The sequence below is a fragment of the Felis catus genome, chromosome C2, assembly GCF_018350175.1.
Source record: "Felis catus isolate Fca126 chromosome C2, F.catus_Fca126_mat1.0, whole genome shotgun sequence".
Lineage (NCBI taxonomy): Eukaryota > Metazoa > Chordata > Mammalia > Carnivora > Felidae > Felis > Felis catus.
In genome coordinates this window covers 80,232,100-80,333,180 of record NC_058376.1, presented here as the reverse complement: position 1 = coordinate 80,333,180, position 101,081 = coordinate 80,232,100, and the positions used below count along the sequence as shown (strand labels likewise).

The following is a 101,081-nucleotide window of genomic DNA, read 5'->3' as shown; positions in this document are numbered from 1 at the left end:
GGTGGTGGTTGTGCTACAGAACACTCATTGGCCTGGGATTTGGGCAACATGGGTCCCAGCTCTGGGTTAGATGTCACCGAGAGATGTAGGCTGCTGACCTTGGGTGCCTTAGTCTTTCCCCTCTCCTGGGTCTCAGTTTCCTCACTTGAGAAGCAAAGAAGTAAGGTGATCTGAAGGGCCCCTACTAGCCTTGACCTTGCTCATACACTGCAGCTTGGCCTTATTTGTCCTCACTCATTTGGGGTGGCGCCTGACCCTGACCCATCTGGTGGGTCCTGTAGTTCAGCACTTCAGTCTGATCAGGTGGGTTTGGAGTTTGATCCTTTTCCCCTTTCCTTTCTGGAGGCAAACTTTGAGACATCATACCCTAACTAGACCTCTCTGCAGTGATATTTGCATTTGAAAAGGCAGTTACCTTGAGAGGTGCTGCCTTATACAGGGACTTGCGTGGTAGCCATGGAATTTTAGTCTGTGTTGTTGTCCCCTCACTTCTAAAATAAGCTCAATCATTCTTCACTTCATCATAGTGGGGTTACAGTAACATTTTGAAGACATAATAAGATTTCCCCTGTTTCCAGGATTATTCATTCATTCAACAAATGTTTATTGGGTACATATCATACGTTGCGCATTGTTCTAGGCACTGTGGATAGAGCGGAAAGCAAAGCCACCAAGTAGTTTACCGTATGCTTAGTTGAGGAACTAGGCAATAAACAGTCTGAGTAAGATGTGTGATATATTAGGGGGTGTTAAGTACTAAGGAGAGGAATAAAGTAGGCAAGGGGGATAGAAAAGCAAGGACTGGAGTTACCATTTTAGATCGGGTAACTAGGGAGAGTCTCGCTAAAAAGGTGAACTGAGGAGGGGGGGTGGCATGTGCAAAGGCCCTGAGGTAGGAGCAGCCTGGAATGTTCAGCTGTGAGGAGACCAAAGTGGCTGGGGTGCAGTTCAGGCTTAGTAGTCATTTACTAATAGGGTAACAAAGATTAGAGTAGTAATGGGGGTCAGACCATATGTGTCACAGGGTATTGTCAAAACGTTGGTTTTTAATCTGAATGAGACAAGAAGTCAGTAGAGGGTTTGAGCAGTGGAGTAATGTCATCTAATTTATCATCACCATGTTGAGAAGACCATAGAGGAGTAAGCATACAAGAGGGATGATTACCTGGGAGGCTCCTGCAGTAATCTAGGAAAAGAGGTGATTATGGCCTGTTCCAGTGAGGTGGAAAGTTGGAATTGAGTCTGGGTATATTTTAAAAGTAGAGCTGAGAGGATTTGCTGATGACTCAGACATGAGAGAAAGAGGAGCCAAAGAGGCCCCAAGGTTTTTGGCCTGGCCAACCCACTTCGGCGACGAGGAAAGCTGTGTGAGGAATAGATTTGGGGGCGATGTCAGGAGCTTGGTTATGGACATGTAAAGCTTGATATGTGTTGTAGGCATTCTGTTAGACATTAAATGTAAGAAATGCAAGGTGGCAGTGGAATGTTCATAACAGCAGTTCAGAGGAAAGACCCAAGCTGGAGAGAAAATTGGAGCAGTCAGCATCTACGTGATATGAAATGTCATGAGATTCGCTGAGATTTTTCGGGGAGTGAGGCTAGATAGAAAAGAAGCCAAGGACTGAGTCTGGGGCTCTCTAAGTAGAGAGGTTGAAAAGAAGGAGCAATCCACCAGGGGCTGTGGAAACTGAGGCACAGAGAACGTGATTTGCTTGAGCTTTCAGAGCTATCAAGCTGCAGGGCTTGGACTGGAGCCCAGGTCTTCAGCGTCAAGGTGCAGAGCTCTTACCCCTGGCCCAAAGCACCTTCTCTGTCATGGCTCCAGCTTGCTCTCTGGATGGGAGTCCTGCCCCTCTCCCTTGCGCGGGAAGTGTTTCGTCAAGTCTGAGCAGGACAGGGATTTTTGTTTCTGTTCTTCTCAGTGTGTTTGAAGTGTTTCATAATTTTAAAATGCACTCAAATTAAAAAGGCTTTGTGGGAGGCCTAGACAGCCAGGATGAGTTTGGGCATTGGACACACATACTCAGACCAAAGGAAGATGTTGCTGGAGTTGTTTAAAGGAAGGATTCTGTTGTCTTGGATCCCGTTGGCAGGCCTGGGCCATGTGTGAGCACTTAAACTTGGGCAGGGATGAAATCAACCAGATCATGTCAGGAGATGGGCTAGATGGAATAATATCAGAGGATAAACAGCTCAGGGGGAAGTGTAGGTCTTCTCTTTCAAAATAGGTCAGTATCTTCTGAAACTTGGGTCTGGACCACATCTACACGGTGTCCTCCAGATTCCCAGGGCTTGCTCTGTTTGATTCTGGCCTGTGGTATGGCTTGGGGTCATAACCTGTTCGTTTGCAGAAGCTTCCACTGGGGCTGGCAGATGTTGGTGGGGGAGATGCGTTCCCACACACGCTGATCTGTTCATTCAGCACGCTTGCCCTGCGGCACCATCCGGGCTTGACACACCTTCCTCTTGTCATAATACTGTCTTGTCCTAATACCCCATTCTTCAGAGGGGACCCCCTTGGAGCCTTTGTGATCTGCCTAGGTGTTGAAAGGGTCTTGGCTCTTTTTCCTGCATCGGAAGCTCATTGCTGGGAATTGAGCCCGTGTTTTTACATGCAAACAATTTTTCTTAACGTCTCCAAAGAGAGGCCAACACACATCAGATGCAGGAGACGGTTGCACAAACCGTGTTTGTGTCCTTCCCTCAAATTTAGAGACGCCCATGGCTTTCTTTCTGGAGATAAACACTCATGCCTGCAGCTCACAGAAAGACCAGGGGCCTGGAAAACCATTACTGCCCTTGGGTTTTGGTCTATGCCCTGTTTTCTCTCTGCTTCTCTGCTAATTCATCCTGAAGTATTATCAGAAGCTGGGAATCTCTTAACAGTGTCTCTTTTGGACTTAGCCCTAGGTTCTCAGACCTCTGAAAAGCAGATTCCTGTCCTCCCTCCATACAGGCCTGCACTCATTCAGGACCAGAAGGTCCCTTGCCTGATGTCAGAAGCCATCTTGAATCCCCTACCTTTGGTGTCTTCTCCTTTAGTTACTTCTCTGCATTAAGGCCTCATTGGAAAAGTCAAGTGATCACATCTCCCTTTGATTCAAAAAACTCAAATGTCTCCCCATTCCCAAAACCAAGCTGAGCATACAAGGCCTGCACTTCATATCTGCCTGATGGTGTTCTCTTTTCTCCTAGTTCTTCTGGTTTTCCAGGGACACCAAGTCATTCAGATTCCCCCAAGCGTCCACTGCCCTTTCATATCCTTTGTTTTGCATATGCTGTTCCCCCATGCCTGGAATACTTTCCCCTTCTTCAGTTTACCATTGCAAAGTAAAAAAGACTGTTCTTTCCCGGAAAATACTCATGCAGAGATATCATAGTGATGGTTTTGTGGCTGAGAGAACATTCTGGATTGTGGGCTAGAGCAGCAGGGTGCCTACCTCACCCCTGCTTCCCAAAAGCTGCATGGCCTAAGTCAAAGACCCAAGGTGGGGTAAAAGAGGCTCCCAACATTCTTCAGGAGGCACACACTGGCAGGATAGCTTAGAAACGTGGTTCTCAAACTGTATGCACATTAGAGTTACCTGGCGAACTTTTAATCCCACCCACCAATGCTCAAGACTTACTCCTGGTTATATTCGAGTCTCTGGGGGCTGAGACTCAGACATTGGTGTTTCTGGTGCCTCCTGTGTGCAGCCTACCTTGAGAACCATTGGGGTAGAGCCAGTGGGACCCAGAGTCCATCAGAACTGGTTTCAAATCCCAGTTTCCCCATCTCCTGACCGAGGGACCTTGGGTCACATTTTAAAATAGAAACTTTTAATTTTAAAATAGTTCTTTTTTTAAGTTTACTTATCTTCAGAGAAAGCAAGGGAGTAGCAGGGGCAGAAAGAGAGGGAGAGAGAATCCCAAGCAGGCTCCAAACTGTCAGCACAGAGCCTGACTCGGGGTTTGATCTCATGACCCTGCGATCATGAGTTAACCCAAAATTAAGAGTCAGACACTTAGCAAACTGAGCCACCTAGGTCCCTAAAATAGTTTTATAATTACAGAAAAATTGTACAGATGGTACAGAAAGCGCCCATAAACCCTTCCCCAGTGTCTCCTATTATTAACACCTTATGTTAGTATATGGTTCAATTGTCACAATTAATAAACCAGTATTGATGTGTTATTCTTAACAGAAGTCCATCCTTGATTCAGATTTCCTTCATTTTTACCTAATTTCCTTTCTCTATTCCAGGGGGCCATCTAGGGTCCTATGTCACACATTTAGTTTCAAGTATCCTTAGGCTCTGTGTTAGTTTCCTCAGACTACCATGACAAAGCACCCCAAACTGCATGGCTTAAAACAACAGACATCTATTGTCTCATAGTTCTGGAGCCTAGAGGTCTGAAACCAGAACTGGTGGGGCCACGCTCCCTCTGAAACCTCGGGAATGGGGTTGGGGGGTGAGAATCCTTCCTTGCCTATTCCCAGCGTGTGGTTGCTAGTGACCCTTGGCCTTCCTTGGCTTCTATCCACGTCCATCATACATGGCGTTCTCCTTCATAAGTCTCTGTCTCTGTGTCTCATCTTCTCTTCCTATAAGGTCACCAGTCATATTGGGTGAAAGGCCCACCCTACTCCAGTATGACTTTGTCTTAACTAGATGGATCTGCAAGGACCCGGTTTTCAAATAAGATCACATTTGAAGGTCCTGAGGATGAGAACTTCAATGTATCTTTTTTAAGGATACAGTTCAGTGTATTATAGACTCCTCTTGGCTGGGACAGTTTCTCAGACTTCCAGTAGTTTTGATCACCTTAACAATTCCAAGGAGTATTGGTCAAGTGTTCTATAGACTATCCCTCAATTGGGATTTTTCTGATCTGTTTCTCATGATTTTAGGCTGGGGTTATGAGATGAATGGACGAAGAGTGCAGAGATACAGTGCTATTTTCATTAGGACATATCAAGGTCATATAGTATCAACACGACTTATCATTGTTAATATTAACTGTGATCACCCGGCTGGGGTAGTGTTTTTGTTAGGTTTCTCCACTCTAAAGTTATTTTGCCACCCCCCCCCCAGCTCCCCCATTTCCATACTGTACACTTTGGAAGGAAATCCCTATTTGCACCCCACACTTAAGGGAGGGAGAATTATGCTCCATCTCCTTTAGAGCAAATTATTTATATGAACCATTTGGCATTCTTCATGGGAGATTTATCTATTCTCCCCCTTTTACTTATTCATTCAATAACTTACACATGTAAGTATACACTTATGGATATGTATTTTATACTTTGGGTTGCAATCCAATTCTGTTTTGCTTTGTTGCTCAAAGTGTTCTTACTTTGGTCATTAGAGCGCTTCTAGTTAGCTCCTGTGTCCCTTTGATATACCCCCCATCACTGTGTGTGACTACCTTACTCTCTGGAACAACATACTCCAGGCTCATCTTGTATATTTTCTGTGCTAGTCCTGGAATCAGCCATTTCTTTAAGGAGCCCTCATTCCTTTTATTGAAGAATAGTGTTAGAAACCAAAATCTGGACATTAGGTGTGCTTGTTGCTACTGGGGTGTTGGTGTTTGTAGGTTGGTCCACATTTTTTTTTTTTTAATTTTTTTTTTCAACGTTTATTTATTTTTGGGACAGAGAGAGACAGCATGAACGGGGGAGGGGCAGAGAGAGAGGGAGACACAGAATCGGAAACAGGCTCCAGGCTCTGAGCCATCAGCCCAGAGCCCGACGCGGGGCTCGAACTCACGGACCGCGAGATCGTGACCTGGCTGAAGTCGGACGCTTAACCGACTGCGCCACCCAGGCGCCCCGGTTGGTCCACATTTTTAACCAAACTGTTTTAGTTTTCTTGCCTGTAAAAAGGGGAGAAGAGAGTAATAGTACTTTGTGAGGATAGATGAGAGAATTATGTAAGAGCTTGGTGTGGTCTCAATCAGATAGTGAATGTTCAGAAATGTTAGTGATTATCTCCCACAGAACTTTTTATATTTGAGCTACATTTAGTTTCCAGCGTTCTTTCCTGTATGGTAATTCATCTTATTCTACAACCCTCAGACAGGTAGAGCAAAGATTTTTCTGCCAGTTAATGGATGGAGGAATTAAGTGGATAAGAGAGTCAACCTATGCTGCACTAGAACCTAAGTCTCTTGGTTTCAAGACCTATTCTAGACCCAAATTGGCCACCATCTCTGCCACATGATCAGTATAGATTTCTCTAATTTTACCTAATCCTACCTATCATTGCTAGAAGGGCTTCTTGTTGGTGCTAATTCTCTGATTCTTGCCATCGGAACAAGATTAACTCATAGCAAAAGGAAAGTACACACTACAATTCAAAAGAGTGCACTCGTAGACATGGTGCCATATTTTCTGAACCAAACAATTGAACACATGATGAAAAAAATTTTTTTTCTATTCTGGGAGTGGATGACAATCAAGAAATGTAATTTGGATGATCAAAGATAAGCATCCTGGAATATTTTGATAATTTATAGGAATAATAGGACAAGGTGTTTAATCAGAACTGACCTGAAAAACCTAAGACCTGCTATTGTATTGACAATATGATCTCCCCCACTATCTCTCTTCATAGTACAGTGATACTAATCAGATTCAGAGAAGTGTTGATAAATGAAAATACAACTTACCAGAATCATTAGTGCATGAAAAACATACAAGCCAAACAGGATTCTTTGACTCAACGCAGATGTTTATTGGAACAAATGTGTAGCTACTCACAAAAACAATAGCATTTGTTGCTAATGAAGTTGGCATGATCATTATTGCAAAGAACATTCATGGTATGGAATCACAGCTACAAACTCTATTCTAGGGAGGTGGAGTTTTATTGCATAGAAAAGGGAACCTAAGAGGCAGCACATTTTGAATTTGGAATGGGTTGCATTTGGAGGTAATGAGTTTCTCACCTCTAGATAAGATGGTCCTAATAGACACTCCCACCCTCTGCTTCTTTTTTGTTTTTAATTTTTTTTAATGTTTATTTATTTTTTGAGAGAGAGAGAGAGAGAGAGTGAGCACAAGCAGGGGAGGGGCAAGAGTGAGAGGGAGACACAGAATCCGAAGCAGGCTCCGGGCTCCGAGCCGTCAGCACAGAGCCTGACGTGGGGCTTGAATCCACAAACCATGAGATCATGACCTGAACTGAAGTCTGGCGCTCAACTGACTGAGCCACCCAGGCACTCCCCAACCCTCTGCTTCTATAAGTCTGTGAGAAGTTTGGGTTTCTTGAAACTCGGCAGCAGTGCAGGGGCTGATAAATGCTTGTTGATCAAGGGTAAGCTGGAGTTCCAGAGCACATTTAGACATTTCCTCAGAATAAGGATAAAGGGGAAATAACAGGATGAACTGGGTCCAGCAAGAAGCCAGTATTTATGCACAAATCCTGAGGCTATTTCAAACGCTATAGTTGCCTGACTTTTAGAAGAAAGGCTATTTCAGATGGTGATTCTGATCCCAGAATCAGAACAATGTCCTTTCTCTGTTCCAGGCCTAGTAAACCCACCATTTTTGTGGGAGAAGCTAGTGTAATATGAGGAAAACCTGAGTGGACATTTACTCTTGTGATCCTTCCACCTGGAATGCCTCCCTCTGTTTTACCCGTGGGAATGCCCACCCTCCTCAAGGGTCAGTGCCAACATCAACTCCTCTAGGATTCCTTCCTGATGTCCCCTCTTCTTTCGCATGCCTCCATATCAGAGTGGCTATTCTTTTGCTTCCATGCTGCTCCCAAACATAGCACTTGGCTGGGTTCCTTCTGTTCATGGTAGTCACTTGTGGATGTGTCAGTTCCACCTGTAGGAGCTCCTGGAAGGCATGAATCATGCTTCCCTCAACTTGGTATTCTCCATAGCTCCGTCGGCACAGCCTAGCACATGGGGACACCTGGGCAGTGCTGTGAGGTAGGAAGGTATGGGGTTTTGGAACGTCTTACAGCAACTCCAAAACTTTGCATTGCAATTCTTTGGTGTCTGAGATAGAGCTCCAGCTTGTCTGACATATATCTGATGAAGTTGGGTACCCATTGCCATCTTCCCTTTACAGCATGGACCGCAAGGCCCAGAGAGGTAGAATGACTCGCTCATGGAACCAGCGGCAGGCTGTGAATTGCTGTCCCTGAGCACTCAGCCTAGTGCTTAGTTTCTGTGAGTTCTCACCCCTCAGTATCTTCATCTTCCAACAAGAGGTTCTGACTGAGTCCACCAACCGCAGTGCAGGTTAAGAACTAGAATCTCCCACGAAGACCAATTTTGATAAAACAGAAGACAGGAACCTGGGGCTTCTGACCCTTGAAGAGCTTAAATCTCAGAGCTCTGGAGGGGATGAGGTCTCCCCAGAGAGGAGGTGGTTCTTGGAGGGGAGAGGCATTCTGCCTGGGAAACACTTGTGATCTTGCAGTGCCAGGGCATTCGGGGTGAGGGACGGGGTGTGAAATCAGTGGCACTGCTGCTTGGGGTTAGCTGGGGACATAAGAAGGAAGAGTTCAGGGGTCTGAGTCTAGCCTACCAGGGCTGACCTTGTGCAGCTCAGGTTCCCAGGAAGGGTAGGAGCAGATGCTCTGCTTTGGAATGTGGAAAGTTCCCTTGGCTAGCACTTTGCTAGGTGACATTCTTGGAAACCAGGGCATGGTAGACGGGGTGGGGATGGGGAGAGCAGTGGATGCAGTATTGGGTCTGCATCAAAGCTCTGTTGAACCTTAAAGTAATTTTCGCCTTTTGGTTACTTCAGCTTCAACTCATCTCATTAGAGAAACATGTCTCCGTTGGATCTTAGACTGTCAGAGCTGGGAGCGTCCTTTCAGATGAGGGGAAGGGACTGGCATAGAGCCACACAGGAGCTGGGGGAAGAGCTATTTGTAAAACCTGGCATCTGACTTCCCAGTCCACTGCTCCTGTCTGTCCCCCTCCTCCTGTCCTGCTTCTCTTGGGTATTCTCTCAGTTTCGTGTCCAGCTCACATTCACAAGTGCACTGCTATGGGACAGGCTATTGGACTAAGAAACTTGTCACTTTTTCTTTTTTTAATGGGGAACATGGATTGGGACTGAGAAAAGTGCATGTTAGCAAAGAATCATGGAACATTTGCAGGCAGGTGAAGGAGATGGTCAAGGTTGAGGGGAAGGGTACACACTGAGCAGCCCTAAGACCCGACGGGATTTGTGGGAGAACTTCATTTGCCTGGTAAACACAATGACTTTTGCTAAGTCATGTTTATTGAGGACTTATGTCTGCACTGTGCTAAGTGCTATGTATATATTAATTAATTTTATCTTCATCAGACTCTTCTGAGGTAGGTAAGGTATGCCATTTTTATAATATGGACAAAGAAACTGCCATTCAGAGGTAAAGCCACCTGCCCAATGATGCGATGTCAGTAAGTGATAGGGCCTGGGTTCAGCCTTGTGTTCTGATCACTCAGCTACTCTACTCCTTTACAGAGTGTGGAGAGGGGGCTGAGATACCTCTTTATTGGCCAGTAATGGGTGGGCTGAACGAAATGGGTGAAAGGTGAGGGGTGGCCATCTTGCATCAGATAATTCTCCTGTGCTGCTGAGTGACCCGGGGCAGGCGGTTGGGGGTGAGGAACAGAATTCAATTCCTTATCCTGGTGACCCTCTGGATCCAGTCTGTGTTGTAGTAGATGTAGGAATACACTCCATAGCGGTCCTTCTTTCCACAGTCGTCGCCCCAGGACACCGTGCCCACCAGGTACCACTGGCCTGTCGCTTTATCCAGGGTCACCATGGGGCCTCCGGAATCACCTGAGCAAGCGTCCTTTCCCCCTAAATGAAAAGGAGATGCATGTTAAAGCTTTCCCCTTCCTAGCCCCAAATAAATCCAAAGGAGCCTCCTTTTCCCTACATCTGACTTGCAGTTCAGAGAATTGAGCACGAGGGGGCGCAACAGACCATGTGACCCAAACCTGGACTCCGCAGTTCTGTCCGGCCTCTCGAGAGCTCAGTGATTCCAGTTATTGCAGGCAGGTTTGGGACTCTCCTTTCATAGGGGAATCCTTGGGCTTGGGGATGGGAATGATGGGAATTTCTTAGCACTCGTTTCTCTGACGCAGTGTAATTCTCCAGTGGAATCCTTCCTCTCGTAACCTCCCCCATTCCTCTCTGAGTCCTCCTCGGTTCAGCCTTAAAGACTGGACGATCTCCAGTCCTTCCTTTGCTGGTGGTGCCCTGTTGTATGCCATCCTCTTGACTTACCTTCCTTCTCCCCAGCACAGATCATGTCCCTGGTCACTTTCTTCTTCAGAGGGGCATAGGCCTCTTGGCATGTGCGGTGGTCAACAATTGGGATTTCAATCTGCAACATAAGGCCATTGTTGGCTCTACCCCTTGGCTGAGGAGTTCTTGCTGTTCTGATACCCCTAGAGCTGGCTCCTCCCCATCTCCTTCCTGGATGAGCTTAGGTCGAACCTTAGACCTGGTCTCAGAGACTATCCTATTGTGCAGGTGAAGGAACACTGAAGAATCGGGAGATCATGCTCTGCTACAGTCTTAGTCATGAACTTGCTGTGCGACCTTGAGCAAGTCTTTTGCCCTCCCTGGGCCTCATTTTTCTCATCTGTAATAATACTTGCCTAGCACATTCATTATTTCAAATATGGGAATGTATACAAAACATGGCCAATCTTCTCCCCCCACCCCCATCCCTACAATTGCTGGCTGTGGGACCTGCGGCATATAGTTTGCTTACTGCTTTTCAGACCTCTGAGATCGCTTCCTCATCTAAGAAGTGGAAGTCACACTACTTGCCGTACGAATCACATGGAATGGTCCAAAGAGGAGATGAATAAGCAGATACTTTGTAAATTACAAACACCGGATAAATGTTAAGTCCATAGGGGTTACCACTGCTTGCCTTACAGCAGGCATCACAGTAGTATGAGCTTCTGGACACTGGGTTTGTATTTTGTCCACTTCTACTTACATAGCTTGGGACAGAGTCAATACTCAGGGAATAGTCTTTTTAACTGAAGCAATAAATTGATACGTAAAAGTGAGGTATTGTGATTATTATTGCCCTGGATTCAGCTTGGGGGGAAATGTTGGAGCAGATGTCTGGAATAAAATGAAGAAACATATGAGTCTCATTTACCCACACCAAGAACTGAATGGGTCATGGGACCCCAAAGTATAGTTCTTGTTGACCTTTGTCATTTTGGTCCCTCTTGGGCCATGGTCTTCCCAGATCACTGGGGAGAGAAACTTAGGGCAGAGTGGTCACAAGCACAGAGTGGTCACAAGAACATATCTTCAGCAGACCATCAAGTGCCTGACTGACCTCTATTCATTGTTCAGGTATTAAAGTGTTATTTTCTCTGGAGAACCCTTCTGTACCCTTAAGACGAGGTTGGATTTCCTGTTATACATTCTGGAGCCTCCTGCACTTCTTCCTCATCACATTTATCATGTTGGTAACTACTTTCTGTCCCCCTCACTTGACTAAAAGGGCAGATCCAGTCCCTATAAGATCCAGGGACAGGATCTGTCCTTTTACCCCCCTGCATACCTAGTAACTAGTACAATGTCCGGAACATGGGAGGCACCAAATAAGTGCCTGGAAGTTAATGAAGGAAAGGATGAATGGCTGTTGCAAATCTGAAATTTCGAAGTGTGTTAAAATAACATATGTTGAAAGGTCAAAAATTAGCTGTGGCAGTCACTAACCCCAGTCATGTCAGAGTCAGGCAGATCTTGGGGGGGGGGGGCATCTAGCATTGCCCCTAACTTTGCAGCTCGAGATACTATACAATGGTCTAGAGAGGCAAATGACTTGTTTAAGATCACCCAGCAAGTTAGTAGGAACCAGTACTTGGAGCTATGGATCCTTACTTCTGGTTCAGTGTTCTTTTATGAAATGATATAAATGTGAACTCCTAAATGCAACTGTCAAGTTTATTACTACAAGAACTGCAGCTCTCAAGAGCCCATTCTTTAGCCCATTATCTGGTATGTGAATCTTTATGGTATACTGATGGGTCACCTTTTGGGGTGTCCAAGCCTGCTGTTTTCTGGAAGAATTTCCATAAGCTGAGTCTTTAATATGTTACAGAAATACTGAACAATGTTTAGAGACTAGTGCCCCATGTAGAACAAACAGACCAAACTTGTTGGGGTTCAAAGTCCCAGTGAACTTTGGAGGTGGGTCTGGGCCCCTTTTGTCTCTCTCACCCAAAACTCTAAATCCCTGAGGGGAACATGGAGCAGAAAGGGTCAATGCAGGGCAGAGGCATCATTCTCTATGGGACATAAATTGAACCTCACCTCCATCAGTGTCTCTGGGAACCTTTGCAAGAACTGTTTCCCCCAGCCACTGACGATGACCATGGCGCCTGGAGGAAGGGAGACACAGTGAGAGAAGAGAGGCTGTCTGTGGGGTTCTCAGAGGGTTGAGTCTTGCTGTCCCATCATTCCCTGCATGGGAAGGAAGGGCTGAATTTGTGCCCTTGGAGAATGGCAGCATGGTGGAGAGGAGAACTGCTGGGTTGGAGCTTACCTGCAATAGAGGTTTGGACATTTGTTTCTAGGACTCATTAGCTGGCTAATTTGTTGTCCAGTTTCTCCCGCTCCCAACTAGCACGGAACTTAGGCTCCGTTAAGTTAGTAGACTCAGCTTTCTCTCTCTTCCCTGCTATATCCCCATGCCTCCAGCAGTGCTGGTGCATAGTAGGTGTTTAATCAATAATGGTGAGAAATTAAAAAGTTCAGCCTAGTCCACAATGTGCTCTGCTGCCTTCGGGGAGCCCCCACACCTCCCTCCCTTGCTGAGGCTTGGCTTCCCTGTCCATAAAACAAAATGAATTGGCTGGACTTGGTATTCTTTAACACCTCTCCCAGCCCTGATATTCTAGAAGTCTATGAAGTTGGCAAATATTGGGACAGTGTGGAAATGGGTTGAGCTCTGATAGAGCAATTATTTCTTCATTTGAAAAAGAGTCTGGACACTGGAAACAGCATTGGGTGTTAAGAGGGAAAACCTGGCTTCTGGTCCCAGCTACGCCTCTTACAAACCGTATCTTGGGTAAAGTCACTTCACCTTGCGAGGACTCATTTTCTCATCTGGAAAATGGGACTACAATACCACTTCGCCAGGCTTTTAGAAGTAATAAATAAATTAACGAAAGCAAAGCAACTGGTACGTGGTAGGCACATGACATCTGATAAAGCAGAGTCATCGCTGTGCCTTTCCTGTTGGCTCAGCTCTATTCAGCCATGTTTTATAACTTGATCAAACCGAAGAAGGTTAGCTACGATGCGGCACTACTGGGTTTAGACCAAGATGAAAAGAAAGCCAGTGTGTTTGAGTGTATTATTGAACTTAAGTATCACAGCCACCCTATGGGGTATTATCCTCTGTGTAGAGGTAAGGGCCTTGAGGGTCTAACACTGTCTCAAGGTCACCCAATTGGGAAACAGCAGGGTGGGGTTTTGAATCTGTGTGGTGATGAAACCATCGTCTCTCTCTCGGGCCCAAGCTTCCTCTTTACTCTGCTTTGTGATGCTGCAGATGAGGCTCTAAAATGGGAGTTGTGCTTTGTTGAGGAGGAGGGGTCCCAGAAATAGGGGGCGTTTCCAGGAAGCCTTGCTGTTACTGTTGGCATTGCCCTAGCCCTGGGGGCTGGCCCTGGCTATTTCCCCAGCACCTCAGCACAGGGCTTTCTCCTCGGGCTTCTGAATCCCCTTTCCAAGTTTCTAGGTCCTGTGACTGCCCCCTCCCCCCTTTGTTCCCCCAGCCCCAGGAGGGGTGGGTTCTTCCTGTGGGTACTACCTGTGTTACATTAGCATTAGTATCCCCCTTTACTGTCCTAGTCCTCCAATGCCCTGTATTAAATTCTCTCTCTTGTGATAACTATTCTGGTTTTCGTGTTCTCATCTGGATCCTGACTGACATAGTATTTACAGTACTGGTCAAGCCTGCCTATTTACTCTGTCCTGCCATGGAGCTGGTTCTGACTTAGCTGTTTTAGGGGAGGCAGCGGAGGGATCACGCAGACATGGTCAGCAGGCTCGGCTGGCACCAGAACCTCCCCAGGGCTGGAGAAGAAGTCCCTGTGAAGGCACCTGCTGCTCTGCAGAGGCGGGAGCAGGGGTGCGGCGGAGTACCTTCCTGTGGGGGCCCCTCGGGCAGACAGATGGGCATCACATAGTCGTTCAGCACCGGGCTCTCCAACAGCTCCACCAGAGCCACGTCATTCTCAAATGTGTTGGGGTCATACAGGGGATGGAGGAAGAAGCGTTTGACTCTGAGATGCTGTTCATTCTCATCTGACCGGCGCCTCCAATGCTTACCTGGGCAAGAGAAGGCCCATGAGGCATGGGGGTAATGGAGACATGGAGGGTAAGATCACACCTTGTCCCCTGTCACCCCCTGTCCCATCCAGCCTGCTTTCAGCCTTAACCCTTTTCTGCCTCTCACTGCTCTTTTCCCAGCCATCCCCTACTTGACTTCTGCAAAGTCATGGGCTCCTACCTCTGGCTTTCTTCTTGAACTGATCCCATTGCCTTATAATCCTCATTCTGATGATCATTGCCACATGTCCAAACTACATAATCACACCTCAGTGCCTCGGTCAGGTGTTCCCTCCTCCATGAAGCTTCCCTGATTCTTGCGTTAGATTTTTCAGTTAGAAGTCTCTTTCTTGTGAATTCCAATGGTACCTCATCTGTTCCCCTCCTATAGGACTCTCTGCTTCCTATCTTATACTAGAGGTCTCTGTGTACATATTCATAGTAGGCTGTAAGTTCCTTGGGGTGCAGGAACTGGCTCTTAATTACACTGTGTTCTTAGATCCCGGCATAATGTCAGTAGGTAAGTATGTGCTGTGCTGAACTGAACTGAATCAGCTGATGGTCTAGATTTTATAAAAGAGAGGGTCAGCTTGGATCATCTGTGTGTGACTTACCTGAAACCATGGATTCATAGAAGCCTGAAGTGTCTTTAGAAAATATCTAGACTGGGATCCTTATTTTACTTATACAAACTGAGGGCTGGACTTCAACGACTTGCTCATGGTCTCACTACCTGCAAATCATAGCCTTGGGCTAGGACTGAGGCCTCTGGACTCCAGTTCTAGCTCATTCTTCGTCCCAGGTGTCCTGCCCTGATGAGTGAGTGAGTGGACACAGTCTATGCCTGGAACCACTGTTGGCTTCAGGAGTCAGCCTGCCCCTCACTCACCCAGGATGATTTTGAAGTCAGAAGGTCTGATCAGGTCTGAGTCCTGTAGGGCTGGGTATTCTGGATTGAGTAACTGGTGGAGGCAGTGAGCCGCGGTCACAATCCAGCTGGAGCCTGAGAACAGAATTGTACATATGTACTGCCCTAGGCTGCCCCCTCCTGCCTTCTATTGCCTTGAGCTGAGAGCTTCAGACTACTTCAGGCTTTCCCCTTTCCATTGTGTTTCACAGCCCGAATTCAGACACTCATTTGACCCTAATCTGAAGATGAGGATTTAAATCTGTGATTTCATCTATCTATTCTAACCAAGAGGCCAAGACTGAGCATCTTCAATGGGATTTTAGGGCTCCCTTAAACCTATGGGCTTGGTGAACTCCACACAGCCCAAGATGGGTCCGCAAAAAGCCTTGTGCTTACTGGCTACCCTTTAGGCATCAGCCTCAACTGGGAACTTCTTAGAAATGCAGACTCTCAGGCTCTGCCTCAGATTTACTGAAATACAATCTTTATTAATTCTATAATAAAATCTGGGGATTTTAACAAGACCCTCAAGTAATTCCTATTCATATTACAGTTTGAAAAGCACTGATCTAGCACGGACATGTCCTTACCTGACTGTACTGTCAGGAAGGTGAGTCAGTGAGAGACGAGGCTGGCAGCCTGGGAGCTGCCCAGGCAGATGTGGACCCATTCAGGCCTTCTGATCTCTCAGAGATCAGACCAGGAACTGGCCAGGGATTCTAGGTTGCTATTCATTTTTCCTATGATGTCAGAGCTGGAATGGATCTTTGATCATCTGGACCAAACTGCAGTGGGAAGAGCCGCCAGCCATTTCTTTCCCACCCTTACTCCCTTTCCCACCCACGTTCACTCCTTGCAAAATCCTGACAGTCCTATTTCCTAATCCTTTCGAATCTGCCTTATTTCTTTCCCTTGTCCCATGTCCTCATGCTGAGGCTAATGACTTCCCTCCCTACAATTGGAATGGCTACCTCACTGAATTCCTGGCTTCTGGATTCACTCTTCCTTCAATCCGTGTTACCCCGGCAAGAACTTTCCAGAATATGTTTATAAATCTGCAGCAGCCTTCAGGATAGATCTAAATTCCTAAATATGGCACTCAGGGCCTTTGTAAATCTCCCTTCCCTGACTTCTCCAGGGTGAGTTTCCTGGTTCTCCCCAGTCCCACAGCCCTAGTCACCATGCCTTTGAGCTGCATATAAGTGCCTTGTAATTCATGTTTGAGGGTCTGACTCCTTGACTTATTCCTTCCCAGTGCCAGAGACTGACCAGGACTTCATAGGTGTTTGTTGACTGAAGGAGCAACCTAGAGCAGGAACACATGTCTCCTAGCTCCAGTTAAGGACTCTTCCTACCACACTGTCCTTCTGGGTCCTGCTACTAGTGTGGACAGTGATTCTCAATGAAGAAATCTTGATCAGTCTCTAGAATGAAGGTTGGTTCCCTTCACTTTCACCCAGTCCCCGAATCCTGGGTCCCCCACCCTTTCCGCATCTCCTTACCTAGAAGGGAGCCCCCACAGAAGGGCTGCTCACTCCAGTGTGACAGCATGGCAATCCAGGGGGTGGTGCCCTTCTGGGCTGGGCGTCCATTGAAGATCCTGGCCATCAGCTTCCGGGAGAACTTGGGGAGCCCACACACTGCAGCCAAAGGAGGGAGGGACAGATCACACTCTGGGCTTCATCTTGCTCTTTGCTAGAGGTATGAGCTCATCATCGTCTTTTAGGAACATCTATTATTTTTTTATTTCCCAGCATTCACTGCACTTTAAGTAACAGCACCCCAGTTTTCCTCTGGGGTCTACTCTTCCCTCATTCTTAGTCCATTATGTCCTGAGTTGGAATGATCTTACATCTGTTTCCAGACATAGGAATGTGACCCAGACCTAATGAATTAAATCCTCTCATCCTCTGGGGACAACAATTGCTCAGAAATGGGAATGTAACCCTGGCTAGCCCAATGAAAGCTGGCCTTGGGAATTTTCCTAAACGTATTAGAAAAAGAGAAAGCCTTTCTCTATTGGGGTTGCTAAGCTGCTGGTTATAATCCAAGATCTATCAATGATCACTTCATTGAGAGTCTTCAGAGAATGATGCTACTAATGGAAAAAAGTGGGTCTAGATGATGAAGGATGAAGCAAGAGAAAGATTGTATCCTGATTTTTGGGTTCCTTGATCTAACCATACCTGAAGTCTTGTGATTTGGACTTTTTAGCTATGTGAGCCTATAACACAAACTCTCTCTCCCTCCCTCCCCTGCCCTCTCTCTCTTCCCTAAGCTATTTGTATTGGGTTTCTTTTACATGAATGAAAGAGTCCTGACTAATAAAGAATTTTCATGCTCTATCCAGGGGGATCTCTTCTCAGAGAAGCCCTTCCTCAGGCCCTTGGGGGGTTGAAGACCCCTCCAAGGGTCTCCCTGATCCATATTGTTTCCACTGACTTGGATTCACAGACACAGACACACAGCATCTTACAGCTGAACAGCCTTGGAGACCATCTAGTCTATCCCTCTCATCATACACCTAAGGAAACTGAGGCTTTAAGAAGGGAATTAACTTGCAAAGAGCTACTCTATGAGTTAGTGGCAAAATTCTAATCTACGTCTCCTGACTTCAGGGCTTTTCCCACCATATCCAGCACTACTAACTCTTACTATGTGACTTCCTAGAGCACTCATACCCTAAGCCCCTGGATCCAGGTAGCCATTTGCCTTCTTGGTAGCTGTCACCAGGCTGCTGAGTAGGGCTGGGGAAATCCCAGATGGATGTGCTTTAACCTTGACTGCATCTTCAGTATCTTCCAGTAGCTTCATTCTACATGCCCTTGGCTAATGTCCCAGGCTAATGTCCTGTCCCCACTCCCAGCAGAATATCAGAGCCCACTGGGTGGGAACTCTCCCAAGCATTCTCTCTCCATCTTCCCCTGTCTATAAACCTTTTTCTCTTCAGAACTAATTCTGGACTCTGGATCTTCTCACTTCCACACTCTTGGGTACCTGGCTTGGGAGATTCTCATCCCCCTCTGATACCTTGAATCTTTCCTTTGCCCACATCTCCAAAACATGGCCAAGTTCTCATCCTAAAATCGCACTTCCACTTTCCTGGCTTCTCATTCATTCTACAGTCTCTCCTTCTCCTCCCTTCCATAGCCAAACTTACGGAAAGAGGAATTGACAGTTAGTCTCCACATCCTCTCCTCTCCTTTGGAGGTGGATTTGGAAGACGAAAGTACTAGGCTGTGCATACACTTGGAAATAAAGTGGCTATTTGGACATTTAGTAGATCCACAACAATATATGGAGGTAGAATGACTCTGGGCCCATACATGGGACTTCAAAAGACATGTTTTCATGTGTAGGAAAACAGGATTTGAAATTTTCTGTCATATATTCTCTATCTCCAGGAATTCCCCTTGCCCTCTGGCTCCTTATTATTAAAGCTGAGCATCCATTGTTTTAGGTGAGGCTGGATACAATTCTGACTTTTGAAAGAGCAAAGTAGAAAGCAAAGTGGGAAATTTAAACTTTCATTTGAAGAGTCAAGGATTGTGGTAAAAGATTTGTGGGTTTCAAGGAACCCAAACCCAGAGAACTAAGCATATAATCATATAATTTTTACTATCAGTCATAGAGAAAAGTGGATGTAAGGATAGTTGTCTGCCTCAAGAGAGAGAGATAAAACCTAGGAAAAGTCTGGAGACAGAGGGGGGAAATGAGGGAGGGAGAGAGGAAGGAAGGAAAGAGAGAGAGAGAGAGAGAGAGAGAGAGAGAGAGAGAGAGAGAGAAGAGAGGAGGAGGAGGAGGAGGAGAAGGAGGAGGAGGAGGAAGGAGAGTTGGAGATTTAAACACAGCAGGGGCCCTGCTTCCTAGAGCCTCTGAGTGGACAGTAGAGGCTGGGTCCTTGTCCCTGGGGAGTGTCCTGCCTGGAGGTTAGCTTCAGACTGTCCTGTGGCATTGGCACTGTTGACTACTGTACCCTTCCTGATCCTGCCTCCTTGGCTTCTGAAGCACTTCTCTTCCTGTGTTTCTGACCCCTCTTTTTGGTCTCTTTCTTGGAGTTTCTCTTCTCTCCATGCCTTCCATGCTGCGGCACCCTTGATCAGTCCTTGGCCCATTCTTCTGGACACTTCCAGTAGATAATAGCAGTCTCCTGTGCCATCCTACTGTCTATACTGTACCCTGATGGATTCCAAATCAGTATCTCTGACCTGGCTTCACTTCTCAGTGATTCCCTTCTTGCTTATTCATTCCTTACATCTCCAGCTGGATTGCTTGTGACCTTCTCCCCTCTGATATTCCAGATGTCTGTTAAGGTCTGCATAGATTGCATCCTAAAGCTGGTAAAAAAAAAAAATCACCAGGGGAAGTAGAGAGTAATGTGACTCCTCCCTGCCATGTCACAAGGTGGTTTCCATGTAACCTCATGATACCTTAGTGTCTCGATATGTCACAACATAAAGTCCTAATATTTAGAGGATAGAAAAATCTGACACACATTAGAACGCAAGACAGGATAGTGCTCGAGACCAGCTACATATACAATGTCAGGCATAATTTAGGATTCTTTTAGTTCTCAATAGTGTAAAAAAACATGATATTTTCATTATGATACGAACCCCAAACAAAGGCAAACCATGAGCACATCCACGGAGAGCCCTCATGAGCAGGTTAGCTGTGCCCCCCCTCCCCACCAGCTCCGTGCCTGCACTATTTCACACCAGGCCTATACACTGAGCCCTGCTGAATACATCATTTGGAGGTTTTAAACTCCCCCAGCTCCCACATCTGCACTGGCTTAGCCATAGGTCTGGTGGGTTTGCACCTTTTTCTCCAGCACCTTCCCCCTCCCCCCACTTCCCACACTGTGCTGCCCACCCTCAGAATCCTCTGCCGGTGAGACCCAGGAATCTGCATTTCTAAGGAGCACTCCAGGTGATTCTAATATACTCCCAATTAGAGAGTCACTAGTTACAGGACATAGTGCAAACATTGTATGGCCTTTAATACTCCTTCCACCTTCCCTGATTCCCTGATGCACCTCTTCCCTCAGGCATGCTTCCCTGCTTGATCTTCATCCACACTGGCCCTTCTCTCCTGTCTCCTGGTGTGTTCTCTGCAGCCTGTTTATAAAGCTCCCCAAATCCTCTTCAGCCCTGTGACTCTCCCACCTTCAAGTGCCCACAGTGCTGTGATCTCTACTCTTCTTACAACACTTCGCTGCTTTCACCTGTGTGAGACAAGGATGCACGTGACCCTGTCTTGCATGCTAGTTTGGCCTCTTTGAAGTCAAGGACTTAAATGACAGGTGCTTCAGTGAAGGCACACACAGCCTGGGGGGACACATGTCCATAACTGACTCCATTCCTCATTTTACCCTTTCTTGGATGATGTCCAAATGACAAAAGTTGTACCTTTTCTGTAATGGGAGAGAGAGTAGCTTAATGAGGGGCCAGTCTCCTTCAAAAGGTCAAAATACACAAACATCAACAATAACCAAACCTCAGAATGAAGGCTGTTTGTTATCCACAGAGGGTTTATTTCCACTTTAGACCCCTGACAGGAGAAACAGAGCACAGAGGCACCTTGCAGAGTAGTGAAGCTTGTGGTATGAAATATACAAAATACAGCATTCTCTATGTGCACTGTTCATAGACATAGGAGTGTGTTTCATGAACTGATTGGACAAGCGGACACTTCCCAATGTTCTCTTGGAATTCTTCTCAAGAGACTTCTCTGGCTGCCTTTCTCTGATGGAGAATCCCCAGAAAAGCAAGCTCTGGGGAGGAGGGACACAGTCAGCCCTGTGAGAGCCAGGGAAAGGCTCGGCAGTCAGAAGACTGAATGCTAGCACTAGAAGAACACTGAGAGGGATCTGATGTCTTCCTTTTCTAGATGAGGAAACTGAGGCCCAGAAAGGGAAAGTGATTTGTGAGAAGTTATACAGCCAGTTAGGGGACTGGAACCCAACACTCTTGGCTGTCTCTCTCTTCCCTGCAAGAGAAGTCTTCATGGGCAAGTCTCTGCTTCCCATGACTCGGGCTCCTGGAAACCGGAGGGGTGGATCTCTCTGAACATCCATGCCAGGTGGGTTCTCTGAAGAGCTCAGACTGTGGGCACGCTGGGCAGTCTGGTGAGATCGGGTTACTCCTAATGTCCTGAGCCCACCCTTCTTCCATTTTCTTGCCCAGAAGCCCAACAGGACACAGTGTGGGCCTTCTCTTTTTCTAAACAATCCAGTTGGGTCTCCACGGTAGGGCTGGGGCTCAGGTCGCCCTTTCAGATGATACACTTCAAAGCTGGAAGTTTGCTTCATGCTTGTCTGGAGCGGCAGGTGTGGACGCCCATGTTGTCAGCTGATATTGGAGAGTAACATATGGGTCTAAATGATGTGTTCAGAATTGACAATAGGAATTTATTAGGGATGGGGGGCCTCCCACTGATATTCTCCTCCTCCTGGTCACCACAACACCTTCCCAGCTTTCTCGTTGTCCTTTGAAATTCCTTTAATAGAGAACATAGGCATATGGCTTGGACTACAAGAAGCTTTTGGGAGAGAAACCTAAGGAACAAAAGTATGCCAAGGCATCAACCTAGGAGACAGGGCCTCGGGGGTCTGATCCCTGTCTTCTAAAACCCTAGAAGAGACTAGACTTGTCTGTGCCAGGGCTGATCAGGGAAAACATACGGACTCAGCATTCAGCTCAACATAAGGAAAGATTTTCTAACAATCAGGTCCCAGCTTGGGCACACCAACAGTGCGAGGAGTGGGTTTGGTAAGTGACTAGGAGTGCATAAGGCCACCGGGGTCAAGCGCTCCCAAAGAGGAGTGTTGGGATTGGCCAGAGGTCTAGTCTCCCTCACTGTGCTGCCGGGGAGAGTGAGGCCTACAGAGGGGCAGGGGCTTGCTCAGGGCCATGCACCCAGGTCTCTTATACAGCCTTTTCCTATACCACTCTCAGGGCCCCTGGGCTGTCTTGGGAGGATGAGAACAGCGCGTTCCATTCCATCTGGTCTGGTGAGTAACGTGGAGTGTGCCGTCGGAAGTGCGCGTGCAGACTCACTCGGGCTGGGGTGGGGCAGGCAGGCCCTGAGGAAGTCAGTCAGCTCACCGTTCCACCTGGAGCGCCCCCAGGCCTTGTGGGGAGCCCATCTGCTCCCACAACCAGTCCACGTAGTTGGAGACCTTTGTGTAGACCCCATAGACCTGCTTGCTGCCGCATTCTTCAGGGCCCCCCCATGACACCAGGCCTTGGGCCACCCAGCGCTGGGTCAAGTCATCCAGAATGACAAAGGCTCCACCGCTGTCTCCAAGGCACGTGTCCTTGCCACCCTCATAATAGCCGGCACAGAACATGTTCTCCGTGACACTGTAGTTACCCGATCGAGACTCATAGCTGGTTTTGCACTCAGCGTGTGGCACCACAGGTAACTTGACGTACTGCAGGACATCGGACAAGGTCCGTGTGCCACTGCTGATGATTTCATCCACTGTCACGTTAGGATTGGAGATGCCCCACCCAGCTACCAGGCCCAGCATGTGGGGCTCCGGGCCTTCGGGCTCAGGACTTGGTAGGCAGATGGGCATGACGTGGGGTCCCAGGGGCACAGGTTCCTGAAGCTGCACCAGAGCTATGTCATGGTTGTAGTTCTGGATGTTGAAGTCTGGGTGGAGCACCACTTGTGCAGCTGAGCTGTTGACAGCGCCTGATTTGTCCCGCACATCGTGCAGGCCCAGGTAGACGGTGACATGCTCCTTGGAGACCGGTGTCACTGTGTTGTCTCTTCGCTGGGAGCGCAGCACGTGGGCTGCTGTGAGGATCCAGGACTCGGAGAGCAGAGCCCCACTCCCAAACCACTTGTCATTTGGCACCCTTGAGGTGTCCTCCACCACTATCAGGGCCTGCCACGGAAAGAGGCCGGGCTCGGCATTCCGACCCCCAATGATTCTCTTGACCAGGTTGGGCAGAGAGCGGGAGGGCTGACCACACACTGTAAGGAGAAGGAGGGAATGGGGACAAGAGACAGAGACTGGTCAGGTCAGATATATGGAAAGAGCTGCTGAAAGAAATTCACATCATTCACTGTAGATTATGCCACACGGGACCCTACTCTACATCACAGGGCCACACTAGCCTGGGAGAGTTCTACACAGGTGTCATCTTCGACTTAGGTCTTTCTGATCTGGCCTGTGTATGGTCTGGCCCTTCTGTAGCCAGTGCCATCGACAGACCAGACCATTTCATGTGTGGGGGCTTCACCATCCTGAACCATTTCCAGCCAACATCACTGTCGGCTTTGACCAGCTCATATTCCAGAAGAGGCCCATGCTGTGGGTACTTAGAAAAGTTCTGAAAACCATAGGTCATGGGCTTTGAGTGATGGAAGGAAACTAAAAGACTGTCTGGCGGGTCACAGCAAACACTGGGCTGGGAGTCAAGATACCTGGGGACTTGACCCAGCTTCTCTCTCCTATGTCCTGTGTGACTCTAAGTAAATTTGTCTCTTAATTTTTGATCTGCTAAATGAAGCAGTTGGCCAATATGATCTCCATGGATCCTTCAAATTCCAAATTCCCTCAATTTTTATTTCATTTTCCATGGCCATCCCCATTTTATGGGAGTAAAACTCTCCAGAGGTTAAGCAATTAGCCCAAGACACATGACTATTAAGTTAGTAGGAGAATTAACTAGATTCTAAGGTCAATGTCTTGTCCCATATCCCACAGTACCTCATTACGTATACAGATCATGGTCATGGGCTCTGTAACTTTTTCTTCTTTGGCCTAAAGGACTCATGCTATGAATGCATGCCCAGGGCATCCAAGGTTAGGGGAAAGTGGCATAATCTACAAGCAATGATGCATGGGCTCTGCTCTGAGCCACCCATCATTGCACCCAGGAACCATGTAGTACCTTCAGGGGAAGAAGAAAGGTCTGATCAAACTTCGTTCCACTGAGTTGTACCCTGAGCATGCACATGCACCACCAGCCTCCTGCAGCCAAATGTCTTTGGCCCATGAGCAGAGAGGGTCTTCAGTACCAGTCCCCTGCTGGCCAAGAACAAGCTCACATGGGCCTTTCCAGCAGGGCTCTTAGGCTTGGGAGGTGAGCCTGGTGTGAGTGTGGGCTTCCTCCTGGTTGCAAATGGCCAGGCTACATTCTTTGGTTCTGGATACTTTCAACAATTCTTTAAAGACCAAGGAATATTTGTGTTTTCTTGGCAACTTTGGGAGGTCAGGCTTTCAGCGACCTAATGTTTTTCAGATGCTCTTCTTCCTGATGCCAAAAGCTTCTGACATGATCCTTAGGCACTCTGTCCTTCACATCAGGCCAGATGTGAGCTGGCCTTTGCTAATTCTCTGTGGCCTGGTCTTTCAGAGTTGAAGGCCAGACGCCCAATTACAAGCAGCAGCCTACAAGGTGACATCTCAAGGCAATCTGTGACTGGCCCTGCACAACAACTCACTTAGTGCTGAAAGGGCCTCATCTGGTAAGGGACATGCCTGTGGTTGAGTTCATGCTTACAACAAAGCCAGCTCTGAATGGTGCCTTTCTTCAATGTCAGAGCTAGGGAAGCTTGGAGCACCACTAATTGACAGATGGAGAAATCGAGGTTCAGAGAAGGCAAGTGACATACTCAAAGTCATTAGTGACAGAGCCAGAAGTAGAGCCTGTTTCTTCTAACTCTTGTTTTATTTTCTGCACTAACGTCTGCTTTTCATCTTGATGTGCTTTTGTCCTTTCAAGAGGTTGAATGATGCAACAAGCCTTGAGCGAGCTCATTGAAATGGGACCTTCTTTTTGGCTGCTACCCTTTTCCATCCAATCTTTCCTGGAATAAAGGAATCTTCTTGAAAAACTAGAGCTTCAGCTGCACTGAAGCCAAATTCAGACTCTAGAGCACTGGAGGTACTGAGGGAGGGCCCTTAAAACAAAAATATAATATTCTAGAATTCTGGGCCCATGAGGATGCCATGAAACATAGAGTCAAGAATGGCTCAACATTGCTTGTGTTGACAGCAAAATTCTTGGCTTCATCTTCCAGCTCTGCCTCTAACTTTGTGGATAGCTTTGGATAAATCAGTGCTCCTCACCGATCCTCAGTTTTCTCACATGTAAAATGAAGGGCAGAGAGTATTTGCTTAATAAGATTCTTTGGAAAGGTGGATGTTATGATGCTAAATAAAATGGCTTTCTCCTTTCTGGTTTGCTTTTGGGTTCAATTTTGGTGTTTTAGGAGGAAAGGATTTAGAAATCTCTGGCATGGTCCAATGGTGAACCACAGTTCTTCCCAATACCAGGTGTTAAAAGAATTTCATGACTCACTGTATCCAAGATGCTTTGTGTAAATATAGAGGATGATAACCATTGAAGGTTATAGAATGTTATGGATCACTTGGTCCTACTCCCTCACTTCTGAGGTATGGAATCTTAGCCCCAGAGATTACTTACCAAAGATCACAATAAGAAAATGACAGCACCAGGACTAGGACCCAAGCCCCTGACTCCCAGCTCAATGCCTCTTCCCCTTCCAGAGGTTGCAATATGGCTGCCCAGGATGGAATCCACCTGCAATGCTTTTACCTTTGGCCCACATAGTATTTTAGCAAAATGGGGATTTGGCTTTCCAGTTTTCCACAGCTCCACCATTCCCCCATCTTCTCTGAGGGTTCATATTGGGTGTGCTCTGTGCCCTTGGGTGTGCTCCTGGCTAAGCCTGAATGAGATGATGGGGATCACCAGAGTATGAGTGGGTTGACCTTTCCTCCGCTTCACCTCCTCCAAGTTCTTTCTTAAGTATAAAACCCTCCCAAGTGAAGTCTTCCTAACCAGTCCTGACTCCTCCACTCCCAGACTACCACACGCAGTGAATTCGTCCTTCTGTAGGATCTCATAGCAACTGTGATGGCCAACATAGAATGCTAACATTTTCTTTGGTTCTTACAGATAATGGTAGACAACCCTATAGTCTTTCTATTTTAACATCTATATCTAACATATAGAAGCCTACTGAGTGGATATTGAGGATTACTAAAAGGTACCGTTCAGATAATATACTGTCCCAGTTTACCCCACACTCTAATTCAGTAAAATACAAATGCCACACAACATTTAACTATACTGCAAAGCTCCTGCTGTTCCAGCAAATATGTAGGTGGGGTCAGCATCACTCCTCAGTGCTGTCCTGAATGGTTATATCTTTTAATGAATTCTGCTTGATTAATTAAGTCAATTCTGCTATTTTTGCTTTTATTAAGAGTGTATATTTCTGTGCCGTGACTATTAATTTTCTTTTTGGTGTGGATTATTTGTTTCACCCTACAGAGTATGTTTGAGGCTACGGTTTTCTAGAAAGTTGATTTGAATATATGTGTGCACTATGATTGCAATGCAAATCACCTATACTTTTAATGCTAACACAAATATCCACAAAATGTCTCCCAAATCTCTATGCACAGTGACACTTTCTGTTACCACAAAGTTCTTTTTTCATCTTAGAGTGGGGTGAGTAGGTGAGCCATGGGGCTGCAGTGGTCAGTAAGACTTGAATACATTGCTCTTTGGAGGAACTTCTTATTTTGTCCTATAGTTGTCTGTTATTTGTCCTATGTTGCTCATCTCTACAACACAGTGAGCACTTGAGGACAGAGTGCCCACTTTCTTGATTTCCCTGGTGCACAGGAGGTGCACACACAAACTGTTGGAGGGAAAGCCTGGTGGGAATGGAGCAGAACTGCAGAGAAAAGAGATAGGAAGGCTCTTGGCGTGATAACAAAGGCTGAATGTAGAGGCTGGATGGTTTACCAAGACCTGATCTTGGGCTCTCTGAGGTAGCCCTTAACAAAGGACCAAAGCATCATGTTCCCCATCCACTCTCCATCAATAGCCAGAGCACCTTGGATGGGAGACCTGGAGGCAGAGGACTTGAGGGTCAGGTACCTGGCAGACATGTGGGCTGGCTTCTCCCCAGTACTTCATTCATCCAGACTCCTTGGGCAGAACAGGTATATATACCTGGGAGAGTGAAAATAGATGGGAGAAAAGGGAGAGAATGGTTGATTTGTAGCACATGGAAAATAGATCTGGGTTCTTGATTCTTTTATAGTAGACCATTGCAAGGGGTCTCTCTGATCCCATTCTCTTTAGGCCAGTCCTCTCTGCACCCTGAAGGACCTTTCTAAAATTAGAATCTATGCCTTCCCTCTGCTCACAATCACCAAGAGCTCCCCATTGCCCTCACAAACAAACAGCACACTCTTCAGCATGGTGTCCAAAGCTCTGTGCAATCTGACTCCTGTCTGTCTGGGGCTGCCCCCTTCCTTTGATCCAGCCCAGCCCCTGGAAGGCACTTCCTCCTCCTCAGTCACCAGCCCTTTGCTCCTGCAGTTCCCTGTGGCGCACTCGTCTGCCCTCCTTTCCCCACTTAATAAACTCGTGTCCACACTCGTGTCCGCCATCTCATCTGAGTCTCACATTAGCTCTATGAGTTCCCCTTTCGAAAAGTGAGGGCTTTGAAGCTTAGAGAATTTTCTTAGTACCCGTCTGTGGCAGAGGCAAAACTGATTGGCTTTACCGTCTCCCTGAGGGTTCCTTCTCTGCCAGGGGCTCTGAGTGTGCATGTGAGGGTTTTGGGGGTGCCATGTGGCCTAACCCGTGGGATGTCAGCTTGAGGCAGGGAGAGGTAAGACATGCCCCCAGGTGTTTCTCCTTCCAATTCCTCCCAAACTTCGGCCAGTAGACTGGCCGCCTCATCCCCCAGTCCAGCCCTGAGGCCCAAATGGTACAAGGTGGGAGTGGGCTGGTTTAGCATGGAGGGCTCACCTGTGATATTGTGGAGCATCTTGTAGTAGGGCTGCTGGCAGGAGTATCGGATCTCAGATTTGTATGTGGTAAGTTTGTTCCTGGTGGAGAAGGTGATTTGCCCATGTTTCAGCTCTGCTGGGGCTCCACAGTCTGCAACTGAGAGAAGAGAGTAACACCTCTTAATTACCCTGTGCTCTTCTCCTTGGGGCCATACGAAGGATCTGTCTCATATAGATGTGCAGGTTGTGCACTGCACACAAGTTCAGAGAGCAGTGCTCTAGTCTATGAGAATGGTACCCTACAGATTTTACAGGGCCTTTGCCGCCGTGAGTAGCTCTGCTTTTGGGGTCTCTTCCATCTACTGTGGCACTACTGTGTGGCCAACTCACCTGGCCTCGTGTCAACTCCAGGGCAGGGGCAGGGCTGCTGAGATTTAAGCAGACCCCAGTCTCTTCCCCACACAGTCCTTTCTTTGACTTCCAGTTCTATTGTGCAATCCTCTTAGTCTCTCCTGCCCAAGCATGAAGCCTGTAGCTCATTGAAAAAACTCTGGCTGACACGAACCAAGGAATCATCAGTTCTTCCAGACCCGACCACATGCTGAGCAAGAGCAGTTAATGTGCTCACATTGGTGCCTGGCATAAAAATACCAAAAACAAACAGAAAGACAGCAGCTCCTGCATGAACACACAGCCCCACCCTGCTGGCTTTCTGTGGGCATCTTGGCCACAGAAGGCGGGAGGTGGGGCCCAGGGTGGGCTAAGTTTGAATCGTTCACCTGCTTGTGTTCTCCAACTGTTGGGGCTGGATGTTGGGCTTGGCTGTAGGATGCCTGCTCCTCAGAGGTGGTCTTAGGGGGTTGCCAGCACAAAGTCCAGTACAAGTCTGTCAGAAGCCCAAGGCATGGGCTGAGGACCCAATTTATCAAACGGTCTCTTCAGGGACTTCTTTTAGGGGATGGTGCTCATTTCTAAGGGCATCTTCATTTTAGGGCTAACAGCCTATGTCAGAGTTGAAGAATCACAAAAAAAGTCGTAGATAGAACTTTGTAGTTCATAAGGAAGCCCAAAGGCGGACAATCCAGAATACTTTACTTTACAGATGAGCCCAGAGAGAAGACTTGACTGGCCTAAGGTCACACAACGAGGTACAATCAGAAAACTGGACCTGATTTTGAATTCAGGTTTCTTTTGAGAAAACCAACTAACAATTCCTAAGGATCTGTTTTCTAGGTAAAATGGCTTAAAATCAGTATTAGCTGGGTAATGATGGACATTAACTATTAATCTTCTGATAATTTCAGAGGACAGCACTCCACGAAGAAGAACTTCCAGAATCCCCCCTCCTTGGGAAGTAGAGAGAGGGCAATTTCCCCCTGAGATGCTACCCAGAATTTGTGATTTTTAAGTTTAGAACTCTAAATTTATCATTTTGATCGACTAAAGAGTTACCTAATTTAAAACATAGATGGCTCCAAGGCCCTTCGATGTGGAGGAGAGCGGTGACAGCTGAGGGTAACAGCAGGTGTCTCCTATCCACAAGGAAGGCAAAAGCCAAGAGAACTGGCTAATGTTTTGTCTTGACCTCTAGTCTCCCTAGACAAATCGTTCCCACTCATTTTGATAACCCAAAACTAAAGACACTGCTCTACTCTGTATGATGAAGGTCAGCACTAGGGTCACCAGAGGTGATAACATCTATTATTTAAAGATATAAAACAGTTTTAAATGTGCTTTCCTGCTGAGCCTCAAAGCAGATCTTTCTTCCTTTTTTAGGAAATACCACTCACTGGTGCCTGGATCTTGGTATTACTGTTGTGTCTCTGAGCTTTGGTTCATTTTACCTATCCTCTGGACCTAATACCTAGTTCCAGGGAGAGGAATTGCAGGGTTGGGCTTAGATCCTAGAAGCCCTGGCTAGAAGTTCAGTCTATTGAGAGACTGTTACTTGGCCAGCAATGGTGGGGAGATATTTCTTGAGTACCTGCTTTCTCATCACTCTAGAGAAGGAACTTTGCTGGCCCTCTAGGCAGATGGAGGTGATAAATAGTATATAATAGAGGGTCGCTTCAGCTTGGGACTTCTCCCAAGTCTATAGTATCAGGTGGAGAGCCATGCCTCTCTGGGACCTGGAGACAACTTCCCTTTCCCGGGGGCCTTGAGCCCCACCTGGTGCAATCAAAGATGCTATACCCAGAGCCTCCTTCCTCAGCTAGCCTAGCCTCTTTGCTTTGGAAGGGGTCTCATCCTTTCTCTAACACTCCCTCTGGCCACTTCCCCACTCTGGAATCAAAACGCTCTTCCTTTTTTCCATTCCCTTGGACGCCCTTTCTCATCATTCCCTGGGATGGGACGCACCCCACACCCTGTCTCTGCTGTCACTACTGGCTGCCATTTATTTTCCTTCGACACATCTTTCTTGACCTGCCATCCTGAGTATGCTTTGCCACAATCTGGGGCTTCCTGCAGAACAATGCACCATGGGCTCCCCTGGCACTCACCCCAGCATCTCTTGGTCCCCACCCTCGGTGCACCTGTGCTCCGGCATCACACACCCTCACTGTGCCACTCACTCGCCTGCTTTCCCCACACGGGAAACCATGTGGTCCACGCTCTGGCCACCCTTGAGGCCTTGATCAAGCGCTGCTTCTTCTTGAAAGCCTTTTCTCCATCTTCTACTTGGAGAGGGCTGCTTCCCTATTTCCCCTTGCTGAGGCCTCTGTTCATCTCTCTGATGTGTGCATCTTATGTTGCCCAGTGTTGCAGTTATTTGGGTCCATATCGGATCTTCTAAGTTAGGATCCCCTCTATCACACTGAGTAAAATATCTGTTACACATTGTGGGCTTAAACGTATTGACTTAACTGATGCCTGTCTTGACTGCCCACCTCATCTCCGCTCTCGGGGGCACACCTGCCCTAGGCTGGCACTGCCGTCTCCGGACCTGCCATTGTCCACCTGTGCAGGATTCTGCCCTCGTCGAAAGCCCTCATTAATCACCACATAGACTGACTCACTGGTCACAGTAATGAAGGGTTTCTCAGATTCGTCTATTCTGATTTTGTTCAGGCTGAAGCAGAGATTCCTGCTGCCACTAACAGAGCCCTTTATCGTGACCCATTGATGGCCCATGGAGCGAGAGCTGAGGACTGTGCTTTCAAGCATGATACCTATCTTTCGAAACCTTTAATCAGGGAATTTTCAGAGATGCAAAATTTGTAAGCCCTGGCCCAGAGGAAAGAATACTAATGATGATAATGATAACGGGCTTTCAGTCCTGTGTTAGGTCTAGGTGGAAGCAAAACTTCTGTGGATGAGAATAGGTCTAGATTTCCTAAAAAGCCATGCTCCAGGAGTTATGGTTAGTTTCACACCTACTCATGGTTAGAAAGTAGCAACAGATAAAAATACTAAAGTCATAAAGTCACAGGCCTTCTGGCCCAGTTCAACTTGAAGTGTGGAGTGGATGAGGAACCAGGGCTCACTTTGACCTGGTCAGCCTAGGGCCATGTGATTGTATATGAAATCTTGTGTCTCTGGAACCAAAGTCATTTTTCCTTTGAGAATTGTATGATCCGCTTGGAGGGTGCTAAAAAAAAATCCCCCTTGGCTTTTCATTATTTTCCAGAGTAATGTTTGAATGATGGGTGGGCCCTCCAGGAGGGAACCGTTCTCCATTACACAGCAGTTTCGACTGCTTGACGCTGTGTTGCCTTGTTCAGCATCCACACTAATCCGCACAGAAATTGGAAATGGAGCGTTGGTGGGGTAGGGAGGGGTGGAGTAGCTCTGGGGCCCCAGGGTCTTGGGTATGGTCCATTCCTGGATGTCTGCACTCTGAGGGGTCCCGTCATTCACTCTGTCTCTTGCTCTGACCCGAGTTCGTTCTCCTCATCCATTTCGGTTTCTGCCACCGTGGTGAAGATCAAAGAGGGGTCAGGAGGTGCAGAGAAAGAAAGCAGAGAGAGGAAGAGAGGGAGAGAGAGAGAGAAAGGAGAGAAAGAGAAAAATTAGCAAGCAAAGCAGAAACAGTTCATGCAGGAAATACAGAAATCGCTCCACCAGATTGATTAAGAATGCAGTTTAGGTACAGCCAGTGTGGATGACAGTTTGGGATTGTGGAATTTGTACCATTCTGAGAATTTGCATGGTCATAAGTCCTGGCTCACAAGGATTCCAGCATTCTGCCCCTGAAGCGAGCTTTGTTTTCATCTGGTTTGAACCTTCATTTGACATATGCATTCAGCATGGAGAGTACTTGTGTTGGGTGGCCATGGCAAGGTGGAGGCAGGGTCAGGACAACCCTCCATCATTTCCACTTCCTGTTCCAGTGCAAGTTTCTTCACTACACATGCACACTTCCTGTTCCCAAACTCTTGCCCCACAATCCCTAGGGACTTGAAATTTCTTAGTCCTACTCATCTTTGCACCTATGACCCAGCATATGTCTGGGATGCAGAGATGCTCGGTGAAAACCTATTCAGTGAATGAGTACAGGTGCCAGGTATGCCTGAATTGGGATTCTAATAACCCTAATCTGGGCTATGTTGGGAGAACCAGGCCATATTCAGGAGAAAAAAAAATATTCCTCTTCTTTAGTACAAAATGACGGCCATTCTTTTGTATACTAACTTAAGTCACTTAAAATAGTACCATCAAATGAAGTACTTCTGTTGTAATCGAAGTGTGCATGCTTCATTGGGGAAAAATTACTATTAAACTTTTCTACCTTCCAAAAGCATGAACGAGAGAAACAAACCTCTGCCTAGTGAGGAGTTTGGATGTGGGGGGTGGGGAGGGAAGAGAGAAGCTTTTATGAACTTTCACTTATTCCTGGTGCTCCACTGGCACAGTAGGTACATTAGCCCAACTGGTCTTGAGAAGAATCAAGAGTGTAGGAAACTGAGGCCGGAAGTCTGAGTAAATTGCTTAGGGACACTCAATTGGTCAAGTCTGGATTTGATCTAGAACTTTCTGACTTTACAAACATCCTGTCTTCTCCACACCACATTCTCTTTTGCTTCCTCCTTCACAATGCGCCCTTGCTTTGCCTTGTACAGTATTCACACAGAACTTAGTCGCAGCACTACACGTGAGCCAGGCGTTGGAGAAGGTGGTGGACATGTCTGCTGGCCTTTGAGTTCCTCAGTTTCTGGACCTTTCTTTTCTACCTGAATTTCCTGTTTCCTATAGGCATCCAATTAGTGGAAGCCATAAAATGCCCCCCTCCCCCCCCCCTTTTCCCACCCTGGGCTCTGACTCCAGCCATGCTATCATATAAAAAAGAAAGCTTTGAAAAGCAAGTGTATTTTCTAAAATTCTGTCTGGGATTTGCCTCAAGAGAGCTCCTACTGACAGAGTCCCCCCCTGGGGCTTTGGGAGTGGATCTGCCTGCTTAGAGAATTTGAGCCATTTAGTTCTCCTAACTACAGGGAAGTGGGATACTACTCCACTGTTTATGGCAAGCCATGAAACGGGGGTGGGCAGGACCGACTCTTGCCTTTTCACCTCTCCCTCCTAAAGCCAACCCTCTCTTTGCCCCTTCCCTTTCTTCCCTTCCCACCCTCCCATCACCACACCTCCCTTCCCCCATGCTGCCATAATGAGTTTCCTAAAACTGTGGTCTTCACAAGTCTCTAACTGGAGCGATCTGGGTAGGGGACAGGGTGGTGGCTGGTAATCTATGCTTTCACAGTGCACACTAGGTGATTTATGTGGAATATATTATTTGAGAAACGCCCCAATATATTCTAAAGTATGAAAGCTAGTTCAACTTTTTATTGCACATTTGAGGTGAAGGATCTTGTCCATGATCACGGGGTGGGTTAGGAGCAGAGTCAATGCAAAATCTCAGGGTGTCAAGAGCCAGTACAGAGCTGTGCCCCTGGCCCCTGCTTCGCACAGGTCTACTGACCTCACAGCCTTTCCTGACGGGCCCTAAATCATGAGCTGTTGCAGAAACCTTAGTGGGTATGGCTGATGACCACATAGAGATTGGCAAGGTCATTTGGCTCTGGGCACCGGTGCTAAAATAGTTTCCTGAATTAGTAATTGCCAGAGCTAGTTTCAGAGCAGGGGACAAGCTACTTCTTTAGCAAGTTTGGCAACTTGCCTGCAGGCAGAGGTAAAGTTAGCATTTGGGAAGTAAACCGGGACCAACAAGAAGTTTCTTTTGGAATCCTAATGTCGTATTGCCTAAACAAACAATAGTCTTTCGGTCCAGCCCTCACGTGTCTGCTGAGTTACTGGCTCTACCCCTTGTTGAGCACACCCGTCAGGTTTTCACCCTTGTGTGGTCTCTGATTGGAACCCACCAATGCTGGGGAGCTCATTATCCTTATCACAGACCAGTTTTGTTCTCTTACTTTTACAGGTGGGAATCTTGTTACTCCATGTCCCATCCTTCAGACACTCGATCTGGAATGTGTCCATCTCCACATTATCCTAGGAAGAAACAGGAAGAAGGTGTGGCAACAGGGAGGAGGGGTGGGGTTGGTGGTTGTTCCCCAGTACAACCGGCTCAAATTCCATACCCAGTTGTCCTCGACTAACATTTTCCAACCACTGGCTTCCAAGGGCAAGCTTGACTTCATGGAAAAGACAGACTCTGAATTCATAGTGCCCATTCCTACTGCGGAAAGGGGCAAGGGCTGTGTGTGAGGAAGGGCTGGGGCAACTGTCCTGGAGGGGAAACCTGTACCCTTGACTCTCTTTCCAGAGCAGGGCCTCTCAAACGTGCGTAAGCATCCGTATGCCTAAAGGTTTTTGCACAAACTGCTTGGCCCCACCCCCGGAGTTTCTGATTCAGTGGGCCTGGCTTGGAGACTGCGGTTTGCATTTCTAACGAGTGACATGATGCTGTGGTGGGGACCCCACGTGGAGACCCATCCCATGAGAGCTCCTCCAGCTTGGCTCGCGCTGGACTCACCTGGGTGACATAACAGAAAAATCAATCACTGGCCCTGCCCCAGAGATCCCGCTGTAATTCATCTCAGGTGAGGCCTAGGAGGTGCTTTTGTTTCTATTTTCCAAGGTAGCCAGGAGGCTCCTGGGAAGAGTGAGCCATGTGCCGCCTCTCAAATCTCTGCTTCCCATCCCAGTTTCCCCCAATCAGCCTGACTGAGGAACTCCGTTAAGGTTGTTTGTCCTGATTGTAGGGCTGAACAGATCTTGATTTGTTTTTGCAATTCAAACCAGCCCAAGCTCTGATAAATGACTGTTGTGCCATTTCTAGAAGTGAGAGTCTGGGATGCATGCTTTGGATTTTCAGAGGGCTGGCATTTCTGGAACATGCTGGAGGTTTATGGGAAGTTGGTAAATACCGTGGAGGGGCCATGGCAAGCTCCAGGAAGCCCGTCTGCCCTGGGAGGCACAGGAGCATCTCTCTGGCCTGGTGGCCCTTCCTCCCCCAGCAGGACCCTGTACCTTTAGCACTTTGTAGCCTGTGTCACAGCTGATGAGCACCTGATCTTTGAAGGAATACTTGGCTTGCAAGGGCTCGATTTTCCCGTGGACAGGAGGTTGTAGGTCTGGGCACTCATTCCCTGGTGGGGAGCAATGAAAGAGTGGTGGGTGAGGAAACAAGGAAAAGGCTGCAGCAGGTGGCCAGCCCCTGCAGTGCAAGGTATGGTGCAGGGGAGACCCACAGAACTAGGTGTTGGGGGTCTGTACCTACTAGGTTCTGAAGACTTATTCTGGAACCTTGAGCAGGTCACTTTCCAACTTGGACCTCTATTTCCTCATCGGTAAAATGAGCTGGTTGGACAAATGATTTAATCACAACACAGGGTAGGAAGAATATTAAATGTCACTGAGTGCAACCCTTGTCTGAGGCCTCCTTTGCAACATCTTCCCTGGTAGACGTCAAACATCTATTTGCATTCCTACAGTGACAGGGAGCTTAATACCTCCCAAACCTGTACCTTTCCTACTGGACTCCTCTGATGAAAGGAACAGTGTTTTCCTATTTCACTGAAATTTATATCCTTGTCATTGGCACTCACTGGGCAAAGTTTATTCTCTTGGGCAGCTCAGTATGACTTAATCGCTCTTTCTCCCCAAGACCGTTCTTCAGAGTGTTAGAGAGAGACCGTGACCATATGCTTCTGAGTCCGCCCTTCCGAAGCCTAAATTGGACAGGATTCCCAGGCCTGGCTCCACCCCTGACATTTTTTCCTGGACAAACTCTCTGTTAATACACTCTCCATTCCCCTCCCCAGAACCAGGCATTGATGTGATAATACAGGCAAGGCCAGGATATCAGATCTATGAGATCAGCCACAACCAGTACCCTCTTTTTCCTCGGCTTACTGTAGACCCCTGGGGCACATGGCTTTATCAGGCTTTGGGCCAGGACTGGCTGCCTTGGGGTACTAGGGAATGAGGCCTACGGAGGCTGCCAGTCTGGGGGCCACAGGAGGCAAACCGCCATGAGGAAATGTTTTGAGCTATAGGCCCGCACTCAAATTCCTGCCCCAGACTTGGAGAGGGCTGAGCTGGGAGGGTTCTCTTCAGGCCCAATGAATCGGTGTGAAAGAGTAGAGTTCAGGAAATAAGGTTTTTTTTTTTGTTAGTTTCTTTGTTTATTATTGTTCTTGTTTAAATCTCTTTATGTGATTCTGAAGTGCAGCAAGTTTGAAAACTATGTCTAGTCTAATCCCACCATTATTGCTGCCCTTGCCCCCATTTTCTGGATGGCAAACTGAGTCAGGAGACAGAATGTACTTGGCCCCAACCTCCTTTATAGCGGAGCTGAGGGTCCTGTCACGTCCCGAGAGGAGTCCCAGGCCTGCATCCCTCATCCCTCAGCTACTGTCCCATGAGGGCTGAGCATGGTGACTAAGTGTGACCCATGGGGGAAGAGGCTGTATTACCTGTTGCCCTGTACGAGAGCCTCCAGCCCCGGTTCTCGCCAGAATTGTCGCTGCGGAACAGGATCTGGACACTGTGGCTCTGGGTATTGATGGGTTCTGGGGCTCTCTCTCCACAGAAGGGCCCCCAAACTTTTGGGTCAGCTTTAATCTGTGAGGGGCAAGATAGAGAAAAAGGTCACATCTGAGCTGTGGTGGCAGCTGCTGGGACCATCTCTGTACTGAACCCCGGCTTTCTGGAAGCTTCCATGTGCACCCATAGTATTCACTCATGTTTTTAGCGGGCATTAGCATTCACCAAACAGTTCCATCTCTACTCTCTCACTTACAGATTACAATGGACTTGGAAGTGGACAAGGCAGTCCTCTGCTCCAAGATGAACATTCTATGTCTCAGAATGGGACAGAGTCCTGTCTAGGTGCATAGGATAGAAAAGACTTCTGCTCTCAAAGAAACTGCAGTCTAGTCGAGGATGGAGGCGAGGGGGGGGACTAACAATAAATAAGCAAAATAATTATAAAAAATAATCATGATGGTGTGTGTGTATATATATATATATATACAAGTATATGCTATATATTTCTAATGTACGTAGTAAAATCTATGTAACCTATATAATTCATCATTTATATAATAGATACAATATTTATTTGTTTATTTGTAGACAAAACTTTAAATAGATGGTCAGGGAAAGTTTCTTCAAAGAGGTGACACTGGATTTGGGACATAGAGAATGAGTAGAAGATTGTCACTTGAGGAAGAGAGAAGAATACTTTCCAGGCAGAGAAAACAGTATATGTAAAGGTCAAGGCCAAAGGCGGGAAAGAGCCCAGCATTAAGAGCAGGAAGGAAGCCAGAGTGGCTGGAACAGAAGGAGGGCCATAGCATGAGGTTGGAAAGGCAGGTAAGCACCACATGGTATTGAGGGGTTTATGTTTACTTCCAAGAGCAGTCCTAATCGGATCTGGATTTTATAAAGATCAGCCTTGATGCCATGGAGAACAGACTGTGTAGGGCAAGGCTAGAAGCAAGAAACACAGCTAGAAGCCTTGCCACGGACCAGGAGATAAGAGGGATTTTCCTGGAATGGAGTCAGTGGGGATGGAGAGAAAGAAGTAGGCACTATTAGCTGATCTAGATTTCCTGACTACCAGGTATGGGTCCTTCCTGTGCCTCTAACTCGTGTTTTCTTCCATCTCCGAGGACCAGGCCTCCTGACCCTTCATCTGGTGACTTCCACAATCTTGGGTGATATCTCCATCTTGTCACCTTATTGTGAATGGGGGAAAAGTGAAGCCCCATGAGGTTAAGTGCCTGGAGAAGGTTTACAGCATAGCTCCTGGGATACTATACACGGTAGGCAGAAGTCTAAGATGGTCCTCGTGACCTTCACCTCTGGTGTTCCTTCATGGTGATGTCACGTGACATGGCAAAAGGGATTTTACAGGTGGCCAAGGAGCTAGTGTTGGATCAGGGAAGATCCCTAGGCTGGAGCTGATGGAGCTGGTAGACACTATTTTAAGTAATTTTTGGTCTTGGTCTTCTATCCTGGGAGAAACTGGAGGACCAAGAATATCGATTTTCCCAATTCAGCCAAGATCTCCCAGCATGGCCAGGGCAAATGTCCATTGTAGGCTTACCTTGATGTAGTCATAGGGGCAGGGCACCTCAGGGTGATCCTCAATGTCGAAAATGTCCTCAAACTGGAGGCTGACCATGAAACCCTCCTCTAGCTCTATCGTGTAGAAACATTCCGAGCTCTTAGGATAAGGGTTGGGGAAGTCGGGGCTGGTGATCACGCCGGTCCTCTGGGTAAAGAGGTTATCACTGCACTCCACTGTGGGAAACATACCAGAGCAAAGTGGCACACCACAGCCATGGCCACAGCAACCCCTTTCTCATCGGTTACTGTATGACTTTCCCACTGGTCCTGAGAGGCAATGGGAAGGCATCATTAGCCCCACGTTATGGATGGGTAGACTGAAGTTCAGGGAGAAGTGATGTATCCAAGGTCACACACCTCATAATATTCAGAGTGAAGACTCAAAGGCAGTGAGTGTGATAAACCTTCTCATCAGCTTCTCTGGTATTGGTGTGGGGCAGAGGGGGTCTGAGAAGGAAAAGTTTTGAGATAGACTGGTAGGGGGAAACCTCTAGACCTCCTTTGTCTGCTCTCCCTTCAGCCCAGAACTCCATTAGGTCTCTGTTCAAAGCCTTCCTGATCCCTCATCCAACACGGGACACTCACACATGTCCGTACTCTCTGGCCCCTGACCTTGTTCTGTTTCTCCTCATGCGGCTGACCACTGCTTGATATTGTGCAATATATTTGTTGGGGGATTTTCTTGCCCCCAGTAGACTGTAAGTTCCCTGAGCTCAGGGATTCTGCTTTGTTCACCACTGTAGCTGCAACCAAGGATCCAGTGTCCTGGGACCCTGGCCATGGCTTAGCCCTGCCAAGGCCCTTTATCTGCTACTGAACCTTTGTCCTTGGGCTGACCCCTCCCAGATCTGGGATGTCAATCCTTTCTAAGCCCTTATTTATTCTGCTCATTTGAATATGAGAAAATTGTGGCTCAGAGAGGGGGCATGGCTAACCTAAAGTCCTATAGCTGTGAGCTGCAGAGCATGGTTAGGATGAAGCCTCTTGAATTCCCACCTTTTTTCATTTCTTACTCCAAGCACTCTCTGGGGGGTGGCATTTAGCCCATGGAGGCTATTTTTTTTTTTTTTTTTAGGCAAGGTTACTCTTTTTATGCATAATACACAGACAGGACATACAGTATATAAACATATATACAGTATTATCTGTGGTATTAAAATTTCATGGGTAGGGGAAATTAGGAAGATAATGTTTTAAAAGGCTCCTGGAAGCAGAGGAGAAAATGAAAACAAAGACTGAGAAGCCTTGCTCATTCTTAGTCCCCACTGGACTTAGTATGTAGTAGATACTCAATAAATACCTACTGAATAAAAACCAAGGAAAATACAGCCCTCTTGAAGAAGACTCCTGTATGTGCCTCCTTTATACTGATGGATCACATGGGGGTTTTATTCAGAAGAAAATAAAAGTTTTTTAAGGAGGAAGGAAAATAAGTCTTGTTTCCAGCCTTTCTCTCCTCCAAGGATCCCCCACTCAGCTTCCAAGTGACCCTCCTAAAACACAGATCTTTACCCTGCAGCCATACTGATCTGATGGCAATGCCCCAAACATGCCAAGTTCTACCAGGACTCTGAACGTTTGTTCTCTCTGCCTGGAGCACTCTCCTTTTCCTTCTTCTTCCCACTCTGCCAAGGGCCACCATCTCTGGGACATGTCTGCTCACAGTGCCGTGCAGACTTAGGTCACTTGTGCTGAGCCCACAGCATTTGCTACATTTCACCACTTGCTTCTGTGCTAATAACCCCACTAGTCAGGGAGGCCCTCATGGAAAGTGGCTGAAGTCTTCCATTTCTCCTTCCTCGCCCTGCCCGGAGGTGGCAGCAGGGTGAGCGTGTCGATTAAGACAGGAAACCAGAGATGGAAGGAATGGGGCATATTCCTCACTGTCTCTGTCTTTGCCTCTCTCCTTCCTCATCTGTTCTCTGGACTGAGGTTCTCTCGATCACAGAGGAACTTGTGAGGCCAGGGGAGTGAAGAGGTAAAGGAACGGCTGGGTGAGGCCGGGTGCATGGCTGAGAAAGGACTGGGAACCCAGCTTTTCCCATAACTGGGGGCCAGGCCAGTTACCTACAGTAGGAGAGCAGAAGTTCCTGCTGTCCAGGAAGAAAGATGGCCTAGAGGCTTCACAAATGTGGTCCTTTGAGAACCTGAACGCAGACTTCCCGGCTGGCGGGCATTTCAGCATCTTCAGGCATAGGGGATCTGAGGCAGAGCTCTCTGGCTTCATTTTTACTTGTTTCTACTCCGTATCTGTTCCGCCTCTGAGCCTCCCCTAATCTTATTGAGAAACAGGGCACAAAGTGGTGATATACGGAGTCATCCTTGGGCCCCACCTCGGCAGGTCCTGTTGTCCGTGTGGAGGAGGTAGCCAAAGCGGCAGGAACAGTAGTAGCCGCCGATGTAGTTGTGGCAGTAGTGGTCGCAGGACAGCTCCTCGTCCTCCCGCTCAGTGCACTCGTCTACATCTGCAGGGCAGGTAGAGCCTTTTGGTCAGTCAGTCCATGTGGGACGATGAAGACAACAGCCATGTACAGAGCACACAGTATGGGCCACTCCCTGTGTTAGCCTCACATAAAGCCCCAAAGTAGCCATTGTCTCCATTTACAAACGAGGCAACTGGAACTCAGAGAACGAAGGCAACTTATCCAAGACCGTCGAAAGCCAGGTTCGAGGCCAGGCGAGCTGCATCTCACGGGTGCCACTACCCCGTAAGAGTTGTGATACTAGCAGGTACAACTCTTACCATCCCCTTTCCACAGATGATGAAACAGACAGTTGGGGCCTTTAAAGAACTTACTCCAAGTCATAGAGATGATAAAAGGTGGAGTCAGTATTCACACCCAGGTAGGGTAGCTCCAGAACCCATTCTTTCTTTCTAGTCCATGCAGCCCCTCTCTCTCTATATATATCCCACTTCCCTGGGCAGTGGGAATGTAGACATTAAAGAAAGGCATGTTCTCAACCCAATTTAAAAATTTGATCATGCAAGGGCACCTGGGTTGCTCAGTCAGTTAAGCACCCAACTCTTGATTTCAGCTCAGGTCACAATCTCATGGTCATGAGATCAAGCCCCACATTGTGCTCCATGCTGTCAGCTTGGAAGCCTACTTCGGATTCTCTCCTCTCTCTCTGTCCCTACACCACTCCCACACTCCCTCTCTTTCAAAACAAATAGATACACATCAAAAAAAAATTTGATCATACATTTCCCCCTAAAAGCTAAAAGAATGGCCAACAGGCATATGAAAGGATGCTGAACATCACTAGTCACCAGGGAAATGTAAATCAAAACCATAATGAGGTACTGCTACATACCCCATCAGAATTTTAAATTTTAGAAATTAAAAAATTGACATCAAACTCTTGTACATTGGTGAAAGAATATAAAATAGTACAAAAACACTTTGGGAAAGGCCTGGTAATTTCTTATGAAATTAAATATACACCTGCCCTATGACCCAACAATGCTGCTCCTACCTATTTACCCAACAGAAGTGAAAACATATGTTTACAAAAAGAGTTGTACAAGAGTGCATAGAAACTTTATTAGTGAGAGTCAAAAAACGGATAGAGTGCAGGTGTCTACCAATGAAAGAATGGATAAACAGACAGTATTATACTCATACAATGGAAAATTACTCTGCCAGGAAAGGAGCAAGTTACCGATGCATTGCAACATGGTTGAAACTCAAAAACTTTATTCTGAGTAAAGAATCCTCACTTCCAAAATATATTTTGTGTACGTTCATTTATATGGAGTTTAAGAAGAGGCAAAACTCATCTATAGTGGAAAAAAAAATCAGAACAGTTGTCACCTCTAAGGTAGATGGGACCAGACTGTGACTGAGAAGAAGCATAAAGGAACTTTCTGGGTTAACGGTAAAGCTCAACACCTTGTTAGGGGCTTGGGTCACATACAATATAAAATTTTTGAAACTCAACAAATGTACTGAAGGCTTATGCATTTCACTGAATGTGCATTTTACTTTAAAAGAAGGAAAATTGTGAATAGCTATTGAACTTCAGCAAAATGAAATGCACGGGTAAGTATTTAGGAAAAAGTGTACCACTGTCTGTCTGCAACTTACTTTGAAATTCATCAAAAAGAGGGGATTAATAGCTAGATTGAGGATGGATAGATGGGTAGATATGTGATAAAGCAAATGCAGGAAGATATTAATGGCAGAATCTCTATGGTGAGTATGTAGGTGTTAATTGTAAAGAAACGAGCATGAGGTACTTTTAATCTTTAGAGAGAAGGGGAGACCTGGGGTGAGCCACCCATTTCTCCAACTTACCTACAGCCATGTAGTGGGCATCAAAACCCGTGAATCGCTCCTCATTGGAGAAATCTGACCGGAAAGTGATGGACATGAAGGAGCCGGGGGAGAACACTACTTCCTGGCCAGGGGTCTGCTCCGTGTCTGTGGTCTCCCTGCCACAGAAGGTTGCCAGCACCTGCTCTTCGGTTTCTACCTTTGGGATCAAAGAGGAAGGGAACAAGATGAGTAGCTTCCAAAATTAGCTTGGTCTCTAAACGAAAAGAGGGAGGGGCTGCCCATGAACAGACCAGGCAGCCTGGGAAACCCAGAGAAAGAGGATTTGGGACTCTGGGACTTGAGGAAAGACACAGTGCAGGTTAAGTCCATGTGGCTGCATAGTCACTGCCTCATTCCTTTGTTTAGGTCCATCAGCAGTAGCTTGACATTTGTCATTCTATGGACAAAAAAAATGACTCATCTGTCAAAACTAACTCACTATTAGAACTCAGACTTAGATAACCTCACAGATGGATTCCATATGCAACAGAAACTGACCACATTTCCAAAGACGAGAAACGAACTCCGAGGCATTCACTGAGCATTCAGTGTGTGCCTGCCACTGAGTAAAGCATGGGAGCTGTGCCTGGGGAGCCAATATTCAGACTGATGAAAACACAGACAGAGTTGTTTTACGGTGCGACAATGCGACAAGTGCTTTAACGGGAACGCAGTCACTGGGAACGCACTGGCACTCAGAAGATGAAAGATCCCATCAGAATGGAAACTACAGGAGAACGAGACTTTGTTTTCTTTGTAGATGTGTTTTTAGTTCATGGAGCAGGACCTGGCACCTAGCAATTACCCAAGAAATATTTGTTACCAAGAACTAAAGTGTGAGGCTCTTTCTGAGAACAAGAAGCCAGGGAGTCTGTGGGAACATAAAGTCGTAGGAAAGGTTGAAACGAGATTATGACTGACTTTGAATACCATAAGAACACTATGTGACTCTTAATTCTGAGTAAAGAAAAGACACTGGAAACTTTTGAACAGGGAAATTATATAATTAGAACTATATTTAGTAGGTAGTCTTAATAATTCAGAAATGACTGGAATCATCCCTGAAACATTTGTGTTTGTGTTAAGACTCAGATGCAAAAATTACCTGTTTGCTAAAAGAATTCCCTTCCTTGGAGGAGCCAGAGACCCTGTGTAAATTCAGAGACCCCAGCGGAGAGCCTAAATTGGGTGCCTAAAGCTGATTTTGTGTGAGTTTGGTTTGGGAAGTACAATACGGTAGCTGGTTGGTATGTTTATTTGACTATGAATACTTGGCCTACCTACCACTCTATCATTTACACTGACTGGATTCTTTTGAGGCTGTATTTGTGTTTGCAACCTCTAGATTGACATTTTAGCCAAGATGCGTGAGAAAATCTCTTACCAAGAATGATTCTGATGCCTTTTAAAGTCATTAAGGGAAAGTTCTCAAAGGCTCTGCGTACCTCTAGTAGCTTCTAATGCATTCATTGTTTTGTTCATTAGCCTAGTATGTCAGAAGTATCTTGACATTTGACACTTCTGTTTTGAAACTAATGATTTATTTATTTAAGATAAGTGGGAGTTTTAAAGAAAAACAATTTGCCCTGGCAACAAAACACAAGGACAATTAATCACTAACTTTGGGAATTGAAGTGTAAACAGAAGATGAGATCATGGCTTTGCTGTTTATTCCTCTTCTCTGCAGATACTAGCCAAACTCACACCAGCCTTGTTACTGTAGAATGTACCTATCTGTACACAGTCACTTCCTTGACCACCATGGCTTGTTTGTTATTTTGGTTATCTGAGTTTTCCAGATAGCCGAAGTTTTACCTGACCATAATTAATAATAATAACCATCATCAGCATCATCATCATTATTATTATTTAGTGTAATGCTTTTTAAAGTGCTTTATACAAATCCCTGCTTTCGTAGGTGAAACATGCTAACCCTTTCTTGGTGACCAAGGACATTATTATGAATGTCAGTCATCTTGGGGATATTGAGTTGTTTAATCTTGCATGCCCTGCATCGAACATTCCTGGACCATAATGCCTTTGCAATTCTTAGGTCTCCTTTATGTAGTGTTTTATTTTGTGTCTTTTTAAAAATCAGTTTATTAACTGAAATATGTTGTAAAAAACCAGAGTGAAGGCCTAGGAAAGGCATGAACTGGAGTACCCTGTCTTGGTGACCTCTAGCTCTGAGTTCTAATATTGATGATATAAGATATCCTGACCTGGCAGTTGAAGGTCCTGAGCTCTATTCCTGACTCTACCACAAACGATCACAGGGCTGCCTCCTCTCTACTCTCAGTTATCCACCTGATAAAACAGGGGTTTGAACTAGCTGAGCTATATGTTCTCTTCTAATTGTGATATACTAGTATTCTAACAAGTTGTTACACCCACACATTCAATAGGCCAACTGGAGGGTGGTGAGCAGAATTTTCAAGACACCAATTGTTTTCTGCTGAAGAACTTGGTGAACTTGAACTTGTTTATGGTCTATAACCATGCCATACAAAGTCAGTTAGTTAACGAGTAGTCATATGACTTGAGCATTAACACTTTCAGACTCAGCAGCTTCCTGCTTGTACTTTGGTATCCCCCAAAGTCTCTTGGATCCTATAGTGCCTGGGGCATGGACGCTTTCAAGTGAAATCAACCAGGGATAACTTGGATCACGGGGAGACATAATGAGGGTCTGTGATAACAAACTCCCTCATAACTTGCAGGATAAAAGACATTTTCATGATGGCAAATAAACAGTCATCATGTGCAGAGCCACACTATTCCAGACAACAGGTAAGCATGTTCTGGCTGAGGCCCATGGGAAAATCTCAGCCATCTATATCTTTAGGAACAGGGGATAGAAGGCTCTGGAAGCCTGGGAATTCAGCCTGCCGCTCAGAATAGAGTCCTGGAATATCAGGGCTGGGAGAGAAGGACCTGTAAGAGCTATTTCAATCCCCCTCCTTGTAGAGGAACCTGAGGCCCAGAGTGGGCCAGTGACTTGCTCAGGAGTAGTCAGATAACCATGAGCATTTCCTGATAGCACTTTTGCTTTTGGAACTATTCTGACCCTGGAGAAAGGAACCCACCAGCCCAGAGAGTACATGACAAAAGACATAGGCACTTTGCCAAACAACTTTTCTGGCTCGAGGGCCTCTTGAAACTTTATCTTGGGGGCATGGACTGTCTCCCAGAGAGGATGTGGCTCAGTGACAGCTCCAGTCATAACCTAAACAGAAGGGTCACTGACCTTGGTTAATATTTGCAGCCCCTGCTAAGAATTGTAAAATTCTACAAAAATCATTTACCTCTGAGCACAAGCAAAAGATTGAGCCCTGGCTTCTGTTCGGACTGTCCCATTTCTAGGGTCATCATGTGAACATGATGGTGGGAAGTACCTTATCAAATGAAGACACAAAATTCATAATAATAGAGAACCATCTGGCCGGGGATCACAGACTCTTCATTTTTCTATTTCTTATTATGGCAACCATATCCTTTCAGGCTATTGTTATTTAGGGCTCCAACACATGGATGCATGTCCTCAATTTGTTTTCTTTCAACTCAATTCAAAAAATATTTATGTACCAAATTCTGTCTGGACTGTAATGTGGAGATGCCAAAAATTACTTATTTGTTGCATGAGCTTAATGAGCAAGTCCCCTGCCTCTGGGAATGTGAAATTTAGTAGGAGAGTAAGATAAGTAACTCAAATGGGTATGTGTTCAGGAACTGTCAGGGCATAGTTATAGCAATGAAAGATAGGAAGCCCCAGGGGTTTAAAGAAGGAAACAAATTCCATCCAGCTGAGGGGAATCATAAAACATTTAGGAAGAACAGAATGTTCTTTGAACTGAGGCCTGAAAGATGAATAGGAATTAGGGAGGTAGAAATAGTAGGTAGAGTTGGGGAAAGCAGGAGGAGCTTCTAGGCTAAGGGAATAGTGAAGTCCCGGGGGTATTCAGAGTCTCCACCATCCCTCCTTTCCCATCACCACCTGCCATAGGAAAGGTGTTGAGGACAGGGAGCTGGGAAGAGAGATCTAAGGAAGAGAAGCCAGGGTCTGTTTTCTATGAATTTTCAACTTAGTAGAAACAGCACAAACCTTGGCAAAACTAAGACAGGCCAGCAGATATTTTAATTAGGCAGATATTCAGGAAATGTGCTGGATTATTCTGCGGTCAACTTAGTTAATCTGGGAACGATATTCCTCAGAATCTCCCTTTCTGTATAGCTCCAGGGTAGAGGGGGCCAAAAGAGAGGCTTGTGTGAGTTTAGAGCACAACAGTCCTTACTCTCTGAAGGCTGTTTTGTGATCAGCTACGGAGAATGAACAGACACAGATGCGCCCAGTGGGTTCCCACTTGCCCTCACTCTCCTCCACTCTGCAGTCAGCGCTTCTTTCCAACTACTGGCTCTGCTGACCAACAGTGGCTCAGACCCACCACCCACTCTGAACAGCTTCCACCTCTGTGGGTGGTTCAGAGGTGTTCAGAGTCAACAGCTTCTCGCAGACCTCTCCCCGTGGGCCCCCCTTCATGGGCCTACTTTGGCTTCCGAGAAGGTCTTGGATTCTCACATTCCCCTGCAGGTGCCAACATCTCCACCCACGTCTGGTTTTCAGGAGCACTGATTAGTGACCGTGGTCCTCCGGCTCCCCAGTCCTGCTTTCACTTTCCCAGCTTCTCCTCTAGTCATGTGATTTCTGAGGCCCCAAATAGCTCTTACGTCTCATTGCTCACAGAGCAATTTCTCACTCTGCTTTCCTCACTGAACTCTGGCTGATACAGGTACCGGCTTCAGAAGTACGGGGCTGTAGCAAACAGGACCCTTGGCTTGGGTTTTGGGACTGGCTAGCAAGTAGAGATTAGAAGAGCAATGAGCAAACCGCCACGGGGGGAGCTTGACAAAGACAACCTGCATCACGTAGTGGTGAGACAATTGGTACAACCTGCCCGTGGCAATGTAGATGGCAGAAAAGTGTACACAGTGCACTTGTGGATCTGCTAAGGAGATCTCTGGACAGTGTTGAAAGCGTCAGTATGTGTTTCTAGCTGTACGTGGCAAGGCGCTTCTGGAAGGAGTAGTCCTTCAGTGTGCAAGCCTTGTGACTTGCCTTGACAAAAGGCATGTGACATGTGGAGCTGGTGTGCCACTTCCAAGGGGCCCTGTGGCTCTTGCAGGCATCAGGGGGCCTTGTAGCTCTTTCCCTGTGTGCCTCCATGTGAGGAAGCCCTGTCACGCCTACTGGAGAAGCAAAGGTCACACAGGCCAGAGAGGAATTATCCCAATTGAAGTCTCTAGACCAGCCAGCTGACAGCTACCACCATCTGGAAGGTCATCTTGGACCTTCCAGCTTCAGTTAAGCTTCTAAATGACTAGAGCTCCTCGAATGACCTCAGGCAAATCCAGCCAAAGACCATCCTGTGAGCCTAGCCCAGACTTCTGACCAAAGGATCTGAGCAAGTAAAATGGATGTTTTAGCTACTAAGTTTTACAGTGGTTTGTTGCACAGGAATGGATATGCTATGGGGGGTAGGAAGCAATTTGGGACAAAGGGAAAGAGTGACATTTATAAAGTGATACTTGGAGAATTACCATATCATACGTTCTTGGGGCCTTGAAAGCTACTTGGCCTGACTCCTTATCTCCCTATCACACCCCTATCAAAAAATCATGCCGCCTTCTTGAGATCAACTACAAAGATGAGAAACTCACTACCTTCTAAGACAGATCAGGCTGTTTGGATTATCCTCCACCTACAAAGTTCTTGCTTGGCTTCCTATCTGGGAATAAAACTTAGGGGAAGATATCCTAAATGTGGAAAAACCTTTTGCGACAAAGATGTTTATAGCAGTCATGTATAATAATAGAAAACTAAAAAAAAATGGTAAATATCCAATTCTAGGGGAAACAGTCTAAATGAGCCTTAACTTAATAAATATTAGGCATTAATTATCACATTAATGAAGAATTTGCAATGATCTGGAAACTTTCTTAGTAGGTTATATTACGCATATTAAACATATACATGGGGGGCACCTGGGTGGCTCAGTCGGTTAAGCGGCCGACTTCGGCTCAGGTCATGATCTCGCGGTCCGTGAGTTTGAGCCCCGCGTCGGGCTCCGTGCTGACAGCTCAGAGCCTGGAGCCTGCTTCAGATTCTGTGTCTCCCTCTCTCTGACACTCCCCCGTTCATGCTCTGTCTCTCTCTGTCTCAAAAAATGAATAAACGTTAAAAAAAATTTTTTTAAACATATACATGGCGTAATTACCACAATGCATTATGTCAAAGAAATGCATTGAAAATAAAAAGGAGAAAGAATTAGAGCAAACTGTTAACAATGGCTAGTTGAACTGCAGGTAATTTTTCTTTCTTCTGTTTCTACATTTTAAAAGTATTTTAAAAAGAAACCTGGGCCCAAAGCTACTTCCTTCTCATTCTACCAGTGGCATAAAATTGGTCAGTTTTGGTCAACAAACACGGAACACCCAAGAGTGGCAACTAACCCAGTCTGGAAGTTCAGGATTGGTTTGCAGTACCTCTGTGTCTCATGACCACCCAAATCTCTGGTATGGTGACTCCTCCCCACTCTGTCACCTCCTAATGTTTCTTCTAGCCCTTGGGTCCCAACAGGGCTGAAAAAGAGGTGAGGCTCTTTGCTTTAATTCCACACAGATAATATGGTAAGAAGTAGAACTCTGATAAAAAAAAACAAGAAACTCAGAATAACTAAAATTCACATATGGCAGTGCATGAATGGTTTTTGTGATCATGAAGTCCAAGGGGGAGTCAGTGGATGGTGTGTAAGTGGATGGAGGAGGGGAGACAGAAGAGTTCTTTGGTGTGGAGTTCTTGGAGACTGGGGGAAGAAACAGAAGGGGGAGAGAGAGACAGATTGAGAGAGAGAAAGCAAGGTGGGGCATATAAGAGTATAGTAAAAGCATCTCTGTTTGGGTTTGGTTTCTCAAGAAAGTGAGTTGAGTTGTGAATTGCTTTCAATTTTTAAATTTCTCTCTCTCTCTCTCTCTCTCTCTCTCTCTGTGTATATATATATATATATATATATATATATATATATACTTATATATATATAAATACACATATATATACATATATACACTTATATATATATACATATATATACTATATATATACTATATACTAGTATATACTAGTATATACTACTATATACTACTATATACTCTCTCTCTCTCTCTCTGTGTATATATATATATATATATATATATATATATATATACTTATATATATAAATACACATATATATACATATATATATACACTTATATATATATACATATATATACTATATATATACTATATACTAGTATATACTAGTATATACTACTATATATATACTATATACTATATACGTATACTAGTATAATATATATATATATATATATATATAAAGTGTTTGTTTACTTAGAGAGGGAGAGAGTGAGCTCTAGCAGGGGAGGGGCAGAGAGGGGGGGGACAGAGAATCCCAAGCAGGCTCTGTGCTGTCAGCGCAGACCCCAATGTGGGGCTCAATCCCATGAATCATGAGATCATGACCCGAGCCGAAATCAAGAGTTGGGTGCTTAACCAATTGAGCCACCCAGACAACACCACCACTTCTTCTTTTTTTTTTTTTTTTAATGTAATCCCTTACTGACACTGGATCATGTGGGACCTCATCTTTACATGAGTTGCACATGAGTCTTCACCAGTTATTAGATGCTGGGAAAATCATTCAAACTCTCTGCGTTGTAGGTGAATTGTGGCCCCCCTTCCCCATAAGATATATTCAAGTCTTAACCCTTGGATTTGATTCGACCTTATCCGGAAGTAGGTCTTTGCAGATGTAGTCAAGGAAAGATGACCTCATACTGGCTTAGGGTAGACCCATAATTCAAAGACTGGTGTCCTTATAAGGGGGACGTTTGTTCACAGAGACACACGGAGTCAAGTGTGAAGGCAGAGGCCGAGATTGGAGACATTCTGCCACACACAGGGAATGCCGGGGATTGTAGTCAACCACCAAAAAGCCAGAAGGGGAAAGGAAGGATTCTTCCCTAGAACGTTCAGAGGAAGAGTGCCTTTGCTAACACCTTGATTTCAGACTTGAAGCCTCCAGAGCTGTGAGACAATACATTCCTGTTATAAGCCACCTAGTTTGTGGTGCTTTGTGATGGCAGCCCTAGGAAACGGCTATGCTCCGTATACAGGTTTTCTCATCTGGGAAATGGTGACAGCGATAGCGTTAATATCACAGGACTGTTGTGAAAGTGACATGAGTTCATATGGGTAGAACACTTAGAAGGGCACCTGGAATCTAGTCAGCTCTCAGGACGTCAGTGAGAAGAACAAGACTGCTGAGATCCGGTCATCCAAGATGACCCCCTTCTGCACTCCCTGCTGGGTGGGCATGGGTAATTTCACTGTTTGAAGAAGAGGGAGAGACTGGAACTCTCCCCGTATCCCCTCTGGTTTCCAATTTCACACCTTCATTCCCGACCTCACTGAAGCCATCAGCACAGACTTCTCATCCTGTGAGGACCCCAGAGCCCAGGCCGATGGAGAGGGAGGGGCACCTTGAGACCCCTCACAGCCCGGCCACTTCATGTGGCAGGTGGCATCTATCTTAAGTTCCTTTGGCCCTCTGCACTCGAGGCATCTCCTGGCAATCCCGGGAGGTGGGTGACAGAGGATATTACACTGATTTCACAGAGGAATGTGAGGGAGCTCTCAAAGTTTCCATCCCGCAAGGGAATATAAGTCCAAGAATCTCCTCACTTCCCTGTGTTTCAAAGGATTCTTCTATTCCATGGGGGGAAGGGAAGGGGAATAAATAGTTTCAAACAGAGAGGGAGGGAGTCAACCCACAAAAGACTCTTAAATACAGAGAACAAACTGAGGGTGGATGGGGGGTGGGGAGAGGGAAAATGGCTGATGGGCATTGAGGAGGTCACTTGTTGGGATGAGCATTGGGTGTTGTATGTAAGCGATGAACCACGGAAATCTACCCCAAAGACCAAGAGCACACTTTACACACTGTATGGTAGCCAATTTGATGATAAATTATATTTAAAAAACAACAACAAAAACAAAAAAACAAAGGATTGCTCTAGATGTGGGAATCGAGGTCGGGGATTCACTTGCAGCCCTGGGCTAGGACTTCTGACTCTCAAGAGAGTGCTCTGTGCTCCTGAAGCCACCCTCTCAGTAAGTCTATCACCTCCAGGGACCGGGCCAGGGCTCGACAGCTCAATCTCCTACTTTACACACTTGCCCAGATTTCAGTTAAAGATCACGAGAAGACGCAAATTACAGGTACTGGATTCCAGACAAGAGCCTGGGACTAGAGAAGAAAGGAGGTGTGTGTGTCCGTATGAGTGCGTTTTTGTGTATTGCATTCTGGAAGCTCTTGAAAGCCATGGAAGTAAAATAGCACAGCTCGTGGGTCTAAGGCTCAAGTTGCCCTTGCCCGAGAGGGGCTGGAGGTTGATGCTTGGGTTTCAGCCAAGTCATTTGGCCATAAGGTAATAATAATAATAATAATAATAATAATAATAATAGCACTGGTAACAGTCATTTCCCTCCTCTGTGTGGAACTTTCCAGCTGACAGGTATTTTCACCTTCTTTATTATATTTGCTTCTGCTGGCTCTCTTGCAAGGAATGCACTTCAGGCACACATTGTGATTCTGAGCCCAGAGAGGTGACATGAGTCCCCAAGGGAACACAGCCTAGGAGTAGCAGACCTGAGACAAAATCCTGATATCCTAACTTCCAGCCCTGGTCCAGTCACTGGAATCAGAGAACCACAGAAGGTCAGAGATAGAAAGGATATGAAAGGCTACCAAGTTTATCTCTTCTCTTTCTTACGTGGGGAAAGTGAGGCTCAGGGACACGGAGTAACCCCTTCAAAGCCACATGGCCTGGTAACGGCAGGGGTGTGTCCCATAGTCCCAGTACGGTGTTCTTACTTATGTGTTCATCACAGTAAAAAGCTCCTAACAGAGCTGGGTAAGCCCCTAAGAAGGTATTGTGTCCATGGAAATGGCAGACACCATTAACGGCGTGGGGGCCTGAGCCATGGCTGGCGGGTCCTCGGAGTCCAAGACTCCCACTGCTCCCGGGAAGGATTGCCCTTTTGCAAGAAGGGCTCTGGACAGAAAAGGGGATGGTCTCCAGGCAGCAGGAGCATGGGGAGAAAAAGAGGGCTGGCAGGGAGGGGCTCTAAGAGCCTGGGAAGCGGGGCGTCCCGCAGGTGGGAAACTGGCAATGCCCACTGTCCCAGCAGGAGCGGGGTAGAGAGGGGGTAGGCGGGAGAGTGGGAACTGGGGCTGGGCAGGAGGGCCAGGAAGGATTCACTCTCTCCAGCTTGTGAAAGACTCCCCACCCCGTGCCTTCTGGAACTTCAGAGCCAGGCTCATTCACATGCAAATCCCCTCAGAGACAAGGGATGGGGGGGGGGGGGGGGCTGGGCCTCAAACTGTTTGGAGCCCGAAAACAGTCCAAGGGCAAGAAAACACAGCAGGGTTGTGTTCTGCAGCAGAGGCAGCCTGGCTCAAGGTATGTCACAGTCAGGCTGGGGGTGTAAGCTGTGATTGAGTAAGGGCTGAGTGCAGCGAAGGGGCCTGCCACAGGCCAGGGTCCCCAGGCAGAGTTCCCAGGAATGTGTGAGCTGGCATACTCTTCTGCTCCTGCCAAGGACCCTGTCCAGCCCCGGCCGTCATGAACATCCTCAGATCTTCACGGGAAAACTCCTGCAGAGCACAGGAACAAGGACCAAAGGACCTGGGTGCCCGCCCTGCCTCTCATGGCATGTGTCACCCTAACCTCCCCAGACAGTAGGGTGGCAGAGCTGGCTGCCACCAGTTTATAAGTGCAAAGGGTCAACTTTTCGGAGATTTTGCAGCCGGTTGTTAAAACACAGCCATCGTTAACAATTCCGTTTCGGAAAGTTGCAATTAGTTAAATTATATTGGAGACAAATTATACAGAAGGTCATCACCTCCCATTGTCAGTATTTAACTGGTTACCTATGCCCTGGAGGTAATGAGTGTCTAGGGCACCTGAATGGTGAACGGTGTGTGAATTCTGAGCATCTCTTCTCCCCGCCCTCCCCGCCTACCCCCAAGTCCAGAGCCACTTGTTAATCATTGACAAGCACACCTCTGTCATCAGGCCTCAGTGTTCACAAGCATCTACGGTGGGGGCAGGATGTTAATAGTGTCCTGTAGGAGTTGAGAGGTCATGAAACACTGGCATGAAAACAGCTTGTAAAGTCTGTCATTGCTGTGGGCGCTGAGCGGGGACCCTATTTCCCAGCCGCCTGGTGATCTGGCCGTCCTTCCCGGCTCCCTTCCTGCACCTGTCTCCATGTCTCATCCCTGTACCTCCTGCTCCGGTCACACTGCTTTCCTTGCTGTTCTTTAGACAGACTGGCCACGTGCCCCCTTCAGGGTCTGCGCCCTGGCTATTCCCTCTGGGTGGAAGGCTTTTCCCCAGCAAGCCACATGGCTAACTTCCTCAACTTCTCCAAGTCTTTGCTCAAGGGTCACCCTGTCGATGAGGACTACCCTGACCGACGTGTTTATTTATTTTAATTTTGTATTTTTAAAAAGTGTATTTGTTTTTGAGAGAGAGTGTGTGTGTGAGCGAGTGGGGGAGGGGCAGGGAGAGAGGGGGACAGAGATCCCAAGCAGGCTCTACGCGGTGAACCCAACGCGGGGCTCGAACTCACGAACCATGAGATCATGACCTGAGCCGAAATCCACAGTGACGCTCAACCAACTGAGCCACCCAGGCACCCCCTGACCAATGCGTTTAAATCACAACCCTTGCCCTGCCTCACCGTGACCCCTCTTTATTCTGCTGCATTGCGTGTCTCTGCCTATTGCCTTACTACGCCCGGTATAATTTATCTATGGATTATGTTTGGTGTGTCTTATCTGTCTCCCTCAGGGCAATATAAGCACCCTGCAGGCAGGGATTCCTGTATGTTTTATTGCTGTACCCCAAGCTCTAGTAACTAGTTTTCCCTCTTTGAGCACACCAAAGTAGATTCAAGCTCTGCTGTTCACCGAGGTGGAGCAGAGATCGGTCTGCGCACACACAGGCATGCAGATTCGTGCACCAGGTGCCCCAGCACCCCAGAGCACCCCCGCTTCACACCCATCTGAGTGTGCCTGTGTGCCCTGCTCCGGCATCGGGACCTTCCTTCTGTTTTCCATCCCCCAGAGCCTACGCTGTTTGCCCTTCCTGCATAAAATCATTGTTTGTCACACTTTTCTGAAGCTCATTTCCACTTCCTGGGTTCTGTGTCCCTAGCATTAGAACCCACTATCTCAGGAGTGGAAGAATACCCCCAGGGACTACAACCGAGATTCATGAGAAACATCTCCCCTCCTCTCGTTTCCTTCAGAGGCCAAGGCCGCCTGTCCACTCCCAGAGAATTAGCAGAGCTGCTGCGGTAGCTGGGGTCAGCCACAGCCTGAAGGTCGAGGGCATGTTCTGAGTAAACACAGAGCACTGCACAGAAATTAGGAGCCCGGGGGTCAGGGGATTCGGGCTTGGAGCAGGGCCATGGGAGGGACTTATCTCGCCATTCCACAGCAGGATGCAGACTGACCCTATGAGGCCTGGAGAAGGGAGCACTGGACTGAGAGCTGTAGGCCGTCAGAACTGGGAGGGCTTGGAGACGCCCACAAGTCCTCTTTCCTCACTGGGCAGATGAGGAAACTGAGGCCCGGAGCAGGGATCTCACTCGTCCAGCATCTCAGCAGGAGTCAGTGGCTGCCTTCTAGGCCACGGCCCTTTCCTTATACTCACTAATGGGACACATAGGCCTTTTCCTGCTCTGCCTGAGACCGTGCTCGCTGCTGGAAACAAACCTAGACGTGGGCCCTAAGGTGCCAGCGCTGATGGTCTAGTGAAACGACCTGGAGTTCACTGTTAGGGCTTGTGTACCACACACAGATAAATCAAGCCCTCATCCCTCACAGCTCAGTCTCCATTTCCTGATAGCTTTGCAAAATAGATATCGTCTCCAAGTGAGGATAAAAGAGAAAGTTCTTTAACAGATTCTAGACAATACGAGGACCCTCAAAGTCCTTCTGTTTTACCAAATTTTACTAAATTACCCTGACGGGCAGGGTTGCCTTAGGACTAATACATAGCCAGGAAGCATACCAAAAGGTCTTTTCTAGGACAAAGCCTGTTCTAACAGAATGACTAAATGGAGAGACAAAATTGTAACTTGGGGGTAAGCAGACCAGGGCCTGAGAAACTGGCTTTCTGTAAAGACTGGACAAGTCCACCTGGGTTCTTTGCACGATTTCTTTTTCTGTAAAGTGGGTGTAATGATCCCCGCTCTTCCCCCAAGAATCAAATGCGGCAATACACTGGGAACAAATGTGTGTTACTGAAAGGTAACTGAAAGGTAACACACAAATGTGTGTGACTGAAAGGTAAACGCACAGGAGAAATGACCTCTCGCATCTCACCAGTCCTTTCAAAATATTTCCCCATAAGTTGTCTGAAGAAACCGAGGGGCACGAGCAAGGTCATGGGTAGCCAGTTAGTGGTACGGGCAGAGTGGATGAGAAACGCGACGCTCATGCAGCACCTGGCGATACCAGCAGGCACTTTATTATGCACACGGTTGCCATCGTTACCCCTATGACAACATTACTGAGTGAATTCCATACATGTTGGACAGATGTCATTAAAAATTCTGCCTCGTTTGGCATTTGCGATAAGCCCATGAGGTAGGCATTATATTATGCCCCATTTTGCAGTAAGAGGTGGGTGGAGGCAGGACTCCCTCCCCCTTCCTCCCCCCCCCCCCGCCCCCGCCCCCGCCGTCTGACTGGCTCTAAAGCCTGATCTCGGAACCACTGAGCATGCTTGCCCCTTGCGCTATGAATTCTACTTCCAGCCAACATTTCGTTTAAACCCTCCCACCACCTTCCAGGAAGGTACCATGTCATGATAAACTTCTTTTGGTTGTTGTACTAGCGATAAAACCAGTGCTTAGGGAGATGGAGAAGCTTAGGGAGTTGCGCTGTGAATTCCTATTTATTGTTATTTAGTATTATTCCTATTCCCCAGCCTTTCCTGAACACCCGGAAATGACTGCTCCCCGACTTGTATACTGCCTCACCCCCTTTGTGTTACTTGCACAGCTTTGATGTATTAATTAGATATTTGTCTCGGGACACGCTATGAAACTGCCGATTCCTGGAGGGCAGATACATGCGCCCTGTCTTTGCACAGGTGCAGTGTCCTGCTTACAGTAGGTTTTCAATGGGATTCTTGGACTGTATTCCATAGGCCATGGGGTGTCACTGAAAGATTAGAGAGTGTCACAGTCAAAAAGGTGTTTTAAGAAGATCTCTCTGAGGGTGTCTGGGTGGCTCAGTCAGTTGAGCGTCCAGCTTGGGCTCGGGTCATGATCTCCTGGTTCGTGAGTTCGAGCCCTGTGTCAGGCTCTGTGCGGACAGCTCGGAGCCCGGAGCCTGCTTCAGATTCTGGGTCTCCCTCTCTCTCTGCCCCTCCCCCACTCGCACTCTGTCTCTGTCTCTCTCAAAAACAAACACTAAACAAATTGTTTTAAAAAAAAGATACCTCTGGACACAGGCAGAGGGTGGACTGGATGGGGAAAGACTGACAGCTGGTAGACGTTTAGGAAGCAATTGCAGTAGACGTGGTGAGAAGAATAAGAATTGGAATGGAGGTGCCAACAGTGGGAAGAAGGGAGGAAACGCCGAACGCGTCGAGGACAGAGGGTTAACAGGAGAACACTGGTGAGACGTCACAGGAGCATCTGGCAGATGCCAACTGAGCTATATGTACTCAGTGAGAAAAAGAGAGAGAATAGAAACCAAATGTAGGTTGTTATTGTCTCTTTTTCCAGTGAACAGATGTTGCCAAGTGAACTTGAAGATAGGGTGTGTGACTTTGGTGTTCCCTTGGGGGTTCTGGTTTCTCAGGACCTTTTTCAGTGACCGTGGCTCCGGGGACCTTCTCTAGGCACAAGTCACCACTTCATCTGATGCCCAACCAGAGGACCTAATTTGCTGTATTCCTGGGACAAAAGGTTCTTCTGTGCTCTATTGTACTGAAGAGACCAAATAGGATTGACTAGAGACAATGTTGGCCTTCATGGCACTTACTTACATTTACATTATGTTAAAAACCTAAGCACCCACCCGGTGGGACTTCACTGTTAATTTTTTTTTTTTTACGTTTATTTATTTTTGAGACAGAGAGAGACAGAGCATGAACAGGGGAGGGGCAGAGAGAGAGGGAGACACAGAATCAGAAGCAGGCTCCAGGCTCTGAGCTGTCAGCACAGAGCCCGACGCGGGGCTCGAATTCACGGACCGTGAGATCATGACCTGACCTGAGCCGAAGTCGGATGCTTAACCAACCAAGCCACCCAGGTGCCCCAATTTTTTTTTTTTAAAGAAGAAAAGACTGAGAGTCTTGAGATACAAATTCTCAGTGTGGCCCTGGCCAACGAATGGCCCCTTCCCTAGGCTTCGGTCATGCTGGTCTGGTCGTGGAGTTGAACCATGATTTCTGAGGTCTTAGATGCATAGAATATCCGGGCCGGGTGGCTTTGGAGACCGTCTGTTTCAACTTCCCTTGTATGAGAGAAGAGGAAGTTGAGTCCCCTCTAGAAATACTCACTTGCCCAAGGCTAGTGAGTGGAGAATGACCCCAAGAGTCCAACCCTTCTGACTCCACCACAGCCAGCGTCCGTGCTGTGTCCCGTGCCTGCAGTGCTAACCAGCTGTGACTCATCTGCCTCATCTGTGCGCTGCAGGAATCCACACATTGCAGCCACATTCCAAGGAAGCAGATGCTGTCGTGCAGATGTGCACACGCCTCGAAGACCAAGGACTGCGGGAAATCAGGCCAGAGAGGAATTTTCATAAAATGAGAGCATCCGGACCACAGCCTTGGGGTCCTGCTCTTCTTCAAGCCTCTGAACTATGGAGTCAGCAGTTCCATTATTGTTACCCTGATGGGCCTGGGTGGGAAGGACAGTCTGTGTCTGTGAGTTTAGGCTGGGCCAGCAAGGGTCCCTGTGAGCTCGAGGGTGCTTTAAATCTACTCCTAGGCCTGCCAGGGGAATTCAGTCACAGAGTGTAAAAGCCTCAAAATAGGGGATAATGTCCCACCAAAGGGACATCAGGGATATTTAAAGTTGCTTGGGAAAGGACAGTGGTGGCATGGCGTGTTTACAAGTTTTCTCTAAATGACATCCCCCGCGGACGGTAGGCTCTCATTGGAATGCTTATGGCCACAGAACTTGGAGAAGTGGATGTTGTAACATATTATTACCATTTTCTGGCATTACCCTAACTAGGACAGTGAGGGTTTGGTGGGGTCATCTGGAAAGTTCTGGTGAGGAGCATTAGGGTTAGAGTCTAGGAATTTAAGAGACTTTAGGGATCATCTCATGTCACCCCATCGTGGAACAGATGAGAAAATAGAACTTTGGAGAGGAATGTTGACTTACCCAGGAGTGACATGGCATGTTCCTGCTTTATTCAGATGGAAGGGAAGGAGCTTCCCTCTCATTCATAGCCAGGAAAGGCACCTTTTCTGGAGGGCAGAGGGAGGGGGGCAGTTAGAAGTGAATGGATTTCAACTGTATGTGGAAGGCTTCTGGGTTTGGAAGTTCAGAGGCCAGAGTACTAGCCTTGTGCCAGAATTTGGAGCTCCCAGGCTCCTCTTCTGTCCGGTGGGGACTAAAGCAGTATTCAAGTCATAAATGCTGACCTTCAGGGTGCCCCAGGAGGATGAGTGAGCTTCAGAGCCACCTTCCACCCGCCGGCCACTCTTCTGTTTTCTCTATCGCGCCTCCCAGAAATTTGTTAGACGAAAATTTTCGCGGGGCGGAAATGTTTGAAAAACAATAATAACAACAACAGTGGGGGATTAACTGAGTCTCCTGAGGGCCGAGGCAACTTGACGTTCTGGGAGTTCATGACTCCAGACAGGAACTCCGCCAGGTGCCTGTGGGCAGGGGCACAGAGCGTGTTGCTATGTTAGCATGAGTTACCAGCCAACGAGGGTGCAACGTCCTGCGAGGGGAGGCCTGCTCAGGTCCCGTGGCCGTTGGAACCTCTGTAGGGAGGCTAATGCTGATGCCCGGGGTAACGTTCTGGAAGGCAGTCAGCACAAGAAGAGAGATACATCTTGCCCTCCCTGCCCACTACATGAATCCCTTTTCGAATTGGGAAAAGGTGTCTGAACCAGAGATGCAAGGACTGTGGGGCACTCCAGGTAGCAGACTGCTTCCTTGCTATGCCCAGGGGTCACCGTCTTATTCTGGAGTGGAGACAGTGCTATAACGTTTCCTTCATTCAGGAGTCAGTGGCAGACTGGGGACTAGACCAGGCGTTTCCTGGATCCCGGGCAAGCATCCAGGACCATGCTGCCCTTCCAGAGGACCTACCTCCGTCTGCCTGGACTTTCTTGAAGGTGTCTCACAGTCCCTGATAGAAACTATCAATTAGTTTCCCAAGTATTCTTCAGCTAGAAAGGTCAAGCTTTGGGTAGAATACTCCAGGGTCCTTAATTCAGTGTCAGAAGAGGTCTTTGGGTTCTATTGTTGGACTGGAAAAGTGCCTTGTCGTTTTTTTCCCATTACAAAATGCAGCTGATGTCAGCTCCTTAATCTGCCTTGCCAGGAGACTCCATTTATTTGGGACAAAGGAATGAGTTAAATCCTCTGCTGTGTGTTTATTATCTCTATAAAGGAGTCCTAACAAGGTCAAGCTTGGCATCTGTCTGAACAAGAGGAAAACTGGTGAGAAATGATTGCTCAGTGTATATGAATTGAGAGTCAATTCTCGGGGTGGAGGAAGGGGGGTGGATAATGAAAGTAAGTCATTGTTACAGCTAACGAAAAAAATTCTGTGATTTCCACAGTCTTAAGGCCTCAGCTACTAGCAAAAGCAAGTTTTTTTTTTTTTTTTTTTCCCACTGCAAAAAAATTCTAGATGGTTGACGTGTTTGAAAATAAGAAGAAAGCAGTTAGGAAGTTCACATCTAACCTTGTTTAAACCTATGGAACCTACTGTTGTATTAAGCCAATGTTTTGTCATTTTCCTTCTGGTTAAGACCACTTTCTAATCCAAATATTTGAGGATGCCATGGTTTTATGACCAGCATTAGTTGGGGGAATGGCCTGGAAGAGCCTGCCAACCTAATGTCCCCTACCCATAATGCATCTTCTCCTGGAGTCTGGCTATGGCAGAGGCTAGATTACATCCTGGAAGACATAACTAATGTATTTGTCAGAAATTTCAATTTAGGATGATGAACACTTCAAGTCTTGCTCAATACTGCTTGCTGGATCCCTGTGACTCTGGCTCCATTTTTAATTAATTTAGGGAAACTATATGTCAGTCTAGATTGCCAGCCCACATCATCTCCTAGAGCATCCAGATCTACCTCTTCTCATTCTTGATCTGTCAATCTTTTATTGTCATTATTCTTTTCCATCTTATGCAATGGCCACTCTTCTAGGCTCACGTCTCCCTGTGAGGGACCAGATCTTTTGTATCTTTAAATTCTCATAGTCCCTAGCATAGGACATTCACAGAGGAGCGGCATCACAATGAGCAGTGGTTCTCAAACTAGGAGATGCTGTCCCTCTGGAGATATAGGCAACTTCCGGAGGTGTTTTTGGTTGTGATTGGCATCTAGTGAGTAGAAACCAGGGATGCTGCTAACAATCCTATAATTCGCAAAACGGTTTTCCTCAGCAAAGAATGATCTGGCTCAAAATATCCACAGCGCTGAAGCTAAGACACTCTGTCGTAGACCACCAATTTGGGAAAGTTTTTAATCTTAGAAACCTTGCCGTAAATGAGATAGTTGGTGGAGACCCAATGTATAAAATAAGCAATACACAACATTTAAAATAAATTTAAACAGGGTGGGGATTCATAGTCCCACTTATCAGCCTCCTCTACCCCCACAGTGGTCTTATAAGCCCCTGCAGTATCCTGGGGCCCAGTGGAGTGTGACCTGAGAGCCGTTCGTTTGGTGTAGCCGAAAGAACACGGAATGAAAGTCACAAGACATGGGTTTGTAAATTGACCCACCGCTTCACCTTCTTGGGTTTGTTTCTTTGCCTGTGAAGTGCCTGTCTTCAGATTGAATGTCTTAAAGATTGAATGAGATTTCAAGTATCAGTGTACATTGTAAACTCACTGCTTTGCTGTTGTCAAACATTCTGGTTAATACAAGGTTAACTCTTGCTGAATTCCTGGCTGTAGAAAACAGAGACTACGATAAGACTGAAAATATATAAAATCTACTCTGGAGTGATTTGGTGAGAACTTTTCCAGAAAGCCAGAGAGAGCTTAGAAAGTAGATTAGTAGGTCTCCACATCTTTTTGAGCCAGATAGAACCTTAATAAACTTGATCTCCCAGACGTACTCCAACCTTTCTCAGCCCTACTTTCAGAGAACAGCTTCCCACCCATGGAATTGTTTGTGGGGTCCCTCTAAAGTTGAGGCAATATTGCTTGGATGCTGTAATCATTTCCTGTTCCTCTTCCACATGATCTTTACATGCACTTCTGATTCTGACCCCCCAACCTTGCCCACACCCTTTGCAGAGAAAACCTAAACTTCTCAGCGTCACATTCAAGACCCTTCAGAATCTCACCCCAATCCAACCTGACCTCACCTCCCACTGTCTGCTACTGTATACCCAGCCTTCCCAAGTACCTGATCATTACTTAGGGAAGTAGGCAAGGCTTTCAAATGCCTCAGCTTTGGACATGATTATGGCTGTGTGTCAGTCTGGTTATGCTTACTCTGGGGTCTCGGCCCTTTTCTCGCTGCTTGTAAAGGTGACCTCGGAGCAGAGGTTAGTGGAAACATTAAGGACTTCGAGAACAGAAAGAAAACAGGGGAGGTTACGTTTGGCTGAGTTACACCTTGCCAGCCTCAGTTTCCCTTGTGGTCCTTTCTAGATCTCCCACTCAGCCTGCACCTAGCATATCACCCCAACCTTCGTTCATCATGTTGTAACTTTGTGTGCTTCGTTCATCATGTTGTAACTGTGTGTAACTTTCCTCACTGGACTGCTACCCTGGGAGGGAAAACACAGTGTTTAATTCTTCTCTGACTCCCAGTAGAGAACCTGGCGCAGTGAGGGAATATCAGGGGGTCTCACCTTCACATAGTCATATTCACAAAGGTAGGAGGACTCCAAGTTGAAGTGCATGAAGTAAAGCTTGATCCGAAATCCCTCTGGGACAGTGATATTCCAAGTCACCTCTGAATCACTCGGATAGGAGTCTGGATAGCCAGGTGACTGGATCTGACCAAACATATTGTTAAGCTCCACGGTGTGGGCCGAAGCTTTCAACAAGGAGAGGCACAGAGCATGACAGAGAAGGAGCCACCTGAAAGACATGAATGGATCTACTTACGTTCATGGACACAGGTCCTCACCACTTAACTAAGTCCGCAGCCAGGAGACCACATTGTTGGCAGATCTCTGCCGCTGACGTGTTGTGGGTACTCCTCCCTGCTCTGGGCTTGCCTACCCAGTCTATTCGACAGGGAGATGGTAACTCCATGATTCCTAAGGTTTCTTCTAGCTGTGCTCTTCTGAAGGTTTGTTAACAGTATCCAGCTCTCCTAGAAAGTCCCCTAGTCGCGACTCTGACACGTATCATGTTACTGTTGAAAACTTAAGTTTCATGATTAGGTAAAAGTGGATGTCCTTCCTTCAACTCAGCTTCATTTAAGGATCTTGGACTCTGGATTCAGTTTTGTCAAAAGTGAGTAACAGTGACGTGGTAATGTTGGGAGGAGACTTATGCTCCAGGATGGGATCTTGCAGGACCTCGAACAGATTCGACAAAATCGGTCAAGGTACGCAAAGTTTGGAATTAAGAAAGAGTAAGCAAAACATGTTCCCCCCTTGGGTAAGTGTTCTGATGAAAGGATCAAAACCCTGCAACTTATTTCCAGCTGTAGGAATCAGAGATAACGGACTGTTAAAAAAAATTGCTTCGGGGGCAAGGAAAACCCAGTAAAACTCACAGAACACACCCCAAGTGGCGGAGGCAATGGCGAGGCAGAATGTCCACGGCTAGTCAAAACCCGAATGGTCAATATGCACCACAGCAGGCCTCTAATAGATTGTTCCTCTGCAAGACCTGAGGACCTTGAGCTCAAACACCCCACACCCGGCTCATGAACGTCTTGCCTAAGTCCTCTTTATTCTGCTTCATACGTCAGGTCATCCGCTTCTCTTCCGTCAATTACGTTACACGTTCTTATCTGGCCTATTGTTATTGCACCCTAAGTAATCTCCCTGTCCCCCACTTGATACCATTCAGCCCTTTGCTGCTGAAGTTGATTTTCCAAAACACACATGACCATGCGGCTTCACTGTGGCTGTGGGATCAGGCCTCTGTCCCTGGGATCGTGGACGAGCCCGTTCTGATCTAGGGCTGATCTGCGGGTCCAGCCTCAGCTCGGGGCCAGCTGTGCCCTGACATGTCATTCTGAAAGCATGCCATGCCTGTCCACGCCTCGGCCCCCTTGCGCGTACCATCCCCATTCTTCGTCTGCTTGTCTTATTTATCTTCCACCACCCAGCTCACAGCTTCCCAGGCTATGGTGCGCTCATCACACCTCCAGATCCCACAGCTCCCCGTACATGCTTCCTTTCTGCCTGCATCACCCTGGGCTGCTTCAGATGCAGCCCCTGGAGCGACGGATATTTGGGTTCAAATCCCAACTCTTCTACTCACTGGCTGTGAAATACCAGATAAGTCTCTCTGAGCCCCAGTTTCCTCATCTGTTACGTGGGGAGTATGATCTCTAATTATAGGACTCCCATGAGCATTAGAGATGATGTATATAAAGGACCTAGTATACAGCCTGGTATAAAATAGGTGATGGGCGAATAAAATGAATGAATGAATGAATGGATGGATGGATGGATGGATGAAAGTGTGCCCGAGTCTTCTACAGCCGAAGTCAATACTGGGAAATTATACCAGCATCTTTGGATGACAGTAATCCCGCTTTATCTACGACCTCATTTTTTGTGGTTTCAGTTACCCCTGGTCAGACCCAGTTCAGAAGCAAGATGATCCTCCTTCTGACATATTGTCCAAAGGTCAGCAATAACCTAATGCTACATCACAGTGCCTACATCATTTTCCTCATTTCATCTCATCACATAGGCATTTTATCATCTCTGTATCCTAAGAAGGATGAGTACAGTACAGTTAAGATATTTTGAGAAAGACTTATATCGGGGCGCCTGGGTGACTCAGTTGGTTGGGCGTCCAGCTTCAGCTCAGGTCATGATCTCACGGCTTGTGAGTTCGAGCCCTGCAGCGGGCTCCGTGCTGGCAGCTCGGAGCCTGGAGCCTGCTCCGGATTCTGTCTCCCTCTCTCTCTGCTCCTCCCCTGTTCACTCTCTCTCTCTCTCTCTCTCTCAAAAATTAATAAACATTAAAAAAATTTTAAAGATACTTTGAGAAAGAGAGACCACATGCAGGTGATTTTATTGCAGTATATTATAAGTGTTCTATTTTATTATTAGTTACTATTGTTAATCTCTTCTTGTGTCTAATTTTTAAAGTTTATTTATTTTGAGAAAGAGAGAGAGAGAGAGAGAGAGAGAGAGAGAGAACAGGAGAGGAGCAGGGAGAGAGAAATCCAAGCAGACTCCGCATTGTCAGCACAGAGCTGGACTAGGTGATGGAACTCACGAACTGTGAAGTCAGGACCTGAGCTGAAATCAAGAGTCGATCGCTTAACTGACTGAACCATCCAGGGCCCCTCTTACTGTGCCCAATTTATAAATTAAACCTGATCCTAGGTATGTATATAGAGGAAATACATTGTATTTCCTAGCAGGGTTCCCTGCTATCTGTGGTTTCAGGTATCCCCTGAGGGTCTAGGAACCTATCCTCCAGGCATAAACAGGTACTATTGTAATGATTCCATCATTGCTAATCAGAAAGTTGTTTCTACCAACTCTCCCTCCACAGCACACAGATGCATATATACACATATATGAATTTTTGAAGATGTAACACAAGATAACTGTAAATATAGATTATCTAGCCGTCTCAATATTGTATTTACATAAAAGGTAAATAGGTAAATGCAAAAGGCCTAGAAGGATATTAACAGGATATTAACAGTGGTTATCTCTAAAATGGGAATACAAATATTTTAAATGTCATCTTTGTGTATATGAAATGTTCACACTTGTCAGGAAGGACCCTGTACTGTTTTTTCTTTCTTTTTAAAAAAATTTTTTTAATGTTTATTTATGTTTGAGAGACAGAGAGAGACAGAGTGTGAGTGGGGGAGCTGTCAGCACAAGCCCCATGCAGGGCTCGAACCCACGAACTGTGAGATCGTGACCTGAGCGAAGTCGGACGCTTAACCGACTGAGCCACCCAGGCGCCCCGCTGTACTGTTTTTTCAAGAAAAAGAAAATAATGAAGTTATTTAAATTTTTTCCAAGGTCCCTACAATAGTAACATGTAAGATTTCAACAAAGGAAACAAAATGTTTTAATCCAGTTGCCAGTGTCAATATTTTCTAAAAACCAATCTAGGAGGGAGGGCCTCCAAGGCAGACAGAAGGGAAGGCCTAAGTCCAAGCTCTCCAGTGCACTCACAGGAAAGAGGAGTCCAGAAACTCTATCTTTCAGGCCCCAGGCAGCCCCACATTCAAGCGAGGAAACGTACCGATGCTACCAGGGTGGGGAGTTCTGGTTCAGTTCCGCCTGGGGAGGGGAGGGCCCTGGTCTTGGGTCAGAAGAGCTAGATTCAAGTCCAGCCTTTGACTTGATTTCTCTGCCCCATCTTGGGGAAGCCAGGTAATGCCTCGGTTTCCTCATCCAGTAAGTGGTGATAATGACTTCCCTTAGGGCTGCTATCAGAGTAAAGGAGGATTAGAAAGTGCTTTGTTAGCCGTCCAGCCCTCAGCAAATGTTAGTGATAATTACTCCCATCATGCTGCTTCCCGAAAAGCAGCGGTTAGGAAAGAGCTTTGGCTCCCAAGCTGGACTTTCCTGCAATAGCGACACCCAGATTATGCAAGGCTGAAAGGTCAACTTTCTCCATGCCTGCTTTTTGCAGACCGCATGGAGGAGACTCGGAGCCTCCTAATGCTGGTTTTGTCAAGAGTTGACGGCTGACAGCCCCATTCAGCCTCAAAGGCCCACATGTGGTAGGTAACCAGCCAGTGTGGGAGGAAGGCCTGCAAAGCTTTCTGTTCTATTTTGTTTGCATCTCAAGACAGTTTCAAACATAGGAAACAAATACCTCCTTGCACATAATGGGCTTGAGCATATGCTTGCTTGCTTTAGGGGCTGCTGATGGAAGAATACAAGTGGCCGCTTTTGTTTCCCGTGACACTCTCTGAATGTTTTTTGCTTCTTACACACCAGGCACTGGCTGTACAATTCCCCACACCTGCGACCTATTCTTGAGCTAATCAAAAAGTTTAGCTACATTTGCTTGAGATGTCAAACATAATACATAAAGCTGGGACTTGACGGACCCCCCTGCACGAGGAGGCTCTCCGGAGTGCACAAAATGCCTATGTGTGTGTGTGTGTGTCAATGATCGCGGAAGAAATAGCACTTTCTATCCTCTTCATTCCCTCCCCTCACTTCAACCTACACTGCACCAAAACTTTTTTAAGTAGAAGAGTTGAAAGCCACTGTATAGATAGATCCCTTGGACAATGCCCTTATTTGACGGATGATGAAAAGGATATCCCAAGAAGTGGTACGTAATGCCCAACAGCAGATGGTGAATTAGCTTCCACAGAAGAAGGGAATCACAAAAGCTAACAGAGGAACCTGCTGGGTCCATGCCCATATCATGCCCAGGCATTTGGCCAAAGCAATTAATCCTGTGAAAAATAATTAAAACACTCATGGCTTTACGTAGAAATTAAAAAAAAAAAAAGATACTAATAACAAAGCCCCTCCCCAACAAATTCTAGTTTAATTGGTCTGGAGTGAGGTCTGGTCATCGGCCCTTTTGAAAGCATCACAGATGATCCTAATGTACAGCTAGAATCAAGAGCTCTTGGTATAGGATAATACACTTGGTTGAGAGTCTGGTGGAATGTAGCAGAAAAAAATCTTGGACTGGGAGTCCAAAGACCCAAGTATGAGTCGGAGCCTTTTCAAGATCATCAGGGTGGCCTCGGGCAAGTTGCTTAACTGCTTTTATCCCCACTTCTCCGTGAATCCTCATCTCATCTAAAATCTGAAGACCAGATGAGACAGGCCTATGAAAGTGCTTCTCAAACTCTGAAGTGCTGTGTCCCCGAGAGGCAAGACCCTTTGGAGACTTCTAGCAGAGCACGTCTCCACTGGTCGCCAACTGAATTCTGTTCAGCTACTATTTTTTGAATGCCTAATAGGAAACAGACATTATGCTAGGGGCTGGGCACACTAAGATAAACAGACCTAGAGCCTATACCTTAAGGAGCATTCAGTCTTGGACGAGGAGATAGATAATTGAGCGGTGAAATATTACAAAGACGAAAAGAGATGTAGCTCCCAGGAACAGAGACCGCGCAAAGGACAGGATGCTTATGTTGGGGATGTTGGCCAGGGCAGAGGACATCATGTTTGAGCTGTGGCTTGAACAGTCGGGTGCTTCAGGTGGAAAATAAGGAGACAGGTTCTGCACTAAGGGATGATACAGGACTGTAAATCAGCCTGTATGTTGGCATGCTGGGGCATTGGCCGGTACAGCAGGATTTGAATAGTGACACATCAGTCAAATTGTCACTCCACGTAGATGAACAGAAATCCTATCTTTTTGCAGGATAAAGGAAAACGAAGTTCGATGGGAAGCTTAACGCTACAATGGATTTTAAAAGAACAGATCGAATGAATCGTAAACACCTGATTATTTCTCTGAACCACAGGTAATCTGAGCCCAAAGAGTTAACACAGTCTGAAGCCCCCCAGTGGCCCCAGACCCAGAAAAGTTGCTAGGTGACTTTGCAGAAGAGAAACAAATAGAAACTCTTTTTCCAATTGAGAAGAAAATCAATGGGAAAAGAGGTGCTCGGGGACTTAACACATCTGCAGGGTGTTTTTCTTTTTCTGTCTTTTTCCCCCTGTATTTTTAACAGCATTAACACTTAGAAATAGTAAAAATAATTGCACTGGCTGGGTTTTGAGACTCGCAGAGGAAAAAAACTTAGAAGAAATGCCTGGTAAGAAGGATCAAGTAACTCTTAAGTATAAGCTGAGGAATAGGAAATCTTGAAGAGTTTAAAAACAATGAGAATTTAGAGTCCTAGATTTAGAACGCCAAAGACTCCTTTTTTTTTTTCTTTTCTTTTCTTTTCTTTTCTTTTTTTTTTTTAATTTGTGGTATCCCTTTAAGAGCCATTCGGTGCAATTCATAGCCTGATTCATGCCACCAGCTGCCTCTGATTTCAGTGCGAAACGCAGAAATTTATAAGGAACTGTAAAATGGGGACAGGTTTTTCGTCTTCTAAATTGAGGTTTTGACTGGCAAACTTCTGAAGGTTTAAGAAACCACAGAGCTGAGCTGTGGGAAGCTGGTTTCTTTTCCGGTCCGAACAAATAAACACACAAACACATACCTAACTCACAAAGTGTTGGAAGAGATAAATCAGTGCTCTTTGCAGAGGAGGACAACAAAAAAATCAGCCTTGCGGGCACCGGAGGAAAGTCACATCTGCCAGCAGACAGCACCCTGTGCTGGCAGAGGGGGAAACTGAGCTTCGGCAGTGTCCCGGCAGGATTTGCACAAAGTCTCCTGTTTCGAGCTGGGGTGTCCCCGCCGTCCCAGGGCAGCGCCCAGCCCGCATCTCCCTTCTCAAAGCCCCAAGGATTGACAAGAACCCCCTGCAACACCCCCAGGACACCCAGGTGAGTCTGCCTAGAGACAAGGTCAAACTCTCCCGGGCTGCTTGACACCTGGTTCCTGAAAGGGCACCCGTGCCCACTCCTGCCCTGGCACTCACCTCATTTTCCAGCCTTGGGTGCTCCTAGCTGCCTGGCCTTGGTCCCCCCGGTCTGACTTTCCTGTGAGCTTGTCCCCGGTGTGGTGTCAGCGATGCCTTATCTTTGTTCTGAGGTCCCTGTGTGTCTCTGGAATTGGCTGGCATTCTCCATTCAGGTCACGCCTTCCCCTGCCTGCAACAGATCCCCTCTCCCCCTCTCTCCCTCTGCCTTTTCCTCTCTCTCCTCTCTGTCTCTCCCTCTCTCTCTCTCTCTCTCTCTCCCTCCTCTCTCTCCCTCCTCTCTCTCCCTCTCTCCTCTGACTCGCACTTACACACACTCATAGGAACCTGACAGAACAGAATCTGTCTTCTTCCTGAAAAGATCTGCTCTCCCAGTTCCTTCCTTTATCCTGTGTGGCTGGCCCCAGCTCTTCAGAGAAAATAACTGGGAAGCTCAAAAAGGTATTTGTATCTGTGTGTGTGTGTGTGTGTGTGTGTGTGTGTGTGTGTGAGAGAGAGAGAGAGACAGAGAGAGAGAGAGAGAGAGAGAGAGAGAGAGAATGTGTGTGTGTGTGTGTGTGTGTGTGTGTGTGTGTGTGTGTGAACGGTGGAGAGGGACAAAGTCTAATTTCTCTTTAGTCTCCCCTGCCAGATGGCTATAGTTTTCTGCTCGTCTTCAGGACACCGGCAAAAAGACACCAGTGAAGCAGAAACAACCCACTAAGAAGGCAATTCTGACATCTACACTAGGAAAGAAAAAAGGTCCAAATCCCAAAGCCTCAGACAGCCTGCAAACAGCAACAGATTTTCCTGCGAACAGAGCCACTGGCCAGGAATGGGAGGGAGCCCCAAGTCCTACAGTTGGCTAGTGGTTCTCCTCCACTTAAAAGCAAAACTTGTGCTGTTTACCAGCTCAGAGTGTGCGGAGATCTAATTCAGCCCAGTGCGGGTCCACAAACAGCAGGAGAGCCCGCACCCTATGGGTATAGAAACACCTGGGCCTGTGTACCAGCCTATACCCTGAGATTGTGGAGAAATGCAGCACCAGATCTAAGTCGAGCCGAATCATAAGACAGTTACTTCCCCACGACAATGACAACCGATACTCAATATGGAGAGAGACGTCTGGGCGTGAAAAATAGATTTTGCGGAGAAGCTTTTCTGTGTTAGGCACAGCGCTAAGCATAAGCATGGTCTCAAGTACTCCCGAGGATTTGTAAGGGTCACCCTATTGTACTCATTTTACAGATGAGAAAACTGAGGCTCAGAGAGAGTCTACACCTTGCCAAGATCATCCAGCTCTTTTTTACTCCTCTGCTACTACCGCCAAGAGTTGACATTTGTTGAGCCCTCTGTGTCGGGGACTGTTCTAGTAATGTGTTAATTTCCTTCAATCATTTTTACATCTCGTAGAGTTGGGTAGTAGGCTTAGCCCCGTTTTACAGATGAGGAAAGCGCCCAGAGAGATTAAGTAGTATACCCAAGATCACACAGTTAGAAAGCGACAGGGGACAAATTTGAGACCTTACCCACGGTCTGGCACTGCTCCTCACTCATATATTATAATGTGTCTGGCATTTCAAATACAGCATCCACAGGGAAGCTCGACTCGAGGCATTCTGGAAAGAGCAGTAGGCTCGGAGTCCGAAGTTAGCTGTAATCTTTCCTTTCTGTGCGAGCTGACTGTGCACCGTTGGGCCCAATACTTTATTAACATCTCTGATCCTGCTTTGCGTCGGGGAAAGGAGGCTTGCTATGAGGCTTCAGGGTGATTATGTTTGTGGAAGTGCTTTGCTAGCTGCCCGGTGGTGTGTATCTGAGAGAGGGCCCCCCCGCCCAGTCTAACCCAGGTCACGGACACAGGTACTCTCCACGCTTGGGTACTGCTGCCTTGGCAGATTTGGGGGAACAGGGGTTTGAATCCCCCCCCCCCCCCCAGAATTCTTCTTGCCTCCGTTTTCTCTCCAGTTTCTCTATTTTAACACTTTCAAATGTCAGTCTTGCCAGGCCTGGCATTAGTGAGAGGCTGTGGTCGATAATGTGGGTGCAAATATATGAGATGAGAGAATATGTTTGAACTCAGGCACTGTTTTAGCAAAATGTTGCTTTCTGTTTCAGGCAGGGTAGGGGAAAAAAAAAACGTTTAAGAGTCCCATTAAGAAGCCTCATAGGCTCCTCAGACATCAAATAACTCTCGCAAAACAACATTTTAATGATTTAAGTGTAAATGAATCAGAAACACATGGATTGCATTTCTCTTGGAATACCCCAGGGTTTTTAAACCGAAGGAGAAAGAACTTGGCTCAAAGCACAGTGTGCTATGCAGAGGGCCCTGCCCGTCACAGACATTCCCTCTATTCATGTGGCAGCAGGACTGGCCCTCTCCTAATTTAGGGCACATACAGGAATATGCAATCATTTGTTCTGGGCACAGAGGGAAGAGCTTGGGAGAGAAAGCCATCAGCGTCTCCTTGTAAGTGTCATAGAGCACTTGAGCTTCCCAGAATAATTTCCTGGCCAGATTTTTTCAAGGCTGCCAATGTTCAATGGGAGGCATTTGAAATACGTTCTAAGCCAAAGTTCTGCCAATAGACAGCAGATCTGATATGTGTTTCCCTGGGAGTTCGCCAAGGCTCAGATGGAATCTGCGTGAAAACAGGAACTGTGTGTGGCTGGCTCAGTGAATGATCTGGGTGAGATTCAGGGAAGTTTCCCATTAGACTAGAAGACATTGGTGATGTTGTCCTGACCTTTTGATGAAAAAAAAAAAAACTCTCTGAAGTATCATTAACAGACCATGAGAAGTAGGAGGAACACAAGGGAGATTGGTCTGGGAGTAGACTCGGTGTCAGTAGGCTAACTTGTACGTGACCTTGGGCAGCGACTTTCCCGGCTGGGGGGAGGGAGGGGAGGGTCATCTGTTTGCCCCACTATAAACTCAGGGATTGGACCCCGCTGAGATGATGGAACACATATGAATGTGGATGCGAGAACTGTGGAATAACCCTGCAGTGAAGGTAGTTGCGGGGGTTGCTCTCATGACCTACGAAGAGAGTCGAGTCTCGAGCGGCCAACTCATCTCGACACTTGGTTTATCTGCGATCATCGCACATGACATTGCTCAGGATTCCGTCGTGGGTCTTCAGAAAAATAATTTTTAAGAAGATTCACCTAGGTTTTTAAAAGTTTGACAAAAGGCTTAAAATATACATCCAAGCAACTAACACTACCTCATTTAGAATCCTAAAATGTAGAACAACAGAGGTGGGCTCAACAGCCCCAGGTTAGAGTGCAAGACAGGGGTCAGAAATACAGCACTAAGAGGGTAAATGTGACAGCATTCCTACCACTAGGACCGGGCTTGGTTTATATGTTGTACCGAGTATTTATTATATACGACTCCTGAGCCGAGACTTTCTGGAATCCCATGAATGTGCTAGAAAATGTCAAGTATTTGGGCAATGGGATTTTGTTGGCAAAGTCGGAAATCCAGGCTTCCTATAGAATATCTAAGAAACTGGTAAATAGCCCCAAGGATGGCACCTTATAATTATATTTTGGGTTATACAATACATTGACTATGTTGAAAGCCATTGCTTCAGAGCCTATCATATTTTCAGAATAATATGGGGGGGGGGAATTAAAGAAATACCAGTCCCTAAACTTCATCCCAGGAGATTCAAATTCAGTGAATTTGGGGTGGAGAGCCTGAATCTCTAATTTTAAAAGCTCTCCTAGGGGCACCTGGGTGGCTCAGTCGGTTCAGCGGTTGAGCGGCCGACTTCAGCTCAGGTCATGATCTCATGGTTCGTGGGCCCAAGCCCACATGGGGCTCGCTGCTGTCAGCGCAGAGCCTGCTTTGGATTATCTGTCCCCCTCTCTCTCTGCCCCTCCCCGGCTCGTGTTCTCTCTCAACAATAAATTAAAAAAAAACATTAAAAAATAAAAGTCGTCATGGCATGTTTTTGCCTATCTGGGTACATACACCATAATGGTACATCTTATCATTGATGGCATTTTATTTTAGCTTTTACTTATCTATATATATTTTTTAACAATTGTAAATATTTATGCACCCAACATGGGAGGACCCAAACATAAAGCAACTATTAACATAGAAGAAGAAATTGATGACAATACAATATTGGTAGGGGACTTAAAGACCCTACTTACAACAATGGACGGATCATCCAAACAGAAGTTGATGGCATTTTAGATTTGATGAAGTATCCTTAGCATGTGCCAGATGCTTCCATATACATTATTACATGTAGTAGTCACATATTTTTACAGAGGAAGACACTGAGGCTCAGAGAGACCATGCCAGTAAGAGGACAACCGACATGTGGAGTCTAGGCCCCCTGACCCCGGATCCAGGACTCTTTCCCTTCATCTGCAGCTCCCGATCCTGCCTGTGGACTTTGAACACCCATGAGCCATGCTATCACGTGTCTGCAAGAGTTCAGGGAAGGCAAAAAGCGTATCTGTTGAAAAAGAAACTATTAGGCTCTGTTATGAGCTGAAGTATGTCCTTCCTAAATTCGTACGTTGAAGCCCTAACCCCCAGGACCTCGGAATGCGACAATTTGGAGATAGAGACTTGAAGAGGTGATTAAGCTCAAATGGGACCGTTGCGGGGGGGGGGGGGGCGGGGGGGCGATCTTACCGGTAACTGGCGTCCTTATGATAAGAGGAGATTAGGACACAGACACCACAGAGGAAAAGACCACGTGAGGACACAGTGAGGAAGTGGCTATCTGCAAGCCAAGGAGAGGTGCCTCAAAAGAACACCTCGAGCTTTCACTGGAAAACACCTGCCCACACCTCGGCTTTGAAGTGCTGGTCTCCAAAACTATAAGGAAATAAATTTATGCTGTTTAAGCCACCAAATATGTGGTACTTTGTCACGGCAGCCCTAGCCCATGTTCTCTTACACAAGGGTCTCGAAAAGCAGGAAGCACATGCCAGCAGGGTGTCAGGCCGATTTCAGATGCCACGGACATGGGATTCTAAAGTGCCGGGGAAGCCGATATTCTGTTTGGTAGATAATAAGAGAAACCTCGACTAATGTTCAAACAGAAGTTATTTTCCTCACATAGCAAGAAGTGAGGAGGGACATAGGTCTGGGGCAGCTGCTGGGCATTGTTTTCTTTCTTTTTTGCTCTGCCAGCCTTAGGATATGGGCTTTTAGTCTCATGCTTGCCACCTCATGGTCACAAAAAGGCTGCTGTAACTCTACATGTCACGTCCACATTCTAAACAGAAAAAAAGGAAGAAGAGGGAAAGGGAATTGGTGGACTTCTCCTTATGTCCCACAGGCCAGAGTTGGGTCACATGGCCACCACTAACTGCAAGGGATGCTGCAAGTCCAATTCTTAGTTTTACAGCTTACATAGCCGAGACAGGCAGCAAGGAAGACAGGGGTTGGAAACGGAAATTGCATGAGTCAACCTTCGGTGTCTGTCACCACCATATGCCAAGAAAGTCCTGCCTTCTTCATTTCCCTTTCACTCCTGATAGTATTGAGAAGAAAGTCTGAGGGTGATGCCATTATGCCATAAATGCTAATTACCCTTTTATCAAGGACAGGCGGGTCCCAAATTCATAGTCTTGCAGAGGCCATATTATTCTTCTAGAGTTTAGCAATGTTTTATTCATTATTTTTATTTTTATATTTAGAGTAGCAACATACTTTCACATATATGGATTTCAGTTAAAAAAGAAAACAAGTGTGGAGTAGATTTAAATACAAATATAAAATAAATAACGATAAACATGTTTTCATGTATATGAAAAAAATTATAAATGTGGCCCAATATTGGAAGCATTGCTCTAGAGGGAGGACACAATAGAAGCAGCCTGGCATGGCCTATGAGTCAGGATGCTGAGAACAGAGGTCACATTCTGCCCTAACCCACTGAGAAGTCTTGAGCTTTTTGTCTGTCCTCCTTAGGCTTTGGATTTCTAATTCGCAACGAGGATGTTGGATTAGCTGTCTTGTTTTCGTTTTTGTTTTATTTTTCTTAAAGGGTATCCTTTCTCGAACACTTTAAGATCGCTTTGTTTCAGTGTGTGGAACCATACCCGATGCATTACTATCCATACTGGACTAATGTTTTAGATCTCAAAGTGGCTTTACAAAGAGGGTGTACTCTGGGATATAACAGAAGAAAGTATGTTCGAGAAGAAAGCTTTCCTCTTGAAAATAACCATTAAAGGGCATGCCTTATTATCGGCATTTTACGTGTATGATTAATAATATTGAGGTGACGTAACAGAGGCCTAGAGAGAGAAATGTGTTGTCCAGGGTCACACTGAAATTAGGTGGTGAGCTGAGATATGAGTCAGAGTTTCCTACTCCAGTGCTCTTTTATGTTAGGTGGTAGGCCACTCTATTTGAAACTGAGTACTTTAAAAAGAAACTTGCTTGTTTTTCGGAAGACCCCAAATGACCCTTGCCTGGCCAGCACAGCCGGCTCTCTATTGCACAGTTTTATTGAACAAAGAGGTAGGCTGAGGTGTTTGGACCTCCCTTTAAGAGCAAAATCTTCATGCCTCATCAGTTGCCAGTAGGCTTATAGATTCTAGAATCTACTTTGGGCTCTGTATCAGAGAGGATACCCTCCCCTTTTCCCACCTCTCAGCCCAACCTGATTCCCACCTCCTTCCTTATTCTTTAGGCTGGAGTCTAAGTTTATGAGCGGGCGGTGGAAATGAGTTAACTGGTCACACACATCAGCTTCTCTTGCTTCCTGCCTTCTTTTATTCAGGGGAAAAAACCCAAAACTAGAAACTAGCCTTCTTTAGGTCTTCTGGCTCTCTCTTTATTCTTCTTTCTCTGTGCTCCTTGCCAAAGAGGGATAAGGGGAGGATGTTAGGATTTAAACTCTGGCAGGGGGTGGGCGTGCTCTACTGAAACTTCTGACTCAAGGAAGCCCTGTCATCTAGCCCAGCTTTACTGGAGGGCTCAAGTCTGTGGAACCAGGAACTAGCCTCATCGGTAACACAGGGTACCTGGTTTTCTGCTTGATGACCTTGCAGGAGGACAGGTGACGTTTCAGGAATGATCCTGGGATTCTTAAGTGGTTGAGACATACACCATCTGTTTGGGCAGAGATCTTGCCCCTCCCAAATTCATTTGTTGAAGTCCCAACCCCCAATATCTCAGAATAGGATAACATTTAAAGATACGGCCTTTATTTATTTATTTATTAAAAAAAAAATTTTAACGTTTATTTATTTTTGAGACAGAGAGAGAGCATGAACAGGGGAGGGGCAGAGAGAGAGGGAGACACAGAATCCGAAGGAGGCTCCAGGCTCTGAGCTGTCAGCACAGAGCCTGACGCGGGGCTCGAACCCACGAACTGCAAGATCATGACCTGAGCCGAAGTCGGACACGTAACCAACTGAGCCACCCAGGCGCCCCTAAAGATATGGCCTTTAAAAGGTAATTAAAGTTGGGGCACCTGGGTGGCTCAGTTGGCTAAGCATCTGGCTCTTGATTTTGGCTCCGGTCATGATCCCAGGGTGGGGAGATCAAGCCCCGTGTTGAGCTCCAATGCTGAGTGTGGAGCCTGCTTAAGATTCTTTCTCTCCTTCTGCCCCTCCCCCCTGCTTGTGCTCACTCTCTCTCTCTCTCTCTTTCCCTCGAATTAAAAGAAAAAGGTAATTAAAGTTAAAAAAAGTGCTGTTGGGTGGTCCCTAATCCAGCATGGCTGGTGTCCTTTTAAGAAACGGAGATTAGGACACAGATGACACCTAGGGACAACCATGTGAGGACACAGTAAAAAGGTAACCATCTGCGAGCCGAGGAGAGAGGTCTCAAAAGAACCCAAACCTGCCAACGCATTGATCTTAGACTTCCAGCCTCCAGAACTGTGAGAAAATACATTTCTGCTGTGTAAGTAACCCAGTCTGTGGTATTTTGTTATGGAAGTCCTAGGAAACCAACAAGCCCTCCCAACCTCCCTTATCCTTGCTCACCTAAGTCCATTTTATATCAACAGTAGTTTCTATTCACTCATTATGTCTTCCCTCTCCCAGAGGTTCCCCAGATGCTAAGACCACAGGGACCAAGCAGATCCAACCACAGGACAGAGTTGTTTAGACCATAAGAAGCAAATGGACAGTTGGGGTAAGACCGTGGGGTGCGGTTGGGGGCAGACTCGGATCATGGATGAGTCAGGGTCCTTACTTCCCTAACTCTCTACTGCTATTTCATGACTATTACTTTTCCACCCTCCTTCCAAATTCCCCTGCCCTTCTATTACTCTGGCAAACTGCTCATCCCTGTTACTGCCACCTTCCAATCTCTTGTTCCCATCCTTTGCTCCTTTCTTTAAGAACGTAGGCGTGTGGCACCATTGCTTACCTTTCCTTCCGCGTTCCTCCTGACATCCTGAGTGACCCTAGGCCTTCATCCTTTAACATCCTCATCCTCAATGATGACTTCTTCCACTTGACCCTAACCACCTACTACATCCATAGTCACATCCATCTCTGAAGTCCTCAGCTCATAACAAACGCCCCATTTTCTGACCACCGTGTCCTATCTTTCTAGGTCGTTTGCTCCTTCCATCACCCTGCAGATTGCAGTAACAGTAGACTTCAATCTCATCAAGACATACTGTTCTTTGACACCACTCTATTTTCAGTCTATCAGGTCCTCCTGCCTTTACATCTTTTCTGAATCCCACAACCAATCGCCAGCATTCTTTTGCAGATGATTCTGTTCTTTTTTTAAAATTTTTTTAAACATTTATTTATTTTTGAGACAGAGAGAGAGCATGAACAGGGGAGGGTCAGAGAAAGAGGGAGACACAGAATCTGAAACAGGCTCCAGGCTCTGAGCTGTCAGCACAGAGCCCGACGCGGGGCTTGAACCCACGGACCGCGAGATCATGACCTGAGCCGAAGTCGGACGCTTAACCGACTGAGCCACCCAGGCGACCCCAGATGATTCTATTCTTTCTCTCCCTGTTTTCTCAGCTCTCCTCTTGCTTCAGAGGAATCATTGTTTATCTTCCTAGTGAATCATTACGAATCTAATGAAAGCTAGATCTCCTGTCTGGAATACCCCCCATAAAGCCCCATAGTTCCATCCCTCGGCTCCTTCAACTCTTTCTAAAAGTGTCACCTTCTTAGTGATACCCTTCCTGACCGCTCTATTCTATCGCTTGTATTTCGACCCACACTCACAACCCCCAGACCTGGTTTCAGTTTTTTTCATGACACTGATCACCAGCTAAGAGACAATTTATTTTAATTATTATTTGTTTGTTGCTCCCTTCCCATCCCATTGGAATAGCATAATCTCCAGGTGGACAAGTAGTTTTGTATTTTTTGTTTACTGCTCTGTTTCCAATTCCAGGCCAGTGCCTTTGATTTGTACTTAGTAGGACCTTAATAAACATTTGTGGAATGGTCTTTCCTCCCAGGGAAAAATTTAAATATGCACACACTCTTAAAACTTAGCATACAGTGTCTGGGTCTTGATGGCCTTTCTGAGGCCCTGAAACTCAGAAGCTTAGTGTTAACCCTTCTTCCTGAATATTTCTAATGCACTTCATGACTACAATTTTAAATGCTGTTGTATACTGATTACTTACAAATCTATTTCTGTAGCCTATTATCTCCCCACAGTTCCTCGCCCACCGATCAAGTGTCTGTTCACACCTCCATCTGAGGTTTCTACTGGGCAGAGGCTACTATCTTTCCATTCTCAGTTTGCTCATTCTCCTGCACCACCTATGTTAGTGAACCACCATTAGCTCAGAAACTCACGCCAGATATTTGAAAGTCAGCTCCGATGTATTTTTTTCCTTTCTCCTCATGTGCCATTAATCAATAAGTCCCATTATTTGCATGTAAGTCTCTTGCAAATCCAGCATCCCCACCGCAACTGCACTAGTGGAAGGCTTCATTAATTCACACTGGCTTGTCTCAATAACCTCCTAATTGGTTTTTCTCTCTACAGCACCATTCTAAAAAAAAAAAAAAAAAAAAAAAAAAAAAAAAAAAAAAAAAAAAAAAATCTCATTAATTCTCTCCTTTGTTAAACCTTTTCCTAAACGCCCTCCTTTGCTTAAAGAGTCAAATAAGAGTGTCTCAAAATAACATTTGAACCCTGAAGCCTCATGTTGACATGAGATGGAAATAGTCTGCAGTGTTGAGACAGCATGTGGAGGGCAGCTGCACTGGCAAGTCCGCTGGGTCCACAGCACACTTTGCATGAGTGAGAAAAAAAACAAAACAAAACTGTTGTATAAAGCCACAGAGCTTTTGGTTTTTGTTCGTTTCTGCAGATAATCTAGCCTAGCCCAACTCACTCGATACTCTTACATCGAATTGCTCTTTTCACTTCTATATTCTTCCCCTCACTTAGGCACACACACTTTAATGTCTAGAACTGGGACCAAACTCGTAGTTTATTCCAGGTTCCATCACGCTCTTTCATGCGTGCATGAACTTATATACTTGGTTCTCTTGGTCTTTACTGCTATTTTCTTCCTCATTTTCTTGTAGAACGTTCTCTAATTTATCCCTTGAAATCTTGTGTAAATGTCAGCTTTTCTGGGAGATCTTCTCTGATCACCCAGCGGAGAAGTAAATACTACCTTTGTTCCTTATACATACTTTAAATTATTGCATGTGTTACATTATAAAAGTGGTCAGCAAAGTCATGGTGATATGGCAGCTGAATAGAATGAGTACACGTCAGCTAATGAAGGGTTGGTGGGTTCAGAAGGGTGGGCTATATCACCTGGACATCAAGAGAAATGGAAATTTCCAATTTCTGTACCCAATCCATAGAAATACTAAGAAAGACTAGAAATGAGAGAAATAAAGGAACGGCTGCACTCAGAAGCAAGAAAAGGAAAGATCTGTGGATGAGAAAGTCTGTACAAGGAGGTCTGTAGATGAGAATTTGTAGCAGTGATCCGGGGAACCCATCCTGACCATGGGAACTCATCCTGTGGGAACCCATCCTGACCATGTGGAAAGCCATCAAGGTCCCATGGGGAAGCTGGATTCTGACAAGGCTGTATCATGAAGTCACTTGTTAAGAAATAGAAACCACCAACACAGAAAGGGCACCAAACAAGCATCAACAGATATATTTTTTTTAAGATTGTATATGGAAAAAGGATCATAAATTCAATAAGAGAAGAATGTTGTGTAAGGAAATAGGGTTAACAGAAATGTAAGAGCAGCATTTTTTTTTTAACATTTATTTATTTTTGAGACAGAGAGAGACAGAGCATGAACAGGGGAGGGTCAGAGAGAGAGGGAGACACAGAATATGAAACAGGCTCCAAGCTGTCAGCACAGAGCCCGATGTGGGGCTCGAACTCACGGACTGAGAGATCGTGACCTGAGCCGAAGTCGGACGCCCAACCGACTGAGCCACCCAGGCGCCCCAAGAGCAGCATTTTAAAATAAGCTATCTCTGGAGTGCTAAAGGAGGGTGCATCATCTATGAAACAAGAAGAGGAGAAAGAAAAAAGAATAGATTGAAACACAAAAGGAAGTAATTGGATAATCGGTGAAATTAAACCAATAATTTTGTATTTATTAAATATAATTATGTTAAGTACATGTATTAAAATTAAAAATAAAATGCAGTACTAATATGATGGCTGAATGGTCACAAGTGAAGAATTAATTAATGATCTGAAGAATCCAGCTGAGGAATTTCCCCAGAGAAAGAGATCAGAAGTATGGAAAAGTAAAGGGAGTATAGAATCAGAAGATCCTATGTGTGGCTAGTGGAATTTTCATTAAAAATGGAATAAAGAGAAGGGAAAGGAAGAAATCTCTGAAGAAATATTGGTCTCATGGGGCTCCTGGGTGGCTCAGTTGGTTGAGCACCTGACTTCGGCTCAGGTCATGATCTCTCAGTCTGTGAGTTCAAGCCCCGCGTCAGGCTCTGTGCTGACAGCTCAGAGCCTGGAGCCTGCTTCGGATTCTGTGTCTCCTTCTCTCTCTGCCCCCACTCCTCCACTCTTTGTCTCTGCCTCTGTCTCTCTCTCTCAAAAATAAATAAACATTTTAAAAGAAAGAAAGAAAGAAACATTGGTCTCAGTTTTCCCAGAATTGAGACAAAACCATGAATCTCAGACCGAAAGGATCTACCGAGCCTCATGTGAGATACATACATAAAATTATACATCGATTCCTTGCTGTGAAATTTCAGTATATCAGAGGTAGAGTTAAAACCTTAAAAATTACCAAAAAGAAATAATGAAAACCAGATTAATATCCAGATTTTCTGCCAGCCACCTGGAAACGAGAGGGAAGGAAAAATATCTTAATGTGCAAAAGAAAAATCCTTTGAGCCTGTCATTCTATACTAGCCAGAGGATTATGTAAGTGAAGCTGAAATACAGACATACTCAGGCTCTAAAAGCTTATCACTTGCAGGTCTTTTCAGAAAGAATCACCGGAGGATGTTGGAGATGGTTAGTGTTGACGAAACCGTGGAGAAATAGGCACACTCGTATATTGCTTGTAGGAATACACAAGCATGGCCACTTGGAGGGCAAGCTGGGGGTATTGGTAAAGCAAAAATGTGCATAGCCTACAAATCAAGAATGTTACTTCAGGATATCCGTCTTAGAGAAACACTCACATGGGCCAGCACGTTCCTCGTGGCATTGCTTGTAAGGTGAAAAATGAGCCTCGGTAAAATAGTGGTTAGATGTAGTATGGAGCACCAGTGAGAGAAAATGGGAAAGATCTATGTACAGCAACAGGAATTTATCTCCAAGACTTAGCACTGAGTGAAAAGGGAAGGTTGAAGGATGATATACATGTGTTAGGATACTATTTATTGAATGACAAAACAATAGGCTCACCAAACAATCCATATCTTGTACATATCATAGGCATTTTGCATGTATTTTGCATATGTCTTAGAAGTAAGTGTGGGAAGGAGATCTAGCCAATGTAACCGGTTACGCGTGTGGTGGATGTGGTCAAGAGAGGCTTCATTCCTAGTTCCCAAACCGCAAGGCCTTTGGTGCCTGGTCAGGGGCGCTCAGGCAGCAAAGTGGCACAACCCAATTCACAATGATAAAAAAATCCTGCTGGGTATCATGAGGAAAATGGATTTGGAGGAGGGGAGGCAGGGAGGCCAGGTAGGAGGCTGTTGTAGTGGTTAGTTACAGGACTCATTCACCCATTAGGCATTCCCGGAGCCTGGAGCCTGTGAAAATGTTTTAATTAAAAAACAAACAAACAAACAAATATATAATAATGCACTTGGCTTGGATTACATTTGCCTTTATACCAAGGCACGGCTAAAATGTGATTTTTATTCATGTTTTAGACGGATGGAGGGGCTCATAAAGGCAGAAGTGCCTAGAGCCCGCAAAAGTCATAAGGCGGCCATGATTGGGAGAGAGTAATGCTTGCACGGATCCGAGTGGAGCCAAGTGGACCAAGGCAAAATATGTGTTGTGATAAGAAGAGCCTGAACCCGGCCGTAAATGAGGGAAGGGAAAAAGCAAAGATAGAGCGCCCGGAATGCTCACTTCAGGTGGCACCGGTACCACTTACGGAGACAGGGAAGAGAGGAGGAGAGCAGGGCTTTCCGGATCACCAGCCCTGCGTGCCACACCAGCTGTGGAAAAGTCACCACTGGTCCAGGATCTTGAAAGGGTTGAGGACTACCGCTGAATCTTTAGGCAACAGGAAGGCGGAAAAGATTTTTTTAGCGAAGGCTGACATGATCAGACAGTGTTTTAGACAATGCATGTTTGGGGGCACCTGCATGGCTCAGTTGATTGAGCATCTGACCGCGGCACAGGTCATGAACTTGATTGAGGTTTGGTTCATGAGTCCAAGCCCCACGTCGGGCTCGCGGCTGTTGGTGCAGAGCCTGCTTCAGATCCTGGGTCTCCCGCTCTCTGCCCCTGCCCCACTCACGCTGGCTCTCTCGGAAATAAATAAACGTTTGCAAAAACAGTAAAAAAAAGAAAAGAAGGGAAAGGAAAAGAAAATGCATGTTTGATGAATGAGCACACGGGGGATTAAAGTGAGTTGGTCGGAGCCTGGAGGATATCCCGGGAGCTAATAATACCTACGTAGCCAGACCCCCCGATTCTCCTGCCGCTCCCAGACTCAGGAAAATGAAATGAAGGCAGTTTGGGAAAGAGCTGGAAAGACCTCCCAGCTCGACCCAGCCCAGAGCACAGCTTGGCTGAGGCTCGGGCTCATGCGGAGCACATGGGGCTTGTGGCTGGCTGTATTCTCCGGCCAAACCACAGGGCAAATTCAAACCCTTCGGTTGTCACAACACAGCAAACCTGAATGACCACGGCTTTTTTTTTTTTTTTTTTTTTTTTTTAAAGCAGGACCTTACAAACAAAATACTTCTTCACAAAAAAAAAAAAACATCTCAGGAAAGCTGGCTACCCCTTAGGCAATTGTTATAAAGGTTGGGCTCAACCACAGCCCGCGTGGAAAGGGCATAAAGCTCTGTGGACCTTCTGTCTTTGCCATGTCTGACCAAGAAAAAAGGGTGACTCATCTGAAGCCATTGCCGGTAGACCCTGTTAGGTAAGCACTTAGCACATGATGCTTACTGCTGCATTTTTAGGAGATAAGCCATGACGTGACCCAACTCTTTGGGCCTGAGTTGTTTGGATTTTCTTCCCATAAATGGGAGTAATGATAACACTTTCCCTACATACTGTTTCAAGGACATAGTTATTCTTAAAGGCTTTTAAATAATGCACACCTCTGAGAAATTGTTGCCCTCCAGAGAAAATTGTGTATTCAAATAAAAATGCTCATATACCTGTTTGTAGGATCAGGGATTACAACTTCCCTGGTAATACCTTTAAATTTTTTTACAATGTTTATTTTTGAAAGAGAAAGAGTGAGAGAGAGAGAGACAGAACGTGTGAGCATGGGTGGAGGAGGGACAGAGAGAGAGGGAAATGGAGAATCCAGGGCAGGCTCTGCACGTCCGGCACAAAGGTCAACGTGGGCCCGAACCCAACGAACCGTGAGATCACGACCGAGCGGAAGTCGGATGCTCAACAACCAACTGAGCCACCCAGGCACCCCCCTGGTAATATCTTTAAACCACCCGCAAAATGACCGTCCATTTATGGGGTCTCAGCCTATAGTAGTAATTATTAGCATAGTTGGAAAGTAGGGGTAGAAGGATCATGAAAGGTACATGTAGAAAGTGGCCTTCAGGTTGGGACTAAAAAAAACAACAACGACGAACAGGACTTCAACAGGCTGATGGCAGGGCAGGAGCTACAGAAATGGCAAAAAGTGAGGTGGGAAGGCCAGTGATGGAGGCATGATGCACCATGAATAACAGAGCTGACCGTTTGTGGAGCCTGTGCTGTGTGCCAGGCATTATATGCATTCTCTTATTCGATCTTCACAAGTCAGTTATCGTTAGCCCCATTTTAGAGACAAGGCAACAGAAAATTAGGGTGGGAAATCATGAGATGATAATGGAGGTAGGGACTTAGCTTTAAAGTCTCTATTTCAGTTCTCTGTGCCGTTCCTTTTAGTTTTGGGTGTGCTTGAAAATTTTCCTGATAGAACATTTTTAAAGTCTCCTGCTCCTTGCAATTTCTCCACCACAAGATGGCTTAACGGAAAAAGCGCTATAACCTAACACCCGTTAGTTGTGCAGCTTTGGACATGTCGCTTTCTCTTTCTGAGTTTTGCTATTTACTCTCATCTGCAAAATAAGGGGGTTCATCTAGAATTATCTCCAAGTACTCTCCCAACCTTAGAGTCTATGATTTTTTTTAAAGTTTATTTATTTATTTTGAGAGAGAGAGTGCAAGAGTGAGAGCAGGAGAGAAAGAGAGAGAGGGAGAAAGAGGGAGGGAACAAGCCGGGGAGGGGAAGAAAGAAGGAAAGACAGAATCCCCAGTAGGCTCCATGAGGTCAGCACAGAGCCCGACACAGGGTTTGATCTCATGAACGATGAGATCGTGACCTGAGCAGAGATAAAAAACCTGCAGCTCAATTGACTGTGCCACCGAGGCACCTCGAGTTTATGATTTTTTTAAGGGGAAATTATTCATTATTCAATAAATAATTGTTTTTCATGTGTTCATACTCCTATTTTCTCAGTAGCTTGTGTCATTTTATTTTTAAGACAGCTGTTTTGAGGTATATTCGACATCCAATGAGCTACACAAACTTAATGTGTACTATCTGATAAATTCTGACATACGTTTGCACCTCTGAAGCCATCACAATAATCAAGACAATGAACATTTTCACCATCCCCCAAGGTTCCTTGTGTCCCTTTGTAGTTTCTCCTTGCCCCTCCACCGTGCCCCTGCTTCTCTAGGGAAAAACTGGGCTTTATCTGTCAATACATATGAATTTGCATTTTCCCCAATTTTGTGCAAATGGACTTGTACGTTATGTTCCCATATTTGTCTGGCTTCTGTCACTCAGTGTAATTATTTTGAGATTCACCCATGTTGCATGCACCGTTAGTTCACAATTTTTTATCTATCCATTCATTAATGGGCATATGGGTTGTTTCCAGATTTCAGGAACTACAAATAAAGCTCCTGTGAGTATTCACATGCATGTATTTGTTTGGAAACATGGTTTCATTTCTCTTGGATACATTTCTAGGAGTGGGATGGCTGGGTCATATGGTAGGCACAATTTCCCAAAGTGAACGTTCTAGTTGTGCCACATCCTTGCTGACACGTGGTAAGGTCAGTCTTTTTCATTTTAGCCATTATTTTTTTTTAAATTTTTTAATTAACATTTATTTATTTTGTGAGAGTCAGAGACAGACTGAGCACGAGCAGGGGAGGTTCAGAGAGAGGGAGACACAGAACCGAAAGCAGGCTCCAGGCTCTGAGCTGTCAGCACAGAGCCTGACACGGGGCTCGAACCCATGAACCGTGAGATCATGACCTGAGCCAAAGTCAGTCGCCCAACCGACTGAGCCCCCGAGACGCCCCTAATTTTAGCCATTCTTATATATTTTTAGAGGTATCTCGCTGGGTTTTAGTTTGCATTTCTCTAAAAATGATTTTGAGCATCTTTATTTGTTTGTTTTCTGTATCTCTATCTTCTTTGGTAAAGTGTCCATTCAAACCTTTTGCCTGTTTTTTCAATCATATTATTTGTTTTCTAATTATTGAGTTCTTTATATATCCCGAGACCACTGTATACCCAAATCCATTTCAGATACATGATTTGCAGATATTTTCCCCTAGTCAGTGCCTTGTGTTTTCAATATGTTAATGCCTTGCAGAAAAAAAAGCTTTTATCATTATTTTGAGAGAGAGAGAGAGAGAGAGAGAGAGAGAGAGAGAGAGAGAGAGAGAGAATATGCATGAGCAAGTGAGGGGGCGGGAGGGGGAGGACTCAGTGCAAAGTCCAGTGTGGGGCTCAATCTCATGACTGTGAAATCATGATCTGAGCGAAAATCAAGACTCAGATGCTTAGCTGACTGAGCACCCAGGTGCCCCCAAAAGCTTTTAATTTTGATAAAGTGCAATTTAGAAATCTTTTTCCCTCTGGATCATGCTTTTGATGTCATATCAAGGAAATCTTTGCTTAACCCAAGTGTCTGGCATATTAAAGCACTATATATTGGGTGGTTTAAATAATAGACATTTATTTTTCATAATTCTCTAGGTGGCAAAGTCCAAAATCAAGGAGGCAGCAGATTTCGTTACTGGTGAGGGCCCTCTTCCTGGCTTGCAGACTACTTTCTTGCTGTGTCCTCACATGGGAGAAAGAGAAGAGAAGCAAGCTTTCTGGTATCTTCTCTTATAAGGACACTGATTCATTATGAGGGACCTACCTTTATGATTTCATCCTATCCTAATTTCCTCCCAAAGGCCCCCTCTTCGAGAACCATCACTTTGGGGGTTAGGGCTTCAACATGAATTTGAGGGTGGGGCACAAGCATTCAGTCCATTGGTCATAATGATTTTTTTCCCTGTATTTTTTTCTAGAATGTTTATACTTCTAGCTTTACGTTTAGGTGTATGATCCACATTGAACTGATTGTTATATATGGCATGATAAATGGATTTAGGAGAATTTTTTTAAATTTAGATATCCAATTGTTCTAGCATGTTTTGTTAAAAAGACTATATTATTTCTCGATCAATTTGCCTTTGAACTTCTATCAGTTGTCCTGTATGTGGGGATCTATTTCTGGTGTCTCAATTCTGTTCCATTCATCTATTTGTTGATCTTTGCACCAACACCACATTATCTTGATTACTGTAGCCTTAGAAAAAGACTTGAAATCATGTAGTATTAGCTCTCTAACCTTGTTCTTTTTTCCAAGGTGTTTTAGAAAAAGTTTGTCAATTTCTACCAGAAAGCTTGCTAGGATTTTGACTGAGATTGTGTTGTATCTATAAATGAATTTGAGGAGAGCTGACATCTTAAAAATATTGAATGCTCTGACCTGTGAACACAGTATGTCTTTTCATTTGTATCGTTCTTTAATTTCTCACAATGATTTATTATTTTCAGTGAATAGTTCTTGTCTACCTATTATCATATTTATCTCTAAGTATTTCATAAATTTTTATTTTATTGTGAATGATTTTTATTATTATTTCTGACTGTTTATTGCTAACATGTAAAAATACAATTCATTTTGTATATTGATCTCATATACTGCAACCTTGCTGAATTCACATTTTAGTTCTAATAGCTTCTTAAAATTTAAGATTCCATTATATTTTCTTTTTCTTTTTTTTTTAATATATGAAATTTATTGTCAAATTGGTTTCCATACAACACCCAGTGCTCATCCCAAAAGGTGCCCTCCTCAATACCCATCACCCACCCTCCCCTCCCTCCCACCCCCCATCAACCCTCAGTTTGTTCTCAGTTTTTAACAGTCTCTTATGCTTTGGCTCTCTCCCACTCTAACCTCTTTTTTTTTTTTCCTTCCCCTCCCCCATGGGTTTCTGTTAAGTTTCTCAGGACCATTATATTTTCTACATGGATGATCATATCATCAAAAGAATAAAGAGAATTTTACTTATTTTCTAATCTGGATGCCTTTTATTTCTTTTTCTTGCTTTGTTACACTGGCTAGAACCAAAAGTACAATAGTGAGTAGAAGTGTGAACATAAATGTCTTGCTCTTGATCTTATGGAGAAAATACCCAGTCTTTCGCCACAAAGTAAGATGTTAACCGTAGGCTTTTTGTAATTGCCCCTTACCAAGCTGAGGAAGTTTTCTTTTATTCCTAATGTGCTGAGAGTTTCCATCAGGAATGGCAGTTGGACTTTATCGATTGTTTTTATTTTTCATTTTTGAGATGGTCATATGATTTTTCATTTTTCGCTTATTAATATTGTAAATTTCACTGGTTTATTTTCTTCATTTTTCCAGAAAGTTAGTTTTGCATTCCTGAGATAAACCCCACTTGGTCATGCTATATTATTTTTTTCATATGTTTGAATTCATTTGCTAAAAGTCTATTAAATTTTTTTTGTATCTATGGTTATGAGAAATATTGCTCTGAAATTTTCTTGTAACATTTTTGTCTGGGTTTCTTGTAATATCAGCAAAACATGGCCTCACAGTGAGTTGAAAAATAGTTCTTCTTTTTCAATTGTCTGGAAGTTTATCTACATAAATAAACAAATTGATATTATTTCTTCTTTAAATCTTTAATAGAATTTACCAAAAAGATTATCTGGGCCTACCTCTCCCTTTTACTTTGTGAGAAAAATTTTAACTGCAAATTCAATTTCTTTAATAGGTATAGGAGTATTCAGATTATCTAGTTCATCTTGAGTAAACTTTTCAAGGATCTATTCTGTCTATGTTGTCAAACTTATTGGTATGACATTGTGCACAGCATTCTCTTATTATGATTTCAATATTTGTAAAATCTTCAGTAATATAACCTCTTTCATTACTGAATTTGGTAATTTGTATTCTTACTCTTTTTGTACTGATCAGTCTATATTGAAATTTGTCAATTTTATTGCCTCCTCGAAGAAACTAGTTTTGGTTTCATTGATTTTTTTCCCTCCATTAAATTTCTGTTTTATATTTCATTGATTTCCTCTCTGACCTTGATTTCAGCTCAGGTCATGATCTCACAGTTCATGAGATCAGGCCACATGTTGGGCTCTGTGCTGTCAGCCTGCTTGGTATTCTCTCTCTCCTTCTGTCTCTGCCCCTCCCTCACTCATGCTCTCTCTCTCTCTCAAAATAAATAAATAAGCATTAAAATAATAATATATGTTTCTTATAAACAGCATACAGTTGGGTCTTGCTATTTAAAATTTATCTGACAATCTTTGCCTTTCAGTTATGTGTTTAGATCATTTACATTTAATGTGATTATTGATATGGTTGTGTTTGAGTGTATCATACAAGTCTTTGTATTCTATTTGTCCCATCCGTTGTTTGTTTTTCTTTTTCCTTTTTTTAGCTTAATTTAGATTAGAATAAGCATATGTGTTACAATTTAGTTTTATCTCTTTTGTTATGCGCTTATTAGGTATAATTCCTTGTTTTGTTATTTTACTGGTTGGCTTAGGGTTTCACGTATCACAGTTTACCTTCAAGTGATATTATACACATTCATGTATATTATAAGAACCTTACAATAGCATAATTTCATTTTCCTCTATGTCACTATACTGCTGTTGTCAGTAATGTTCCTTATACACATGTTACAAACAGCTTAGTATGTTGGTATTATTATATTTTTAAAAGGTAATTACATTTTATTTTTTTATTTTTTTTATTTTTTAAGTTTACTTATTTTGAGAGACAGAGAGCATGAGCAGAGCAGGGGCAGGGGCAGAGTGAGAGAGGGAGAGTGAAAATCCCAAGCAGGCTCCACACTGCCAGCACAGAACCCAACATGGGGCTCAAACTCAGGAATCATGAGATCATGACCCAAGCTGAAATCAAGAAACAGATGCTTAACCGACTGAGCCACCCAGGTGCCCCAAAAGATAATTACATTTTAAGTAGATTTAAACAATAATAAAAAAACACTCATTTCCAGTGCTCTTCATTCTTTTATGTAGATCCATATTTCCATGTGGTATTATTTCATTCTGTATGATGGAGTTCCTTTAACACCTTTAACACTTTTTGTGTGTGTGTGGATCTGATGCTGATGAATTCTTTCAAATTTTGTATATCTGGAAAAGCCTTTATTTTGCTCTTGTTTTCTAAAAGATATTTTCACTGGAAGTAGAAGAGTCTCTACTATTTTGAGGGTGAAGAGAGGTATAATTAAAATAACAGTTCACATATATCAAGCACTTACTATATGTCACCCTCTGAGTTCAGTATTATTATTATTTGCATTGTACAGATTTGGAGATTGAAGCTCAGAGAAATTAGGTAAGTTGTCCAGTGTCAACATGCCTATCAAGTGGCAAAGTGACATTATGCACATGAATCTAGTGTCTCTAATTTAAACCACAACATTCCACTGTCTATCAAGAAATAGAAGACATGTGAATACACACTCCTGGAAATGCCTCATGCTTGTATTTCTGAGAAAAGATAAAGTCATTTAAGAGTCATTCCAGATTCTTTCCAGGACAATGGTCTCAACAGGAAACTCCCAGAGCCCTGTGAATCTGAACAACTCTCCAGAGACATGCTTATAGAGAATATCATCAACAAAGCTCCACAACACAGCTGGTTGGCTCAGACCAGTCCAAAGTAATTCCCAGTGCCTGGGAAATGGTCTATAAAATCAGCTATTCAAGGAGCTGGTATGGGGACTTACGATGTATGAAAGATCCTTTCCAACATATCCTCAGGGACGTGGCCAAACCAGTTGGTAGATTAATAGGACTAGTAGGGAGCAGAAGATCAGGGTTTTAGTCCTGCCTTTATTATTTTTTCTGGTGGTGTGAACCTTAAAAAATAAACTTACCCCCCTGCGACTCAGTTCCCTCTTTATAATATGATAACAATAGTAACATGATAATGATAATTCTAGTGCACTCCTTTGAGTTTTCCTGGAGAATCTGGGAGATAAAGAGTAAACATACTTGAAAATCCTCTAAATCACTCTCTTATTTGTCATCTGTACAGGAAGCCTCCCTTACTGTTCTCTCCTTCACACCTCTTCAGCTAGAAGGGTTCTTTTTCAACTTTCAGAGCTATTCTACATTCCTTCTGAAGTCATGTATCTCTGCCGCCCTTGCATTTCAGTCATTTATATCTGTATTTTATACTTTGTAGTATACTGTAAGCTCTTGAGTAATATACCTATAACTACATCATTGCTCTAGCCCCCAAGCATTGTGCAATGCTTCATGTACTTAGGGGTGCTCCACACTCCCTAAACATGTGTTTAATCAATAAAAGATTGTCAGAATGAATATTGTTAAAAATGATATTGGGCTGGGATTTCAGAAAGACCCCATTGGACCCAGGTGAAGATGTCCACAAAATACCCCCGATGGGTTTATATTATTTTTATCCTCCTTGATTGGAGGAATTTAGAAAAATGGATCCATTTTGACTGGTGTCCTTCACTGTGCCCTGGCTCAGAGTTGCATCTGAAATGTACTCCAAGTCCATTCTATGATGCTCAGACAAAGGTTGTTAATACCCTTAACCAACGTGTTCACAGCTGATTATCTCTTTCTGAGAACAAATACTGTGGGCTATAGGAGCTTCCCTGTGGATGGTGGCATTTATCTTCATGTTAACACCCATGCCAAGTCTCAGCAGAGGATAGGGCAGATGCTAAAATACCTCCACATCATCATCCCTCTGCCACTGTCCAAGTCCAAGCCCTTACTGTGTCACTGGGAAATTTGTGAGCACCTTTGAACTGGCTTTCATTTTTCCAGACTTGCAACTTCCCATGTATTCTCCACCATGCTCATCAGTGATTCTTTTCAAACAGATTGAGAGGTAATTTGAGTTCCTGTATCCAATCCCAAAGCATCTCAAGCCTCAAAGCAACTCAACACCATCAAGCAACTCAATTCAACTCAATTCTGGCACAATCTGCCTAGAGACAACATCAGATTCAGAGTCCATAAGTTAACAACTCAGTCCTATAAGATTGTCCCACTGTCCCCCCACTTGAGATGCCAGTCACAAGTCCAGGCTGTCACCGGTGCTCCTGTCCAACCAGCTATAGACTGAAGGTTCCAACAACCCCCTCCAACCCAGGGTGCCAATTGCAAGTCTAGGTTCCTTGTGCTTCTGATCAACGGGCTATAAATCAAAGTTCCTATGATCGCCTCCTCCAGTTTGATTAGTTTGCTACAGCAGCTCACCGAACTCAGAGAAACACTTTATTTATTAGAGCATCAGTTTATTATAACAGGATATAACTCAGGAACCAAGGATATAACTCAGGAACGGCTGGATAGAAGAGATACATAGAACAAAGTAGGGAGAAAGAAGATGAAGTTTTCATACACTCTCCAAGCACACTGTTTTCCCCAGATCTCCACATATTCATCAACCTAGAAGCTTTCTAAATCCTATCCTTTTGGGTTCTTTATGAAGGCTTTTCTACAGAGACATGGGTGATTAAATTATCAGCCTTCAGCAATGGATCCAACTTTCGGCCCCTCTCCCCTCCCTGAGGTCAGAGAGTGGGACTATAAGTTCCAACCCTCTAAATCACCGGGTTGATTCCTCTGGCAACTGGCCCCCATCCTCAGGCAGGGTCCAAAAGTCATCTCATTAACATAACAAAGGACACCTTTATGATTCATCACTTGGGAAATTCCAAAGGTTTGGGGAGCATTGGGCCGGAAATGGGGATGAAGGCCAAATATGAGTTTCTTATTATAAATCATAATATCACGAGAGGCAATAGTGCATGGAGGAGGAGACATGAGCTTGCAGCCTGACAGACCTGGCTGTGAATCCAGACTGCCATTTCCTGGATATTTGATTATGGGGAAGAACCGTTTTCCCTTCCCCTTCATCCCTCATTTGTTGTAAGCATTATATGATATGTTACATGAACATCTCTTAGCAGTGTGCCTGGTGCATGGCTTAGTTCTTAAAATTTTTTTAAATGTTTATTTATTTTTGAAAGAGAGAGAGACAGACAGAATGCAAGCTGGGGAGGGGCAGAGAGAGGGAAACACAGAATCTGAAGCAGGCTCCAGATTCACAGACATAGAATCTGAAGTAGGCTGAGCTGTCCACACAGAGCCCGATGTGGGGCTTGAACTCACGAACTGTGAGATCATGACTTGAGCTGAAGTCGGATGCTCAACCAACTGAGCTACCCACGTACCCATTTTTTTTTAATGTTTTTTATTTATTTTTGAGAGAGAGAGCGTGAGCAGGGGAGGGGCAGAGAGAGTTGGAAACACAGAATCTGAAGCAGGTTCCAGGCTGTGAGCCATCAGCACAGATTCCGACGCAGGGCTTGAACTCGTGAACCACGAGATCATAACCTGAGCTGAAATCGGGCCGCTTAACTGACTGAACCACCCAGGTGCCCCATCCCACGGTTTGGTTCTTAAATTTGAGTAGTTGTTACTAATTCCTACCTTTGTCACAGTGAAATGTTTGTGGCTTTGAGTAAGTCACATTTGCTGTTAGAACTTCAGAACCCCCGTGTGAAAAATAAACAGATTAGTTAGGATCTCATTCAGCAGCAGCAGTTGATAATTCTTTAAATGGACTATGAATTCAATGCCATGTATGAAAATTTAGATTTGGGGCTCTCCAGAATAATCATAATGTTTTTCACGTTCTGATGAACGTGAAGTCCCCTTCACTGCTTGACAACTGCACACTGAGAAATCAGGGCTTGTTGGGAAGGAATGAGTGCATCCTAGCTCAGCATCCTCTCCTAGCAGGGGTTTACCCCATCACCCCCTCTTCAGATCTCTGTGGTCTGAGGATGGTGGAGGAGGGCTCCTGACCCCTTCTAGCAGTGTAATCTTAGGCTGTTTTGACTTCTCAGAACTCCAGTGCCTTATGTCAGTCCTTAGACAATCTCCAAACTCCTTCCATAGTCTTGGTTCTGAGGGGGCATTTCCCAGTGAGGAACTAATCCACACTCACATGAAAAGAGAGCTGGTTGTGTAGGTGGGTGGGCTATTGACGTTGGGTGGGGTGGCATGTTCTTTTCTCCAATGTTCTGTGGAAGAACGATGGGACAAAACAAGGACTGGGTCTACACCCACACTACCTGGATGGTTGGACGCAGCTCTGAGAACTTGGGCATCCCATGTAACTTGCCTGTATGTGTTTCCTCGTGGGACAGGAGTCATTGTTCAGCCTACCATTTGGCACCTTTAAAATGAGAAGGACTGTTATGGCTGGTGTTATTTTTCTGAATATCTCAGGCTTCTGCCCAGAGATACAGTGAAAACATTGTATATCACACGTTAAAAAAAAAAATGAAATAGACACAAAAAGCTTTTATGCCAAGTTAGAATTTGGAGCAGAAATTATTTATAAAAGAGGCATTGCTACTGGGCATGTTTTGGTCTTCAATTAAATTCTTTTTAAACTCCGGCTCCATGGTGTAATGGCTTTGGAATTAGCAATAATGAAACATTAGTTACACTGGTGAGTAATGGTTTTACTTACAACAGGATGGAAATGTTAACCCAGTGGTGCCCAGAAGCCAAATATAAGACCTCTAAGTGTTTACCATCCTGTGTGTTAGAAGTCACAGTCGTTATCTTTAGCTGGGTGGTTGAGACACCCCCAGCAGGCTGCATTTTACCTTATAGTTTTCCCTGGCTGTTCTCTCTGCTTCAAAACCCGTTAGATATCAACTTGATATCACCTTCTTTTTTTTCTCCCTGGCAGAGAAATTTGCTCTGAGAAATATTGATTTGGCCAAATTCACACAGATTGTAGGTGACAAAGCCCAGAAGGTCATGAGGCAGTAAACCAGTGGAGAGAGCGGGGTCTGAAGTCAGGCGTCCATTGATGTGGATACCTGTGTAAGTTGGGAGTAGTTACTAAGTGTGAAGGGGGGGGGGGGGTAATGCCTGCTTCACAGAGATAAGTGCTTAGCCCAGGGCTGTGCACTTACTTAAACAATAAAAGTGAGATGCTTCTTCGTTTTCTCCTCCTTCCTCTTCATCTTTCGCCTCACTTTCCACTCGAGCACGTGGGTGTTGACAAACACGGGCCGCAAGCCAACCTCCTACTTATGCAGCTACCCCAAATCACCGGGGAATGTTCCCCCTACAAACCAGTTCGGGATTGATTAAATTTCCACTTCCCTTTCAGCTCGTGTGTCCTGGGCTTTGGAGACGTTCCTCCCCTCCTGTCTTTCCTGCCTTCAACTTTTGCAGTCAGCCCTTCGGCCTGAGCCCTGACCTTACATGGCTCTAGAGCCTTCCCATGGGCTAGAGGGAGGCCTGCCAGGGGCAGTGCTTTATTTTGGGTGGAAAAGGGGGAGGAAAAGGAAAAGCTGGAGCAACTCCTCTCTCTTTAGCCTTCCTCAGGAAAAGGTCCCTGCTCTGATCTCCCAGAGCCCAGCCCAGAGGTCACCCTCCCCCAGACCTGAATTTCTTTCTCCTTGACTTAACTCCCTTGCTCCAGCCCTTAGGGCCAAGCTCCCTGGCAAGTCTGCTTTGCCTCTGAAACATGGGGTGTGTAGCTATCCTTTGGGTTTGCAAAGAGCTCATGTTAGCAGCAGGATCACCTGAGAACGTGCTAGAATCCCACGTTCTCTAAAGTTCTGCACCAGATCTACCGAAGGAGAACTCTGGAGACAGAGCCCAGCATTCTGGGTTTTAACAAGCTCTCCCCCCCGCCCCCGGTAATTTGGATGCACCCAAAGTGTGAAGACCACTGTTGTAGGGAAACTGAGGACCCACGTGCTCCATCTGACGTCTTGCTATTCCCAGGGGGAACCTCACAGGTTTTTCTTAAAGGCTGTGTGCTTTCTCCAGGGTCAGGGCATGGCGGTGAGAGATGGAAGGTGGAGGAACTCAGCGAATTCTGCTCTGTGGGAAAGGGACAAAGGGGCAGGAATCAAATATTTCCTGAGTCTTTATTACGAGTCAGGCACTTGGCATCTACTGTTTCCTTTCCTTTCCTCTTTAATTTAACAATTAAAAAAATAAATGTTATTTACTCCAATGTTGCAGATGGGGAATCTAAGCAGCTGGGCTGGGAAAAGGGTGAAGAGAGGGCGAGACTGACATAGACCCGGGGCCACAAACTGGACCACAGATGGGATGTTATATAAAAAGGGTGGGGCACCTTCACGTTACGAGTGGTGAAACTGAGGGCCAGAGAGAAGAAGGGTCCTGCCCAAGGTCACATGGAAAGGCAATGTCTACTAATTTCCAGTCCAGTGTTCTGCCCCCCCCCCCCCACTATCAATAAGCAGTTTCTTGCATTTTTACAAATTGCTTTTAAACTTTTTTACTCTGAAGTCATTTCAGATTGACAGAAAAATTGGAGAAGCTGTATAGATGCCCATTACATCCTCACTCTGCTTCCCCTAAAGATAACATCTTACATACGCATAGCGTAGTTATCAAGAAATTTTAGGTCTCACTAAACCTTTTTTTTTTTTTGAGATACTTGTGGATTTGCATTCCGTTAAAATAAATAATCTAGAGTCCTCGTGTATCCCTCATGCAGTTTTCCCCAATGGGAATAATTTAACTAGAACTTTTATGTTGGTGGATACGCCTTTGTTTTATTTTTCAAGTTCGTCCTCCCTCGGGAGAAAGCTTTCAGATTTCTTCGGAGGGGCCACAGAAGACAGAAACTAAAAAGAAATCAGAATGATAGTGGTTTTCTCAGCAGGAGAGATGAACATTGTGCTTTTTCTGGACCCACTGTTACTTCTCCAGGGACCTCCCATGCCTTCCAACAAAAACCTCCGGGGCAAAGGTCCTGCAGGTGCCTTTGGGAGAGAGCCGTGCAGGCAGGAGGCAGGAAGGAAGCGGTGGCAGTGCTCCAGCAACTTCAGACCTCAGGAAGCTTGCCCTTGAGAAGGACCTTGGAGGTCAGCCGCCCAATTCTGCATCTGAGGCTTATGTCTCTACCAGCCTCTGCTCCAACTTTGCCAATGCTGAGAAGCTGCCCTTATTCAAAAGCTTTGATAACTTGGGGTGCTAGAAAGTTCTTTCACTAGACATGACAGCAGGACCATATTGTCTTGTACCCTGTGAGATTCCTACCCTCCCGACACAGTGCTCAATAACACTAGGTGCGCGAGTGGTGGAATGAATGAAGAAGTGAACAGACATTCTGCCCAGTTTACGAGGTTGGAAGCACTGTCTCCCTCTGAAGAGCCCAGCGTGCCAGGGACAGAGCCAAGTGTCTGTGCCTCGTCAAGGCTAAGAGCCCTGGAACTTGAGAGGGATGGAGACCTCCAGGGTAAGATGTCTCTGGGGCGGGGAGAGGAGTCTTTCAAGTGTTCTGAGCGCCTGGCCGAGCGGCAGCCTTCTTCCGTGGCCCTGACTTATTACATTCCTGGGTAAGTTGAGGGAAATTCAATCCGTATGTTCCCAGGCTTATTTACATGACTCTCAGCAAGATGCTGCCATTGTGTAAGAGCCATTTGACGTCCGTGGTGCTGCCCTTTTTTTTCCATTCTGAGAAGAGTCCCTGAAGAAAAGCCAACTCTGCAGTCCGTGCAGAGGGAGGAGTAGGAGCACAGAGAACAGTCATCTGGGGCCGGACCCACCAGGCAATGCAGTGTCTGTGGAGACCACTTTCAGTGAACCTGCAGGGGGAGGCTGAAGAGAGAGGGGAAGACAGGGGCATTGGTGGGTCACAGCCCCCAGGATTCCTGCCCGGTCCCGTGCCCATGTGAGCTCGGCCAGCTGTTGACTGCAGGACCTCATTGCAACAGGTGGAGGTGGGAGCCCCTCAAGGAGTCACAAAACAACAGGAGGGGTGGCTGGAGCATCAGGAAAATGGGGGCTTCTGGGAAAGCCACCCCAGTTTGCATTGTAGCACAACTGTGGCCAACTTACTTCCTCCCTATGGGCCTCAGTTTCCTCTTCGGCAAAGTGTGAGGCTGTACTCTATTCCACAGTCTTTGTGGGTGCCAATAGCCTATTCGAGAACCCTTTTTTTGTGTATTATTGTATTATCAGGCACTGCTTAAATAATTTTCAAGAAGATATGTTTGCCACAGTCATCGGTAAGAAATACACTTTACACACTCACCTAGTGCATATAACCGAAACAATATTTTCACAAATCAGTGTTTATCCTTCCTACAAGATGGACATGTAGATCAATGGAACCGAAGACAGAGTACAGAAATAAACCTACATATTTATGATCAACGGATTTCCAGTAAAGATGCCAAGGCAACTCAAGGGGGAAAGACAGCCTTTTCAGATGGTAGTGACACCATTGGATATTCACAGGCAAACATACACACACATACACATGCATAGACTTAGACTCTTACTTCTCATGACACAAAAGTATGAATTAAAAAATAGATCGTAGACTGAAATGTAATACCTGAAAGTAGAGAGCATGTGAGATTCCTACCCTCCCGACACAGTGCTCAATAACACTAGGTGCGCGAGTGGTGGAATGAATGAAGAAGTGAACAGACATTCTGTGTGTAAGTCCTCACAAGCGTTAAGCAAAGTGAAAGAAGCCAACTGTGAAAGACTAAGTACTTTGGGCTTCTCTTTACGTAGAGTTTCTAGAAAAGACGAAACATTAGAGACAGAAAATAGATCCGAGGTTTACACAGCCTATCAGGCTGTCAACAAGACTGAAGGAACTTTCTGGAGGGTGGCAGGGTTCTAGATGGCGGTGATGGTTTCAGGGCTGTGTAAATTTACAAAAAAAAAAAATATATAATGGATGGATTGTATATAAAATCTAACTCAAAGACGGGGCGCCTGGGTGGCGCAGTCGGTTAAGCGTCCGACTTCAGCCAGGTCACGATCTCGAGGTCCGTGAGTTCGAGCCCCGCGTCGGGCTCTGGGCTGATGGCTCAGAGCCTGGAGCCTGTTTCTGATTCTGTGTCTCCCTCTCTCTCTGCCCCTCCCCCGTTCATGCTCTGTCTCTCTCTGTCCCAAAAATAAAATAAAAAATAAATAAATAAAATCTAACTCAAAGAGACACGTCAGCCAATAAAAGTAAACTTAAATGGTAAAGATGATAAATGATTGGTCCCTTTTTTGGGATCTTTGGGTGGGATGAGTTCATTCCAAACCACCTCTTCCTAACTTTACCCGTCTCTCTCCGTAACACCCACGGCATCATTACGCATGGATATGCTGCTCATAAATGACTAGCCATTTGAAAAGATTAGAATAGATATATAGAGATTTGTACTGAAAACCAAACTCTTTTGAGAAAAGAAGTTTATAAATCTAAGCCAGTCTTCCAACACTTTTATATGTGATACCAACACATGCCCAAAATTCTACCGAAATTATAAAGTCTACCAAAAATTTGTTATAAAAAAACTTTATAAAAATTTTTTATAAGATTATAAAGTCTACCAAAAATTTGTTATAAAAAACTTTATAAAAAATTTTTATAAAATTATAAAGTATACCAAAAGTATACCAACATTAGCCATGGCTTCAAGCACGTAAGTCGTCATACTCACTAAAGACACGATCTGTTGGTTCTGAATACCTATGAAGCACAAAGAAGAATGTTTTGTGTCTCTTTAGCAGCTTAGGATGGGAATCAGACACGGCCAAAGATTTCCAAACCAGTTAAGTGTCTTCTAAACCTCACTGTGGTTCATTGACAGCCCCCCCCCCCCCACCAAGATCTACCCAATCAGAATCTCTGTGAGGCCAGACAGGAGATCTTGGGGATGTCTTCTTGCAAAGCTCCCCAGGTGGTCAGGGACATTTGTGAACTTGGTTTGGCGAAATCAGCTCAATCAGTTTTGAGATCCATCACAAGGAACTGGCTTCCACTTATTGTTAAAATATCAAGGTTTGCAAATGAGTTACTTTAAAAAACATTTATTAAGCAGAGTACAGACTAAGCTGTCTCAACAATCATACCACCCACTCTTCCCCACCGTCGCGTCTTTAGAAAAGTGTGAAAAAGTAACAGTGGATAGGCTAGAATTTTGCTAAGTCCTGGGATCTCACATTGATAACCTGAGATCCTTAGCTTTTAAAAGCCTTGTAATCCTTTTCGGTCAAGTGGAGAATATTGTCAATTAATTTTTTAAACCGTTGTCTGCTGTTCAGTCAAGT

The 101,081-nt window shown here is 45.5% G+C and overlaps 1 protein-coding gene and 1 long non-coding RNA gene across 7 annotated transcripts; one reads left to right on the top strand and one right to left on the bottom strand.

Moving 5' to 3' along the window:
• Window positions 1-6,698: 6,698 nt before the first annotated feature.
• Window positions 6,699-70,086, bottom strand: MASP1 (MBL associated serine protease 1). 6 transcript variants are annotated; one of them, XM_011286032.4, is made up of 16 exons: window positions 69,951-70,086; window positions 63,112-63,343; window positions 42,870-43,047; window positions 40,905-41,036; window positions 38,549-38,745; window positions 36,912-37,059; window positions 35,464-35,582; window positions 34,404-34,482; window positions 28,058-28,195; window positions 27,176-27,250; window positions 16,739-16,876; window positions 15,216-15,329; window positions 14,141-14,326; window positions 12,302-12,369; window positions 10,238-10,337; window positions 6,699-9,808 (listed from the first exon to the last, which is right to left on the bottom strand). In XM_011286032.4, the coding sequence occupies exons 1-16, from the start codon at window positions 69,953-69,955 to the stop codon at window positions 9,618-9,620; spliced, it is 2,100 nt and encodes a 699-aa protein (XP_011284334.2). In that variant the 5' UTR covers window positions 69,956-70,086; the 3' UTR covers window positions 6,699-9,617. The 6 variants fall into 6 exon arrangements, with proteins under 6 accessions (XP_011284334.2, XP_019695557.1, XP_003991855.1 ...); XM_019839998.3 differs by lacking the exon at window positions 14,141-14,326; XM_003991806.5 differs by lacking the exons at window positions 6,699-9,808; window positions 10,238-10,337; window positions 12,302-12,369; ... (1 more) ...; window positions 15,216-15,329; window positions 16,739-16,876 and adding an exon at window positions 20,748-23,225.
• On the top strand, window positions 63,339-78,763 carry LOC109503528. Its single transcript, XR_002162558.2, has 7 exons — window positions 63,339-65,076; window positions 67,064-67,154; window positions 68,774-68,876; window positions 69,612-69,855; window positions 70,274-70,391; window positions 70,582-74,537; window positions 77,973-78,763. It is a non-coding gene; the product is annotated as an uncharacterized LOC109503528 (long non-coding RNA).
• The last annotated feature ends 22,318 nt before the right edge of the window (window positions 78,764-101,081 follow it).

Bases quoted from the DNA above. Each gene is read 5' to 3' on its own strand.
- MASP1 (XM_003991806.5), bottom strand. The intron at 37,060-38,548 runs GTAAGCCTACAA...TGCCCCTCACAG, and splicing joins GCCCCTATGACTACATCAAG to ATTAAAGCTGACCCAAAAGT. The intron at 27,251-28,057 runs GTGAGCCCTCCA...TCACTCTCCCAG, and splicing joins GATGCTCCACAATATCACAG to GTATATATACCTGTTCTGCC.